Source organism: Physcomitrium patens, chromosome 2 (genome assembly GCF_059467195.1).
Source record: "Physcomitrium patens ecotype Gransden chromosome 2, ASM5946719v1, whole genome shotgun sequence".
In the NCBI taxonomy this organism is placed as follows: domain Eukaryota; kingdom Viridiplantae; phylum Streptophyta; class Bryopsida; order Funariales; family Funariaceae; genus Physcomitrium; species Physcomitrium patens.
In genome coordinates, this window is record NC_143411.1 from 11,428,778 (window position 1) to 11,570,123 (window position 141,346).

Genomic DNA, 141,346 nt, shown 5'->3' on the forward strand with positions numbered 1-141,346 from the left:
CAAGATCTAAGCCACTTACCATGGTCTTGAGCTCTTACATGCTCTTCACATTCAAATGGCCAAGGCGACGATGCCATATATTCAACTTGTCTTCGTTTGATGTAAACTTAGCAAATGCAGCTACCTCCACTCCATTCACCTTCTTACAAATGAGGTAGTACAAATTTCCGTCTTTTAAGCTTTTGAAAACCTTGTCTCCACTCAATGATCTTACAAAACATCCATTCATGTCAAATTGAATTTTAAAACCTTCCATTATAAGTTTACTCATCGAAAGAAGGTTTTGCTTCATCTTAGGCACATGGAGGACGTTTTTGAGTCTGATCCTATTGGTTTGTCCATTCACAACCACCTCCACCATAATAGAGCCAATTCCAATGGCTTCACATGTACCACTATCCGCCAACACCACGTTTGATGTTGGAATAGCATCATAAGTATCAAATGAACACATAAAAGGTGTCATATGCTTGGAACAACCTGAATCCACAATCCATCTTGACATGGCAGCCATAGAGGTCCCATTTGTTGCCGTGAATGAATAATCTTGTCCTCCAAATTCATCTTGTACATTATTTGCATTCTCCTTCTCCATCCTTTTGCCTTTGTAGCAATTTCGAACAAAATGGCCTATTTTGCCACAAATGAAGTAAGATTTGACATTACCTCGTTGATTTGGATAGTTGCCCTTGTCTTGACGTGAATACAATGCTGAAACTTCACTTTGGGGCTCTTTTTCTTTCTTCTTGGTTACTTCATGGGTAAGTCTTGCCGTCACATAGTCCATTGTAAGTTCTTTTACTTTGATGGACTCCAATGCTACAATAAAGTAGTTGTAGGATTCGAGAAGGTTCATTAGCAAGGTCATGACAATATCACTTTTTTCTAAAGGCTTGTCAATAGTTGCTAGTTGGTTTGCAACAGCCTTTACCTTATTGAAATGAGCCATGAGGTCTTCACCTTCTTCCATCTTGCAAGTGAAGAACTTCCTCCTTGTATAAATAATGTTGGATAAGTTCTTGCTCTCATAGATGTTGCAAAGAGTCTTCCATGCTTCTGCTGGTGCTTTGTAAGAGATAATGTGAGAGAAGTTGGCTTCATCCATATTTGTTGCAATCAACCCAAAAGCCTTCTTTTCACGATGTTTGAACTCCTTCTTCTCCTTCATATCAGCATCTTTGCTTGGAGCCTCTTCACTTTCATCTACAATATCCCAAAGATCCAAAGATGCCAACAAAAGCTCCATTTTGACCTTCCAATGGTAGAAATTTTTACCTCTAAACTTCTCAATAACTCTCAAGCCTTCACCCTCACTTGAAGCCATGTCTAAGGCAGAGTTGTATCAACAAAGGTTGTAAGAGGAAGTCCTAATGTTCTTAAAATTAGCAAGAAGTTTTTGTTGCCTTAGAATCATAGAATCCTTCTTTGTGAACAAACTAGTATTTTTACTCTCAAAAAACACTCTCAACTTCACTTCTAAGGCTTTTCACAAGTCTGGTGACCTTTCCAAATCTAAATTGTCATTCTAATATCTCTCTTATATTCACAAGTCACCTCTATACACCAAAAGAGGAGTATAAAGCAAAATAAGCAACTTTATGTGATAAATCAACCATCAACACCAAAATGCTCTTAACCACAAGTAAGAGCAAACCAAGATCTAGATCTAGATCTGAATCTGAAAGTTAGGTACTTTTAATACCTAACATCAGCAACAACAACTTCATCTACTCCACACTTACAAAATACTTCAAAGACTTCAAAAGACATTCAAGCAAATGTGAGTGGGCCCATAACCTATTGAAGAAAAAGAAGTCTAAAGGCTACAAACACTTAGCATCAGCAAGGATTGTACTCTAATAAAAGTGTGGAGGAAGATAATTCTTATTTTCAACACTCTTTACTTATAGGTGGTGGTTTCTGCACCAACGAGGCAACTTCCATCCATTTGATATTACATCCATTTCTACCTCATCTTACTAAAGCCTCGGTACCACCACAATAACTTACTTTATCTCTTTGCTGCCTTTTTACTATTAGCAACATACTATGCTTAAACTTTATGTGATTGTAACTAAGCAAGTACTTGCTGTTCTTCAACATATAGAAATGAAATCATATGTAGATTCTCCAAGTGTTTTCTTCTATTATTTTTAAGCCACATCTCTAAGTTCATCTTCTACAAAATATGCATTAATAGCATTCTAAGATAGTTTTTTCACTTTTTCTTTCACTAACTTTTTATTCAAAGTTATCTTACAAGAGGTGGTACAAACAACCAATTCAACATAACTCTTAGAATAGCCTAGAGGCAAAGACTTAGTGACAAATTGGTGGGATAAGGTTGATTTTGGAATTGATGGAAGTTGTAAGAGTGAAAAACCTTAAGCTCCTCTGCAGGATCTATAAGGAAAATTGTGCTTGTTCTTAGTACATCCAATCCTTTTCTTATGTAAGACTACTTATTGCTAACAATTGTGCCTTTGACTTTGTCAGCATATGTTGCCATAATTTTGCAACCACAACAATTTTAAAAAAATAAAAAAATAAATGATATTGCTACCATTTGCTTGTATTAGTCTAATCTATATTATCATTCTTGATTCTATAATGCAACTAAAGTCACACCTTTATAAATTATTAAACCATTATATCAAATCTTAGCATAGGCACAACCTTGATGCTTTATTATAATCACTAGATTTTAAAAAAGGAAGAAAAATGAACATCTTAATATAATTTGGTTTCTTATTCAGAGCAATTATTTGCAAATCTATTTTAAGTGTATAACAAATAAATATCAACAACTTAAATGGTCATAGATTTTTGATTAAATAAGATTTAGGTATTATTATTTTGTATTAATAATAATAATATTTAAAAATAAAAATAAAAAATACTTTAGTAAAATTCATCTAAAATGACTATAAATTGTAGATTATTTATTATATTTTAGACCTATAATATATTAGTTTGATTACGTGAAATATCTCAATTTTTATTATAAAATAATGACATCTAATATATCTAAGCTGTAATAAATTTAATAAAAATTTAAAATTGTCCAAAATCCATTTATGAATGAAGAAGACAAATTACCAGCTAGGCACCTTTTCGTACCTTGATAGAAAAAAGATGGGAAATTCTTCAGTTTTACTGAATAGTGGAATGAAGGATGGAAGAAAAGATGAAAAAATTAGGGCTTTCGTAGCCCTGGAAGTGAGAACAAGGCAGGGCTCTTGAGAAATGGATGGATGCAGTGACTAAAGCGATGGGCGACACTCCATCGCCTATAGGTTTCCTCCAGGACCTGAAGCTTTCCCTCTCTCTTCGTCTTCGTGGAGTTCTGTAGTGACCGCAACAGTGCAGTTCTTAGCAGTTAATGCTGTAGCAATTGGAAGATGATCATTAGCAAAGGGAAGGTGATCGGAGATTCTGGTAAACGAGACCGTAACTGACGCTGTAGTGCGCTGTGCCTTGTCTCCTCCATTCCCAGGATTCCAAAAACCTGTCCGTAAGGAACGTCGACCTCCACTACATTTTTGATTCTCAGTCCGAGAGCGTGTGCACAGGGCTGTCGAAGCACAGTCGGCAGGGAAGTTTGGCTCGTGGGATTGAATAGGAACCGGTTATGAGGGGGTATTGATCGAGGAGTTACAAATGAAAGGATTGTGTTGACGAGAATGGCGACCAAGCGACCCGAGTTGTGCCGCGATCCTGTTTGGATGCGAGATGCAGTATCGAAGTTCCTCGAGAGCCCTGTGTACTCCGTGCCCCTGTTGGATTTTATTGATGAGAATTGTGGTATGTTTGAGGATTCTGACGATAACAAGCTGGAGTATACCATCGTGAGTTCAGCCGCTTCTAGATTTTAGTTGAATTTTCCGAGGTGGATATTTAAATCCCCCAGAGTTTTTACTGCTTTGCGGAGTGTCAGAGTGGAAGTAACTTGTATTTAATCATCATTATAGTAATCACAGTAATACATCGAGAATACAGGAATCTGACCTAACTCCAGTTGATGGTACTTGCACTTTTAAGAGCAACGTGGTCGCCAATTTGAAGCTCCCATTAAGGGTTCTGACTGCAGTCAGCGTTGTGGCTTTGATTCAGGTTCATGAGAACTTCAAGGAGCTTGTGGATGGTCTCATTTCCGATTTCTTAAGTAGCTTGGGAATCCCTGTCCCCACCTTTGTTCAGATGTTTGCCATGTAAGTTGCGCAAACGTACATTTTGCAAGATTGTTGTATTTGTTTGAACCTTCGTCACAGAAGCAAAGGTGTTCACTCTGCTCCATGGTTTGAACCGATTGCCGGGATTGTTCAACTCTATGAAATTTGCAATCGATTCAGAACGTAACCAACTTTGCAAGTGACCTTTTTCGGGTAGGAGTTCTGCATGCATGATGTGTTGCCATCGTTATGGATGCTGATTTACATCTAACTTTGCAGTGAAGAGCACTCATCATTGTACAGCATAGTGGTGACATCCATTCTCATCGTGGATGACTTCCTCCTGTTCAAGGTATTAGATCAGACCCTTTTCAATCAATGAAGTTTTTTTCACAGAACTCCAAAATGATGGAAACAGGGAGTTCTTTTCACCTTTAAATTTGCGGCAGGAGATGATGCTGAAACGCAATTTCCAGATCAGCAATCAGGCTTTGAGTCGGATGGCGAGCCAGGCACATGCGCTACAAGTTCCTGGTAGCGATTTCTGCTGAACTCCCAACAACACCATGTCTTAATTAGCTGAAAATAAATCGTAGAAAATTTCCTCACTATCTGTCCATTGGTCGCTGGTGGGAACAGCTGACCTAAACTCTGTCATAGACCATCTCTCAGATGTGTCGAAGCAGCGACAACTGAGTGACAAAGAAGCAGCGAAGTCTCTCTCTTTTGCTGAAGCATTTCAGAAGCAATCCAAGGTTCTTCTGCCCATTTACATTTTCACCCAAGTGGTACGCACAGTTATTTAAGCATCAAATTGATGCTAAAATTAACTTCGGAGTTTGACAGAGAGCACAATGGTCGCTTAAACTTCTGCAGGTGAATAATGTAGACTTGGATCCAGTAACTCTCCCTGATACAAGCCAGTACGTACTCATCCTCACTAAGGTTACAGACCTTGAAAGAAAGATAAGTAGAATTGGGTGCTTAATTGCCTGCTCAATACTCTGCTTAATGATAAACTCAAACCTTTCACCATTGGAATCACAATAAGCAATTGCATTAGAGAGAGTAGTTCGAAACTGATTGGAAGACAAACAACGTTCAGATCACTCACCCTGATTGTTTGAAAGAAAATCTAGGAAACTGGTGGAGGATCATGCCGGTCTTGGTGATCAGCGTGAGGAAAGTGACGACGAATTAAAGGGAAAAGATGCTATAACTCATTCCCTTAACACAGATCATGTGACCTTAACACAGATCCTGGATCCTCCAGACACTCCAGACATTTCTTTTCAGAACAAAGAGACGATCATGTGAGAATCTACAAATACTACTGAACTCTCATATGATCCATATGCAAAATAAAGGTGGTTCTGAATGGCGTCTGATTCGAAATAAATTGTAAATTATTCAGTACTCTTGTGGTCTGATTCTTTTTTCTTTGAACGATGTCACACATGAAAATAGGAAATCGTTGATCTCATCATCAAATCCTGTAACTTCATCAAACTATGAGAAAGAACCCCCCAGGGCTGGCGAAGTCCAAAATCCAGAGCACAAAATCGAAGTCTCGTTGCCGGCGACACCTGAGAATGAAGCTTCCTCTAGGGAGAATCGAAGGGAAACTACGAGCACCATGAAGGTATCCTTTCGGGAGGCCGTAATCATGGGAGACCCACCTTTAGAGCAAGATAGTGAGGAGCTGATCGAATGTCTTGACGAGGCAAAATATTTGGATGAAGAGAGGCAAGATCAAAATGAGGAGAAAGCTCCAGAGCTCTCGTCTACCACCTAGTAAAAGACCTATAATATTACTACTTGCAATTAGTGAATTTTGTTTTGACGAAAACTTGCTGTAAGACTTGGCACATTACCTCGACCCCATGCATCTAACCAATGAAGAACTGTACCAACACTTATTGATTAGCTTATGATCTCAAATATATTACATCTAAATTCTTTTCGGTAATTTTCATTCGAAAAAGTTGCGAAACATTTGAAGATTTGTATGCTGACATCAACGAGTGGAAGTTAAAATCACTCAAATCGCTGGTCAGCGTTCGAACTACTTTTACGTTCTTCTAATTCTCTATGCACTTTCACTTCTTAGCATGTGTCAAGATTGTGACCTAATTTGTTTGAAAATAGTTCACTGATTGCTGTGAAGGTGAGTTACCAAAAAATGTGGGTACCTGAGATGGCAGGTGAATGATGGAGATATTCAGCAACGAAGGCGCTATTTGCAGCAGCAACGAGATCGCATCCTCGCTCACAAAAAATGTTCGTTAACACGTTCTTCATTATCCAGCAAAAAGTCTGAATTATACAGTTGATCAGTGGAAATTAAGAACAAGGGCCTACTTTGTCTGATTTAGAAACGCATTCACAATTCTGCAACCAACTGTTGTTCTCAACCCATAGTGCACACCAAACAGCTTTGTAAAATTGATTAATAGATGCAACCCTCTGGTGTTTTGTGGACACGACTGTACAGCTGCCCGAGAGAAGCAGCTTAGATTCTTCAGGCAATTTGAAAGCAAAGCTGAAGCTCCAAATCCCAGACCAAAACGATCAACCCAGCCTACGCCAACCTTACCTCGAGATACTGAGGTATGACAAAAAATAAATCTGGAACATCGTAATTTTCACACATCAATTATCTCGATAAGTGGTACAGGTAGTGGTTAAGTTGCCCTATGAATAAGGTCATCATGTCCAACGACAAAATTATCCTCATATATTTCTGTAATAAATTCCTCTGCGTGAGTATGAAAGTATTCGATTGCAACATAGCATGTACTAGTATATACAATTAACTGATGAGTGCATTTCTCTTACAGATTGTGTCTTTAATAGTGTCCACAATCTTAACAAATTGTAACTAACTCTGGGGTCTCTAATTAGAAGAATTAGAAGAATTAGAACTATCAAACAGCTACGCCCTGATTCTAACTTTGTCTATTCCCCTGCGTAGAGAGTGTTGGTTTCTCATTTCTTTTAATCTCTAGCAGGCAAATAGAAAGAGGGAAACTTTGAGAAAGGAATTGGCCAGATGCCTGAAGGAGGAGCTTACAAACAAGACTTCTAGGACGTCAATCACTTCAAAGCAAATACATGTGTGACTGAAGATTACGATCACAGAAATTTGATGGTCGATTTGACGGTTCTAATGAAAATATGAGTAATAAACAGTTTCAGAGCTTCTTTGAAGCTCGGACGGTTACATTATAATCTGAAAGGAAGACATCAGTTGACGGGAATGTTCATACGTTACATTCTTCTCCACCAAATGACTCACATGAGTGAGATGTATGTGAAGTCTGAACTAAGCGGAAGTAAAGGCATTCTGAAACTGCCACGGTTTTCCAAATTGATCACAGTAAATTGATAATATTATTCGAGAGAACAGGTTCCATCACGAAACGGTCGTTGTGAAATAGTGTTCTGCGATGGAACGGTCGAGCCCTAGAAACCTTCGCTCCTGCCCGCCCCTAGCCCGAGCATCATGGCGGAGCGGAATGCTCAACTCTGGTTTTGATTGGAAACGTTGCATCCACGGGTAACAAACAGACATCAACCGGGTATCTACAGCTTTAATATATATATATATATATGTGTATATATACATAGATTCACACTTAAAGATTCTTTAAAGATTGACTGTTCATCCTCAAAATATAAAATTCACTCTTTAACAACTAATAACAATCCTAAATGTGATCTTCAATTTTGATTTCAGTTTTTTCATTGCGCATGTATGTATATGTATGAGAACTTCTTCAAAATATGATGATATATATATATATACATACATATATACATGAGAGAGTAGATTAAAAAAAAAAAGTAATAGATTGTTTCATGTTTAAAACAGGTAGTAAGATTTTACTTACCAAGTAAAAATTCATTCATATTGGTTCTTTTTTATTTCATGAATATATGACATTGTGCTTCAAGAACCTTTTAACAATTACCATTCTAATTTACCTTAGACTTTGGAACTTCTTCCAATTCATGGAAAAAATTGTGTGTTTTAGAAAATTAATGTATGGATTGATATGATTGCGTTATCTGTGAAGAAATAACAGCTTTATACATTCCTATACATTACCCGTTTAAAAATTTATTTAAAAATGTTTGAATTTTAATGACCTTATTGCAAAATAGGGGAAAATCTTGGTTTTTTAATCCTCAGTATTAACCAAGTGTTAACTTTTACAACCAAACAAAGCCCATAAAATCGAAATGAGTCCCGAAATCGTATGATCACATGAAGAAATGCATATACTAAAAGATGACAATATTACTATCAGAGGTGAAAATAAAAATCAAAATAAAGTAGACAATGTTTTGCACGTCTTTTAAACAATCCAGATTTTAAGTTTCTCACTGTACTAAAATCATGAAAGAAAACATAAGTATAGTTCCAATTTCTATATTTAAATAATTATTTTGCTTACATAAACATGTGATATTCTATGAAGTGCAAAATACTATGACCCACACTATTTGCACAGAAAAGAAGCTTCGAGGTGAGGGAAGCGCAGAATCAGTCGACGAGGCGAACGAGAAATCGGCCACGTCGCTCGCCGTCGACGAAGGGAGTTCTTCGCTCAATTTCGTCGTCGTCTTCAACATAGGGATCACTGAACTGCGGCAATCTGTGTCGCCATAGCTAAGAATCGCTCTTCGAAATGGCCGACCACGAGGATTTTGACGATGACTTGCTTGACAGTACGTAGCTCATCCCTCTCCTTGCTTGTCATCAATTTTTCCTACCACTAGAATTTTTTTTTGAGCTTATTTTGAGCCCTTTTCGTCCGGTTTTAGGTCCAAGATGGCGTAAGAATGAGGTTCGTGAATCTTCCGGCGTTCAGTAGTTTTGATGTAGGGATTTTGACACAATTCTCTGTGAACACGAAAATTTGAGGAATTTTCTGGGTTTTTGAGGGTTTTGTAAGGTGAGATCACGGCGCACGTTTGACGATAGTACGTCGTAGGCGAGCTTTGGCTTTCTTTTGACTTGTTGCCTCATCGGTTTCTGTAATGGTGCTTCGCAACGATTAGTTTACTACCTGGTCGCTCTCAATTTCAATTTTATGTCTTGGGGGGAGCAAGTCTTACTTAGCGGGACGTGACTTCAAATTGCAATTGATTCAAGGTAAAAGTGCGGCGTGAGTCCTCGGTATGTTTTGGAAGATGTGTGCCTCTCCAGAACGATCATTTAAGATTTTTTGGTTTAGTTGTTAAGATAATTTATCGGTTTTTTTGTGTTTGCTGAGATTTGTACTTGCGCATAAAACGTCTTATCCTCTCTTCGTCCTACGCTCGCGGGTGTCGTGTAGTGTGATTTGTGTCGATACGAGTTTATGGACCTGAGATTGAAGAATTATACTACAATCCAAGAGCACACAAATTGAATAGTAGGTGCTCTGATTAGGGTTAGGTTAATACGATCGGCATAGACATTCAGGAATAAGTTTTAATCTACGTGTACATTACTTTACACTCACTATTCTTGAATAGAGAGTGCCGATTATCACGAGATTAAACCTCCTTTTGTATAGTGGTTGCGTCTGTAAACTTCTATTGTAACATAAGAGGTTAAGTCTATCTCAACCGATATGTGCCCTTACGAACGGCGGGATTTACATATGCCACTTCTATTCTTGGAGCTTCTCAAGGTCTGCCCAGAAATGCTATTGCAGAGCTTATTCTGCACATGCCATGATTTAATCATCTTCGTAAGCATAGATATCACTAGAGCAGTATTTTGTTATCACTGTTTCCTGATAATTTCAATTTGTTGCATTCGCAGGTGCTCTAGACGATTTCCGTGGAGTTGGTGGCTTAAGTCTCAAGTAAAATGACTGTTCTAACTCTCTATCTCTCAATGGTTCTCATTCAATAATGTCATAATGGTGATTTATCATACGAGGTCTAATTTTTGAAGTCTCTTTAGATTCTCTACGTAGTATGTTCAAGGATCGACCTTTTCATGACGGATTCTCTTTCCGTGTATTGGGAGCACATTTCTGCTTTGCTTTGTGGTCATTTTCCTGCTCTCCTTCTGCACGTCATTTTTATTTTGCCCTTCTGAATCGAGTAATATTTAGACTTGGATTTCAGAGCTTTGAAAATTTATTGAAGTGAGGAAGTATTCCAGCTAATCATTATTATGTCGGAGTGATTTATTATAATATGTACTCAGAACCGAAGAACAGAGTTTTTGCATGAATGTCGTTAGAACTGGTGCTTGTTGATGACTATGCGTAGACACTGATACTTAAACATTATTCAGGTCTTCTGATAAAACTCCAGCGTCGCAATCGGGTCCCTCTGAGTCGAGCGCTGAAACAAAGCCAATTGCAGTGCAAGGACTAGGCAGTAGTTTACCATCATTAACGTCAGGAAAGAAGAAAAGTGGTAAGGTTTCAAAAACTAAAAATGCCCCAGGTCAAGGTTCCCGTACTGTCAAGCCGGAGGCCAACTTGTCTGCGACGTTGGAAAGATTGGCTGAACAAACACGGTACACAGTTGAAAGCATAGATGCGCCTCCTATGGGTGAGAATATAGGCGACGACATGGAAAGTTTCGCCAAGCAGTTTGAAGCTCTAAGCGGAAGTCAGGTTCTCTTTGAAAACTATTGCTCCATATACAAGCGGGTTCATTTACAAGGAAATAGGCATTCCTTTTCAACATTGTCTGTTGTCGAAGTTTCGACAATCGCGTCTGTGATAAGTCATTGGGTGTAATGCAAACTTAAGATTCTGGCTTTATCCCTGCTTCCATGTGCACATGCAGGATATGCAGGGTTTGATGGATACCATGATGCGGCAGCTCCTCTCTAAGGAAATATTATATGATCCAATGAAAGAAATTGGTGATCGTTACCCTGAATGGCTAGAGTCACACAAGTCGGAGCTCAGCAGTGAGGACATGGCGCGCTACACAAAACAATACGACTTCATCAAGCAGCTGTGCCATGCTTATGAAACCACACCAGACGATTTTCAAAAAGTTGTGGACCTTATGCAGAACATGCAAGAATGTGGACAACCGCCTCCAGATATAGTTCGCGAGCTTGCGCCTGGTCTTGAACTTGGAGAAGACGGTTTACCAATGTATGTTCTTCCTGGGCTCATACTTGCAACTTGTCTTTTTTCTGAATTTTAATTTGCTCTTTAAGTCAGTTGCTGAGATTGTGTTCTGGTTGATATTGTTTCCTAAATATCATCCGTGTCAAGTAGTATCTTGTTTTGGATGTTGTTGATCTTGTTGAAACTGAATAGTGATCTGAAACTACCTGCATCAACAGTCCGGCACATTTTTACATACGTCCAGTTGGATTAGTACTGTTTTGTATTTTGCTCACTCAATGTGTTCCATCGCAGGCTCCCTGATTTCTCAGGAGGAGGTGCACTTGGTGGTCCAGGTAATTGCAGCATTATGTGATTGGTGAAAAGTTGAAGGTTTTCGGTTCAGTTTAGGATCTAATTAGAGCCTGAGGTCGTTCGTGTGATTTGATCGTTGACGTAGAGATCTCCGGTTATTCGGAGTCTCAGGGAATCGTGACATTGAGTTTGGGATTGAGTTATTTTTGTAGGATTGTGGTTATGAGGACCACTGGGCTCATCTTAAAATTTGGACAGCTAGTGGTCCAGAATATTTACTGAAGTAGGTAGTGGTGTTGGCACAGATTCTGACCTGATGCTGATCACAGTAAATGTTTTTCTGATATAAGCCGTCACAAATATTTTTGCAGTATGATGATTCCTGATTGTTCTCAGTAGTTGGTTGACGAATCATTCAACAATGCATCTTCATTCAGGCATTATTTTACATATTAATGGTACATTCTGTGCGGATTTGATACACGAGTTATCAGGAAGTTTTTAGAATAGCACTTGGATCGTTTAATTCTTACCCGTTATGTTGGCGGGACATAGTACTTTCATGCGTCTTGTCCGACTTTGATGTGCAGAGGTTGCAGTAGTCTATCACCCTTGTGAAGCGCAAGCCATATTGGGACTTTGTTGGCTCTGGATTGGTATACTAACTATCTCGAATAGACGTTCTGTGGACTGATATTTATTTTTCTTGAAGTTGCAAAATGATTGTTGTAGTCTCCTAATGAGTGTTCAGAAACTTATGTTTTGGATGCACCGGGCACAATTTACTGTCCTACTCAATTAGATCTTTTTTTTTATGTGGAGAAACTTGATTCCCAATATTTCGGCTGCAGACCTTGATGCTCTTGGGATCACAATTAGTTGCTTTGTTTCTTATTTTTATTAGATATCTTAATACACATCCTGCTGTATGTTTCAAAGCAGAGGGATTTAGTAAGCTTGATGAAGTAGGTAATTTGAGGTAAGCCTACGAAGAACGTGAAGCAGATCTAAATAGTAGCTGCTTCACGAACTGAAGTTAGTTTTTCATTTGCATAAATGCACAAAGAAAGTAACCGCCAGTTTCTTGAATCGATGGGTCCTCTTGTTCCTCGTAGCATACACGGCTGAGATCCGCTGATGGGAACTAATTAAAGAAATGTGCAGTGGGTCTTCTGGAAGTTGACAAACCCTCGCTCTTCTTTTCTGTTCAGTTTTTGATCACTTGGTAGGCTTAGTGCGCATTTTGCTATCTGATTCTGTTCAATATCACTTGTGATTCATAAGTGGGAATGTTCGGGAACCCCTTGGCCTCGCCTTAGCCCAACTTTTGAGAAAGCATTGTTCACCACACTGGACGAGAAATTAGGCGATATGACGCTTGTCAATTCTGACGAGTTGATTATGTAGAGTGTGAAGCATGTAAGAGTTAGCACTGAAACGATTAATTCCAATTCTTTGGTTAATCATTTTCTTCTAACGACGGAGTTGTGGAACGTTAAAGTGTATTTGCGGATTTCTTCCTCTCATGACATCATGTGGAAGTTCCGAATTTTTCATTCCAGGCAGTAAAAACTTCGCATTGAATGTTCATTGTGACATCGCGTAAGGAACTGATGTTTGGGCGAAGCTGAAAGAGTTAACCCTATTGAAGTATTTTAATCATGGGCCGAAGATATTGGATCACCACTTCATACTGCAAGAGTTTGTCATGAAACCCTAAACCGCTTCTCACCGTCCGTGGACATTGTCAGTCAGCTCGCGCAGGTTTAATATGCTCCAATATGCACTGAAAAAGGTGACAGTATGGGGTGGCAGTTCGGTGAATGTCTCACAGCTTGTGCATTTGTCTCCCATTGCTTACACGTGCGCAGGGTCATTATCACTGGTAGTTGCACTGAAGTGAAGCAAACTTTTCTCTGGGCATCCAATGAACTTTTAGAGGATCAGTTTACGAAGATTATACTGTGAACATTTGAGTATATCACCAACCAATGTTTACGTTAATAAAGCAGATCTTCACTTCCTATCACATGTCGCAACTCTCGTCCTTCAAGGAAGTAACTACATATGTCAGCTTCTGGATCCACTAGGACTACTTTCTAGAGAGGTGAAGCATCTTACATAAAGATGGAAGATATTGATGCGAAGACCACGGACAATCACGTCAGCGCTCCACAAACACTCACTGCGCCCAGTTTCTCATTTTTTCCAGAAGCTGGTCTCCACACAATCACAAGACGACGGATGTAAAGAAAGTCTCCACATCAGACTCCAATCCCCAGCCACCTGTTCCAGGCCAATCGAGGAGGCAAAAGGACATATCTGTTTAGGGCCGGTACGCGATTCGCTTGACATACCGGCAACAAATGGCACCTCACTTTTAGGCACAAGCATGGGTTCCTCATCTATAACCACTAAACCCAGAAGGCTTTTTTAAGGGTTCTTAGGTGGAAGGTGCGCATAGCATCTCCTACCTTTCCAAATAAATCTGTCAACTAAGCATCTTTACAATTGTCCTTACTAAATACAATTTCGGAACATATGACCAAACAAACAGCTCACTGGTTTTAGGGTTAACGAGATAGCAAATGTTTGATGACAGAAATCTTGCACCATCGCAAAAGACAAGGTATTATAATCATGAAAAGTATATTTATTATAGTAGAATCAGTATAATACGTGCCCATGAAATTACCCATCCTATTCCTATTTCTAAGAATTGAAAGAATGGTAACGTTCACACATAGTTTCCTACTCACAAATAACGAATTTTTGAAATTCTAAGATAACACAAATAAGTACGAAGGAAGTTTAGAGTAACAATGATTACTTATGTGAGTTCAACAAACGAGTCTAATAGCCATTACATGATGGCTGATATATGATCGTTCACATATGATAAACGTATTAGCATAAACAAATTGATTTCGAACATTTCTTTGACGGCCCTAATAGATGATTCTCGACCACTTCAAGCCTTGAATGGCATCTGCATTTCTCTAATGATCGAACATTCTGCAGTAAACGCTGCGCAGGCACTTCTTGTAGATAGACACTTTGCTCGTGTTAAACATGCCTTCAAAGCTCTCTTCCTCAGTTTCTGTTCTATGACGCAGTGGTATCTGAAAGAACTCAAATACACACATTCATTAGTTTTAAGTTTCAAAACTTCACGAACGTTAAAAGAGAATTCACATTTCTGCGTCGACAAGCACTGTGGACAACGAAATAGAAGGTGATTGACTTCTTTATTGTCAAACTCAATGCGAAATAGCTATCTGACGAGTTTTTACAATTGTACATGCTCATCCCAAGCATTCAGAACAACATTGGCTACTGTAAATTTTAAAAATTGCTGCACCCTGCGAGTCTCATCATAAGTCACCTCAGCATTGTAACACAACAACCAAGATTGATACAAGATGAATAGAGAATACGAGAGTCGTACCTTTGACAGGTAGCGAATATAGCATTTGTCCCAAGCGCACATCATAGCACACTGAAGATTAGCAGAGCCTTCCGTCTCAGGATCCAGCTATGCTTTGACTCCAGCGCCTTCGTTGTCTCTCCTTAGCAAGTACCAAACTAATTACCTCGTATAGCTCAGACATGAGCCATTTCTCAGCTGTCCACAAATTAAATGATCTCCAATGCTATATACTAAATCACACCTACAAACTAAAACTATAGAACATGTGATGCCGAGATATGCCAAAAAAAAGTAGCATATCTCCTCATCCTATCACCACTAATAATGCACAATCCACAGCTTTCATTTACACAACAGCCCAACCCCTCAATGAATCGTTCTATCACTGAATGCTATCCTAAGGCTACGCAGGGACGCGACTCAAAAATTCGTCATATCCCTCCTCACACTCATGGCACATGCCACGGTTTGATCAACTGTATCTTTCCCGAGAGAAGTTGATCCCTCAATTCTGAACCCACAAAAGGGTTGATTAAAGACTATCTTCAATCTCTTCTGAGATTTCAACTTGCTCAAACCAATCTTTCACAGCGCCACAGTGAGGTTTCTTGATTTTGTCCGAAACTTCAGGGGCTAGGAGAATTGTGGTTTCATCTCCACATTATCGAGGTCATTTGACCTCTCTCAGCGCATGTACATCTGCTCTTGTGATCCGCAGGGATGCAACAAAATGTTGACTATGGCTTAGAGGATCAGGTGCAGACTGCAATAGAGGCATGACCCTCGAGATTAACCCTTATCTGTTTCACCCTCGTCAATGACATCTTCAGTGGGTGTATTATATACTAGAGGTGTATTAGAGCCAGGGTTCGCAAAAACTAAGATCTAGCCATGTTCTAAAAAGGATAAGACACAGAAAACGGTAGATTACAAAATGGTCAAAGGAACTCAACCCCAATCATTAAGGAAAGACAGGGAGCGAGAAATCTAATGGTTCCATCGCCACAAGACGCAGCCCACCAACGAGGGCAACTTCCCCATTTCGTAGTTTGCGCGCTAACCATCAAGTTGCTTCAGGATTTGAGCAAAGTCAAACCTGAAATTCCGAAAGGCGTTACCAGGGGGACCCTTCAAAACAGTTTTAGGGGGGATGCTTGGAGGTGTCTTCGGAACCATCGGTGGAATCAACTTAGGAGTGATCCCTGATGTGGCCTTCAGGACGGTCGGTAGGGTCGACCTTGGAGAGTTCTTTGGTGTGCTCCTTGGAGAGCTCCTTGGGGTGCTGATCGGAGATGTCTTCGGGGTACTCATCGGTGATGTTTCAGGTGTACTCCTTGGAGAACTCTTTATCTTCTCCGGTAACGGCACAGGAGCAGCCACAGCTGCAGGAAATACAGGCATCACAGCCGACACATAATTTTGGGACAAAGGACCGAATCCTCCACCCGAGGAGTTGTTTTTCACCTTCCAGACAGAAACAGTTGGAACCGGATTCACTCGCTTCGGATACTGGAGTCGCCTCTTCGAGATCCAAAGCTTGAGAGGCACAATGAATGGGAACACCATGAAATATTTGAATCCAGTGGGACCCCGATGGTGCAATACAGACTCACCGTTAGAAACTGGCAGTTCATCCAACCTGTGCCACGCTATTTCGCTCACCTCCTTCTTCGTTTGAGGTTCGAACAAGAAGTCATCCTTCACGCCCGGAATAATGAACAGTCGCATTCGCTGCTGCCCTACCACCACTTCCAAGTGATCATCCAGGTTCAGTTTGGGCTTGATATTGTACGACGTCTCCTCCACAACTTCCCTCACTGCACAGGTAGAGTCCTCCTCATCCTTGTTCTTCTTCCCTCGCGGAAAGCTCCAGCTTGCGCCTGCCTTCCACCCTTTCACAAGCAAGCACCGCTCCAAGCTCTCATCCAGAATGATCGCACCCGTCACGGGGACCCTGGTCTTGTACATAGTGAAATCTCTGTATATGTTATCAATTTGCGTAAGATAAGGCCGCAACGCGGCGCAGCTCTGGAACATCAACGACGAAAACTCACGCAGGGTCATAGCCTTCAAGGCCATGTTCTGCTCCATCGCATTATCTTCGTAAAACCAGTGCGCTTGCTCAATAGAGAACAGTATCCTCTCAAACGACTTCAGCTCCTCCTCCGGCATGTTCAGCACGAAACGGCTGCACAGATCGTCCAAAAGCTCCCGCGACGGCAACTGCGTCCGCTGCGGCGGCCCTCCGTTCCCCACCCCTCCGCCCGTGCGACCACTCCTTGGAATCGGCATCCCACCCCTCATATGCCACAACTATTCCCTCCTTCCCTCAATCCTTCCCTCTCAATCCTTCCTTCCCTCTCAATCCTTCCCTCTCGATCCTTCCTCCCCCCTCAATCCTTCCCCCTCAATCCTTCCCCCTCAATCCTTCCCCCTCAACCCTTCCCTCAATCCTTCCCTCAATCCTTCCCTCTCAATCCTTCCTCCCCCCTCAATCCTTCCCCCTCAATCCTTCCCCCTCAATCCTTCCCCCTCAACCCTTCCCTCAATCCTTCCCTCAATCCTTCCCTCAATCCTTCCCTCAATCCTTCCCTCAATTCTTCCCTCAATTCTTCCCTCAATCCTTCCCTCAATCCTTCCCTCACCCCGCAAATCCACAGCCCTCGCATCCAAACGGCAACAGTAGCTTCCTCACCCTCCTCACAAATGACAGCGAGAAGCAAGCCCTCTTGACGAAAATAGCTTTTCCTCACCAAGCAAGTTGAATCCACGGGAATAGGAAGCTTCTAGAAACCCGTTCAAGCTCGGCTGCAACGCGTAGATGAAATCCGCCTCGGCATTATTTTATCCCCGATTTCATCCATAAGGGGACGGTCCGGGTCAAATCAAACCAGCGCAGGACTTCTGTGCCAGAGGGGATGGCACTGATCCAGCTGGACAGGCGCGTGGATGATGTGGCGGGTTTCCACTGGTCCGACTCCTACCCACCTCCGTTTCGTGCCTCAATCAGTGTTGACTCCTTTTACAACCTAAGACGCGTTCGATGAATGTGCTCATTTGTTCGGTCACTCACTCACTCTTCGTGATCGTGAAATGGTGAGTTTGACTGTTTCGTTGCTTTTGTGGATGTTACTAATTTTTCCAACTCCCATTGGTTGTTTAAATTTTTCTTTGCGTTTAAAGTTTTGCTTTGAAGGGCGGCTGGCTTGGAACAATACTAATATATTTTTGAATATTGAAAAGCAAATGGAGAAGTTGGGATAGCTAGATTTTGCTATTTGCAGTTTTGATGTAACGAAGTTTGAGCATGTAATTATCGTCTTGAATGGTTCAATGTCTCCTTGCAATATTTTTCTAAAAATGTGTTCTTCTAAAAGTCGTCCACTGTTGAATATCATATCTGATAAAAATCCATCCTTGAATTGGTAGTCTTATTTGGGATTTTGAATTCCTAAGTTGAAAGGTTTGTTCGTTGAAATTATATATGCCAAACTCTATTGATTGGATTGAAAGCTCTTAATTTTAACACAGCTCGAAATTATGTGGTATAATATAAATTTTCAAATCACATATATTTTTCTTTTAATAGATTAAAACCATAATATTACTAATATTTATCATGAATAAAATCAATATAATAAATTTAATAAATAAATCCTAAATTTTACTTTTAATAAGATTTACAAATTTCATCATTGAAACAGGATTATTAACTAGAAATTTTAAAATGAAATTAAAATTTCATTTAAGAATATTATATTTTCCACTTTTTACTATGATTTTAATTTAAATTTCTAAAATGATAAATCTCAATAAAAATTTGACATTAACCATGTACATTGACCATCGATATACATTACAGTTATCTAACCAACAATTAGCAAAAACAAGTTTAATTAAAAATAAGAATAAAAATAAATAAACTAATGTGATTTTGAACCTTTTGAGAAATTCTTATATCTTTTAAAAAGCAGTAAAAAAAAGTATGTATATATATATTAAAATAAACAACAAATATACTAATGTGATTTTAACCCTCATTAGTAATTCTTTTACCTTAATATATATATATATATATACAGTTTGTCCAAAAGATTAAAAAAAAAAAAAAAAACCAGAGAATCCAAAAAAAAAATCCTCCATAGATTTTTTTACTAAATTCAAGTCTTTTAGTTTTTATTTCATAGATCTAAAATTTATCCAAATACTATCAACATATCAAATATAATATCCCTCAAAACATGAACCACAATTTTGCTCATAAGAAGGAAATTATCTGTTAAAATAAATGTATTCAACAATGATTAAATATTAAAATAGATGGAAATATAATGTGAAGTGGCAACTTAAAATAATCTGAATCAACAATTGTTGATATAACGGTTGTATTAATAGATGCTTATAAGAAATAAAATTTGAAGTTTTAAAATTTATTTAAACATGGATGAAAAATATTTAATATTGAATGTGGAAGTTCTTAAACTGCAGCCATAATATAAATTGTATGTAAATAAATTACAATTTTGGTTGGAGTTTACATGAGCATCAACAATAATTTTGGTTGTGATTTTTGAAAAGGTATTTGATGATTAGAAGAGAACTAAGTGTTCATGAATAAGAAACTAAAGTCACATTTAAAAACCCAAAGGGAATTCTAATGCTTATTATTAGTTTCCTCAATAACAGTGTGTGAAGTATTTGTGAACCATTAATGATTAAAAGATTCATCTTATTAAAAAAATTGCACTCAACAATACAAATTTTTAGTATTCTTGGCAATCTGCAACAACAACACTTGATTTCTAATTGATCAAAAATTGAATTATTGCTTTATTTTTATTGAAAACAATGAAATATGTAGCAAATTAGAGATTTATTTTTATTTTTATTTTTATTTTTTTCTTTTCTTTTTGTCTCTTTTGGTTTATTCCTAGGCATCTTTAAATTAGGACTTTCTATGAAATACCTAATTTAGCTTATTTTAGTATTGCTGTTAAGTTTTATTTTAGATAAATTAGGAATAGATGAAATTTATCTATAGAATTTTCTAAAACCATCCATCCTCGTCAAATTTGACAAACTCTGTCAAATTATTTAGAATGTAGGATACTCTCAAGTAAAAATTTCATGAGGTACTACCAATACTTGTTCTTCTCCCACATGATCATGGAGAAGTCAAATTTGACAATACTTGTGTTAGGAAAAATAGAAGCCAATCTACCACAAAAACATTTGAAGTTGTAGAAATTAGCCATTGTAATAAATCTATTTGACGTGAAATTATGTTTGCAAATCAAAGCTCTTGTCAATGACATCCTTGAAGGTCATCTCTTCCTAGTAGACATGCATTATGGCTCAATGGTCATTTTTAATATCTTTAACAACATGAGTGTCTTACTTAGCCAATTTCAACTACAGTCTGTGTCGACATATGGAAATATACATCAATGACATGAATAATGAACATAAATTATAGAACATCACTTTTGGAATACCCTCATTACTAGCATTATTGTTGCAATTGCATTGGATAATAATGGATGTAATGTTGTCGATGAGCCTAGCAAATAAAGCTACCATATTACAAACCACGGCCTTGGCTTTGGTTGAGAGCAACAAAGTCATAAGATTCATCATAAAGGTGCCTTGATCTTGAACGAAAGCCTCTTCACTTGTGAAAGCCACATACTAAGATCCATAGATGACTAGATTTGAGGCATCATAAGCCATGGCTAAAGTCTTTGCACTATGTAGACCTTATACTTTATACAAACCCACAAAGAATTAAATTAAGCCTTTAAGATGGACTTTTTGTTTATTTAGAAGGCTATTGAATCCTTGGAAGTATGTCACGATAGTAGAAATTATCTCTATAATGACATTAAGTACAAACAATAGCTCACACCAAGAAGGAAGAGTGATATATGTGGACGACTTTTGCACAAGGTACTTATAAGTCATTATGCACCTTTGTTGTAAAAATCCACTCAATATTTTCATGGACAACCACCACATGTGAAATAAGACCAGACTATCTTAAAAACCCAAGATTCTTCTAATCCATAGCAACATAAAGCTTCATCACAAAATAAGACAAAATAGACTAGAATAAAACTGAATGGAACTAAACAGAATAGGACATAAAAGACAAAACTTAGCAATCGGAAATAAAACAGAACAAAACTGAATAAAGCTGAACAAAAAGAGGCAAAACCAAAAGTAGATATGTATTTTTAATAATCTCTTTATTAAGGCCATGATAGTCGATGCAAAGGCAAAGTCTACCATCTTTCTTGGGTGCAAAGAGTACAAGTGTTGCCTATAGTGATGTACTTTTTTAAATGAGGCCTTTTTCTAAGAGTTTGTCTAATGTCTTCTGCAACTCTTGAAGTTCTTTTGGCACTAAGAAATAAATTGATCGACTTGTTGATTTGGTTCCAGACAATAGTTCTATTTAAAAGAAGGCACCTTGATGAGGAGGTATGTTACTAGGTAGGTCAGTTGGAAAGACATCATGATATTTTTGTATGAATTGCTTTGCCCATTCTATCCTTTTGGTTGTCCTTTCTACCGGTGACGTAAGATTTAGAACCACCATATATATATCGATTGTTCATGCTATATTTGCTGCTTCATAAGATTGTCCTTATGAATAAGTCTTTGATTGTAGATTTTTTTTTTCTCTTCATATGATGTGGAGATACAAAGAATCAACTTACATCCTCCATCTTTAAAAGAAATTGTCCTTGATACCCAATCAACTTACTTATTTCTCATCTCTAGCCATGGCATACCTAAAATAATGTCATACCTTAGCTTATTCACATTAAATCTCATTCTTAAGATGTAAGTGTATGTCAATCTCAAAGTTTTATCTTTACACATCTCTATCAATACATCCTCTCAATCATTTGCAAGATATATACTTTGTCTCATGATTGCCTTAGTTTTAATTCCAAGTCGATCGGCAATTTCAATTGAATTATAATTTTCTGTAGAGCCACAATCTACAAGCACTTGACATGGTTGTCTTCTTAGTAGTCCCGTTAGATACATTAGTTGACTCTTTTTATAGTTGTTTGAGACCATGCCATTTTTTTCTAAAGATAGTAGCTATTCATACTATTGGCCCTCGATGCCTTTATTAGAGAGCTCGTTTTCTTACTTTAATTCATTATTGACTTAGTGAATTTGGAGACTATGAACTCGCCTTGTCTTATTGGTGCTTGAATTTTGATGTTTTAAACAACCTTCAATCTAATAGCTTGGCTTCCAAAAATAGAAATATAATCCCTTTTGCAACAATATTTGTCATCTTTGTGATATCAATGATCCTTATAAGGCATCAATCTCTATTGGCATTAGTTGTTGTGCCATAGTATTAGATAGCGGCATAGGACTTTGTACTATAGGTTGTATTCCACAATTTCTAAAATCTATAGCATCAACCTTCTTTGCAATCTGAATTGCCTCTTCAAATGTTTGTAGATTCTTTGGTTCTATCTCTCACTAGACCCCAGGTTTCAAACCTTATAAGAATTGATCCATCGTCTTTGCCTCCAAAACATTGTCAATTTAGAGACACACGGACTTGAATCGGAAGACATAATTTTGTACCGACCTAACTTGTGTAAGATTTGTTAAGTGATTGCATGCTATCTTATCCACATTGATGGACCAAAATTGATTCCTAAACTTGGTATAAAACTCCTTCTAGTCACAAAATCTACCTTGATTTGTATAGCTTTGAACTTCATATTGCTACCAAATGGCTGTCATATCTCTCAAATAATTGACTCCACATATAATTCCTTCAATGGTATTTGCACCAAATATGTAGAAGTATTGTGACATATTGAAAAGCTATTAACATACATCTTCTGGTCTTGAAGTCCCAAAATATGTACTAGGCTTATTTAATTTTAACCTAGCACATGTCGACTCTCTTGTCCTTGATGCTTCTATTTGCCCTTGCAAAGTAGCTATCTAGCCTAAAAGTTGTTGTATTTGAGCTTCCATTTGAGATTGCTCTACTATATCTTCTATACTATAATTTCTCCATTGGACTCCATTATTGTAATGCTTTTTCATCTCTTGATTGACTTTTTAAGAGTAGGTCATAGTAGCCTCAACATAATACCCAATGTGATCACAATAACTAATTTTGGACTAGATGATGATTATTGACATGCTACGAAAAGTAAACAGTTTAATACTTACTTTGATACCAATGAAATATGACCAGACTACCTCAAAAATCCAAGATCCTTCTAATCTATAGTAACATAAAGCCTCATCACAAAATAAGATAAAAAAAACTAGAATAAAAATAAACAAAATTAAACAAAACATAACATGAAAGAAAAAATTGAGCAAATCAAAATAGAACAAAAGAAAATTAAAAAGAAGGATACAAAACCAAATTTTACTAAGAAAAAAGGTTTAAAGCCATACTAGGCTAAATGCCCCAAAAGGCCCTAGTTAGTCCTATTTATTCCTTGTACTATTATCCTAGACTTTCTAGAATGTTCTTAGGTAGTAGGCCCTACTTAGATTACCACCTTAAATTCCTTTTCTAGAAGGTTCTACAGTAAGTCCTACCTAAATAACTATCCTAAATTCTTTGTAGAATGTTCCATATTGGATCCTACCTGGTGTGTTAACCTAGTCCCAATTATAGAAACTTCCATGGTTCTAACTATCTATAGCATGTTACAACATGTCTATGAATTTTAGACATGTACAATCCATCCTTCCAATGAGGTTGTACTACTAACATGAAGTCGATTAAGATGTTGAAAAATTGGTCATCATACAACTTGACATACTTGGCTTTAATTATGAGGTCAAGTTGTTAGAGAGCACACCTCAGTAAAACAATCCCATCACCAACTGCCTTAGCCATCCTCGTCGCAATGCTAGAAATCTATCCAATCATCATTCATTTGCCATCCATACTAATTTCAATTAGTTTTGTCATCTATTTTTAAGCAACAACATCCAAAAGCTTTGCACCCATCGCAAAGTTTACTTTAGTTGTCTTACGATCAAAAAACAAAATGGCAAGAAGGTGGGGGTTGTGCAACTTCAATTGATACTTGAATTGAATTCAAAAATCAAGGTGAGAACTGCCTTACTTTGAATTGATGTTAAGATTAAGCAAAAATATCATTTGCATGTAGAGGAACTTGATGATTTTCTATGAATTCACAATACAAACTACCCTTACAAATAAAGTTGCATGATTATCATTACACCTATTTAAGCAACCTATATGTGACACAATCTTTATAACATCTACAAGACATGCTTCTATTTAAAATGAGGCTCTTCTTGACATAAAATTGATTATAAAGCAAAACAATTGCAAAGAATTAATCTCCACCTTCTATGCTTTGAGGTTGAAATCTTGCTCTCCACCAAGACCAACTTAATTGTTGTTTGCATTTATGAACAACTTAAAAATTGATAATGCTAGTTCATGAGTTAACAAGGATTTCTTATTATTCATATTGAACAACATATTACTAGTAATTATGTCCACAATGTCTTGATTCATTATGAACGTGCATGCCTTTTTAATCTCAAAATAAGTTATAAGGATATTTTTGAAATTTACTTGGTAAAAAAACTACTTCTTTGAGGCAATTGGAAGAGAGTTGTACTTTGCCTATTCTTTGGTGTACTGCAACTTCATATGCGCTATAATGTTGTTTATGTGAAAAAGAATTGAAAATGTTTTTACATTCATCATTCACATTCGCTTACGTCTTATGAGATTGATCTCTTCATGGCCGAGCTTCTTACAGAATAAGCACCAGATTGATAGAACTTGGTTAGTATTCTCAGCTTGTGGATTCAGTGCAAGGCTAAACTTTGTCTCCATAAAGGATTACTAAGGGATTTGTAATTCTTTTATTGTGATGAATTTGACTTGCATACCTCAATATGACTATTATGACTACAAATTGGTATTCCTTTGCACGGATCACATTATGTGATGTCTCTCCTAATCACGTGAAAGAATATCGTTAGGACCTTATTTTAAGGCATCTTGCTAAGCTTATTCTAGGAAAATTAAGGTTTTTTTTGGAAAAAGCCCTAATTTAAAGATGCATGTTTATCTCCCCTTAGATGTTTTATATAAAAGAAGATTACATCTTTGAATTCCCATCCAAAGCCAATTTACCTGAACCAGATTTGGGCCATGGTAAGTTGGGAGTGCACAAGAAAGATAAATTTTAACAAGGGGGAGACACAAATGGATAAAGTTATGAGGTAAATATTGAAAATAGTATTTAATCATTTGCTCTACATGGATTTTCCTTTTACCCTCCAAAATGTGAGAAGTAACTTTTGGTAGCATAGTCCACCGTGGCGATCCCAAGAGATATTCCCCATGGCCACGTAGGCTGCCAGGTGTATGCGACGTGGACCGCACCGTCAGCAAAGTGGACGGCAGTGCTGGACAGGCTGGCCGGCTACCTCCACGTGGGACCGACCACTGGGCCCTCGTGGCATCAGCCTTTGTTGAAGTCCACCCCTAAGAAGAGCCTGGTAGGTACGGCAGAGGAAGCTTCCGAGATTGGTACCTGAGTAGCACCACAAATGCGATGGATGTGCTTGAGTTCTCATCCCAATTTTGAGGTCGTCGTTCGTATATTTTCATTCATCGGATTCGGTGCAATATTATACGTTTAATAATATTTTCTTGTAGCAAATATTTATATATTCTTTGATTTTTTTTTTCATTACTATATATTAGAAATAAAAGAGTATCTTCATCAGACAAGTTATAACATTTGATATTGAGATCAATGTTTATGCTTTTGGTTTAATGATAAAAAAACAAACAAAGAAACAAATGTAAAACAAAAAAGAAAAGAAAGAAGACAATGTAATCTTATTGTGAAAATTTTAAGTGAATTTATTGTTTTAGCTTATATTTTTTTATATACAAGTTACATTGTTGTTTTATAATATAGTTACAAATTCCTTCATGGATTTTACTACAATTGGTGATTCGTTATTACTTTATAATTAAAAATGAATATTATAAATAGTTACATAAACGTATTCCTAATTCAAAATTAAACTGTTATAATTTTTGAAGTGTTGTTGCATATTTTGAGGATGCTAATTTATATTTATTGTAAATTTATATGTATATATATATATATATATATATACACAATCAAACAGACTTTCATTCAATTAGAAAATTATGACATGTTTGTCTTGCAATTATATGTGTTAAACAGTTGAACTTCGTCGAGGTACTAGCTCCGTCTCACATTCCAAACATGAGAAGCTAGTGTGATAATAGTTCTAACGAAGTTATTCGCAGCACCAGCTCTCCAATATTTCAACGAGCGTAATTGGAAATCATCCCTTGAGACGTCGACTGTTGTCAGAATGATTTGTGTCCATGGTTATAGTGACTGCATATGCTTCGCATTGCAGACGGTTTTGGACAAGCTTCACCTCTCGGTCACCAAGAAAGCTAAACTGTCAATTTTGGAGAATGTGAATGGTTTGGTCAAGCCTGGAAGGTATCACAGCTCGCGCCAACTTTGGATCGTAGAAGGTACTGAGTTTCTTGAATAACGTCCATAAAGCAACTTAATAGCCAAATTCACAAGATGAGGTTATTTGTGATGGTGCACAGGATGACTCTGCTGCTGGGTCCCCCTGGCGCTAGCAGGAAGGCTTCCCAAGAGCTCGCGCGTCCAGGGAATGGTGACACTGAATGGCTATACCCATGACGAGTTTGTGCCGCAACGTACAGCAGCATACATCAGCCAGCGCGATCTTCACGTTGGTGAAATGACTGTCCGAGAAACATTGAACTTTTCTGCTAAATGTCAGGGTACTGGTACCCGTTACGTTGAGTTAGCTATTCCATTGTGGTTGAAAATTGCAAACATTTTCTCATCGAGTTCTTCAGAATGCAATTATGTGTGATTCTGATTACGACTCTGATGGTTTTCTATCTTCACTGTGTTTCACTAGAAGTACGTTTCTATGGTTTGTGTTTTATCTACAGAGCTTTTGGAGGTCACTATCAAGGAGAAGGAGGCTGGAATCTACCCTGAAGCAGATGTAGATGTCTTCATGAAGGTCGGTTGCCTTTGCTTCATGTAAATCGAATTTCTTGAGTTGGCATGATTCTGAGTCTCATTGCAAAAAGAACCGACAGATTCTATGTGTAGTCCAATGTGTTTAATTCACTACATTCTCCATTTGATAAATGCATGCTCTGATGCAGCATTTTAAGGGCACTACCAGAACGTTGGGACAGATTACACATTGAGGGTGAGCCTACATTGAGCTCTACGTTCTAATATTTAAGCTTCGAGCAGGATATTTTTGAGTGCATACATAGATTCAGCAGCATTTGGTGTTTACTCATGGAAGCCTTTCTATCAACGTTTCAGCTTTTGGGGTTGGATGTGTGCGCGGACACATTGGTTGGAGATGATATGCGGCGTGGGGTTTCGGGCGGTCAAAAGAAGAGAGTGACAACAGGCAAGGATTACCATTTCATTCTCCACATTATGGATGTTTGAACTGATTGCTCAGCCAGTTGACCGCAAGTTGAATCGTGTTGTGGCTTTAATCGGCATTGAATTGGTGCATGATACAGGTGCGATGTTCGTTGGGCCATGTACCGCACTTTTCATGGATGAGATTTCAACAGGGCTGGACAGCTCTACGACATTCAACATTGTGAGAACTTTAGGCCAATTCTGCCACACCTTAGACAGCACGGTTGTGACCTCTCTCCTTCAGCCTGCACCGAAAACCTTCGACCTCTTCGACGACATCATTCTTCTGTCAGCGGGGCAATGTGTTTAGCACGGATCCTGTGTGCGTGCCATAAGCCTCGTCGAGTCCTGTGGCTTCCAGTGTTCGGAACGCAAGGTCATTGCCGATTTCTTGAAGGAAGTAACCTCGCCAAAGGATCAAGAACAGTATTGGGCCGCCAAGCATCGTCCATATCGCTATATCCCAGTACGCGAGTTTGCCGAACTGTTCAAGGACTTCCACGTCGGTGCCTCAATGATGCAGGAGCTCTCTGTGCCATTTCCGAAAAAGAAAAGTCATTGTGCAGCATTGGCGAAAAAGAAATACGCCATTTCAAGAACTGAGCTCTTCAAGGCGAACTTCGACAAGGAGGTTCTCCTCTTCAAACGCAACTCCATCGTCACAATCTTCAAAACCACGCAGGTGGTGGTGGCAGCTTTCATCTCAATGACAGTGTTCTTCTGGAAAAGATTAGAACACAACACCATTGATGATGCGTCGGTATACTTGAGTGCAGCATTTTACGCAATAGTGTCTATCATGTTCGGTGGATTTGGGGAGCTTGCAATCACAATCGCTCGCGTCCCAGCGATCATCAAGCAACGTGATCTTCTGTTCATTCCGGGGTGGTCTTTTCCCTCTCCGCCCTGCTGCTGAGCATCCCGGGCTCAATACTCCAGTCCGTAGTCTGGGTGGGCATGACATACTAAGTTACAGGATACTCGACCGAAGTCAGTCGATTTTTCAAGCAAATGCTTCTGCTCTTCATGGTGGAGCAAATGGCCTGCGGAATGTTTCGCTTCTTTGCCGGCGTGTGTCGCACCATGATCTTGGCCAACAGTCTGGGCTTCGTCATCATCCTTGTCTCCTTCATGTGGGGTGGCTTCCTCATCCGACGCTCCGACATCCCTGGCTGGTGGATCTGGGCCTACTGGAGCTCCCCTGTGTCTTACTCTCAGCAGGCAATCAGTGTCAATGAGCTTCGCGGTGAACGCTGGCAACACGTAAGGATCTTTAGTTGAGTCCCCTCTACTAATTTTTTCTGCACAGTTTATTTCCAAAGCAGAAAAATGCTTAACACCATGTCTACGTGTTTGGATTAAAGCCAGCACCTGGCATGAACCAGACTGTGGGAGTGGCCGCTCTGATAGGCCCGTGGTCAGCATCCGCAAGATTACTGGTATTGGATCCGTGTCGGCGTGCTTGTGGGGCTGACGATCATCTATAACATTGGCTTCACCATTTCACTTGGATTCATGCCTGGTAATGTTACACTTATTCAGATCCGAACTTTGAGTCTAATTTATTATGAGTGAGCTGATCTTTTTCCAAAGCTGGCTTCATAGATTAGTCGTTTGATCAAGTACATCGATGCGAACAACGACGTATTGGCCATGAAAATCAGCTACCGGAATGCCGCAAGCGATTATGTCGGAAGAGGATCTAGCAATGAAGGAAGCAGCCAAAGCAGGAACCTCCCTTGATACAGAATCTTCACTAGAATACCGTTCTACATCACGAAGAGCTGCAGTGCGGCCGCAGAAGACAACCTCGAAACGAGAAGGACAGCTGAGTCGAAGTCGGTGTTCAAGTAACAGCAACAGGAACATGGTAGTGCCCCAAGCGGCGAGGGGCATGGTCCTTCCCTTCGAGCCCTTGTCGATCTCCTTTAAATGTATTAATTACTACGTCGACATGCCCCCTGAAATGAAGCATGAAGGTGTGAAAGAGACGAAGTTGAAGCTGCTCAGCAACATTACAGGCTCCTTCAGACCTGGTGTGCTGACAGCTTTAGTGGGTGTGAGTAGAGCCGGGAAGACGACTCTCATGGACGTCTTGGCAGGGAGAAAAACTAGTGGATACGTAGAAGGCGACATTAGAATCTCTGGGTATCCCAAAGTGCAGGAAACATTTGCCAGGATTTCGGGATACTGCGAGCAGAATGACATCCACTCCCTCAACTCGACGTGCGCGAGTCCCTTGTGTACTCTGTTTGGCTTCGTCTAGACCCCGGCATCTCCGATGAAGACAAGCTGAAATTTGTGGACTAAGTGATGGAGCTTGTGGAGCTGAGCCTTATCGAGCATGCATTGGTGGGGTTGCCTGGGACTTCCGGGTTGTCGAAAGAGCAAAGGAAACGACTTACCATTGCGGTGGAGTTGGTGGCAAATCCTTCCATCATCTTCATGGATGAGCCTACCAGTGGGCCTCGACGCTTGAGCCGCTGCCATTGTGATGCGCACTGTGCGTAACACTTTGGACAGGGGAGGACTGTTGTGTGCACCATCCATCAACCCAGCATTGACATCTTCGAAGCTTTTGATGAGTTGCTTCTTCTGAAGCGTGGAGGACGGGTGATTTATAACGGGCCATTGGGACACAATTCTGAGAAGCTTATCGAATACTTCCAGGTATGTCAAGGGATTGAATCTCTCTTTCATGATCGAGATGCACCCTTAGTTAATACTTCGGTTTCACGTATTTATGCATATGGTAATGTAGCAATAAGGTGCACGGGGATGATATATTATGTTTGGTCGTGCTGTACTTGATAGGCTATCCCTGGAGTTACCAAAATCAAAGAAGGGTACAACCCAGCTACGTGGATGCTGGAAGTGACGAACAGAATTGAGGATCAACTCAGTGGACTTCGCGGAGCTTTACTTGACATCTTACCTCTACCAGTGAGCCAAATTTGTATCCTTCCAGACACGTTCAGCTACTCTTTCTAATGATCGAAGCGTGTAGTGATGCGAGGCTGGAATTTTGAGATTGATGTGAGATGGGTGGACTGACATGCAGCCACAACGTGCAACTTGTAGAGGAGCTCAAAACTCCATTACCAGGTTCAAAAGATTTGTGCTTCAAAACGCAGTACTCGCAAAATTATTTCAACCAGCTCAAGACCATCTTGTGGAAGCAATTTATCACGTACTGGCGCAGTCAGGATTACAACCTCGTACGCTTTATCTTTACGTGGGTAATAGGGTTGATTTTGGGCAGCTTGTTCTATCAGGTTGGAACCAAAAGGTCAGGTCTTACGCACAAACTCCTGACCCAAAATTCCAGTACCTTTTGTTGGTTGCGGTCGTGTTCAGCATCAATTTACCCAACTGAGAATTGCAGAGCTGAACCGTTGATAGAAAGGCTTCCATGAGTAACGGATGAACATGTTGGTTTATTTGTCATTCAGTTCACATATTACTTAAAGCGTATGTATTCTTTATTAAGACAAGTTAATATAGTTCTAGAGTGCATTGAGTTTGATTTCTAATATGGTATCAAAGCTAGTATATTGAGAGAATATTGTAGAGTTCGTCTTTTGCAACTTAAATAGGGAGAGTCATTCAAGGAGAGTAAAGAAAGATTTTTCTTCTTTCTATATTATTTATTCTTTCTTGTATTCATACATTTGGAGTATAGAAACATGGATCCACTTGTGAGAGACATGACAAATTCTATGAAGTTGGAAGGAACTTTGAACTATATGTTATAGAGCTTCAAAGTTCAAATGGTTCTAATACAAGAAAACTTGTGGAGGTTAATAGAAACAACCACATTGCATATTGATAATATTAAAGAGTCCTCAACATCTTCAAATGCCACAATTGCACTTACACACTTTGCTACAATAAGTCAAGTTCAGGTCAATACATGTACAATGGTTTCTACTACATAAGATTGTATTAGAGCTTGCTGTATTATCACCTCTATAATATGAGAGTCTATTATTTTTCATATTATTGGTATACTTGAACCACAAGCTACTATGAATGCACATTTTAATGCATTTGACTTTGACAATACATAGTTCTTAGATTTTGGAGCCAACTCACATGTAATTAGAAACAAATAGTTACTTTAAGAAATTAAAGAGTTAAATTATTTCTAATATTAAAACAACTAGAAGATAGACTTTTCATATACTTGGACAAAGAAATATATCTATTGAGAAAAATAAAGAAAATAAAAAATATTTATTTTTACTTTTATTGATGACTACATATAAAAGACTTAGTAATATTTCTTATAAGAAAAATTAGAAACAATTGATAAGTTCAAAGAATTTAAGAAATTAGTAGAAAAACCAAGCAATATAATCAAATACTTAGAATAGATCATGGAGGAGAATATCTATTAAATAAATTCTTAAATTTTTGTAAATAAGAAGGGATTAGAAAAGATCTCACAATAGCTTATTGTCTCCTATGGAGTAGTTTAGCAAAAAAAAAAAAAAAAAAAAAAAAAAAAAAAAAAAATTAAGCTTAGAAAAAATTAGAAGGATCATGAATGGAACAAAAATACATATAGCTTATTACTATATTTCTTCAATGTACAAGAATAGATTGGATTCAAAAGATTTATCTACTTTATTCATTGAATATAACAAAAATAGTGATGTGTATTGATGTTATGCCATTCTTAGATATAAGATGATTATTTCTAAAGATGTTTCTTTTGACAAAAAAAAAATTGACCTAAAAATCAATATATCTTAATTTCAATATCAAAAAGAAATATTTATTTGTTAATTAATCAAAATATATTATTTAATAATACAAAAAAATATTATTAAGTCATTTTTTAATAGACAGACATTCATTGAATCAACAAAAAATATTCAATAAAATGAATCAATGATTAATATTCTATCAAAAGAAATATTAAATTGAGCTTATATTGATAAATATAGTTTTTATTTTTTTATTTTTTATTGAGACAAATTTTCTTATAAGAAGATCTATAAGACCTAAAAAAACCATCATATAATTAAATGATTACCACATTTATGTATCCACAAAAGATTATAATATATGCCACTTGGATTTAAAAAGTTCAAACACAACATAAAATAAAGAATTGAACATTCAAGGAGAAAACATTAATTTTACTCAAACCTATAATGATGCAGGTTAGAGAAGAGTAATAGAAGAAGAAATGGATTTTATTACTAAGAATAAAACTTGAACATTGAAAGAATTACCTGAAAAAATAATATCCCATATCATTAAAGTAGGTCTTCGAGTTAAAACTTAGCTACAACCAACCAACCATGCAAAATGAAGACTAAATTAGTTGTAAGAAGATTTAAATAAACGAAAGGTATCAATTTCACAAAAACCTTTCTTCATGCTATTAAATGGTCAACTATTTGAACAACTGTAGCTTTAACAACTACTAATAATTGAAGTATATATCATATAGATGTCAAAACAATATTTCTTAAAAGGCATACTCAAAGAAGAAGAATATATGCATCAATCAAATGGATTTATTTTAGCTAGTAATGAAAGACTAGTGTGTAAATTCAACAAATCTATCCATAGGCTGAAACAATCACCTAAAGTTTGGTATGAGAGAATTGATTGTATTCTCAAAGATATTAATATGAGTAAAAGTAACTTTGATGCAAACTTATATTATATACACAAGGATGGTAATACTATTATTCTCATGTTATATATTGATGACTTATTTATTAATAGAAGTGATACAAAGATTATAGCTTAGTTCAAATAATATCTTAAAAATACTTTTGACATAGTTGATCTTGGCATTATTCAAAGATATTTAGAAGTAGATTTTGTGAAAACATCAAAAAAATAAAAAAAATATAAAAAAATTAACCACCAAATAAAATATGCAAAGGATATTTTGAAGAAATTTGGAATATTAGATTATAAATTTTCATACACCACTATTAGAAGGATTAATATTTGCTAACAACAATTTAATTATGTATGATGCAATAATATTTTTTTAACTAATTAAAAATTATATTTCTTACTATTACTATATTAGACATTACATATGTAGTTGGTAAAGTTAAAAAAGTTATGTCTAAACTAGAAGAAATACACTTGAAAGCAACAAAAGATAGTTTACATTATATCAAACAGACAATGAACTATGGCATATACTATCAAAAAGAAGTTTTTTGCACTCCAATTGAATTCATAGATATAAATTGGGATTCTTGTATAGAAACTTGAAGGTCAATTGGTACATTTATATTCACCATGGAAGGTGGTTCAATCAACTAGCAAAGTTTTGTTATCTCTAATCTAAATTATCCAAATACAAATAATATTGACATATATTGTGACAACCTAGGTACTATTAAACTTGTATAAAATCCTATGTTTGACACTAAAACTAAGGTTATTGAAATTCATCATCATTTCATTTGAAAAAGAATATTAGAAGAAAAAATCTAAATATTCTATATTAATATTAATTAATAATTAGCAAATTTACTGACAAAATTATTGTGTTGTATTGAATTTGAACTACTTACAATAATTATCTTTGTTGAATTGAATCATATATATATATATATATATATATATATATAATAAAATTTTATTTATTGTATTCTACTATTGGAGTATTAATAATCTAATTATTGTAATGCCTTGTAATTTTTTAATTTATTATTTATTTCATATCTTTGGCAATTTGTTATTATTATTCATGTCATTTTCCATTATAAATTCTTATAAAATAAAAATTTCTAATTAAGAAGATATTTTAGTATATTAATAAAAAAATTAAATTAAAAAAATAAAAAATATATATATTCATCTATTTTTTTCTAGACTCATGTTGCCATATTCTAAACAATCTGCATGGAGTAGGACTATGATCAATAGCAAACAATTATGCACGTGAGTGATTACAGCCCTCATGCCCTTCTATATATATATATATATATATATTCTTATACATCATTTTTTGCTACAATGATGAATGGCATTACATGCAGCAACTCTTTAGTCATGTAGGTAGTACATGTCATGCTATTAAAATTTAACAAAAAATAAAATAAAATAAAATAAACAAACAAAAAATATATAAATATATCAATCTTGTAATCAACCTTTGATCAATGCATTGTTATCAATGAGTATCAAACTTGGGCCTCTAAAAGGATCTTGGTTCTACTAAAAAACTACCAATGTTGCACTGATACCATTGAGCCATCTTTGCATTAGAGTGCCAAGACCATTTGACCATTGAATCGCTTGTATTATCTTCATTTGTATGCATACTCTCTCCTTACAATCCACTACTATTAGTACTCTGTTAATGATATGAAGTGCCTTAGTCACTTCTAATAAAAAATCCATATGCTCAAGCAATTTGATTAAGTTGATTAGATAGTCGTACCCATCTTTCTTGCTGTGAAAGTCCTTCAGTGATTTTGAAGCCTTCTTATAGTACAAGATACTCATTGATTTGATAGTAATAATACAATCAACATCATTCTATTGATATCTGTTAAATATACATTTCCAATAAATCACTATTAATCACTAAGTAGATGTATAGAAGAGGCAACATAGATTGCTTAGTACTTCTCTTGGTACAATAACATGAACAATACAAGATCAATTAATAGCTAGCTCATTATCACTAAATCAAAAGAAAGAAGATGTAACCTCGATCACTATATCTAAAAAACAAATACTTGCACCTTCAAGACATCTTTTTTTCTATACTAATCACTAATAAAAATGATAATTTGAATACTTAAGTGGCTACAAGAATAAGCAAGAATAAAAAGTAGAATAATTGCTTGTTGGTTGAATAGACACTACTAATATTCTCATTCTAGACCAAATTTGAGAAGAGATTTTGGCATTATTCATCTAACATTTATCCACTCAGATTTAAGTTTTGAGCAAGTAATATAATTATTTATCCTTCCTATTAGGATTTCATTCAACAAATAGTTTTGAGTATGTGCTTGATGGACCAACATGTTAGTTTATTTTCATTGAGTTTACATATTACTTAAAGCATATGTATTCTTTATTAAGACAAGTGAATATAATGTCAGATCACACTGAGTTTAATTTTTAATATATATCCTTGTCCTAGTTAACCAATATCTATTGCCTTTGCTTGCACAATTTCAACTCTATTCAAAAATATCTGCCCATTATCTACTCCCCCTATGTCATCCTACCCTCTGCTTATCTATTGATAATGAGGCTTGTCTCCCTATCTTTGATGGCATGGTAGTAAGCCTTAATTCTAGCCACCATTGGCTTAGATTAGGAATATATGTTATATATGGAGGATATATTTTAATAACATATGTTTTTGACTAATGAAAAGATATTTTATAATAAAAAAATATATTTTGACTATAATATAACAATGATTACAATGTTTATAAAAAATAGTTTTATATTAGTATTATATATAAAAAAAATGTTGAATAAAATTAATCTTTTATTAAATTAATCCATCCATCATCACTAATCAACACAAGGATTGTTTAAATCTTCTTCATCATAAAATCTATTATTTGTGTTTGGATTAATAAAATCACGGTTTTTTTATAAATATAATCTATACAATCATGAAAATATGATTGGTAACAATATTCATCAATAGCTACTATTAAAAAATTTGAAAGTATAAAAGAGATGAAAGATAATATAGATACATTTGATATAGTCAAGGATATGTTGTTTGCAAACATTGCTCTAACAAGGATTGCATTGATTTTAAGTGTAATAGAAGAAGAATTTATTATGAACCAAATAATCATATTTGTCAATAAAATAGTGAAAGTCAATTGTAGGGTAGTACACAATAGCACTTGACAGTTTGAAATACTTTTCATATTCATTGACTTCTTTCTTTTCTTTCATATCATTTATTTACTTGGTGTTTGCAACCAACAAAGAAAAAAATATCACAATTATTTGCTACAAGAATTCCACCTAAAAATGTTGTTATTGTCTCATAAGAGAGTGATTTTAATAGCAAAGTTATTCCTTGTACTATTTATAATGAGTGGCAAAGATTCCATCATATTGCACTTGTTGGTTGTTCACCTAATCTATGTTTTATAAAACTTTACATATTGCTAAATATCACTTTATTTATCAATGTGATAAAGACAATGATGTAACTTTTCTATTTTTTGCACATTTCAATTAAGTTGGACTTACAAAAAGGTACATTTCTTCTATCTTTATCAATTATACATACAAAACAAATAGATTTAAAATGCCTATGTTGAATATTGTGGAAATCACAAGTTTTAATACCTCTTTTATCATTACTATTGTTTTTCTCCAAAATGAAACAAAACTTTTTTTTTGTTGGACATTAATCCAATTTCTTCAATTACATAGAGATATTTAACTTGTAAGCATTGGTGATGAAAAATATTTTTCATTAATAAATATCATTAGACTAATATTTTTCACTTCAAATATCTTACTTTTCATTTGGCATATTTAAAAAAAAAAAAATGTGTTAGAAAATTATAAGAAGTATTTCTCAAGCAAGACAAAAATATGATGGTCTTCATTTCTTATAGATTAGACGATTGTATTTAGTATTCTTTTTCAAGAGCTTTTTGATCTGAAATGGTCTAATCTTTGCAACAAGTATATTTTTATTATTACTCATGTAGTTGTTGTATACTTACAAAATATTTGGATACCATACAAAAAACGATTTGTTAAAGCATGGACAAATAATTTCCTTCATATTGGAACTATTACTACATCACAAGTAGAAGGTCAACATTCAAATTTGAAAACATATTTAAAAGTATCTACCAAAGACATTTAAGAAGTGTAAATTTCTCTCTTTTATTTTTTTAAAAATTCAACAAGAGAAATCAATGCTTAAGAAAATTCAAAATAAACTTGTGTATCTCATCAATACAATATTGGTTTTTTTTACCAATATTGTAAAATATATTTCTCTATATGCTCTTAATCTTGTTTTTGAACAATATAAATATTCAAGAGCAATAATCAATGATAAAAAATTCTTCCTATACAAAGACAATTACAAACACATTTAATCTTCCATATAAGCATCATATTTGAAGTTTACTAAGAAATGGTGGTGTTTTGATAATTATAGATTTTTATCATTAATATTATTTGGTAAATAATTTTAAATTATTAATTACAATATTACTATAAATTTAACTTTCTTTTGAAGTTTTTTTCCATATCTATGATTTTGTTAATTTATATTTAATCAAATACTTTTCCACCAATAAGAGAAAGTGTGTGATCTATTATTAGAGCTTGCAACAATTACTATAAGGTTAGAAAAGTGGAGAATAAGTTGTCCAAAAGAAAGGCCACATGGAGCAAGGAACATATCAAGAAGTGAGATGCATGTTGAGACATCAACATAATGCTCTCCCTCATAGTTTGAAATTATTGAAGCAGCAACAACAATACATCTTTGCAAAAACTACAGATGTATTAAACATAATATTTATACATGTCCTACAAAAGTGACTTTTTTTTCGTATTTATTGATAAGTGGATAAAAAATATATTCTAATTTATAAATGTAATCTGCTAAAGATGATTTATATAAAAATAGAGGTTTGTATATTATTTTAATAATTTAGATTATAATTTATTTAAATTATAGTATTAATGACAAAAGTGTATATTAAAGGCATGTGTATAATGGATGTCAAAATGCAATGTGCACTACAAACATGGTTTCTACCATCATGAATTAATTTAGCTTGAAGAAATGCAAACTTGTAAAATAATATCATTACCAAAAGAATTTATTTTAGTTAATTACATCAATTCTATTCTATGCAATGTTACATATTTCTATCAGTTAATCGATAAATTAATATTTTATAAGACTAGATATTTCTTATGTAGTCAGCAAAATGAGTAGTTTTATGTTTCAAGCTTAAGAAGTTTACTTAGAAGTAGCTAAACATATTTTACAATATATCAAGCATACTTTGAATTATAGGATCTTTGATCAAAAGAAACATGATTGTTTAGCTAAATGATATACAAATGTTGATTGGAGATCATATTTAATCAAATATCAATCTATGGAAATGTATATTTTTACATTAAGAAGAGGATCAATGAGTTGGCAAAGTAAATAACAATTGACCATTTCAAGATCTTCAACATCCAAATATTCAGCTCTGAGTGATGGTGTACATGAGATAGTTTTACTATAGAGACTTCTTTGTAAATTATGGATTAAGAATGTTACAAGCATTCTTCTTCATTGCAAAAATAAAGAAATAGTTTTTGAATTAAAATATTTTATTACAAACATCATAAATGTATACTGTGACAATCAAGATGTAATCAAACTAGCACAAAATCCAATTTTTCATGCAATGACAAAACATATAAAAATTCTCCATCATATTCCACATGTTTACACAAAATGGTTGTTTATTATTATATATTTATATTAAAAACTAAATGAAAATATTAATCTTAAGTAAAAAGTATTAAAATTGATTACTAAAAATATATGTTTAAAATAAATTTTATTTTGAATTTTAATTTCTAAAATTATAAATAGAAATCTTATTTTGAAAAGATTTTAATATGATTTATATTTTATTATGATAAAATAATAACTAAACTGTTGTATACATATTATTTTTATACTTTAAAATAATTCTTCCAATAATTTATTATAATTTTTTTAGATTATGTATTTATTTATTTGAAAAACTTAATGCTGGTTGTTTCTATTTCATCTACATTTTATCTTCTAATATAGAATTTTTTTTTATTTATAGTTTTTCTTTCATTTGCACCACTTCATTTCTAATTCTATACAATTATAAATTTGTGCCTAAATATGATGTAATAATTATACAACCAATTATAATGGTTGTTGAAAATATCCCAAAAAATTCATTATTACCATTATTATAGCAACTATGACTATAACAATTTAATTGAATGTCTTTATTATCATCAAAGTTAATGGTCTATAATGAAATTATCAAATTGGGATATTAAGAATCTTTCAAAACTTCATAAATATAAACAATAGCATCAAATCACAAGACGAGTCCTTAACTAAGCAGAAGGGTCAGTTGTGTAAGTTACCTCCACAGAAAATCAAGTAAGCTGTCACACATTGTAATCTGAAGCTAAGGTTTTCATTGCTTCACAAGTTCATCAGCATTGCACCCATTGAGCCAAACTTTTGTGCTACTCGTAGCAGCAGCTAAGTCATGGATCTAGGAGATCCACGTCGATGAGCAATACCACATTAATATTGTGAAGTTAAGAAGAATCCAATCACGCATCACAAGCCTTCCAGAGAACAAAGGCACACACTCAAACACACACACAATACCCACAAGTGGAAAATTATACTCCACTACAACAGTGCTGACAAATTTCACGATATCTGACATGCTGAGAATTATAGTGGTGAAAGCAAGCCCAGTAGACTGGGTCTCCCAGTTGAAGAAAATCAACTCTCATTCGAACAGAAAAGAAAAAAATAAGAAAAAAATCAAAAGCAATTGTATTAAGCTATATATTTGAAGCTATAATGTTGGTATTATTTTGAAACAAATGGATCTGCTCAAAGAGACGCACATACTAGTGCAGTTTCTCATGCGCTATGCTAAAGCAAAATGTTAATGAACCAATACTTGAATGCAACCGAATCGAGGTTTCCTGAGAGTAATTGGACTTGATCAACCTGGATTTGCTTCTCTTAGTGAAGAGGAGGGTTGGCGGTGTTTATAAAATGGGCGAGTGCGCATCGTGAACCACAAGGTGAGTGTGGCACTCAGAGCGCACAATAAGGCGAGAACAAGGAGGGAGGAGCCGAAGCACCGGGTGCCCATGCATGTGTTCTCTGCAACTGGGATCGGTGAGTGGCTTCTGTAGACAGCGGCTTCTTTGTCGTATAGAACACCAACGATCTTAGCGGACAGGAAATAGGCCCCCAGTGGAGCACCCAGTGAATTAATCTTGTATAAAGTCGCAAAATGCTGAAGGCCAAACACTTCAGCGAGTATAGGAGGTTGGATGCTCCAATGGGAACCATACGCCATGCCTACCATACAGGATCCGACGTAGAGGAATGATACTCCTGCGTACCCAAAACGTTGAGTGTCAAACAGCGAACATAAGAAGCTAACCTATCTAGATACAGTACACTTGTATCAACAAATTGGCACAGAATGAAATGTACAACATGGAGAGACTGAGGAGAGAATTATGGGCTTGAAAATGGAAGCATGTTTGAACTCACGTCCTGTGGAGAGAAGAAGGCAGCAAGTGCTCATTAGGAATTGCGCCATGAGCAAACAAACTGGGCGTGGATACCCTCTTTCTAAAAGAAGATCTGAACCGTAGCTGCATTGACATACAATGGTGACCAAGTCATATGAAGAACTCATTGTAGGTATTTCAACAAATGGACAAGGAAATTCACCATTATACAAATGTCACAAGGAGGAGACTTCCTTGAGGATGACGATGATATGACCATGAACGTACCCTCCCAGTAGGCGGCCAAAACAGCTCCAAATGCTGATGAGCCCCACGTATACGACCACTTCGGTTTCTCCTAGTGCCTGTCCAATCTGTGAAAAAGAAAAGAAAAGAAGTTACTGAAGCATCAGCATTTATGATATTTGTTGACATGATAGTTGTTTCAGTTTGCAAAAGATACCTGCGACAAGAACGGTTTTAAGGACTGTAATTTAAATAATGACCTGAGCAAAGTTGTTGATGATGGTCAGGCCAGTGCCGCCGCCAACAGTGACCACCAACGTTATCAACCTGAAGCACTCATGCAGACACTGGTCAACAAGCTCCCATGACTGATGATCATATTTCTAGGCTCAAGCCTGAATTCTGTAATCAATTCGGGAAGATTTTAAAAAAACGTTGCAATTCATGCGTAGTAGAGATTCTTTGGGTCAAAGGCTCCCACCAGAAATCAATGCCAAGCAAGCTTGTCGCTAACGAGGCTTCATGAAGTTTCTCTGTGCGGAGAGCTTCCATTTTGTTACGCTTAGAGACCACAATGTCATCATCACTTTCCACATCAGATGAGCTTTTTAAAGCGGCCAACTCCTCCCCCTCGTAGATATCGTCAGGCTCAGGTTGGAAAGACTTGTTCTTGTACATGGACCCTCGTCTTGATAACTCTTTGAGACTGATTCCTTCCTCAACATCATCACTATGGTTCCAGCTTATGTACAAGGATATCAAATCCACTGGTCTTCGTATAAGCTATCATCGCAAAACATTATTTCAAGGGTAATTAAGCACAGTTGTTTCCGAAAAAAAACTTTCACACAACTTGCATACAAATAATCATCCTGATATAGTAGTCTCGAAATGATTGACATTAATACAGAGGTTTTATACGGGTTACAAACTTGAGCTAGAAAAGAATCCTCACCGGAACAATGAACATAATCGAAGCGAGACCAAGCATGATCGTCAAGAAGAACGCAAGTAGCGGTGTTCCCGGTTGTAAAAGAGCCTGCAATCGCAGAGTTTGTCAGAAATTCAAGGAGCATCCTTACATGGCTTCAAACAATACCAGTTAAATCTGTCTCAAGTCAATTGCTAGGACTGAACTTTACCCCTCACAATATACGACAAACAAGAAATTTGTATCTTGATTGTGTGCACCATGGCCCGCCTTAATAAAAACAAACCACTTAACGTGATTAGATTCGAGTTTTACCTTGATAAAGATGACGAGCATGAGAAAGATTCCGAGAAAAATCAGCAGCCCCTGCACCCAGAAAAAGGATCAGCATTTTATTGAATAACTTGAATCTACCCAAAGTGATTACACCGAGGAAAGACTTCAGAAACTAGGACATCTGGATGAATCGAGGTGTTGTATACTTACGTAAGTGAGATGAAATCGTTGCTTGACATCCTCAGCATCTTGAACATGACCCTCAGAAGGAAAAGGTCTGGTTAGATATGCAAGAGCAAAGCCAGCAATTGATGGCGCAAGAGCAACTAACAGGAGAAACCGGTCGACATCTGGCGCCATAAATACCTCATAAATCTGGGTGCGATACATGAGTTAGATAACCACCGATGTTCACAGCAAGGTAATGCACCAGACATATTCCAAGTGATACCATCTGGTGAAATCCAGGAATTTTCGCTACAAGGTAGGCATGAAAACTGATACGCAACTACACACATGGACGATTACTGAAAAAAAGGAAAAGAGAAATATAAAAATAAAAGCAAGAAGTTCGAGTCTCTGGTGACAGTAAACAAAACATTAGAACCGTGATTAATCTATGTAAGGCAATCCAATACTTTCTCTTAGAGGAGATATACCAGGACGAACATGGCGCCACTCAATCCCACTTGTGCTTTCAGGATGCCCATAGCTGTCCCTCGGTGGTCACCAAAGCTTTCCAAGCTGTACAAGTACACAAACTATTAGATGAGCTGGAAAAGAATAGGGGAAAAGATTAACACATCCAAACAGCAACAGTGGCCATAACCGTGAGGAGACGAAGTATTCAGAAATAGCTAATCGTTCTGATGCAACAAACAGGTTGACTATTATTAATTTCCATTATGTCTTCAATATTTCAATGGCACATAAAGTCCAACCTGGTTGCTGTTGTGCCTCAAGTAGAACTTGCTTTATATCCTGAAAATGCGAGGTGATTAGCCTCAAAGCTCCGATACAGAATCATTAATTTCCCTAAAGCTTGCGATAACATTCGTCTGAGACTCAACAAATTGGCAAATTGCCAACAGCGATGAGGAGGATGCTTACGTTGTTATGATGCAAGCAGTATCTACGTAAATGTCCCCACCATTACCGAGAGTGAAATAGATACACAGCTACCTTCCCAAACCAACATGCACCATTTCTTGGTTAGTTTTCGAACTTAAAACCAAGTGCCTTCACTCCCTTCCATGAACGACACATCTAATATGTGTTGATTGGTTTGAAATTTCTGGTCACCATGAACTGAAGTGAATCATATCCATACTGTTGGAAAAGGAACCAAAATTGTTGCATATTGAAATCCTCTGTTCTATATCAACTCAACACAAGCGCAAACAAAAATCAAGACTCCGGAAGCCGACACTTACAAGCCAAAATGACGGTGCCACAGCTCCAATGAGGGTCATCCAAACCTGAACACACATACTTCATCTTTTGACGCAATGTTCGATTGAAATAACAAAATGTGAAAGTCTTTCTTGTGTGGACAGAGTTAATATGCAAACCAGAATAGTTATACGTTTGAAGCATATACCGACAGTTAACATTCTACCAAGACACCGATTCAAAACAAGAATCGCCTCCGCCCTGCACTCTCTTATTCCAAAAGAAACAAAATGGGAGCATGTTTGGCAGCAGGCACCAACTAAAAGAAAATAAAAGATTCGTGACTAGCATTTGCAAAGAATTAGAACCATACCATGCTGTAACCAAATAAGTGAAAAAAGGAGCCGATGAAAACGGTGACCCAAGGAGGGTAATAGTTGTAAAAGAATCCCGAGAATAGACCTAGAACAGATCCAAAGTCCTTTGCGGCACCTACATCGTCCGTTTGCTCTTGTGTGTAGTGAAGAACATCTTTCAGGTGTCCACTATAAACTGCATACGTGTACGTGAGGCCCCCACAAGCCTGTAGTCGAAAACGCATGAAGCAGTTTAATTACAGACCCAAAATTGTAAACCAATCAACAAGTTCACTTGTTACCAAGCCCAAAATCTCACGCTGCACGCGTTTGTTTCTTCTGAGGAATGAATTTCGAGGTGAAAGATCCTCTAATTTACTTCTTTTTTTTCTTTTTTGTTCCTCACCATAATGACCATGTTGGAAGAGAGGCCCAGCCACCGATCCATTCGGGGCACACACGTCCTTGGTTGTGAATCCATGTCGAACTGCAGAGCATTCAACTCAACCATATGTAACCAAATTTGAAGACAAGACTGAAAACGATGAACAATTGCAATGCCGAATTGATGATTATGTAGATGTGGTGCAAGGAGAATCAATCCCTGTAAACTTTACTGAGAGAGAAAGATGATTACCGCAATTTGATAATCGTGCAAAGAAAGTTGCGCTACCACATATTTGTGCTAGCTGTAAAGCTAAGATTCAACCAGTGAACCCTATAAGGTAATAATTCACATCTGCACAACATTCGACTAGGTGTCAGCAACGCCAAAGAGTCCGACCTTAGGGACCAGTTTGATAGAACACGTGAATAAATTAACCCCAGCATTTCACAGATTTCTTAACCGAAGTTAATAAGGCTAGTTGAGTAATAAAGATTATATCTAATCCTTGTCTGAAAGCGGCGATCTGAACCTCACGGAATGGAACGAAAACTATCTTCCAGAAAAAGCAGAGGTCTGAAGTTCACAGTGACGAAGCTTACGCTGCTAGTTTCAGCTGGAGAAGCTTGATCTAGGTGTTCACTGCATCGATTCTCCCCTGGCCTAACATAGCACAAAGGAGATCTGGCCACCACAGCTGAAAAGATCAAAGTTGAAGCGGGGAAAAAATGCTTGTGTTCATGTCCCCCTCCTCACCATTGCAAATCCTCTACATCCGCTGTCATATCTGAATCCTCCTCGCATCTAGCTTCTAAAACTAACTCCCATCTTCGAAGCGCATTGATGAAAATGTTAACAAAAACTTCAGTTCCTGCAATCAGCCGACACCTCTCACTGTAGCTGACTAAAACTTGCTCATCGTCTCTTCCTCGTGTACATTGCACGTGATCGGATGCAATCAGTGATATGTCAGCACTATGTTATCGCCCCTGGAGATCACTACCAGTCCCGAAATGTCGGTCCAGCAGCAACTCACAACACCCCACGACTGGATACCCATCAACCCTAATGGAACCCACGGAGATAACACTTCGACGAAAGACCGCCACTGTTGACTTCGGACTGGAGGATCTGCCATGGTCTCTCATTCAGGGACTCTATCAGACCACCCACCTATCAAATCGTGCTGCCACCTTTAGCATTGCAGTCGCCAACTTGAAACATCCTACGATAAAATTTAAAAAATTAAAAAATTAAAAATTAAAACCAGTAGTGGATAGCTTCATGTAGCTTCACCAGATAGAAAAAAGCTGTCAGTTAGATCAGCCAGATTTGGAGTAGTCTAATAGAAGCATTCGCTAAAAGAGAGAAGTCTTCAAACTGCTCACTGAAGCATCACAGCGCAAGTGTAAAGTCTGGGATTGATACCCTGATTTCGGAACCTAACAGGTGACGAATTGATTTCTGGGTTTCGACGAATATTTTACAACCGGGACCATCCTCTTCCTGACTTCCAGACGCCAGTGACGAAGGTGGTGCATGGCCACTTGGCGATAGTACACAGTGGCCATGACATTTGTCGCTTTGCTTCCTCGTCTAGCCGATTACTCAAACAAAAACCGCGGGGGCTCGTGAATTGTTTCCAACATTTAAGTTATCATGAATATGCGAGAGACATACTTTAGTTCTGTGCATCTTTGGTCGCGCCTGTGATTTCCTACTTTTGGGTTGAATTTTCTGTTGATGGTTTCATAAGTTGTAACATTGTTGTTTTGGGACAAAGATTGACCTCAGATGAGTTTGCTGCTACCGCTACCGGATCTGCGTGTGTGTTGAAACCCTTTCCGTGTGAAGCTCCATCGACAATTTCCTACCTGGGAGAATAGGTTAAGAAGTTTGTTGAATTTGAATAATCGCAGATCGTAGGTAAGGCGTGCATCTTGTTGTGGGAGATTATTCACACAATTCTTTTGATTTGTCATAGTATAGTAAAGGCTTTCACAAGGTTCTAACACACATCACCATACTTTTAGAGTCGATCGTTGAGGGTTTAGTTTTGGGGTAAATTGATCACGACGATCCGTTCCTCAAGTTAGGGCAGAACCTCCAGCACCCCATCCCATTCTGTGGACGAAAGCCTAGAGTAATGACAACAAAATTATCGGTGTGCAGACAGGAGAAAGTTCACAGCATGAAGCTACTCCATGCACCGCAAACTGGGCACATGTTCAGCGTTGTGGCAGGCCCCAAAAACACTCACTTCTCACAAAAGGGGAAAGTTAGCGTTGCGGATTTCGGCGCAAGATGGGTTCCAGCTGCAGCTCCGTTTGGGGATGCCAGTTGCTCGCTTCATGGGACGCCGAGTGCTAGCAAATTTCTTGGTTCTGTCAGTGCCATTAGAATTTGGGGTTTGAAGAGTGAGAATAGAGCTGGACAGAATGGCGCACGTTACGCATGGGCCAAACCCGAAGGATCCTCTGAAAAATCTGAGGCATGAACTTCTCCACCATTTTCATATGTTGTTGTCGTTTAGCTATCTCGTTGTTTAAGTTGGAAGAAGTGATTCCTGGTTAACTCTCAAGTGCCGGCTAACGTAATGAGAAGTTCAGACCCTAAGACATTTGTGACAGGCTGTGACAAAAATGTGAATGCACGGTTACGTATACATCGTCATGAGAATGCACTGAAGGTGACGATGTGGCAGCTGGAGCAAGGATTTTGTTAGGATGAGCTTAACTTTTGCTGTTTCTGGCTTCAGTATGTCCAGAACACGAAGGCGGAATCAGCCTCAAACCTAGACGACTCCCAGGAGCCATTCCGAGACGCCGTAGAGTCAGGGCAATCGATCGGGGAAGCAACAACCCAGTTGCAATTTGAAGCAAAGGAGGAGAAGGAGGCAGGTGAAGCTATCCGCGACAAGAGTGAGGAACTTTTCAAGCAGTCGACAACCAACGGTAAGCAATCAGTGCACGCAATCAGCCACCCGGTCGATAAGTTCTACTCGGAAAACATCCGCCCAAACCAGTTCCGTCACAGAAACGCATCAAGTTTGTAGGGGTTAATGCGTGTGTCAGCTACTGTTGTTTCATTGCATTACGTGCGCACTTGCAGGCAACTCCGAGGTGGGCAAGTGCAAGTCTCCGGAGCATCAAGATCCAAAGGCCGAAGTCTCCAGTGAAATATGGGCCGAGAAAGACCCGAATGAGGAGAACGCCACCTCGCACTCCTTCCTCGACGATGAGAAGAAAGTGGACTTTCATGGTGAAGAAGATAAGTCGGTTCTGGGCATCGGTGGGGAGAGAGTGGAGAGTTCCTGAATTGCCGAATCTACTACAACTCCGCTAAACAGCTCACCAACCCATCGGCGGACCCAGCGGCCGTGCTCGTTGTCACCGCCGCGCCTTACCGCGCGGCCGCGGTAGGGTCGGGAACGTGGGCTGTTCCCAATGGAACCGTATGGAGACTCCGGGTGAGAACTCAGGGTGAGAACTCAGGGTGAGAACTTAGGCATGGCCCGCAAAAAGGGGATGAGAGACCGGTCTCAGGATTTGGTGCAATGGGGTTGCTGGTTAGTTGAACAAGGTTTGAATGGAATTAGAGGGCTCTTGATGATAATATAGGGGGGAATAATGGACTCAGTCAAGGGGGGTGGGGGTTGCAAATGTTGATACAGCTTTGGCAAAGTCACAGCAGTACAGGCACAAACCCTTGATTTTGATACCTGTTATATGAATGTTTTCATCACAACTCTGCTCCTTTCTTCTTTTTTAATTATGAATGAATGCTGTCTAATCAGAAATTAATGAAATAGTAAAAATAAAAGCCTCCCGATGTCTGGATTTTGAGAGTGATGAGAGTAAATATTTTTTATGATTGACAGCCAAATTAATAGTCACTATGCACCTTTTATCTTTTGAATTGTTTTTATTTGCAGAATGTTTGAGTTTTTAAACACGTTTATATCCATTCCTATGGCCAAGATGTTTGATTGTATTTACTTGGTGATTTTTAATGTTACCAATAAGTATTAGCAGTCTTCAAACTTTCAAGCTGTTTTTGAATCAAAATTTTAATCAAACTCAGTAGATAAAAATCAATAGTGTGCAATTAAAAGTATATGCCTCTAGAGATCTGGTCCACTGAATATTTTTTATTAGATTTCAAGTGGAAACGTGACAACACCCAAAAGGAAATTTGGCAAAATAAATTAGTAATTTAAAAACTAGGTCTCAACAACAAATAAATGAATCATAAATATTGCATTCAACCCTAAGAAGTATTGCACTTCTATGCAATAATACTTCAATACTCCATTTTTGGGTTTAAAAGATTCAAATGATTAATTATCTTTATTTTTATATTATAATTTAAATTATTTTTTTTACATCTACAAAGGTATTATTATAATTTTCATCAACATATTTGCATATTTGTTTATAAAATATAAATTTAGGGAGTTGTTAAACCTACACCTCCTTTCCAACTCATGATTTGTTTTTATACAAGTTCTATGTCTCCCACCCTGTTTCCATCTTCCATCTCCATTCTCATATCCCAACTCCATTGTTTTCCCCTCTTCCTTTGGTCATAGCACTACCAAGAATTAATGGTATGCATATGTATGTTTAAGTATATGTAACTATACATTTTTTAATTTGGATATTTGATTTACTCATAATTTACCTTAATGAGTAATAAGTTCTTATTTATTTATTTATTTAAATTATTTAGATGTTTTAACCAAAGATAACATTTTAACCACACAAAATTCAAGTAGAGATAATGTGTATGGTTTTGAATGGAACATCAAGTAAAAACCATGCAAATGGTTTTAAACAATCTAATGGTACTAGAGTAAAGACCATGTGAATGGTCTTGAAAGAACAACCATAGCCAAGTAAAGACCATGTATGTGATCTTGAAAGATGCAATTGAATCTCAAATTCATTAAACTTCAATGAATTAATCTTTTCTCCTTTCCTTTGAATTTGTTGTTGCACTTGCCTTGGTATTATTATTAATTCTGACTACTACTAAATAAAATACACATACATAATAAATAAATAAATAAATAAAACCAAGTAAACATCATGTAAATGATCTTGAATTACTCAAGGTGGATTAAATAAGATTAATTAATATTGGTAATCATTGCTTGGAAGGCATTATGTTAAATTGAACTACAAACACCAACATTTAAGTTAACTTAGCAATTGCACAATTGGGAGTGTTTCTATTCTACCTCTTGAACCTGTTGTACAACATTTGTTCCATATAGTGGTGGAAGTTGGGCTCACATGGGGCCCTTATGCATCTTACTTATTCCAAGAGAATCAACTCTAGGAAGGATCACAACTCAAAGCTCCATTAGATCTTCTTTTACTACAAATAACATTACTTTTCTCATTTGTAAGTCCTTTCCATAAATTGTAGCACACAAGTACATCTGATGTTCTTACATCTATCCTTAGTTCTTGGGCTACTATAATGGTTCTTATCGTACCATTCCCTTCTGTGATGACTTGATTGTTATCCTAATTATGCTTAACCTTGGCATCTTGTAGCCATGGTCTACCAAGCAATAGAAAGTATTGTGATTTCAACTAGGCATAGGAAGTCCCAACTTCTTAACCTTTGTTTTGGTTGTAAGATTGACATTAGATCCTTCATCTAAGAGTATATCATCTGCTAGGATTTTTAGTTGATATAATTGGCATATGTCTGTCTATTGCCACTTTGGTCATCAATGGATCTTTGTGCAAATTTGTCACTCTTAAGGCCATCAAACTACCAGTCTCTAAGTATTTTTTGATGTGATCATATACTCTGGAGGTGATGTGCATAAGTTTTGCTAATGTTAGAGTTAACTTTGATGAAAACAACTGAGTACCTATTTTTTCCTATATAATCTCTTTGCTGCCAATTCTAGGAGCAACTGATTCTTCTATATTCTTATCTTTGTTACCTAACTACTCTACTTGTAGAAGGAGTGCTTCTAAGTTCCATTCAAATGTTAAGGTGGTTGATGTTAGTTGACTTCTTTTTTCACTTGCTTGAAGTTGTTGTACGAACTATATCATGTCATTTGTGTGCTTTTTCTCTTTCTTCGAATTGTTCTTGGACTTTTCTTTGCTAATTTCCTTGTCAACATCAATCTATGATGGTAGTGGATTACTAGTCTTGCTTCTAGTGCTTATTGATACATCATCCAATTCTTAAATTACTGCTCCAACATATACCTCTTCTAATTCCATTGTGCATGTCAATGTCGATTTCTCCTATGCATCTTTTTTTTTAAGCAATCATCTGTTTAAATTCCTTATCATGCACCATGGGGCATTGATATGCCACTTGTTCTAATGATTTGCACAGAAAGCAGGAAAACCAAGGCTTCTGTCCTTCTTTTGCTGACTCCATGTGTTCAACTAGGATTCTATGGAGTAAGCCTGCAACAGCTAATTGTAGATGGGGTAATAACCTTGCTCTGAAATTGCTTAGCAAGATTTTCTTTTTTGTAGCTGGTTCTCTAAAATTCCTAAATAGCTTGTTCATCCTTGAATAAAAATCTTCTATTTTCTCATTTTGTTTTTGTTTATGATCTCTGAAGGATATATAAGTCGGTTTGTCATTTTGGATTGTGGTAAACCTCTTACAAAAATCCTTGAGCACCTCACTTAACATGCAATGCAGATGGTCAGTCAAATAATCATCATATCAATCAGATTATTATTATTTTTTTTTTTTTCTCAAAGTATATCCAAATAGGATTAAATTATCTTCTTCATTTGTCTCTCTGTTTAATTTCAAAGCACTCTGGAAAATGTGGACATGAGCTACATGATCCATACCTTCTTTGTATATCTCATATGCAATGTGTTTACACTGTTGTGTCCAAGATTCAACCGATACATATACCAATTCTACCCTTGTTGCTTCTGCAATCCATGCTTGTGTTTATTGAAATTCCTGTTGAAGTCTTGATAGTCCCTCATTCTGCTTATGAAGTATTCTTCATGGTCTCTTGCTTCTTGTTCTAGTTTGAGAGTAAAGTTTGCTGTGTGATGTCAGTTGTGTGCTTGTTCTTCATAGTGGGGTGAGTAATATACTTGTCTATCAGATGATTGTTGTCTTGCTGGTTTGGTACTCCATAGCTCTCGCTCTGACCTTGGGATTGATATTGGTTTGTGCTTATATATATATATATATATATATGTATATATATATGCACTAAGTTAATACTGTTAATATCTTAAATATGTAACTTAGATTGTATAATCTATTGATTTTTTAGACTTTAAAAAATAAAAATAAAAGGTTGAATAGTAATAAAGAATTGGATTATTGTGGTTATTTCTTAATAATATATTTTTCATTATGGCCAAAGCATCAACCAGTGTATGTTTTATTTTATTTTTATTTATTGTGTCACTTCTTTATATCAAATGCTATCCATGATTTTATGTTTTCATTGCAATAAAAAGATTATATATCTAACATTATTTTTTCAAAATCTCAACTATATCATATAAGGTTAACAAAATAAATAAATAAAATCTCAGTTCTACTGATGTAATATATTGATTTTAATCAAAATAATTTTGGAATCAGTATGTACTTAAAAAATCTCTATTATGCACAGGCCTTTGAAGTGAAGCATTTAGTGATTTTTTTTTTCAAAATCCCAGAATATTTATATTTACACATACCAAAATGCAATAGTAATTTTTAAATTATTAAAAATTAATTAATGTAAAAAAGTAATCACATAGAGATTACAAAACATTTAATTATCCATGATAAAGTTAATAAACTTCAAACAATTACTTAAAATGAAAGATTCTAATTGAATAAATAATGACAGTGGAACAAAAGAACTTCTACTTTATATTGCACAAGTCATTGTTGACTTCTATTCAAAAACATAAAAATAAAAATGCATAGTTACATATACTTAAACATACATACATATACCATTAATTTTTGGCAGTGCTATGACCAAAGGGAAAGAGGAAAACAATGGGGTTGGGGTATGGGAATGGAGATGGGGGATGGGAACAGGGTGGGGGACATGGAACTTGTACAAAAGCAAATCATGAGTTGGGAAGGGGGTGTAGCTTTAACAACTCCCTAAATTTATTTCTTAATATATTTATATAAAAATATAATTCCAAATTTAATATGACATAGAACATAAAGCCCTAATTTTTCAAATCTTATAATGGAACATTGAAACATTTGAATCATTCTATAAAGCTTCAATAAAAATTCAATAAAACTACTCATCCCACATTGGTCATGTGCATGATTCAACAATCATTCATACTTTTAAAATCAAAATTCAATCTGCCAATTTAGTTTGTTTCAACAAATGAACACAACAAAATGAGTACTTTAAGGTTCAGAAATCCTAACACATAAACTGGTTCCCAAAAAATAGATTCAGCCCAGAAAAAAGAAAGGCCTGTTACAGTATTTGCAATGAGATCCACATTGTATCAGTTCAAGTTTATTATCAGAACTATGTCAGAATTAACGCATTAGTGATCCTTTCTATTCAATCAGCAAACTACAAACGTTCAAACTATCCACAGCCCTTGAATTCTTGCAACAGGTCATCGATGACAAATTGCAGAAATGCAGCAGGTGCATTGGTAATGACAGAAAATAGTAATAATAATAATACTACTAATAAATAAGAAACTGCTACAACTTGCGGATACAATGTCCAAACTTCTCAATGACTGTCACCCACTTCGGCTCAGCTGAGAATGTGGACTGTTTTGGAGGTTTCGCCTCAGGAGATCTGGTGTCTCTCAAGCCAGGAACAAGGGGTGACTGGAAGCTATCCAAGGAAATGGAGCGTTCAAGAGGCAAACCTTGGCTTCTCCTGCTCACTGGACGCAATCCATTTCTGCCTTCCACCCAGCTTGAGCTCGAGGATAGTCTCTCCTTGTGGTGTATTTCTTTGCCCTTGATGTAAATCTCACAGGGGGGAGGTTGACTTTTAGGACTGATCTCCTCTTCAATGTCCGAGGTGGTTTTCTTTGGCACTTGCAGTGACAAGAGCTGCTCGTGTTGTTGAAGTTTGTTCAGTGGGCACTCGACACAACCCCCTTCAGGGGCATGCATTGGTGACTGCGTACTGTGCAGCAGATCGTGGCCTTCCAGAATTGATGCTTTGGCATGGAGACAATTGCAGTGTTGTCCTCCGGTTGTATATGGCGAGCTGAACGTTGGTGCACCCTCACTGTTTAGGTTAAGGTTTAGCATTGGCAATGCTGAAGCCCGGGGGTAGCTTGGTCCGTTAACTGAAGCAAGATCACCAACAGAATTGTACAGAGTGGTTAATACTGGCTCAAGCTTGCGTCATTCTTGTTGCTGCTTTGGGTAGCACCGCTGAAAACCTAGGTTGCAATGAAAACAGGTGACATTGGAACCGTAAAGTATACAAGATTTGGACTGCTAAATTTGCACCTTCTTGACTGCTCTGTGAAAGACATTGCCTCCAATTGTACTGAGCTTGAAAATCAGCGTAGTTCCTGTGTGCCCCGAATGTTGGTCTTGGAGGGATGGATTCCTCTCTCGCAGGTTTAAGGGGGTCGCTGGAACGCTTTAAGATGGAATGTGGTGGAGGAACGGGCATCTTCTTCTCGAACTGTTCTACGACAAGCTCTAATAGATCTGGTGGAGTGGAAGCATTGGAAGGTACGAAACCATGACCAGGTCTCTCGTAATTCAATCGTGGGTCTCTGGGTGCAGGGCTTGTGTATTGAGTTTGACGCATCTGCAAGCAGCAAGGAATAGAAAACCTTGAATCGTGTTGTTAACTACATGCCCACATACGACCTGTTAAAAATAAGTTCATATCCAGCCAAAATACGTGAATAGTAAAAATACCTAATGCACTAAACATGTAAGCAATTGTAGCTTAACCACTACAGCATTCAGAAGCAACGGGAGGTCGCAGGAACTGTATTCAACCCTTTCGCAAGTATCTATGTTCACATCAGGTGATTCTAACTAAGAGAAGCAAACAATTTGTGCAATTGTAACTTGAGATAAAATACTTTCAAGTGATATTATAAAATGTGGAGGTTGAAATCCAACAGCTCGTCTTGCATGATCTTTCACAGTCCATTACAAAACTCCTCCAAGAGATTTGCAATGTTTAAAAATGCGGTGGGAAAGAGTCAAAAAATCCATGCCAAACGAAAATGGACACGTCAAAGCAATGGTTGGGATGCTCGGACCTGCGGAGTACTGGTCAAAGAACCGGCAGGTGAGATGCGCTGATAGAGGTGCCGGTGGGACAAATGCGCCGGCCTCACGCACTGCACACGAGCCTTGATCTCGGACTCAGCTGCACTAGGAGAATCACGAGGTGATGAGGAGGGCGTTGGGCAATCCAACCGCGCCAAGTGGGTCGGCAATAATTCTACCGGAACATTCACCAATGTGTCTGCCGCTCCGATCCAAACTTTGATGTTGGTGGATGACGTGCGCCTCACCTAGCCAACAGACAGGCAATTGTGAAATTACTCACAGGAACATAACAGAGATTCAAAAACCAGTATGCAAAAATACATGCGCTTCTGGTGCATAAATATGAATTAATCTCTATAGCATATTTTCTAAGTCGTGGAGGATCGAGCTGCTAAGAGATGAATAACCAAAAATCAGAGAGAATGTCTGTAAAATATAAATGGGGTTTGCACCTGTCCAACGAGCCATTTGGTTTGATTACAGCGGACCAAAACATTTTCACCAGAACTAAAAAATGGTGAAGCAGGGGATCTGTTGCAAAAATTTCTGTTGTTGCTGCACTCAGCGTTGCAATCACCAAAGCCATGGCTTGAGAAATTACTTCCAGAGCTAAATTGTGAAACAGGGGACCTGTAGCACAAATTCCTACCGCACTGGGCATTGCAGTCACCGAAACCATGGCCTGGATGATTGCTTCCAGGGCTAAATTGAGCACACATCGGCGCCTGGTCGATGGAATCTTGGACACAGGACCGGGGTGTTGTTTTCATGGGTGCTACTTTCATGGGGGGGCTCAACATTATGCCCTCGCTAGGGCTTTGAGGGGAGATGGGAAAATCGTAAATTCCTCGAGGAGACTGCGCACTGGCCGCTCCCCCTCGCCTCCTTAAAGTTGCCGGCTCAGTGTAGGGTATCTCCAGCTTCGGTCGAGGAAACCATTGGCAAGTGTTTGCAAAAGAATGTCCCTGCATCACTGCTCTCTCCCACTCAGAATCGTCCATCACTCTCTTCCCCTTTCCACTCACTGAATATCTCGCTTCTGTGAAGATTTCTCAGATCTTATGTATGGTCCAGCTCTGATCTCGTTATGGTGCCTCTCCGTGCCCGCCAGTTGTGAATGCACTGTTTCCTCCGCAACTTGAAAGCTTCTCTTTGTAAGCTCCCAGTTGCAAAACCAATTTTGGAACTCCGTCTCTTGTCCTGGACCATTTCGGCTCCAAAAATGTGCTCTGCGAGTGACCAGAGTTACGACTTAAAAATCCTTCAAGTCAGCACTGAGACCAAAAACACTTTAGCATGCATGGTTGGAGTTACTCAGCACATCTCGTTATTCTTCTTGAAAAAGAACACGCTTCTATCTTGATAATGATAGAAACTAGCAATCCAACTTATTCTCGGAATTGAGAATGCGACATAGATCCCTCAGACTGCGAGTTTGATTCCGCGAGGAGATAAAGGGAAATCAATCAAACAGCACCTCATACGGCACAACGCCTAACAGTGCACCTTGCAAACATACGAGCAACTTAGGCCAGGATGCCAGGAACCAAGAATACCTGCTGGTCACAGTCGACCATGAACAAGGAATCCCAAGAGACAGTGGTTCACAGAATGGCCAGACCCATCGCACTCCTAAACCTGTTGAAGTACGTATTCTTCGACTGAATTATGGCACAAAGACGTGCGGAGAGAACACACGGCCAAACAACACTTCATACAAATGCTTGAAGCGAGCGCCTCATGATTTGCAAACACAAATTCAGCGCAGCGAAGCGAAAAAAACTACAACAAAAAACTGGAATATCATACCTTATTCCAACTTCCCCAAGAGGCATGACGCTATGAGGGGACTCTGAACTTGAAACAATCTCCCCAGACCATCTGCACTACCACTGAGCGTATACTGCGATTACAACCGCCCACCACCCAGCTCTTGTGATTTTACAAACAACCCTCGAAAGGACTCTACAAATGCACTCCGTTGGAGCATCGCACACCAATGCTCCAAGTCGCTGAGAGTCGTTGGAGCATCGCGAAGTCCCTTTCCCGTCAACATATTCCCCAAACAGACCACGTAAAATTGTGATCCATGTTCAAGCAATCACGCGGATGAAGAGAAGCATGAGCTGCTAGTGAAATGCAATTCATAGTTGTGGGCTTCGACCTCCCATCTTAGATACACGGAGCAAGCAAGAGGGGAGGGAGGGGAGAAGGATCAAGCGAGTGCAGCACTGGAATTGGGCAGAAGAACAGAGAGGGGGAGAAAGTGTTCAGGAGGATGGAGTTGAGATAACTAACCCAACAGTCAGACCAGCTGATCGAACCACCATCCCCACCGGTTACTCTCCAAGCCTCCGCCCTCCCCTCCCCCTGCTATTTCTTCCGATCTGAATTCCAAGACTAAGAACGACGTTTTACATTCTCCACTGCTAACCCCCTGGGCTACGCTAAAGATGTTAACTAGAACCAATTATGCTGCTTACCAATCCAAACGAGTATTTCAAAAATAGGTGTGCAGAAATTGAGGGGAGGTGGGTCTTCAGAGTCACCGGATTCGTGACCGTCTCGAGCCATTGCAAAATGCACGCCTGATATTTACTGCAATTGTCATATTTCGTTGTATGTCCAGTAACGGTGAACGTAGAAATCACACTTGTTGTACCAGACTATTGAATTGTAAGGTATGCAACCGTATGACGGTTCGTTAAACAACCAACCATGCAACATTTTCCCGCTCAATGAAAGTAGCCGAACTTGGAGCCTGTCCAGATGATGTTCAGGGTCTAAGTAACCGTGGTCGTATTATTATACAAATAAAAATTTGACGGAGGCTCTCATGGCAACTTCCTCTACACTAAAAACTCTCTAGCAGCTGCAGATCACAAGTCAGTGATCATAGAGGTCTCCTTCAAGGTCAAGCATAAGTAGAGAGACAGTAATTACATTTCTGAACTCTAGATTCACCAGAGCTAAACCCTTCACAAAACATTTAAACCTTGACCAGAGAGGAAGAAACTTGTGCAGGAGCCATCGAAGCATGTAGTGGCCATCGTATTAGACATAAATTAGCCGCGCTGCATGCTATACAGATGTCCTCCAACATCCTAACGCTAGCAATAACTTCAAGAAGATCACTTTAGTCCATGAACTAGATCAACCGTTACCGATCCCAACCTGAAGGGCGTCGTCGCTGTCTAGGCCTTTCCCTGCAAAAGCATGTGGAGCAACATAAGTCGACTACCGGACTTCATCTTGATTACAGATATGAAATCGTGAACATGGTGCAAATTCGCAACTATTACGTCTTGCAGAGGGTATGGACGTTCTGCTTCAATATGTTCATTTCGACAGGAGAGTATCTGGTGAAGAACTGCTGTGTAGTCTTCAACTATGTCTTGTAACTGAGAGAAAAGAACTACAGAACGATCATGAGAGGACCAAAAGACATGGTAATACACCAGACATAACTTATGACTGGGTACGCATGTAACAGAATCATGCGTGCTAGTATAGACGATAGAAACTGAGTTGACCCGAAATACATACAAAGCCTGCACAAGCTCACTCGAACAGAAAATAAATTATCATACCTATCAGACTGATGATCTGGTTTCCCGTCTTCAAGACTACTTGCTTCTCGAGGATCCTGTTTACTATTTGTGATCTGATCCTGATCCCTGTCCCACCTTGACCTCTCCCTTTCTCTTCCACCATCTCTATCCACTGCTCTCTCAACTCCTACAGCAGTAGCAGCTGGCGGGACACATCCTGCATTCAAAACTTCCCTAGAATAGGAAGCGTTTAAAGACGGAGGAATCCCACCCGTAGACCCAGTTGAACTTGGAACTTGCCTCCCAACTGCGTTTCCACCCTGGAAATCTCCTAATGTATGAGCAGAAGAGCCTGCCGATGTGAAGCCGGACCCAGATTGAGATCCAAAACCAATACCTGCAACATAAACTTCGGCATGAGAAACGTTCTCGAGGACAACCCTTGGCCTCGCAAAAATCAAATAGAGCTAGCAAGAATAACAAAGAAGGAGAATCAGGAATACACTATGAAAAAAATTTAAATCATCCAATAAAAGATCTTCACGAAAGAAAAAGAAAAAAGAAAAAAGCTACGCATAGAAGCTACCGCAGCTTACAGCGGCTGTTAACAATATTACAGACCTTGACTTGAGTAAATTTCAACAAAATGAGCAGCAAGACAAGGTATAGGAATGGCGCAACTAAAGAGGTAAGCACAAGCGGAAACTGAAATAGATCCTCATGACCTCAAGAAAAGTGCAGGGAAGTCCAACAGAAATGCTTCAAGCTATATCTTTGAAACCAAGACTTCCTCAATATGACCATTAAGACTGTAAAATGACAACTCATGAAGCAAAACCACCTGCAGATACAAAGTTTCCGCGGCCCTTTCCGTTAACTGTTGGTTTGGCACCATAGACAAGCCCTTGTGGAGTATTCGCTTGAGATGGCGTGTAGCTTACAGAGTTGGCTGTATTGGCTGCAACGAAACTGCTCTTGAATCGAGCCATCATTCCTAGTTTAAGAGAATCCACAGCAGTGCCTCGTGTTGGAACCTCTTCTCTCTTGTATTGAACTTTGGGCGTTTTTTCTAGAGGTGCACTGGGTGCGGTACTCGCAGCATCGGCACTGTAGCCAATACCTAAGCCAAAGTCAACACCTCGAACATTCCGCCCTCCACCTCCACCTCGTCCATCTTTCCCCTGTCCTCCACCACGACCTCTACCTTTTCCTGCATGTGCAAAACTCAGGTGAGTGCAAATTCCTGTTCAGACCATGAAAATATGCCTCAGGGCAAGTAGCATCCAAAGAGAGTTTTGAACGTTACCTCTACCACCACCACCACCTCCTCCTCCTCCTCCCCCCTTACGCTGTCCCTCTCGTTGAGCACGGTAACGACCATCCTACCAAACAGCGAAACAAAGGAGCAAGCAAATAAAACTTGAATCATGGACAAATATAAAAAGCTTAATGACGACCCATATAGTGGTATACAAGAGTTATGGAGATTAGGGAGTTCGGGCACAATTTCACGATGACTAAGACAGTGAAATGCTGCAGACAGCAAACAAACCTCACTTGGTTCTTATTTGAAGGCGATCTACAAACTCAAAACCTAGTCCATGTGACAATTTATCTACAGCTCCTGTGTAAGTACAATTGAGCCTGTTTCTTAGCCTGAAATGGACAGCAGTCGAGATGCAACAAATAGAAATTAGTAACAGACCTTCATGGCAAGGTCCTTCAGCTCTGTGGGGACATTCTGTCCTGCCGCAATGAGGCTTGTCACAAGTTCACCAGCAAAACGGGCTTCCTTTCCTGTCACAAGTGTATGAGCCACCCCATCTTTATCACCAGCTCTCCCTGTTCGTCCAATCCGGTGTACATGACTATCCATATCTCTAGCGATATCAACATTCACAACCGTTTTAATAGACTTAATGTCCAAACCTCGAGCTGCTACATCAGTTGCCACAAGAATATGATAAATTCCATTCTTAAAATTCTGCAAAACTTCCATTCTTGTAGCCTGGCTCTTGTCTCCATGAAGAGCAGCGACTTTAAAGCCCTTCTCGGTAATTTTTCCCTCTAGCTCCTCCACTCTCAACTTTGTAGACGCAAATACCAGAACATCTCCATCATCTACGAAATTCTGCAGCCTGTCAATTAACCAAGGAGTTTTCTCGGCGTCGGAAGGCAGAACAGTCACCACCTGAGATTAATGTTCAAGTTTGTAAAAGGTTAAGAGTGCAATCGTAAGCATGGGAACCTGTGGAAATAATAGAAAATCTAGATATAAAACGTAGATTAATCCAATTTCATGACCAAGTTCACCCATCGGATGTTAGCAAATGTGGAGTATGCAAGAAGAAGACATTTTATTGAACAACAGGAAACAGAATAAAAAGTAACATTGGAAAAACCACAGACCTGCGTAATATCTTCATTTGCACTTCCAACTTCACCAACTGTGACCCTGATTGGATCTGTCAGAATCTCACGAGCAAGACGCTCCACTCGCTTTGGCATAGTAGCAGAAAATAGTAACGTTTGGCGATCGGGCCTGATTTGCCCGACAATGGATCGAATCTGAGGTTCAAACCCTAGATCGAACATGCGATCAGCTTCATCAAGCACAACATATGTTGCCTGGCGCATCGTCAACGCTTTCATCTTTATCATGTCTATCAAGCGTCCAGGGGTAGCAACTACTACCTCGCATCCAGCCTTCAACTCTTTGAACTGCTCAAACTTGGACATCCCTCCATAAACACCCGAGACTCTGATACCATACACCTTAGCAAATTTCTTGGCCTCCGAATAAATTTGTTGAGCAAGCTCACGTGTTGGTGCACAAATAACACCAATAGGACCTTCGCCCTTACTAAGATCTGGTTGATCCATAATATGTACCATCATAGGCAGAACAAAGGCTGCGGTCTTTCCTGATCCGGTCTTAGCGATTCCTATCAAGTCTCGACCTGACAATACTATCGGACAAGCCTGGCATTGAATCGCAGTAGGTTTTTCGTAACCCTGTTTTGCCATTGCATTCATCAACGGAGGATCAAAACTTAAGTCTTCAAACGTCTTCACAGGTCTTGAAACGTCAAATCCCGATACCCTAATAGCCAGTGATTTGCGATAGACTGCTACTTCCTCTTCAGTCATACCTGCATCCAGGGAAATATTCATGAAGCAAGAGGAGAAAGTAGGTCGAGTAGGTCGATTGTATCTCGAAATATTTTGAAACCCTATTCTAAAAAATTCTTGGAATATAACATGACAAAACTTTCACGTTACAAATTCCAACATCGTTTCCTGACATTTTTCCGCTTAATCTCATTATTGCAACAGTAACACTAATGAAAAAACAAAGCAAATCTATAAGCAAGGCATGATCAAAGTGAAACCTACAACCTAGTATGTACTCGTGCCTCAGAGGACATAACATCGGAAACAACTCACTTGAAATTGAGGCAGACTCTTCGTAGAAGTCCTTCGAAAATCGATCATAATCCAGGTCACTGTGGTCTAGAGGAGCAAGAGACTCGATCTTCTTTTTGTCTAAGGTCACAATTGCATTGTCATCAAAGTCGTACTCAATCTGTCCATTGTCAACTGCCTTCGCAGCCGCGTACACTTCCTCGTCACTATCATAACCAGCGTGCAAGGCTTCAGCAGCCAATGAGAGGCCTGCGTCCCGTCGAGCCTTGAGAAAACTCTCCATTGGATCATCTTCGTCATCCTCCAACTCTTCGACTATAGCTCTGGGTTTTACAGGTGCTTTCTTCACCTACAAAATTCATATTAAGATCTCATAAATTGTCTTGCTTGTGAGCTGGTGCGTAAAATCGGACATCTACAATTAACTCCCCACACTAGTGTAGTCAAAGTACGTTACTAGACTGAAAGCTGGCATAATGTCTGACCGATACAGGAGCAATCCAGACAATTAGCTGAAATCAACAAGCAAAATGTAAAAAAAGGTACTATGGCAGAATAGCGTCCACATTAAAAGTAAGTATTTCAAAGAGTGGCAAGTTTGCCAATGAATTATCAAAGAGCAAGCACATGCACTTGAAACAAACTAGGGTTATGGGCAACTATGGTTTCGGCAATTGAGCTCTCAAATCCAGTTGCACTAGCGGGCGTATCACTCTATAAATTTTCATTAAACCTCTTGAACATATCCTCACACCCAGTTTGACAATAACCTTTGCTGATGCTCCCATCCAGGTTGGTCAATGCCAAAAGACACACCAATAAGTGTAGCTTGGTTAAATACGCACCATGATCTATGGGTTTAAAGATGAAATTAGAACGTGCTCTAGAAAAACAGCCAACGATAATGTTGGCTTCAAACCCATTGCCGTGTACGTAATGCGATTCAAATGAAGCATAAGTTAGCACAGAAGTATCATCAGACACAATCCAACCTCCTCGCGAATGCCTTCCATGAACGCATCGAGCGGATCGACTTCATCATCATCAGGCACGGCGCCACCTCCTGCATGATTGTCATTGTCATCGTCATCGCTTCCAAACCATGGTTCATCCTGTTTCCCCTTCAGTGGCTTGCCCAATGATCCACTAGCACATTGACTACTTCTAGAGGCATTAGGCAGAGCACGGTCCATGAAATTCTCAGAGTCACGCTCATCGTCCTCGTATCCAATGTTATCTAAATCATGATCCTCCACGTTGTCGGAGCGCCTATTCCGTGAAGGGGATGGTAAATACAGACGCGGCTTGGCAGGTTGCGCCTCAAATTCGAAATTCGTTTTCTTGCTTATGCCAAAACCCTCGAATCCAAACCTCCGCTTCGACATTTTCTTCAAGTTCTGGACACGATTTCCGAGTCCTTCAGAACCGAAAACCTCTCAATAAAACACATTCGCTCAGACTACAATCATACAATTGCCAATGTATCCAACCCCTGATTTATGAAAGAAGGAGAAATTCATCTAGATCAGAGATACTGAGAGTAAAAAATTGACGCAATCCAGAGCTAATCCTTTGCACAGCAAAAGTAGACGCAAGACCTACCCACGTGCATGTCTAATTTCCCCGTCCCTACGAACTCAAAACTCGACAACTACGAAATTAAGCAAATATCCAGAATCGCACTTCGATTGGTGAATTACACCGACACGATAGACGTAGGCCCTCACTGCACCACGCACCAATTATGTCAAAACCCTAATTCCTGATCACAGAGCTGGAATTCCTCCAAGTATTGCACCTCCACGCCTGCAACAATGATAGATCCTCCCGTGGCAGCTAAGTTGTAACATGTCCTTCTCCCCATGCCACGGACGATCGCCGTGAGCGAACACTTGCACGCACTTCGTCAGCGAACAAGCTCCAAAGCTCCAGCTGGATCAGCAACGCCATAGTCCATAGCCCATAGGCCTGCAGCTTGACGTGCCCGTGAGAGTTGTCTCGCTCTGCAAAGCACAATGCAGTAAACGGCGACGACAGCGACGACGACGACCACCAGCGACGTCGAGTTCGTTGGGGAATCGACGTCGACGGAAACCGTTTCTCGTTCATGCTTTCAGCTTCGTCCATCTCGACATCCGTCGTTGCTCGTCTATCCTTTAGATGTGCTTTTCTCGCTTTTAGTTGTGTGAAGCGAAATATGGAAAGATTGAGGCAACAAAGCAAAATATTCCCCTAATTTTATGAATATATCATACAATTATTGATGTGCGTGCAAAAAGAATGAGTTCCAAAGCCAAATTGACCAAAGATGGAAATGATGGTGATGGAGGATGGGTATGACCACATGGTGAAAGGAGGGGAACAAGTTCTGAAGGGAAATATTTTGTGTATATATTTTGTGTGTTTGCATGGCTTCTTTTGTGTTGTTGGATTGCCACAACTTTTTCAATGTGCAAATGTTGTACCTCATGTCCCTTTATTTCTAATATGGGCCCGACATGATTTGGCTTGACATGGAAAACCAATCTCTTGTAGTGATACTACAAATAGATGTTCCCAAAAGTTCCCAAGTTGCCTCGAGTGGGTGTGATAGGGAACAAGAGTTGCGCTTCCCCAACAAAGAGATGCAATTCTTTCTTCTTTTTTTATTCTCTTTTGACTCACCTTTCCCATTGTTCTCCATGTTCCCGTGCTTCGGAGCATTCTTTTGGGTTGTGTTCACCTTGGATTGGAGTGAGATGACATCAAACATGTGATAGATAATGAATCCTTCTTGAATAGTTTTATCTCATGAAGACCATATCACCCATACATCATTGGGTTTCTAAATCATGGGATTTTTTTCACTAATTAACAAGGAGTTTCCAACCATATTTGTTCCCAAATATACACATCAAATAATCATTCATTGTGATATATTTTAACTTTGTATTGATGGTCAGAATTTTCAGATCAATCAAACAAGTAGGAATATATAACAATTTTGTAATAATGAGTTATAAATAAATAAATAAATAAATTCAGTTAATATTTTAACAAACACTTATTAAATCCTTTTTTTAAGACTTTGTTTTATAAAGTGATTTTCTAATTATATATGAAACACCGATTTATTTATGTGAATATTCATATGATACTCGAATCCAATAATATTTTATAATCATTACATTAAGAAACAGTATTGGGAAATGATAGTTTTGAGACATTTAGATTCATTGAATATCCTTGAGAACTAGTGACTTACTATATATGTTTCAATAATAAAGCAATCGGTACTCTGACAATAAATAAGGAGTTTGGTAAGGTAGCAGTAGAGCATCTCCTGTGCAAAAAGGTTGCTAAAAATGGTTTCTGTGAAGCTGTATTGAAAGGATGCAAATACACTACAGTTTTATTTATTTATTGTTAAATTAGCCGAAACTAGCTTACTTGAGTAACGCAAACAAATACTGTTAAATTAAATATACTTGATTCATTAACTGGTGCAAAACATAAATTAATACTTTAGCATATAATTATAATATAGTCAGTACAGATACTTTAGAAATGCTTCATAATGATACATTCTTGAGTAAAACCCTTAAAATGACACATTGACATGCATTATAGTGTTCCTGTTTCTTTATGTATTTTATCTTTTATTGACGTAAAGTGCTTACAGCTCATTCATATAACTCCTTTCACTCTTTCATTATTTGATTTTTGTTCTTTTTCTGTGTTGGTATGTGAGGGCATTCTCAAAACTGAATTTGGTAGAAGGAAATGTACCAACTTTTTAAGAGGAACAATCCAACTGAAGCTCTTTACTTGAAAAAACACTGTTGAAATTTTCTCATTAAAATGGTCAATAATGATGATTGATTATACTGTGTTGCAGTATAAGGAATTTCTTTAAATTAATATTTTATGATTGGTTTCTCAATGACTTCAAAGATGTAGATGTGATTTCATGTTCTGAACGTGTGGATGAAACAACATATGATGTTTGTAGACATAAAATTCAAATAATCTCTAACTGTGTGCTGGTATTCTAACCAAACAACTTTTTTATGCAAAAGAAAGAATGACCATCATTATTCAACCATTGTCTAGTAATCAATCTGTGGATTCAAGCAATAAAATTGTTGAAAATAGTCCATGTGTAACTTTCAATGTTTTTGCTCTAAATTACGTTGTATGTATTTTGAAGAATAACAAACAGATTTTTTCTTTGTTTCTGATTTTCTGGACAACAATATTTCAACACTAAATAGTTCTGTCCTCTTCCAGCCCTTAAACAGTGGCATGTGAGCAAAAATAATATGAAATTGAAAGTATCAGTCTCCCAATCGGAGAATATTTCTGTGAATGTTTTAGCACTGGAATTTAGAGTTACTTTGTTAACCAAAAATTACATCAAACAACTGTGAATGTTTATTTTCTGAAATTCGCATAATCTATGCACCCAACATGAAATATGATTTATTATTATCATGAGTCGATACAGGACATAACTTTATTATGCACTATCTGCACATTTAGTTTTGAACTGAATCGAGGGTAAATTTATATTTAAAAACAGCTGCCGTAATTAAAAGCAATTCAAACAAGATTATAATCCCCATTTTTAGACAAACACAACGACCTTCATCTTCTCTTAATTGGACAAACAGTTGCTGCATGCAAGCTAAACGTACATCATTTTTAGATTTGATACCGTGGTTATAAATTAACACTTTTCTTAGACAGTTCCATATAAAGTGAGCTTAATTTGTGTTCGAACAGAACTTGGATGGACTAATTTTGTTACTCAAACCAAAATTTAATAAATGTAGTTATGGATGAAAAGGAAAGTGAACCTACTTAACAAAAGTCGATCACTACGTTTTAACAATAAACATGAACTATAGCATTACTTGAACATTTACTACCAAAAATTAGTTCAACCATGAGTTATTATTTTTTATTTATGAGAATTCTACTGCTCTAATTAAATATGTGACATTGATTAGTTCAGCTATCATAATGAGAAACCACACATGACGGAGCTCACGTTCCAAACCTCATAAACTACCCCACAATCAGATAATGCCACAAAAAGGGGAGAAATAGAACCCAGTTTCAGTTGACAGTGTCAGAGTTCTGATACTGTACCAGAAGTTGGATTCGAAGCTCCGCGGGTCATCACTCTTGCACAGACGATGAAGCAACGCGTGTTGCTTAATCTTCGAATATTCGAATAGATCAGTCGGTTTAACAGTCTAGATTGCGAGTGGCGAGCTCATTAAGACCTGCATACTGGAACCCAGGAATGGTTTCCGACGTCTACACCACATTCAATACGGTTTCGCACGTCTGCCACAGCTTCGTTGAAGTTGAAGCCGCAACGATGTGGATATGAGCAACCGGGTAAGATGGAGAGAGAGAGAGAGAGAGAGAGAGAGATTAGGTTCGGCTGGATTGTTTCCGCTGTTGTCAGGAAGAAGTTCGACGCAGTATCCAGAAAGCCTTGAATTAAGTGCTCCTTGAGGAATTCACCACCATCTTTCACACAGAAAGCATGCTCTGCGCAGTACAGTGTAGTTACGGCACATTAACAAAAGTTTGTGTGTTGCTTTGCAACGGGAGAATGACGAATAGGGATGCCCTTGTTGCGGAGGATACTAGGCGCGCCATGTGAGGGGAGTGTTTTCATGCCAAATGTGGAGTGATACAGTGCAGAAAGCATTGGGAAGAGGGCCCCAAGAGAGGGTAACAAAACTCACGAGGGAGAAAGGCCAACTGATTCGTGACCTAAATTTGGACATTCGGAGAATAAACAGCAGCTGAGGAGTCAATGTGGGGTACATTGACCACATATCCGTCAACCAATTCTCATCGCTTGTTGATCCCATGAGCGAAGCTGTACCTCTGAGTTGGCAACATAGAAGGATTGATTGAGTCGGAGATGACTGGGAGATCAGCCAGAATAGATGTTTTGAAGCCCAAATAAGGCTGTGTTGAACCTGCTTAGATATGCAGCAATTCCTGAGAATAGGAAGTGGAGCCCCAATATTGGACCAGATGATGAGTAAGGACATGCTGACCCAAGTCTGCTTTAGGATTCCGCGACCCAACCAATGGACATTAGCCTCTCGGTCCGTTCGTTTACCAACTGGCGCCTTCATGCGCCTTCATGCGCCAGTTCGAGGGCTCCCAACAAAGCTCTATCTAAATTTTTTTCAGACTGTCACTTAAAAGTAGCTATCTCCACATGGGACCCATGCTGCTCATGCAAATCAAATTTTGCCGTGAGTATATTTGAACAGGGAGTGGCGATTCCGGGTTGCTGCATGCGATGAAAGATTCCGCTACTTGGAATTGAAGGCAAAGTAGAGACCCAAGAAGCGTTCATTTGCAGTCTGGAGGCTTGCGCTGCAACCTGGCGAGGCCTTGGCGTGGTTGTGGCTGCTGATGCTGGTGTAACGAATTAAGGTCTCCTGGTGAATAGAGACCGTTGCCAGAGTACACACGCGGCAGGCCCTTCGCAGCAGAGCAGTTACGCGGTGATGGAAACTTCCGTCCCAACGAGATGACACCACAATAATCCCAAGGGCGCATGATGCTGTAATCACAGGCATCGTCGAACAAAACAAGCAGAGATTTTCTTGTGAATCATGGACAAAACGGAGAAAAGGCACGACTACACCTAGTCATCACCGGCCTCACCCACATCTCTGCGCTGGGACATCCAGGCAGATCACCCATCAAGTTGAAATTTTTACCACCCAACACCCCGAATTGGGAGGATTCCACAGCGACCGTCACCGAAGCGATCCAAACCCCGTCCCTAAATTAGCCCGGGAGGTCCCGCTGCGAGTTGTTCCTTTGGGTAAAATTAGACCATTCGCTTTATTTTACACGTACTGAATAGTAAGGATTCGGCGGGATAGGCTATGCTGGATCTCTACTCGTGACTCATCACCTCGCCAGAATGGAACGATGAGCATCTATCAAATTCAATACGTCGTTCATTAATCGGGGGATGAGTTATTTTTTAGAGTGGAAACTAGAATCAGAGGGCGTGTAGTGCCCAACACCACACAATCTCTAACCCGTAGCCCTCCGTCCCCTCCCATGCGTCGCTAAGAGCAAGCAACAGGAGTAGCTGCAAGCCCATGCAGCACAAGACGATGAAAGCACGGGGCACTAGACGAAGCAGACGAACAGAAGAAGAAGAAGGATCCTATACCCTAAAACCGGGCCGAGACAGACAGTCTGGCTGTGCCGCAAATAGCCGGGCTGCCCGTCCTCTCCTGCTTTGGCTACCCTGCCCGATCACGCTTGCCCGGAAGGGGCAGTGCCACCCGCTGTCGAAATCCTCGGAAAAAAGTGATTGGGCATCTTTTTCTTTCCTAAGAAGACACAACAAATGGAGACACTTAAAAAAATATATTGTCTTAAACAATAAAATCATGTCATAGAGTTCCGCATGCATGAAAATTCTTAAATTAAGTCATGTAGATGAATTCTACCTAATGGGTTATTATCTACATGACTTGAGTCTTAATATTTTTCTATTTTAAGACGTTTTCCTATGTTATGCAAGTATGTTCTAATAGACATTGTATTTCACTTCAACAAAAGATCATGCATTAGAATTTGAATAACATCTATTGTCTAAAGCCTTTTTTGCGTGCAAACTTTGTAAATGCCTTTAAATTGTATTCAAAAGTTGCTTTTAGTTACTCTTCTCTTAGAATACTATGTTTTTTCTTAAGCTATCTAATTGTATATGCATATCATAAACATTTGGACCTTTCATAATTGCTCATAATTTAAATTATATGTTTTTAAATTCATCTTCCTCAATTCTAAGTAAATAATTTTATTTTTAGTAACCTATATCAAAATTTGTGAGTTATTTTGAATTCTATTTTTCTTCTATGCTATCTAAGATAATGAGGTTTGAGTTATTCTAATCGTATCAAACATAAATAAAATCATAATTTTATGAGTATATATTAATTATCAATTGTTTAACAAAGTGCAATAGAATCTACATATCTTGAATGTTTTTAAATGTATATAAGTAAAATTTTAATAACTTAAAAATTACATATAAAAGAGTGTTTTTTACATTATAAATTATACTATTAAATAAGAAAAATTTGAGTTTATTGACATCAGTTATCTTACAAAAGAATTATGTTACTTCTACTAGAAGTATTTAATATGTTATTAAAATTTAAACAAACTAATATCTATACACTTAATATCTATTTATCTATATCTATAAGAGTTATAAGAGTTTATAGATGAGCATTGTGATTGGATTGCCACATAATTAAAAATAAAGCACTTAATTTTAAATCAAGGATTGTATAAGCATAAATATAGAATAAAATAAAATTTTAATATTTAATAAATAAATTTAGTATCATAATTTTGGTATTAAATTAAAACACTTATGTTTAAACACTCTAATGTCTGATGTTTTAGATTTATTTTATCAAAAATTAGCAATTCATTACAAAAACATATTACAAATTTTATTCAAATTCTTAAAGTAATTTTTCAAAATGTGCTTCTAAGTATAATAATTTGGATGATTTATATAAAATTTGGGGGCATAATAAAATATTTTTACATGCTTATATATCTATTGTCTTTTTTAATTGTTAATGTAACCATGCTTTAAGATTATACATTCAAAACTAAACATATTTTAGTAAACATAGCATTGCAATTTCAATACATAATATAAATAATTAAAAATCACTAGAATTTAGTAATAACAATAAAATTTTATTATAAAATGTATTGATAATAAATAAAACTGATAATTAAATTTGGCTTGGTAAAATATATTTATCTATGTATCTTTGTTAGTAGAGTAAATTTAAATATTAATAATTAAGATAAATACACACACACACACATATATATATATATATATATATATATATAATTGTATCAACAAGATTTTTAATTTAAAAAAAGATTAAATATTCTTAATCTTTATATATTTACTCTAAAAATACAAGACATAAATTTTTAATCACTTATTAAAGATAAAAGTATGTGGTTAAAAATACTTTGTATTAACAAATTATCCAGTCCTTTCTTTTGAAAAATCAATTATGAATGAAAATTTTTATTTATAAAAAAAAGTAAATAAAAACTAATCATGATATAAATACTATCATCTTAAAAAAGATTAGAATTATTTTAGAAATAAATTGTAAAATTTATAAAATTCATAAAAAGATAAAATTTTATTATCTTATTAGAATTTGGACAGATGTAGAACTTAAATTAGTTAAATAAGTTCTTTTGAAATAACATTGCTAAATTTTAGTAATTCATTAGTTGCATAAGATTTAAAATTAAATGATTTCAAAATTCAACAAAAACATTTTTTTTTTGTAATCATTATAATGCAGTATAAATATCGAAAAATATATTCTTATTAATCCTTGTATTTTAATGAAATTTAAAATGATCTAAATATTTTTTTTCATTGGAAGAATAATATACTAATATAAATAATTACATTATTGAAATTTAGTGGTTACTAGTTAAATAAATTATGACATTGTAGTTTAATTGATAATGTAATTTAGTTTATAATTGTCCTCTATATTCATTTTTTACATATTTAGAAAAACTTATATAATATAATAACTGACCAAATAATTTTTTGAAAATATATGTTTCAAAAAGACTTATTTGGAGTACAACTAAATTGGAAAGTTCTCATTGAATAAAATAATTTTAAGAATAAATGAAATTAGGCAATTGCTTTTACAAATAAAATATTAAAAAAATAAAAGATATAATAGAATTTTATAGCACTGACATTCTTATATTTTTTAAGAATAGTAATATGACTTGAATATCTAGGATGTATTTTAAATTTAGTTTTTGTCTAAACTAAAAGTTACTTTCTTATGACTATGTCATTATTATTTAGATTTAAGATTTTTTTTTTCAAAACTTGATCAGATTTGAACAAATTCTTTGGGAATTTTTTATTATTATTTAAATAAATTTATTTTAAACATAAATGATATTTGTTTTGAAGATAGAATCTCTTTGAATATATCACTTTACTTCAAAGTAATTGCATTGAAATTAATTGTGTAATTATATAGAATAAAATTGTATGTATATATATACATATATAGGGAATTGTCAAATTGACCGAGGCATGTATTAAATTGATCCACCCATCCTAATCATCATCAAAACAAAATTCTACTCTTGAATGTTGGATCTACAGGAGTCAAAAACCAATAAATAAATAAATAAAAGGTTGGATCTTCAATTAATGATGATAAGTGGGTTGATTTAGTAAATGCAAAGGTCAATTTAGCCATTTTGTATATATATATATATATATATATGTGTGTGTGTGTGTGTGTGTGTAAGTATATCAACAAATTAGATTATGAATATGATTTTTTCATAATTTCTTTAAAGATTTGATATCATATTAAGTTTTAAATAGTTTGGAATTGCTTTATTTATTTATTTAAAAGCCAATACAAAATTTGGAACATAGAACATATATGCTTTTACTTCTTTCTAAATATCATTTATCTATTAAAAAATAAATTTTATTTGAAGATGCTTAATATTCCAATTACAATATAATTTTAATGTCTATATTTATTTGTATGGTTTGTTTATATAATACACATCATATGATGAAAAATCTTCCAAACAATAATAAAATTGACTGATATTTTATTACCTTCGAATTTTTAATGATTTATGACTCAACATATAATTATTTTCACTGAAATAATATTTAAAGTGGAAAATTGGAAAATCTGTCATTGCTTCAAATCATATACTTACTTATCAACTTCAGTTTTTTTATTTTAATGCATCAATAATAATTTTTTGAAAAATAAAGGTACTTGTGGTGTTTGTTTGTTTTTTTTTTTTTTAAAGTTTTGCTTTGAAATTCCAACTCAGATTTATGTACAAAATTAAATTACCTCCTTGTTTTGAAATCCTTTTACTTCCATGTACCTTGTGACCTATTCAATCATCTCATGGATTTCGCACTTCAACTAATCATACCACTTAACTTTCACACTATGACAAAAAAAGTTTGCAACATAAAGTGACACACTACATGCTATTCATTTAAATGAACTATGAATGTTTTGAGTCGATTTTGGACAAACAGATTCGTAATTCATATCTCTGTTTATGTTTGTTTTGTTTTGTTTTTACTTTCTTTATTACTTTCGTAATTTGTGTAAATACATACATTTGCCTAATTAGTGTTCTATAAAAAGCCATGACACAATCCTGTATTTCACCCATGTGCCCAAACTTAGTGCAGAAGAGCTGCCTAATATACTTTAAAGGTTACCATCGCGCCTTTTAGTTGCCAGGCATGCCCTGTCGGGCAGGATAGGCAGCCCCGATAACAAAAAGCAGTCATGGGATAGGGAAATGTTGTTGTAGGTGCTTCCACCGCGGATCCCATTGCCGTGGCTATAGCAAACCCTAGATCTGAGGACAGCGCCATTGCTGCAGCTGCCTTCTGCTGCCAGTGCGCTGTTGGATTGTGCTCTTGCGCTGCCAATTTGTGAGATGCGATGCGAGGTTTCATGGTCTCCGTCGTCTTCAGTTGCTGCGCCTCTTTTACTCTTCTCAACCTAAAGCCTGACATGCAGCCTCTAAACTGGAAGCCAAACGTACGTGAGAATCCTGTCTCTGGAGATTGCCTCAACTATTTCTAGCTCTCTGCCTGACCACCCTCTGCAGTTTTATTGCCAAGTGGGTTCTCATTCAAAATTTATTTGTTTATTAACAGCGGCATCGGTTTGTCGTTGCGGAATCTCGTGGCAGCGGAGTTAGGGTGCAGAGAGGGCCATTAAAGGAGCAGCAGTAATGGCGTAAATTAGTTCGCTTGATTTCATGAGTGTTGTGAGAGGATGAGAAGCGCAAATTTGAGAGTGTCCACGGGAATGTAGCAATGATTGGAAAGAGATGGGTGATCTCCGTCATGTTTAGCAACCACGTAATTGAGGCTCTGTCTCCTAATAATGGAAGGGAAGTGAAAAGAAAAGGAAAATTGTGAGGAGAAAGAGGAAAGGCAATTGTTATCTCCGAAAAGGGGCCATTAATTAGTCCAAGCGTATCTGGATGGTGGAAGACTGGAATCGGGCCCCACCTGAAAACATGCTATTCCAGTTGGTCTGCCTGAAATAAGTCGCAGCTCGATCAATATTTTGGAGCGTGCCTTCAACCCATAAGTACTTTCGCTCGCTTTCCTTGTCATACTTCGCCCACAAGCTCCAACGTCTTGCTTTTGCAACAAAATTCATTCAGCGCTCTCTCTGTAGACTTTACTCTACTTCTAATTTTATGTGAGGTCGAGGGGTTGTTGAAGGTCCAGGGGTTGGGGTGTGTGTACTGCATTCCTCGTTTTTTTGGGTGGAAAGTGTTGCAATACACACACACACACATATATATATATATATATACTGGTAATAGCTGTTGCTAGGAGCTGTGAACGTGGTAGTCGGGGGCATTTGTTTCCTTGCGCCTGAGGTTGATCAGTGGGTGTGTTGGGTCTCTGGATTGATTCCCCTTTGTTATTGTGGTTCAAATAGGAATGCGACCGTGAGTGGTGCTGTATAAATTCAAGAGTGTCTGTAGCGTTGTGGGGGTGGAGGTTGTGTCTCCTTTGTACTACTCTGGCTTTCGGGGGTGCGCGTAGTTGGAAGAGTTGTTGGCGTCGCTGTCTGGGTTAGCGACTTCGAGATTGATTTGTGAGAGAATTGGGCAATTTTGTGCAAGAAATTACGTACTATTCTGTTAACTGCTGTTGGTTTGCTGGACTATGAAAGACATGCCCATTCGTTCTGAGAGCATGGATTTCTTGGTTGCTCCGCACACCCAAGAGTCTCTGACTTGTTCTAGGCGTAGAGAAGTCGACCATGAAGCTCCCCGGAGCAAGAGAGTGTGCGTTTCAGGTGGACGAGCGTACGGATGCTATGCTAGTGGTGAGTTAAAACATCGTACTTTGAGCCCATCTGTGCAAGAGCTTATTGATACCGACGCCTTCGAGCCCGGAACTCCAACAAAGAACGATACTCCTACGGAGTCGACCCGAAAGGTTTCGAGAGGGTGGGATAACTTGCAGCTCTGCCTTCTCGAGCGAGTCACGCGGTCTTTGTCTGCGGCCGATCTTTGTCGGCTATCTCAGGTGATTTGGCTAATCATCTTTCTTAGAGGAGGAGAAGAAGCTGTTTAGTGGTGCCTGCGGAAGCTCGGTGAAAAGAGTCCATTGCTCAATTTGTTACAGTCTCGTCTTCCGGCACTCGTCGATATACTGCCGCGGTTTCTTTTTGTCTGTTCGCCGTGGAGCCATGGCCTACATTACAAAAGAGCATTCTGGTTGTTTAGTATGCGACGCAGTCACCGCGCTTGTTTACCTTTGTCTGAGACTCTTCCAACAAACTTTTGAGAGGTTTATGTGAACATGAGGGATGAATTTTTGCTTCACTGACGTTGTAAATGATTGTGAAATCTATTTTCTTTCGATAATGGAATCTTTAACAATCTCAATGCCTCATGAAATTACAGGTCAATAAACACTATCGAGAACTATGTTCCCGGGATGCCCTGTGGACCTGGAGAGCGGATAAGAAGGGTTCTGCAAAGATTCTAGAGAGAGAAAACAGTTGCAAGAATGCGAATGTTGCAATGGCTGGTTCACTGCAGGTCGCTCCGCTCGAGTCCTTCACAAGTGTCCGTTTCTCTGGAGATGTGGCAATAGTAGACCCGTATGTGCACTTACACCCCATTTTTATGTTTCATGTCCCGATAACGTGACTAAAGCCCCTACACTGTTGGAATTTTAATTATTATTTTTCAGGAAACAAAAGCACTAAGATTCTGTGCTAGATAATTCATGGCTTTCAGTTTCTAAGCATTTATCGTAGTTTTAACGCCTGTTTTAAGTTTTTGATTCTACTGTGAGTAGCAGCATTGCCTTTACGTCCTATTCTCTACACGCTGCTTTGTGTGTTTTTTTCTGGCACAATTTTACTTTACTTTATTTTTCTGTGCTTACCCCTCTGTCTTGTGTACAGGTTTCGTATTTTTTTCCAAGGAAAATCCAATTATAGCAAGCACTCTGAGCTCCGAAAGATTGTGAAGAAATTTGGCCACAAGGATTTGGTGCTGACATACCGCGGTATTCAGAGTGCGATCTTGCCTACGAGCTGTGTCATCCATGACGATGTCACTGCATTTGAGGTTTTCCGCAACGGACAAGAAGTGGGAGCTAATGTGACCACCTCTGGTGTAATTGCTGTCGTGCCCAATCAATTGGTATTGCAGTTGATTGAGGAGAATGAAGGTGCACCTGAGGAGGGACGCGGTGTGACCGTTACTGGTGTTGATGGCATCTTGCGATGTAGCTCAGACGGAGACTTCATCATCCGTAATTCTGTTCCGGGGAAAGGAACGTCTGTGAACTTTCCGTTCACTGGAGAAACTGATTCTGCGGACATAGTGTGCTCCACAGGTATTTCCTTGTTCATGGGCTTTTGCATCAGACCTTTGCAGAAAGTCTGGATTCAAGTTTTGCGATCGCGTGCCTCTTTGTTGCTTACATTCTGAATATCTACGAAAGAGCGAAGGTCATTGTCTCGTGTTCACACACAATTCGTTGAGTAGCCTTTTGACCCAACCTTTCCGTGAACGTGCAGGTGGGAGCTGGACCGAGGACAGTGATAGTGATGATGAGGAGGAGTTAACTGACGAGGAGATGGCAGAGGCTGTTGCTGAAGTAGCAAAGATCACGAATTCTTACAGCAACCTGCAGCGCTTTCACTGCAACGGCGATGGATTGATTCACAAGTTCACCAACTTTGAAGTGTCAATGCTCTCATGATCCCTCACATCGAATGAATACTCCATCCTAGTTTTTGTGTTCATATGGAAACGAAGAATCTTCAATCGTTGGGAGCTTAGGATCTCCCCGCCACTCCTCTCCCTCCCCCTACCCCCCCTCCATTTTTTATTTTTCTCTCCCCCTCTTAAAAAAAATCCTGCCTTATGCTCATTTAATGATACCCATGACCAGTCGGGGGACTGTACTTTTCAAGATTTTGCAGCTGATAGTGAGGCGTGAAACCTTCTTCCTTGTGCATCGACGCCGAGTACATATCTGTAAATTACTCCTGAGGATTTCATGTCATAGAGTGTACCACCTCTTCCGGAGTCACGGCAGTCCCTCACATTGTAGAACTTCTGAGAAAGTTCACGTAGTTTGTACAAAACTTCTGCGTGATGCTGAGCCATCCATGTAGCGCCGTTTTCCTCGAACATAGTTAAATCTACCTTCTTCTTCTACCACCGATGACTAACACATACTTGACTTTCGTAACATCGTCTTCGATATCCTTTTTTTTTTTTTTTTTTTTCTTTTCTTTTCTTTTCTTTTCTTTTATTATCTTTTACCTGGTTTTGATTAGATGCAGAAACCAACCTCCACAACAGTGAATGGAGGGACATCTGTACTTCAATTTTTATCAAATGAAAGTGCCAGTTCGACATGGGTTTTTTTCCATGAAATACCAGCAAATTTCTTCATGAACAAATCGAAGCAAACCTAAAAAATGTGACAAGAGTCCCCTTCGTGAAATCTCGCTCTAAAGGTTTACAGCTGTAGTGGCCGAGTACGTATCAGTTCTACTCCAACATGATTTAGCGGACTTGATACTTGAAGAACTGTAAATATTCCAAATGGCTCTACACCACCAATACCCATTCAACTTCTGTCTTGTTTTTTTTTTTATCAACAGGTCGTGCCATGTTCATCCAGCTAACACGAATCTTCCCCATAGTTGCGACAATTTCGATGACGTGGATCATGAAGTATATACGCATCTTCTAATATAATTTAAACAACCCACTGGTTCCCCCAGCAAATATGAAGACAAAAACATGTAGAGCAATGTTTGTTCACAGACAGAAAAAAAAAAAAAAAAAAAAAAAAAAAATCAGGTTTGAAAACCGGATAAACTAATACTGATAGATAGCCCTTTGATTTGATATCTTCTATTCTTCACCGAATCATTCTCCCGTTTTTATCCACGAAAGTTACAACAGCATTTTTTATAGTAGAAAATAAGGGGGAAGGGGGCTGGCAAGTGGAGTTGTTGACAAGAACCATGTCTTAAAATGGAATCAGTATTTTGATATTTTGACACGTTGATGTTATATAGAAATAAAATAGACAAGTAGACTGGGTCAGTTTTGGCCGAAGCTGGGAAGGATTCCATTCTGTGACTAATTCTGATTGTGGCTATTTTTTGCTCAATAGCTCGTGGAGACTGAGGTTTTATAAGGAACTTCTAGCGGAAATTCTACACTTGGCATAAGTGCGTTGGACGTTGCCCTCTGTGCTATTGTAAGTTTAACTTTCTTTACTACTTTAGTAGTGTTCTTGGTAATGCTGCTTCCAGTTCTTTCCACTTATCCTTATAAAAGGACCTTGCCAAGTGTGACGAACCTTTGGTGATCGGTTTCATTTGTTGTTATTTCAAGAGTAGTTCTTTAAAGAAGAAAATAATAAAAAACAAAGAATAAAAGAAACAGCAAAAAATAAATGTTGCTTCTTGATGGAGTTCATGAAAGGAGCGTGATACTTCTTTTCTGCATTTCTTTTCATAAATAATCAGCTCAAAACATATTACAACCCAATCTGTGTGATATTATGCCTTTTTAACAGAGCATGATTTTTTCATTTTTGTAGAACATGGTTGTTTATAGTTCTTATCGGAATTCTTATATTAAAAGAATAAAAATAATAAAAGTAAAGGACTAAACAGAAATAAAGTGATGCGTAGTTTGTTAAGAACATGTCAACTCTGCCACATTGCTTACCACAGCTTGCAGTTCAACCACAAATCATTATTTAAACTAACTCAAAATCAACCATGTTCAAGTGTTCAAATTTCATTCATCTCTTCATCGAAAACATAATCAAATGTAATAATATGCTATTTAAAAAAAGAAAAAGGAAAAGAAGGGGTTTTCCTACATTCCTAAACTACTTTAAAATACCTAATCAAGAATGTAAAAACAAAGTTTAAGCAGAATAGTTAAATTATTTTCATAAAAACACTAATCAAAAATCATTTTATCAACACACACGAAATAGACAAAAAGAAAAGAAGAAATCCAATCCCCTCTCAACCGGTTCAAATTCCATACCCAACTGTTGAATATTCATAACTGGCAATCACTCACTGATTTCAGAGAAACATCACCACAAAAACCCCAAAAATTCATATTTCCCTCGGTATTTAAATATAAATAAAACGACACACACACACACAATTATATATATATATATATATATATATATACAGGAATAAACCAAACATATGTTAATATGGGCAGAAAGGATTATATGTTCCAAAGTACGTGACGCAAAACATTCTTTGCCTGCAACAATGACGACAACAACAACAACAGTAGTAGCAGCAGCAGCAGCAGCAAAACAGCATCACATGATCTCTCACACAATGGGCTCCATTCGTAAAGCGGCGGCGGCGGCGGCAGCAGCAGCACTTTCTCATCTCCAGCAGTCCAGCGCGTCCGTGGCGACGCTCACTAGCAATCTCCCCCAGTATATAACAAATGGAGGGACTCCGGATAGCCTTCCCTCCTCTCGCTCCACCACCACCACCCAGTCTCGCCACTCCGCCCACAGCACACAACAACAGAACACCTCTCTCCCCTATGCACAAGGCCATGATCATAACGCTGGAATTGATCCCCCCACCCCCACCCCTCCCCCTTCCATGGCCTTGACTTGACGTGCAACGCCGCGGACGTGATTCTGCCCCTCTCATTGCCATGGTTACCACTCAAACATCGGACGCTGGCGGAAATGTGTCGAGCATCTCTTCTGATTAGCCCTCGTCGGGATAAAAACAACCCATCTCTCACAGCGGTACTGTTACTGCTCATCATCCCCCCCCCCCCCCCCCCCCATGCAGCCATCACTCAGTTTCCAATCATGGGCACGCCAGCGCCCTAGCTTCTTAGGTTGGCCTACAAGGCTGCGTGACAAGGGTGCGTGGGAGTCGCTGCCGCGCTGCGCTTGGTGAATCGATAACACGGTCGTGTTGCTTCGTTACTTATTAGATGTGCCGGCGATGCTGGCCGATGAGCGTCGGCCCCGGGTTCATTCTCTCAACCTCTGATGAACGCTCTGTTGTCGTTGAGCGGTGCTGTGAGTAATCCGAATAAAAAACACTAAAGCCACCGGGTGAAAATAAACACGTTGAAGAAGAATCGTTCATTTCGAGAAGTGTTGATTTCAACATCTGAAAGCGTCGGGAAGAGCACCGAAATTTGGGTGTTGTACTAACAGCTTCGCGTCTTGTGAAGTGTTGTGTAATGAGCAGTATGAGATTTTGGGGGACTTGACTATGAGTTAGAGTAACACAATAAGCAGAGGTAACACTTTGCGAAGATTGAGCTGTATCGGGAAATGAAGAAGAAGAAGAAGAAGAAGAAGGCGATCCGCGTCGCATTATTCGTATTCGTGGGACGGGTTTCGAGCGAGAGACGTCGTTGTTCTCGGTTGGTTGACACAAAGCGCGGCCATGGGAGCCTCGAAGGAGTCCTAGAGCATAATTAGCTGAGATAGCAGCTGCGATTGCTTCATGAGAATGACGCAGACCCCAATGTGAGAGGAGGGGATTTGGGCTGATCATGATGTGAGTGCGACTGCAGGATCTCGATCGTCTTTGCGCCGGAGGCGTCACCCCATCAACTCCGGCGCCGCATCGGACGGCTTGTGACTTGTCTCCCCTTCAGAGAAAATCCACGGACGTTGGGATCCGAGGTGGCGGTGAGGGAGCTAGAGGAAAGCACATCAGCGTACCATTGCCAGCCACAGCTTCGTTGTTGAAGCGCCTCGGAAGCTTTTGAGTCCGTCCCGCTGATAGCACCACATACCCATTTCTCTGTGCAGGATCGTTGTAGAGGGAGAAGGGAAAGAGCCTGGGATACTGTTGTTGAAGATTAGCAACTGGATCTCAGACAGAAGGATTTTGGAGGCCGTTGGGTTCGGGAATTTGGCTGCGGTTGGTCGGCCGGACTTCGTTTCTTGGGATCCCTCACGGTGTTGCAGTGAGTTTGAATCGATTGTGCATTCTGCTGGGTTAAGATATAGCGTCGTTGTGTGCATCAGCGACAAGGCTGTGTTTCAATTGCGTGATTGAATGCAGTGTGGAGGACGATGCAATGAGCTTGAATTCGTTTGGAGTTGCTTCATGAAAGTTCACAAGTGATGTATTACTCTCTTTTGGTTTTCTTTTTGCGCATCTTCTGTTTATTCAGTTGTTCCATATGCTGATATTTGAGACTTGTGCGAAATAAATTGTGTGGAATTGAATGGGCAAAGATTTGCATAACAGATTGGGTTATTGGCCAGTGCTACCATGGACAAAGCATTGCCGTGCGGCTTTCGTAGCCACCTTCCTGTGCTTGTGTGAAGCGAGTGTTGGTACAGGTTTTGATGGTTGAGAGTTGGTATCCTTTAGTTTAATTTGTATATGTGCTGATTTGGAACTGCAATGTAGAGGTTGTCAGGTGACTAATTTTGACTTGTTGTTGCAGTTTATCTTGCCCGATTCTGTTTTAAAATGTTTGAGCCCCTAGAGTACCGATTTTGATTACGAACATCGGGTAGAAGTATGAATGGCTTCAAATTACAGGAGAGAAGAGGGCGTCGTATCCCAAATGATCCCTAGATCTTTGATAGCACCTGGCCGATACCAATCAGTACCAGTATCACGCTCGGTAATACTATCCAGCAATCTACATTCTCTGAAACAGTTTCACTTCCTAAGTAAGAGTGAACCTCAATGAACTGCCGAGGAACGTCCTCCCTTGAATGGTGATGATGGCGCTTACGTTCTTTTGGAGGACTCTCAGCTGATAATCAACTCGAATATACAAATCTGTCGAGTCTGCAAATATGGACACAAGACATTAGAGGTTTCTAGTCCTTTCCTCGGTTCCTTGCCAGAAGTCGAAGAAGAGAAGGATGTCGTTTCCTTACATGCAAGATGGGAGTGGAGTTTCACCCCCTGGGGAGAAACTCTACTCCGCATATTCACAGAGCATCCTACGCAAGGGAAGGGGCATGTCGGAGAAAAATTTCGAATTCATCTTCTCAGATACTTCCAGTATGGGCATGAAATTCTCAGTAGGTGTGCCATATTCCTCCACGACTACTGAGGAGGATTTCCAGGAGCTTGAGCAGGAATCTTCGGTGGACTCTTCCTCTACTCGTTGCATTCTTCAAAGAAAACCGCGCAAGGGGAGGAAAATGCTTCTGCACACACCTGGGAATGTTTGTGGCTACGATCCAGAGAAATTTGGCATTTGCAATCGTAGCGTCTCTTTCTTAAATCCAGTGCAAGCTCTCCGAAACCTACAGCATGAAAGAATGCACTCACCAGGCATCAACGTTCATTTCCGTTGTACTCATCGCTTACATGCGCCGAGCATAATTCGGTCGAAGCCAGCGATAAATCATGCTGGCTCAGAGTTGCCTTTGTGTTCTCCGTCTGCTCCTTCAGACGAAATTGAGCACCCGCAGATCAAAGAGGGTTTATACAAGACTGAGCTCTGTAGATCTTGGGAGGAAACTGGTCACTGCAGATATGCAGCGAAGTGCCAGGTACTGCTGCTGAGAAGTTAATCTGTTTTTCACGATTTATCAAAACTTCAGTGGAAATCCCTAATGCGTTTGAGTCAGTTCAATCTGAATCTGAGAGGATTTAGTGGTTAATGGATTAGTGGAGAGACAATTGAACTTTGTGAATTGTTCTTAAAGCAGATAACTTCTAAGATTATTGCCTTTCAATTCCTCCATGTGTCAGGAATTTCATCTGGGTTTCTTTCGTATCACATGAGAAAATTGAAAGGCAATAGCAAGGGTTTCGTGGTTCTTTTGAAATACTATCATGGAGACTTATCCTCGTGAACTTTATAACGTCTCTTTGGCACACAGTTTGCGCATGGTAACGACGATCTTCGTCCTGTTCCCCGCCACCCGAAGTACAAAACAGAGGTAATTTCTAACTGGATGTTTTCCACTCTCCGAACTTGATGACATGGTTCAAAGTTTTGACCGAAGATAGGACTTCGTGGGCAAGCCGCAGAGGACTATACGACTTAACAAAGGTAGTAAACTTCTTAGTATTTATAATAGCTACCGAAATTTTAAGGACTCCCTATGGACTTGGAAAACTGCAGGAAAAAAAGGACCAGAGCAAGGTTATTCGAGAGTCTGACAAATTCAATTTTCTTGGATCTTGTGGCGTGTGTTCTTGCAGTTGTGTAGATCGTACACAGAAACTGGACTTTGCAGCTACGGCAAGCGATGTCGTTTCATTCACACCTCGGGTACTAATACACAAGTCTTCCTCGAGTCGAGAAATTTGGAGAAGAAAGGTTCAAGGAGATTATCAATATTTCAACAGTTATCAGGAGCCGGTGAGATGCCTCCAAGACAAGCTTGAAACGCTCCAAAGCTACTGTAAACAATCACTTTTGAATCAAATTTTAAGGGTAGTTTTGTGTAAATCGCTCCAGCTCGCCTCAGTTGCATGTCTTCCACAAATCGCACCTTCCTCAGTCTACTACTGCTCCACTCGCTCTGCTTCTCGACTAACGTCGGTGCTTTCTGTGGATCCTAATATCTGAGTTTATCCTAATGAAAAAAATTCATAGGAGCTTTCTCGATTACCCAAGTATATAGACTTTTTAGAAGTCTCAGAAGTGCGTTTCAGAGTAAGTGGCTGGCACGACGAATGATCCGAGGCAGTTATTTTTCCAAAGACAGTTTAGTGAATATGAATGTAAAGATATCACCCCACTAGTTTATAGTACTGTCCCTACCAGACGAGAACTGGTAAAACCGCACACTCAATGACCACGAACTGAATCTGCCCAATGGTTAAGACTTTCGATGAATCATTGCGAGTCGCCCTCGTAATCTGCGCGAATCTTCAGAAGCCTTGGGTTGTCCGAGGATTAGATTGTCTGCATTCCAGTCATAGAGTCTAAATATACAATGTTGATGTGTTCGATATCCACCTGCATGAGTGAGTCATCTGGATGATTGATGCTGCATTTCCTTGGAAAAACCACTTGGTTCCAGCTACCAAATCATTGCAAAACCTCGGCCCAAATTGAAACTATTGTTGGTTTGGACCCACTTGAACAAATATGCGGAAGGAATACTACCTGCGACGTTACTCACAGCATCACTAATACTGGACTTCATGTTGCTGCAGCACGTTGCTTGAAGCAATCAACTCTTGCGGTTGAAGAATCAGGCTCTGAGAACTATGAACAGCGTCATGTTGACATGATGACAATAACTAAAAAACATGTTGAAATACTAACAAAATCATGGACTGTTTCCTATGCTTCAGAAGGATAGGCTAAATCCAGTGAAGACCGCATTCTGATTGGCGCACTCCAGAACAAAATATCCTCCAGTGCGATACCGTGCCAAAGTTAAATTTCTAAGTTGTATGTACATTCTAATCTCTCAAACTCTTCATCGTTCTGGGCGGCGTATTACTCGTCTCCACCTTCATTGGGTAAAATTATATCATTGTCACCATCACCATCATCTTGTACAGAGTCTACCTGAAGAATTCTATCTTCAGTAGAGTCAAAGGAACTCTCTACACCAGCACTGGCAACTCGCTCAGGACCGAAACCTTCCAAGTCATCACCACCAATACCTTCCGCAGTACCACTATTTACACTAATTGGATGTCTCATTTCGACCTGAATTCATTCATTGAATTCACTAATGATATTTACGAGGTCCATGATGCTCATGCCCTCTGTTCGCCACAGCATCCTAAATCGGCCTTCCAAGGCTAGGAAGCCGCACCTCTTTCATACGGTGCTCAAGAGTATGCCGCTGGTTGAATCTTCCAACAACGCAACCAGATTCATAACACTTGCCACAAAAATCAAAACCAACAGCGTCTGGACAGTCTTCGCACTTAAATCGTTTCCCAATGATCGGCCTCATTCCGCAGCCATCACAACCAACTGTGGTGTGTATTGGACCATGTAGTTTTTTCCTTGTGCTCGCTTTCATTGAGACTTCATGGTCTGCGAACATCGACAGCTGCGATATGTTCTTCGGCCGTTCCCGTCTCTCTGCGGTGACTTGAACAGAGCGACGAGCATACTCTAGTGGGAAAATCTTGTCTATGTAATATTGAAGCTCTAGACATACTTGCGGAAACATTTCAGGATGCTCTGCTTTACATGAAGGACAATTTATCGAATCGTCATCGCCAACCACTATACAATGCTCACAAAATAAATGCCCACAATTTAAGACTACTGGTCGATAGAGAAGGTTACAGCAATGCGAGCAGGTCAAGTCCGAGGCTGTAATTACAAGATGTGAGAGTGAGTCATTCGAATCCTCGTCTTGTGTGGGCATTTCTTGAACCTCAAAATCAATTTCTGCTTCATCAGCCACAGGAGCTTTCCCTTTAGAAGAAGAACTGGGTTCGCTGATCAGTATGGGCCATACCAAATCCGTCTGCTTGGTAATACAAAGTTTGGTGACGTTGCTGCTAGAGGAATTCGGAGAGCAGACACTTCCCAATTCGGTACTCTGATTAGAAGAAACCACGGTCTCAGCATCAGCAGACGATGCTACTTCTGACGTCTTCCTCGAGGGAGTTACGAGCCTGTTGATATCAAAAGGTGTATTTCTGCTGCGGAGTCCATAATCATCAAGTTGAGGAGAGAAAACACCTCTCTCATCTTCCTCCTTCTGAACCTCTCTAGCTCGGTTAAGATACTTGTCATGGGCAGATTTGAGTAGGATGAAGTGAAGCTGTTCGCAAATTCGAGGGAAGTGCATGTAAGGTCGCCGGCAAAGAGGACAGAAACTTTTGAAATCGCCCCTCATGGCCTTGTTAACGCACCAAAAACAAAAATAGTGACCACATGCGTGCACTATAGGCTTGTAAACAAGCTCCATACAGATGATGCACTGAAACTGCTCCAACTCTTCATACGTCTCCATTTTACACGATTGACTACTGTTACCCCAGCAAAGCAGTCACGCATCATTAAGCAGTCATTCTCAGGGATTTTTCAGCTTTAACTGCTGTCAAAAACATAGACATCAAACCCATTCTCTTCACACTCCTCTCTCTCGACAAAAAGTTAAGTTGAGTCAAATTAAATTGAAAGAAGAACCGAATTCAATTCAAAATCCAGAATTATGTTCAACTTTCCTCACATAGCTAAAAAAAAAACTTGATATCCCCTGGACTTGGGAGTTATAATTCAACACGAGTACACGTATTAAAGTTGCGCAAACTCTGTAGGTTAATTTCACCATGAACAAAGCATCATTCACCTGCAGCACCAGCACCAGCACCAGATACTCAGTAATCTGCAAGAGGCACAGCGATTATGAATTAGAACAGCTTCTTAGCAAGACAAAAAGTAAAAAAAACAAAAAAAACAAAAAAAACAAACAAACAAACAAACAAAACAAAAACAAAATCAAAAAACACACCGTCTGTCGCAGAAATACCTCTGTGCAAGGCACCACAACCACCACGACGAAGAAACTCGACAAAATTCACGACGAGCGCCACGACCTAATTAAAATCACAAACCGCCAACACGAAGCCAAGAACCGACAGCGGTCCGGACTACCGAATGTCGAGAGAGAATCAACAACACTCAGATGCTTAAGATAATATAGCAACCACAACACATACATAGGATGACGAGGCTCCCCTCAGTCGAACCGGAAATTGTGTACCTGCTGCGAGAGGCATCGGAATCAAATAGCAGGGCGAAGAAAACGCCTGAATGGAAAGTATCGCACCGCAGCCAGCGTCCTTCCTTCCGTCCTTCTGTCCGTCCGTCCGTCCTCCAAGGAAGGGAGCGTCCAGGCAGAGCAGCAACAGAAGAAGTAGGAGAGCGGCTGCGACAGCGTCAGCGGCGACATGGTCGCGGTGGTGCCGATGCCCCATGAGAAAAAGTGGCGACAAGCTTCGCAGCATCCTTCTTTACAGCATCACGCAAAGAATGACCTCGTCCTACGCAACAACGAAGCCAGCCCCCCCGCTCCGTGAATGAATATCATTCCTTAACTATTGTCTTTTAATAAATATCATTCGTGGATGAATTGTGGGCTGGTCCCCACTCGTCCAGCCCCCGCCCCTTTGGTTTTTATTCATTTCTTTTTCTTTCTGGTTTTAGTGTCTTTTCTATGTTTAGTGGATTCATGCTTTGGTGCAACTGATGTGGACTGAGTATTACTGGATTGCAGTGGGGGTGGAAAAGTGGACTGGAGAGGGAATGGGACACAACGAAAGATAAAGAGAAGACATTTACGACTCGTGTAAGTGTAATACTGGGTGTTTTATCTATAAAGATTATATAAAAAAGTTTGAAACTACATATCTATAAGTGACTTTATATATATATATATATATATATAATTGATCTGCGTGTCCCCATTTTGCTCTACTCCGACTATGCTGAGGGCATTGTATTCTCTCGCAGCTTTCTTAATTTTGCACTAAGTGATGTGTTGATTCTGCACAGAAGTGAGAGGTAGTGAATAAAACTCTTGGTAAGGATCGTAATTGAACGATTTGAAGAAAGAGCGAGTAATTTGAGTGTGAGAGGTTAGCTATGATGGTAAAAAATAGGCAACATGAAGACTATTTTATATCTTAAGGAAGTTAGGGAGGTATTGGGGGGTAAATTGTGAAAAAAGATTGGGAGGAGAGGTATAACAAGAAGAGAAGTTTTTGAAGATGATGATAGATGAAAACATTTAACAAATGTTTGTTTTCTTACTGATAATGGATTGATTTAAGGTTTAGGTGGATCGATTTGATATTCCCCTGTATAATATATATATATATATATATATATATATATTTCTTATGCTTGAATTATATGTGCATTGATATGATAAAATAACAAAAGAACTAAAAGTAGTATGCATATTTTTTAAAATTTTTTTTTAGCTCTGTTGTTATTATCATTTTTTTTTTTTTTTTTTTTTATCATTTCATGTATTAAAAAAATAATGCTTGACATGAAGTAGAATCATTTTGCATGCCTATTGCTAATGTGTATACATTTTGAATGATTGTTGGAGTTATTGCTAAGCTGTAAAAGTGTTGTAATATACTTATATAATATATTAATGTCAATTTCATATTTTTAAAAGTTACAATAAAAATATCATTATCAGATCATTCATTTTTTTTAAAAGTATCTAAAATCATGTTTTAGAAATTACATTTAATCTTCAGTATAGAGATAATTACATAACAGAAAAACTAATTTTAAAGTCTTATTGTTCTATGAATGATATAACAACAAAGATGCTTCTTTAGTGGATAAGTTATAATCATATAAATACTATGTAGTCTAATTATATACCTTTGAAGTCAAGTTAAGTAAAAGGTTGGATTAGGATAAAATATCAAATAAATAAGTCATCTAAACTTTGAACTTATTCTATCAAAAAAATTATGAAAAGAAAATTGGTTGCTTTGAAAGAAAAAGAAACTCATTCTTATATTAGTTTTTTTGTAAGTAATAAATAATATTTCATTATTTTTTCAATTTGGAAATATTTATAGAGGAATATTAAATCCACATGGGTAAATTCTAAATTGTTTCACCTTTGTTCTTACCATCTTGAACCATGTTTTGACTTCCTCTCTCCATTCATTTCATTCCAACATTTGACTCTCCTTGATGGAGCCACAAAAAAAGCAAAAATTCTCAATCAATTTGGTCACTCATTGTGCATGCATTAGGTACACACAATATAATTGTGAATGAGAAAAAACATTAAATAATAATAATAATAATAATAATCTTGAGAGATACAAAATTGAGAGATGAATGAGGGAAGGTGATCTTCTCTAAGAATATTTGACATAGAATATGATGGTAAGAGCAAAGATGGATTGATTTGAGATTCTCCATGAACAGCTTATATATTCCCTTGCTTTGAGAGTGGTTTATAGTGTCATCGATCTAAACAAACATATTTCACCTAAAAGTTTTTAATTTATTCTTGCATTAATATAATAACATTTTTTGTTTTTGTTATTTTTATTTTCTTTTAATTTTAATTTTCTTTTCATAATCTAATTGCATTCCTCAAGAGAAAGTCACCAAATAATTGAGCATAGAATCAACTTTAAAATAGATAATAATAAATTAATAATTACTAAAATGAATTTAGTTTTACTTGTATTTGTAATAATTAGAAGGCTAATGAGCTTGTTGTCCATGCGTCTAAAAAATTGATGCACAGCTGTCAATTATACCTTCTTATACAAATTTATTGACAAAAATTGTTGCCTTCACTTCTACTTCTTTTTGAAAAATCACAGAATATTGAAGAAGTTTCCAAATAATCTTTAGATTTTATAATTCAACTACATATATAAACAAAACTTTATATTTGTGAGATATTAATTCACATCAACAGGTGATAAAAGATAGTCAACCTTATTATGTAAACTTTTTTTTTTAACAACATTTATACAATAACAAAATTTCCAAACCTATTGTAGATTTTATGTATATATATATATGTACATATATGATTTATTAAATTAATTATTTTATGAATTGAAGTAAATTAATAAAATAGATTTTTTTTTACATACATTTGATACTTGTAGCACATCTCTTTGTAAACATTTTATATTATATAACAACTCATTTCGAATGATGCCTGTGTGTGCATGTGTGTGCATATATATATATATATATATATATATATATGTAATTTCATATTGATACTTTATTAAAATTTCAGGTGATATTTAAAATAAAATTTTGAATTTTCATAAGCTTAAATTTAAATATAGACAATCTTTTGTTGTAGAATTTGAATTATATTTCAATGATATTTTCACAAATAAAAGTTCTATATGTGCTTCTTTTTTTCTTTTCTTTTTTTCCTTTTTTTTTTTTTTTCTGAAAATATCCATATAAGTATATTCAAACTATAGAGTAGTGATAGATTTCTCCGATCTTGGTGCAAAGAACAAAAACATAAAATTGAATTGAATTAAATTAATAAAATTTTACATAATTTTTCCACAAACGTAATCATGGTGCAGTATATTACAAACATATCATATATATATATATATATATATATTCTTATAAATGTTATAAATTTGTGACTTTTTTTTTTGTTTGTTTTTTTTGCTTTTTTATAAATGAAGTGATTATCTTCAAAACTCTGAATGTGAGTATCACGACACCATCATCAAATTTGGTTTTCAAGCATATTTATTATAAAATGTATTTATGGATCCCATTCTGCAAAAATAAGGCAGAAGCGTAGGTCATTGCATTATTAGTGACTTAGAAAGTTCGTGAGGGGGCGGATAGTAAACCAAGTGGATATGACATCCACGTGGCCAGATCCAAGTCCAACGGCTATTTCTGCCACGTCAGATCCCGCCATAATGGCCAGGGCGCTTACATACGAGGGACTCAGTCTCTTGTGGCCTTCCGCCACTCGCGCTTGTGCCCGCAGCCTCGCTCTGCCCCTCTGGTGCTGCATCGCGTTGGTGAGGTCCACTATCGCTGCTTCACCTGTTTTGCGGTATTCGAATCTGGGCTTCGGTCTTACACGTGATTCCGAAGTGATTGTGGGGCGAAGATGGACTCCAAGAGGAGCACTACCCGTAGCCGCCGCGCATCTCTTCTTCCTGTGTCCCCTATCAAACAAGGTTTCATGATTTCTCGCTTCTTTCATGACTTTGATAGCAGGCAGACGATGGGATGGATTCGTTCGACCACCTGGTGGTTCTGATGCTTGCATCAGACCCGGTGTGGCTCAGATGTGGATATTGTTTTGCGTTGATGTGTTGAATTTGGCTTTTGAGTGAAAGGAAAGTGGCATTTCCTTCCAGTCATAATGTTTGGGTCTGTTTTGTGGAGTAGCCGGTTTGTGGTGCTGAATTGTAGTGCTGCATTGGTTTGCAGCTTTGATGGCCAGCGTCATGGCTGCAGCCAAGCCCAATGGGAAGAAAAGTACGCGCAAGCCGCTGGCAGATAAGACGAACTCTTCTCGCGTTGCTGGACCGACGCCTGCCAAGTCAGGAAAGAAGGCAGCAGTTGTTCAGGAGAAGAAGGGAGTGTGCACTCCGCGCCGCAAGGTGCAATCTCCTGAGCAGCCTGCAACGCCAGTGATGCGTGGTGAGGATGTGCTTCGTTCTGTGGTGCATCGCAACCTGGCGATGATCCAGACCCCAGCCAATGGCGATCCTGACACACCCCAGTTTCGTGTCTCGAGGCTATCATTATGTAGCGACGTTCCGGAGCCAGTGGCAACAGCCGAACTTTCCACATTGTCTGAGCAGGTGAGCGTGTACTTTCAACAAAATTTAGGGTTTTAATTTTTTTAAAATTCTCTTGCAAGGATTGTAACAATACGGGATTTCTACAGAAGACTGTGTGCATATACGAGTTGTTTCTCGTCGCGTGCGCGATACTGACTGCTATCATTCTGATGGAGCTTGCTTTTCTCAGAACGGGCTTTGCGATGGTAGGCAAGCCGACGCCTTAAGTGAGACCTCGCCGTATTGCGAAGTGACCTCTATCTCGGAGTCGCCATCACCAGGAGTTGATCAAAACTGTCCCATGATAAAGGACGTTGGTGAGGTTGCACCTGACTTGTTGGACCTCTCCCTCAACAACCCTAGGATACCCCCAACTACTGACTTCAAGTGGCGGCGAAGGGAATCCGCGAAGGTGCAAGAGGTAGAAGAGAGCTTCAACCACGGCGAGAGCGAAGATGACCTGTTTGAACAAGAATTGGAACAAGTGGAGTGCGATGAGATCTGCTACGGGATCAGTCGGATCAGAGTCGCAGAAGGACTCCCGGAGTTCCAAGGCCGACACACCCGCTTCAACTACAACACCGACGATGAGGTTGACATCGAAGTAGTAGATGGTAAAACCCACCGCAACCCCAGAAAAGCCATGTTACTAATCATATTCCATGTATGCTAATCTAGTATTCGTATGTCACTGAATGACTGAATTGTGGGACTCGGTTGTGATTACAGGGATGAGGCTGAGGGGTCTTCCAACACCGAAGGGCAAGCACCTGAGATTCTCGGCAGACGAGCAAGGCGCGTCGCCATGAGCGGGTAATGCTTCTCGCAGGCATTGTCAGACCGCGGGTCCAGCTCTGTAGATGTGCAGATCGGTGGAGCCAGCATTGCGGACTGAGCCCCGATGTGTCGGCCTCGGTTCCGTGGCGGCGGGGGACCGACAGTGTGATCAATCCCGTCTTTCGCCGCCACGCCCCACCACCGTCGATTCCCGCTCGTCATCCCACGGCTCCGATCGGATTGAGGTTTTTGTACCCTACCCACTTCGGGATGATCTACGAAGGTGAGATGAAGTGAACCAGAAATAGAACCGGAGAGTTTATTCTTTTAGCCAACAAAATTTGGCATTATATGTGTATATATATATATATATATATATACACACGCACAATTAATGTCACCGGGGGAAGTCTGTTTCATGTTGATTCTTTTCAACGTGTAAACAATTCGTTCATTAGCTGATTGTACTACTGGTTTCTGATTAAAATAAAAACCCAATTTTGTCGAAAAGTAAAGTTGAATACATGTGTCCTTTTTGCTGTTACGTGCGAAAACTTGGAAACTAGGTGATGTTAACGTCTTGGATTAGTTGAAGTACTTTATTTGTATCATCATGTTGATAAAGAATTTGAAACAAACAATTTGTCACTTACGCACTTATCAAAATATATATATATATATTTATGTGTTTGTGTGTATATTATGACATTGATTTTTTTGGTCAATTTTCTGAATTGAAGTTCTATTTTTGTGTGTAGCGGAAAACACGCACACAATATTCTATTTTTTTTGAATGGTCCACAGCAGTTTTACAGTGTGTAAAAAATAATTACGGTTCTGACAAGTATGTCTTTTGAATATTACAGATCGTAGAAAAATTTCTTAACATCGCAAGAATTTTACAGTTCGAGAACTAGACTTCCAAACACAATCTCCAGAAGGGAAGAGAAATAATTCTTCTTCAATTTAATCGTTGCATTAATTTTGTATTTTTTTCATAGAAAATTCTTTTAAACGTTTTTTATTTTTATTTTTCATTTTTGAGATGATGATGATGTATTAACAGCAATTCTTGTTGGTAGTATTTGACCTTCGTAAATTTTTCAAATTTGCAAGTGTAAACATTTTTTTAACTTGAATATATGTACTCAATAGTAACAAATTTTATCAGATGACAGTAAAAATTAGTGAAATATTATGAACTTGAATTGACTAATTCAATATGCATTTAACAATTAGAACAACAAAGCTATATACTCTTATCACTCTTAATTATCAAATTTGATTTTGTGTTGTCTATAAATGACCAAGAATTCAAAGAATCTGGAACTGAAATCCTTCCACTATTCAAAGGGTTTTAAAAAAATCTCTTTCTACAAGTAATTCCACATACACATATTAAAAATAGAACAAAATAATGTTGCATAGAATATCATTGAAAAAAAATATTACTGAGAAAAATAAACAACTTATTTAATACACAAGAGAGCTATCATGATACAAAATGTATGTATTTGTAAATATATAACAATATTGGATAAGCTTTCCTATTTACAAAAAAATAACCATCCAAAAATAAATAGAATTTGTACATAATAAATTCTCAAGTGATTTTTCTTCTTTTATGTCCATAAACTCTTAGTATCATTTTGGAAGTTGGAATAGAAGAAGAATAAAAAATTAAACAAATAAAAAGAGTTTATTTATTTGCTATGACTCTACAAACTTAAATATAGATGGTTCTTGAGTTAGGAGCTAAGTATTTGGTAGTAAGTTTGGATCTTGGTTCTCTATTACAATAATCACCTAGTACTAATGATGAGTAGGGATGAATGTTTCAACATCTTCTCTCATTTCAAAATTATCTACAAACATTTGACAAAAAAAACTACTATTATTCTAAGAGCCATAATTTTATATTTTCAAATATTTTGATAGCTTCTTGTAAATGACCATGGTTTATTTTAGGGATTTATTGTTGGAGGTTGTGGAGTTTGTTGTAGTAGTCCTCCCTTTTTTTTATATACAAGTGTCTTTCCTCAGAGTATTGGTTTTTCTTCTTACAATATCCTTGCTTGGTGTATCCTATCTGTTTTGTTTTCTACAATCCCAAGTTGTGATAAGGAGCCTTATGAAGAATAAGAAATTGCTTTGCCAAGTACAAGGAGATGATACATATTTTTTTGTTTGGATAGTCAATATAAGCAATATTTTGAGACTAATTTTCAAGAATCTTACAATGTTGTTGAATTCTAGGATTGTGGTTGTAACTTGGAGTTTTTTAAAGATGATATCCTTAAATTAGAAGATATTATAGAACTTAAGCAATCTTCATCGATAAGTATTTTTTAAGAGAATGTCTGATATGGACTTAAAAGTTGTGTTGGCTTAATGTGTTCATTGCAAGAAAGTTACATACCATATGATAATTTGGTTTGTTTCTTGATACCTACAATTTTTGAATTTCTCTTAAGATCTAATTAATCAATAGAGGCTTTTGCATTAGGGCATGTGAATGCAGATGCTTTAAAAAAAACTAATAGATATTGAATTTGAAATTTAGTATGTTATAAGTGAGTTCATTTTGGAAGAGACAATTTTACAAAAATTTTACCTACTTGTGTACGTTTATTAACTATAGATTAGTAGTAAGTTGGATCAACAATGTTTTCATTCATGTTAAGAATAAATTTTAGTCTCTTAACCATGTGAGTGGAAACAAATTGACAACCTTTAAGGCCAAAATGACAAATTATATATAAGGTATAAATTTTTTGAGTCAAAAATAGTCCTTATGCTACTTTGATTATTTCAGCCTTAAGGTAGAGTATCATATCATTCTCTCCTAATTCTAACATTTCAAATTTTGAATCTAATTGTAATTTGAACCAAGTGATGTAATTCATACAATTGCCTCTAAATAAAAGATTATCTATATAGAAAATTAGGAATAGGATTTTTTAATGATAGTAAATTACATAAAGATTGTAGTCTCTTTCTCCTTTTATAAAGTCTTGATTTTGAAGGAAAGAATTGATTTTTATTGTACTAGATCTTTGGTGTTTATTGTAGTCCATAAAAGACTTTATGAAGTCAATATACAAGGTGTTCTTATCCTTCAACTACAAATCCTTGAGGTTGTATAATGTAGATTTCTTCCTTGACATCACCATGAAGAAATGCAATCTTTACATCTATGTGGTAAAGATGCCATTTGTTCTGTGAAAAAAGAGCTAGGACCATGCAATAGGTATCCCATTTTACTATCAGAGTAAAAGTCTCTTCATAATCAAGTCCCACTTATTGTTTAAAACCTCACACTACTAAACATGATTTATAAGTGTCCAACTAATGATATTATCAATGATTTTTTTGAGATAGCTTGGTATCCTAAAAGAAGAGTAGTGAGTGACCATGTTTTTTTCTTATGAATGGATTTGATTTCATCAACCATTAAATTTTTCTGGCCTCTGTCCTAAGCTACTTCCTAATAAGACTTTGATTTAATAGATAAGTTTAAAAGGTTGGAAAAGTAGTCTTGTAGCTAGGCTAGGCACTTTGTGATATAACAAGGTTGTGTAGGAGGATCAAGTGATTTTTGTTGTCTAGATCCATGGAAATTTTCAGATTGAGGTGTATCAAGGCCATCTTTGGCATATGACAAAAGATCATTGATAACATCATTAGTTGGGCACTTATTGACAATATTGAGCTCGAGAAGATAAAGAACAAAGTTAGTTGAAGGTAGTTTGGTATCACTTAGAGGTAAAATAGTGGGTGATTTCATATTTAATAAAGTATTGGTGTTATATGTCATTAAATTTTTTGATGTTGGTTGCTCCTTTGGATTTGATTGGTGATTAGTAAGCTATATATTATACGTTGATATCACTTGTATACATGGTGGATTTAGAGATAGTAGAGTATCAAAGATATTTTTAATATTGGCATTACCATATTCTCTAGTATTAAGTGACAATTAAGAATAACTAGTTTCAAAATCATTGGTGGTGAATTCTGGGTTGTTTTGTTTAATTTTAAGAAATCAAGTTTTGTCAAAAAATACATCATGAGTAATTTGAATTTTTTTGATAGTTAATGAGTAAACCATATATTCTTTTGAGGCATCGTTTAAACCAAGATAGATGCCCAAACTAAATTGGGCTTCTAACTTGTGATTTTGTATGTAATTGCAGCATATAAAGCAAAAGCAATCAAATATTTTGATTTTGTAGAAGTTGGGGCTTCTACTTACAAACAATTCATAGGAAGAGCAACCTCTATTTGACTTAGTAGGATTAGAATTCATAAGTTATATTGCTATGTGCATTGCTTTGGTCCAAAAAAAAGATAATACTTATCTATCAAGGAGCATTGTATAGACTCTATTGAATACCATGTAATTCTTCTATTCAAATACTCTATTCTATAAGGATGTCCAAGCCATACTTAATTATTGAATAATGCCATTTTGCTAAAAGTAATTTGTGAAGTAGACCAATGTAAACTCACCTTTCTTGTTAGATCTCATATATAATATTTGGTGTGGGTTTTGTTTTTCTATCATATTATGAAATTATCAAAATATATCCAAAGTTTAATCCTTCATTGCCATAAAATAAATCCAAGAAAATTAGCTATAATTGTCAATGTAAAGAATAAAATATTTAGAATGACTAGGAGATTCTATGAGAAGGAATCTACAAATATTTGTGTCAATGAAAGCCATTATAGATGTTGTTCTTATAAAGGATTTCTTCAAAATCTTTTGACAAGTCTGTTTTGCTTTGTAACAAATGAGATAGATTTGGCTTATTACTAAAGAAGAGGAGATGCCAATTGCTAACTATTGTGTGGTGAGTGTCTTTAAACTTTTGAAATTCAGTTACTTCATTTGTTCATACTATAAGTTGAATTAATTTTTTGAAGTTATATTGTTTAGCTCAAAGTCTATATCAACCTTCGAGATTGATCTACCATACACTATGTATATTATAGATAGTAGTGAATAGTTGACATTGAAATTTTGTATAAAATATTCTAATTTGTGCTGGTCATTTGATTGATTTTGAAAACCTTTTGCAACTATGTAATGTGGTTTTTGAAAAGATATAACATTACATGTTGTCAGAGTAAATAGATACAAGTTTCTCAAATCAATTATTTGTTCTACTTATAAAATGTTTTTGTATAAGCCAAAAATAGAATAAATATCCTTTAGATTTTTTATTTTACCATTTGGCAAAGAGAAGTCAGTTGATCCATAGATTGTTATTATATGAAAGTATCCTCTTGTGGATGTAATGGTGGTTCCTTCTGAGTGGTCAACTTTGTAAATAGCTATATAATCTCCTAAGAAATGCCTAAATGCTCTAGAATCTAGGATCCAATTGATATTTGGTTGGTTGATAGTGAGTACTTCTAGTGCTTTTATAATCTCATCATTACTAAATTTAAGTAATTATGTAGAAATTATTTCACCAATAGAATCTTTCATGAGGTTGATTCGAAGATTTGGTATTGAACTTACACCATTTTGATAATTGTGCTGAGAACTACAGTTTCCTTCCAAACGATTTGTATAGTAGTAAGAAGCATTCAAAGATTGATACGGCAACAATGTTGGTGCATTATAGATTTGAAATGTATATCCGATTTTCCCACAACCATTGCAAGTAATGAAGTAAAGAGGTTGGCCTTCCTAAAAATATCAATGTGGTTGTCTATTTCATTGCAATCTAGGTTGGTGAATCATGTGGTTTCAATTTATTTTTTTATTATAAAGGTTACAAATCTTTATCATCAATACTTCCTTAGGTGCTTCTTAAGATCATTACAAGATGGCATTGGTTTCTTCCATATATAGTCTATTCTATAGTTTCTGCAAACTCAAAATTTTCTTTTCAAACTATATGTGTAAAATTAGCTTCTTGAACCTATGAATCAATTCATTCAGTATATATATATATATTCTATATACTACTACTTTGTTGGATTATACTTGCTTGATGGGTTTGAGATCTCAAAGGATATCATTTTACTTGTTGTATAAATGTAGATATGTCTTGTCATTCTTCTATCCATAGATGTTTCCATCCAAAGATGTTCCCATTGATTTAATACAACTATAATATTTGAGATGGTATTTGTACAAAACATGATACTCAACATATTCCAAACTTCTGGAGGATCTAAAATATCAATTATATTGTGGCATAGGTCCAAAACTAGTGATAGCTAAATCATAGATTTTACTCTTCTCTTGTGACAAGTGGTTTCATTATTAGATTGTTCGTGATTTGATGATTGCTCAATCTTAGTATAAGGTTCAACATGCAATGATGCCATGGTTGATGTTAGTGGCTCAATGAGATCCCACAAATCTTCATTCTCAAAAATACTTTGGAGTGTTATAGCTCAATGCTTATTATTCTTCAATCCTATAAGCATAGTCTCAAGGTTATATTGACTCTGTCAATCTATACAAATCTGTTGTTTTTGAAAAGAAATAAAAGGGGATCAAATACCAAGGAGATTGAGATGATAGATCTGAAAAAACAGTGATTAGTAGCATAACCAAAGGAAGTATGTGGGCAACAGAGAGAGACAAGCGAAAAAAAAAAGAAAAAAAAAAAGAAAAAGGAACTTCCGCTTTGATACCATGTAGAAGAAGAATAAAAAATTAATTGCTGCAACACTACAGCCACAGACTTGAATACAAATGGTTCCTGGGTTAGGAGCTGAGCATTCGGAACTCTGTTCCCCATTACAGTAAACATCTAGCACCAATGATTAGGAATGACTGTTCCAACAGTTGGAACATTTCAGAATGCCATCTCCTCCGCATTGTCCTATGATCAAGAGATCCACTCCTTGGACAAAAGTACATAAATTAGTTCTTAAAGTAGAGAAACCCAAATACTCGTTCTTCCGTTAGGCAGCCGTAACAAATGAAGAGATGGCAGTTTTTGAAGCTATTTCTTGATCGTTGTGAATCTCCAAAGCTGTGATAACGAAAAGGTGGACAAATAGAGGCGATCTGATTTTCCTAAATCTACAGAATCACCTTAGGGAACCGCAAGCCTAAGTAACATTTCTAAGCATACTTTTTTATGTAGTCCGTGCATACCAACTTGGCAATAAATTATTTACTTAAACAAAACTTTAACTTTGCTTCCGTTCAGATGAAATGATTGCATACAGCAGAGGAGAAAATGATTCATAATTTGGGAAATATGTTTATTGAGCCTCTTACAAAATGAAAAAAGCGCTTTTCGCAGACACTAACACTAGTAGATACTTGAAGCGCAAATAAAGGCTTTAGAATTGGAAAGAGCAGCGCACTGCAACAATGATTGTACTAAAAATTGTAGTATTGACTGGAATGCATATATAATCACAACTATACAGTTTAAGAAAGTCAGCGGCAGACATTCTACCAGAGTTTACTGCTTTCATAGCAATGCATATGGAACTCCACCAGTATGAAGAGGCTACCAAGAAAAATCAAATCGGGTGTGCTAGGAACAGTCTCATCAACGTTGAGACTATTCCCACTCCCCCCAATCCTGAAAAAGCCAACGAAGTTCATATAAGATAACGCTTCATCAGTATACAACACCATTGACCACTTCAAATCACCAAAGTTTGTCCATAAGATAAATGCATCAGGAATTAGAAATTTTGTGGTCGATTCTCTTCGAAAGAACAGTACCTCCTCATTCTCCTCGTTAGTTACATCATGATCTTTCAGAGTTGATACTTTCTTTTCTTCTTCCTTGTTCTGAACAGGAACCTCTACACCATCACCAAGGCTCAGGTCTCCAAGTTGGTCCAGTTCAGCTTCATTCACCTCATGATCCTCAGGTTTTTTAGGTGTAGAGGACTCAGTTTCCTTCCTACAGAATCAAGGAAGCCGAAAAATGTTAAAAAAAAAAGGAGGAGCATATTATAAAAGTTTCGCTCCGACCTTCGAAATTCATGATTGAGCTTTCAACATTGGTCAGTGACGAAAACAAATACAAGGCCTGAGAAACATGCAACTCAGTAGAGGTATTCGGGTTATCAAACATTATCTGGTAAAGCCAGTACAAAATATAATGCTGAGATCGATTCTTTGAAAGATAAGATACTAAAGACTCTTTCAAAAGATACACCAGTGTTATCTAGAACAACGTATGAATCATGACATACCTCTCTGAAACTGGTGATGAGGGTGATGTCTTGGGCTCTGAACTTCCTGACCCCTTGCCTTCAGAGACAACCAACCATTCACTTCCTGCACTTCCCTCACTTTTTACCTCCTCCTCATCATGAACATCTGTAGTCATGCGAAAAGGACATGGAATCAGATTTCTGTCGCACACATGAAACTAGCATCCTCCGGAAGATCCGGATGAAAAATGAACACACTGTAGTTAAAAACACATGCGTTTATAAGGAAAAACTCGTCTACACACATAGGCATGAAATCATGGTGTTGATTCCATAAACATTCACCTCATACCAAGGAGCTTTGAAAGATAAATTACAGAGGCATTATTGAAATGCTGAAGTCCGCAACAAATCACACATGAGAGGCATTGGACACATAACATGTTTTACCAAACAAAGCTCATACACCATCTGTCCCTGTTTTTAAGAGACCCCATCAAAAACAGTCAACAGGGTAAAACGCTGAGATTAGAAACCTCCAGGAATATCTTACCCTCAGCGGAAGAAACCAAAGGATCTTCAACACTTCGTGTAGGTAAAATAATTTCATTCGGCTTATTATCCTGCACTACAGTTCCAGCAGGAACAACAGGTTCATCTACCTGTATCTCTTCATCTTTCTCTTCATCAACATCCCAGCTAAGATCTTCATCCTCCTCTCCATCAATTGCCCCTGTTTCACAATGATCAATTCAATAAAAGCCCCTAGCAAACTTCGTCACTGCATACTTCCAAGTAGAAGTCTAAAAAAAATTGAAACAAGAAATGGCTACTAAACGAACTTACTTTTGACAAGCTTGACCCGAGCATTCTCTATCTGTTGCAGCTTGTTAAGGCGATAGAAGTAGCGGGTCCAGAAAGTGTCATACTCCACCAGACTTGGCACTGGACCCAGTAAACCACAGCAGTATTAAATAGCCCGCCTGGCTCAATCATGGGAAAATAAAAGCAAAGAAGATACCAGTTCTTAGTCAATGTGATTATCTTCCATAGCCTGCATACACTTAATCTAACGTTGGGCTTTATTGTAATAAACTTCCACGAACTGTGAGACTGCAAAAATCCATTTGTGCACTACAGAAAGGCATCCTGACATGATATCAGCACAGTCATTTGCAATAGAATAACATCACTGTCAAGGTTACGTCGTCTATGCAGTTGCGCGCGCGCGCACACACACACAAACCCCCCACCCCCAAAAAAAACAGACAAAAAAGAAAAAGAAAAAGAAAAAGACGAGCTTAAACCGCAAGACTAAGTACTGACGAACGAAACTCAAAGTAGAACACAAACAACGAAGTATTGTATTATACCAATCTGATTTTGAAGCTCTTTCATGAACGGAGAAGTCGCCAGAATTTGTTCAATCTCTCCTTTTCTGACCAGCAGAAGAAACATTTGGTTAACTCCAACACATTGAGAAACAAATTATCTAGATGGTACGGTTCAAAAACATCTGTGGAAATACAGCACGAATTTACACAACCAGCTGCTCAGATCCAATCAAAAGACATGAAATTTGCGCCATCTGAAACAGGGAAACAGTCGATTTATCAAAACTTATCATCATTGTATCAACCCAAGACAATAAAACAAAAGTAGTACCGATCATCCAGATTGAAGGTAGCGACCCAAGAGGCAAAATCATTTTCGTCCTCAGGTTCATCGTAGTAGGTGCTGCTATCTCTCTGCATTGCATGCACCTGTCACGAAATAATGCAGGGAGAACATTACACCTTTAGACTTCAAATTGTGGAAAGAGACAAAGTAGTCATCGTTGGCTTGAAATCCATTGCAACCCCACGTTGCGCTATAGCAAACACGCCATGCTATTGTAACATGTCATGACAACGCACACAATGGTCTTACATGGTTTTGAACAGTTGATCCTATTGATCCTAAACAATACAATCAGGGCAACCGCTCGCAAAACTTACGGAAAAAGCTGCAACCAGACAACTAGATCATATGAAAGGAAGAATCTGTCTGAAAATATCTACAGATTACAACGTCAAACCGCAGCAATAGTATTAATAATCCGGAATGGAAAATCACAAGTTACTATTCGTCAGTACAAGATACCTGGGACTCATAACGGCTGTACTTCCTGCAGTTCAACAAATGTAGACTGGTCAATTGACAGATCCTCACACAGAAAACTAACTCGTCGAAAAATAGTCGTGCACCTTCTAGGATTAAACGATGTTGCTTAAGGCAAAAGAGACATAGGACTATTTCAGAATGTGATCAAGTTGTAATGAAACGAAACATAGAAAATAACAGCTAGAAAGTTCACGGACGCAACTTAACCTTCAACTCATACCACATACATAGGCAAATGACATAATTCGGTGACCAGATGGAGGAAACAAACTATCACCTGAAACCAACACCCATCCTAAAATAGAGACACCTAATTACAATGTTAGGAGAGTATGTCTAGGATTGCGAACGCAGTCTCACGTATTTGAATGTGAAGCTGATGAATCCCCCGTTGAAAGATAAGATTCAAGGCCAGAATTCCCCTCTGCATCTTCATCAACAGTAAGAACTTCTTTCACTTGTGCAAAAATTTCTGTGGTTCTGTAAAACACCCAAATATCGACGAAAATCACTATGAAGATCCCTTCTAAAGATTAAATAGTACTGATTGAAATTGTCGAAAGAAAATTTTATGCTAGAAATTATGTTATGAGTTTGCGGAGAAATATAGAAAACATAACAGTAGCTCAAGTATTAGAGCCGTTATCGACAATAGTGAATAAGAACAGGATGTAACATACCCTTTCCAAACTGTGCTCCCAAAGACCTCTAAAGTTTGACCAACTGTCTCCAGTGACTCCTGAAGCACGACCAGAAAAAGGCATAGAGTTCTTATCAGAAACACAACTCCGAAAAAAATGTGCATCAATTCTTTCAAGGCTTCAAGTTTCAGACTGAACGAATACAACAGACCAACTACTGAAATCATGGGCACCAGACAACAGAAAAGGCGCAAAACAGACTCAAGAGAAAAGTGGCAAAAGCTAAGCAAGATGAGTGTGAGAATGCTGTAATAGATAATCCTTACTTGTGCCACTGTGGCGCCTGTTTCTAAGGTCGAAGGGAGGTCTTTGACAACATGAGCTGTGGCCCCCGTGATCACTTCTGTTTCTTTCTTCAACCCGATTCCAAATTCCTTCAAATCATGTTGATATGTTTGAAGCACCCCGCCAGACTGTCAATGCAGAATAAAAATTAATCTCCGTGTAATATCAGTCACATGATCCAGTATATCATGCAGTCAGAAATAATTTCAACCCGAAGAGGACATCCTTCATAATAAGGGATATTCAATGCTTTAAGGTTTCTGCTCATTCAGGTTTCGCTCCTAAAAGACTCAAAGAAAAAGAAAAGAAAATGCCTAGGTATGTAAAAGTAATAATGACAATTGAGTAATAACCACCTTTTCCGCAATGGTCTTCATGAAACCCCCAAAGTTCCAGCCACTGAGTATTCACGGGAAATTGAAAATTAGACCTCAACAATCTCAAAAAGGATAGTTATCTAATGTGTTAAACAACACCATCTGTATTTATACAAGTACAGGGAACGACGTTGAGTGAAAGGTTGCATACGCACCTTGATTGCGACTCTCTTGGGGATTCCTGCTCCTTGTTCGTCACATCATCATCATCATGCTCCTGAGTCAAGAAACAAAAAGGTTATGATCCGCAAAAACTTTGAACCATGACGCCAACAATGTATCCATGCTTTGGTGAGAATCCAAGTTCCAATACTACACTAGCTAAGGCGTGAAATAACTCTCAGCAATCATCAACAAACAAAATTCTTGTCCAAGCAGAGAGGCAGTGAGTACGGTTTAGGCAGTAAGATGAGCACCAGTGAAGATGCTCCAAAAGGCGAATTTAACCATACTCAGTTTTTCCCATCGAACGACAATCATGCTCAGAACACGAGGCTCTATAACGAAGAAGACGTAGCTCACAACATTCAATCACATCGTCCGACAAGTATTCTATCATGGCCATTTAAAATCGAGTTGCAAATCATGTGTAATGATGATGATGATGATGATGATGATAACGAAGACGACGATGACGACGATACACCTACACGTAGAATGTTATACCATCCAGTCCTCAACTAAACAAAAGCCACATGTACATGGTTCATCTTATATCCTATGAATCCCAAAGGCTCTTGTGGACACTGCAACATAGTAACGCCAAACGTCTCAACCATTAAAACCATGGAGTAATGGTGGCAACCTAGCACATTCTAGGGTTTTCAAGGGAAACAATCTACCACGTCAAGACGGATTCGACGATTCGAGAAAAGCAGATCAAAACGTGTCATACATATAACGTAGGAATGACATGTTCTGAATGTGTTCATTTTCTCGCATTGATTGTTCAGGCACCCCTGTGGTTTAAAAACTACATCAGATGTCAATAATCTAATGTTTCTAGGTTTCATACAACTGGTCCTCTGCACACGCACCACCCAATCAGCCGCTCCTGGAGTCCTTCAATTAGCCTCACCAAGACAATCCCTTCATTCAAGCTCAATACGTGTTCATAAAAAGGTCCCGAAAATTGACGAGCACCGACTAAACAAGTGACATACAAGGGCAGCTAGCAGGAGGGGTACGACATACACATACCTGAGAAGATTCTGCACGAGGTGAAGAAGACGAGGAGGTGGATCCAAAAAGTCCACCCGAAAAGAACCCTCCAATGGGATTCCTCCCCATCATGTTTCACATGCAATGCCTTCCTCCCACTCTCTACCCTAAACACAGACGATGCGAAATCCCTAGCAAGCTCGGGTTCCAACACTCTCTGATGATTTCTTAAGCAGAGGCCAGAATTTTCTTATCCTTCCCTTCTCTCTCAAATCCTACACCAAAGCTTCGACCGCACACGTTTCCAAAGGCTCCTCGCATACACAAAAAAAGAAAAAAGAAAAACAATTGTCCCTCTCCTGCCGCGACTCTTATTCTGGACAACACAACGAGTGCCGCAATGCTTCAAATCTGGTGCTCGAAATTCAAAATTCGCGTGAGATCGCGCAGCGCTAGTGTTACAATGGATCCTTACGATGCGCCGCAACAGGCAAAGAGAGAGAAACGACGAGTGAGGGTGCGAGAGAGGAGTGCGGTGATCGAAAGGATTGTAGACGTGAGCGAGAGGGGAAGCAAGGAAGCGTGCACAAAAACAAAGACCCCCCCCACCCTTCGAAGCCTCCTTGCTCTTCCGCATGTCTTCCGCATCGCGGGCTAGGCCGGGCCACCCACCGCGGGTCCCTCGCTCCCTCGCCGACCCGGGCTTCCACGTCGACCCGGCTTTTTTGAAAAAGTTATCCCCCACATGTAGATTCATGTAACATGTTACGGTTATGAAATATAGATCCACCTTTGATGAAGAATATGTTAACGGTGATGAATGTGGTTGGTTTTTAATGGTTGCAGATCTAACCATTAAAATGGTTCCAGAGCCAAAAGTGGAAAAATGAATCTAGAGGTTTTTTATTTTATTTTATTTTAAATTAATGATAATTAGAATGGATGGGTTATTTAGTAAAAACTTGGGTCTATTTTAGATTTCTCTTCATTTAATAATATTGTATCTCACTATAATGTTGAAAATACAAAATCTGCTTTTCTTAGTACATTCACGTAATGAACATCTAGGTTGAGGATATTTGCCTCTAAAACATTGGTTTTTGAATTGTATTTTAGAATAATTTGTGTTTATAGTTAATCTCTATGGGAGGTGCATTCTTGAACCTTATTTGTTGCAAGGATTTGAGATTTATTTTAGTTTTGATTTCCAAATCCAATATATCATAAGCTAATCATTCAATTTTTTTACAACATAATGCATATATCATCAAAAAAATTATCAGATTTGCAGCTTTAGGAAGTCTTTCTTGTATTTTTTCCACAAGAGCATGTGATTTTTCTTTTGGAAATATTCCACCATAAGTTTGAAAAAATTCTGTCTTTTCATATATTCTTAAAAAAATATCTTTTAAATAATTTTTTAATCAAAATATAAGTCCTATGTTTTAAATGAATTAATTAATTTAGATTTAAACATTATAAAAGTAAATAGATTTGATCTTTTAGATATTCAAATTTTATGTTTTAAACTTATTATAAATCAATACATCAAGAATAAATCAATAAAATAATTAACCAAGCTTTATGATATGAAAAAGTAGTCCAAGACATGTCTTTAAACAAATCTTTATATATATATATATATATATATATATATATAACATATTTATGAAAGAAGCTTCTTTTAAAAATTCTCAGTATATCCAAGTTGATATTTTGTTTCTTTGAAGATATTTCTATATTTTAATTGATGCTAATTTTAAAGAAACCATAATATAACTAATTTTCGTTAATATTTCTATATTTTAATTGATATTAATTGATGCTCCAGCGGTCTTTCAACATATGATGAATGACATTTTCCGAGAGTACCTTGACGATTTTGTTGTCATCTATTTGGATGTTATTTTGATATTCTCGAAAAATGAGGAAGAGCATGAAAAACACGTTCGTTTGGTATTGAAGAAACTACGCGAGCGAGGACTATATGCCAAGTTGGAGAAGTGTTTATTTCACCAAATAGAGATAGAGTTTCTAGGGTTCATTGCGACTACGGAAGGCTTGAAGATGGACCCCAAGAAGATGGAAGCAATCGTGTCCTAGGAGGTTCCGAAGACGTTTAGAGACGTACAATGCTTTCTTGGTTTTGCCAACTTCTATCGGATCTTTATCAAGAATTACTCTCAAGTTGCTGCTCCTCTCACTCAGTTGACATGCAAGGATAAGTTGGAATGGGGACCTCTAGCAGAGAAGGCGTTTCAAAACCTGAAGACCGCATTTACTACGACTCCAATCTTGGTACATCCAGACTTTGCAAAGGCCTTCTATTTAGAAACTGATGCTTCAGATTTTGCTTTGGGAGCTGTACTTTCACAAATGGGAGAAGACAAGAAGCTCCATCCGATTGAATTCTATTCTCGAAAGTTCTCTGCTGTTGAAATCAATTATGAGATCCACGATAAGGAACTTCTTGCTATAGTGGATTCTTTCTAAGAATAGCGTCACTTTCTTGAAGGAGCTACACATTCAGTGATTGTATACACAGATCACAAGAATTTGGAGTATTTCATGTCGGCTCGAGTTCTAAATCGACGTCAAGCTCGATGGAGTATGTTGCTATCTAAGTTCGATTTTATTATCACTTATCGACCTGGAAAGCAGCAAGGACTATCTGATGCCTTATCGAGGAGATCGTATCTTGTACCAAAGGCTGGAGAAGCAGTGTTTGATCAACAATGTACGACATTGTTGAAGCCAGAGCAATTTCAGCTTTGCGCTACTATTATGCCAATTGATGCTGACTTCCTGAATCAGGTACGTGCCGTAACCATTGAAGATTCAGTAGCCATTGATATTAAGCAGCGTGCCAATGACGACAAGTTCAAGGTGGAGGGAGATCTTTTATACTTTGAAGAGCAGTTATATATCCCAAAAGGACCAGCACGACCCCGAGTTCTTCAATCTCGCCACGATTTTCCAGTTGCGAGACATTTTGGATTCAACAAGACCTTGGAGCTTATTTCTTGAGATTTTTGGTGGCCCCAAATGTGGAAGGATGTGAAAAATTTTGTCCTCTCCTGCGACATCTATTCAAGATCCAAGAATCCTCGGCATCGCCCTTATGGACTCTTACAACCATTGCCGATTCCACGTCGACCATGGTCTTCAATTTCCATGGACTTCATCACGGACCTGCCATCATCGAACTCATTTGACAGCATCTTTGTCGTGGTAGATCGGCTTACAAAAATGGCACACTTTGTCCCTTGCAAGAAGACATCGTCCAGTGAAGTCACAGTAAGGCTCTTTCTCGATAATGTGTATCGATATCATGGACTACCAGATGATATCGTATCAGATCGAGGAACCCAGTTCGTATCAAAGTTTTGGAGATCTCTCTTTGAGATACTGAAGGTGGATATCAAGCTTTCTTCGGCTTTTCATCCTCAAACTGATGGTCAAACGGAACGAGTGAATCAAGTCTTGGAACAATACTTACGATGCAGCATCAACTATCATCAAGACGATTGGACCACATATCTGCCGCTAGCCGAGTTTGCATATAACAACACCCTCCATGCGTCGACTCAATACACACCATTCTTTTCCAACTATGGATATCATCCAAAGCTTGATTTATTGAGTCCATCAACAAATAACAATCCAGCAGCTGAAGGATTTGCGAAACAACTATCAGAGCTTCAAAATACGTTGAAGCTTCAATTACAATCCGCTCAAGAATCCTACAAGGCGTCTGTAGATAAATTTCGGAATCAAGCACCTACTTTCAAAATTGGAGATAAAGCATGGCTTCTTCGACGGAATATCAAGACCAAGCGACCATGTGATAAGTTGGACTATCGAAGATTGGGACCATTTATCATCCAAAAGCAAATCAATCCAGTGGTGTACCGTCTGGAATTACCGGCTTCTATGAAGGTACATCCAGTCTTTCATGTTTCTTTGTTGGAGCCTTATCGAGAGTCATCTTTTCCTAGAAGAGTATAATGTCCGCCACCTAGTATTGAGATCGAGAACCACGAGGAATACGAGGTTGAAAAGGTGCTGGATTTTCGGCGAAGGTGGGGCAAGTTGGAGTATCTTGTTCATTGATGCGGCTACGACATTAATGAGCGAACGTGGGAGCCAGCTGAAAATTTCACTAATGCACCGCAAAAGGTACAGGAGTTTCATCAACAACATCCTCATAAACCTAAGCCGGTTTGACAATAGCTTCTTTCTGAAGCTTGCTCACCCAAGAATATAAGAAAGGGAGAGAGCACCACCAAAATTCGTGGTTGATGTAGTTATTTTCTCCAAGATAAAATAGAATTTTTTCAATAGCCATAGTTTGGTCTTTTGATATGGATAGCCAAGAGATAGATACTATACCAGTCAGATTATCTCAACTAACTAGTTCACGAAGGCGACCCCGAGATGAAGAACCACCTGCACCACGACAACAACGGAGGATACCAAGTAACCGATCACTGGTGATTGTATTTGAGTCCGAGCCTGCTTACGATGGTCAACCAGAAGGCATATTTGCAGGACAATTTCACAATGAAGACACGGAAGTTCATGCTTGGTTAGAAGTTGAAGGAGTGGGCCACTACCATTGGCTTCAAGGGCCGATGAACCACTTACCTCGTGAACAACAGTTGGAGTTCATAGCAGACGTTATGCGACAGATCTTCATTTTCTTGCGTTGGTACTGATTGACAACAACATTGCTTCTCAGAGACCTCAAAGCTAAAGGAAGGGGTGATGTTAGGGACATAGTCCTTAGAACCTTCGAGAGACAAGTTTCTAGAACCTTCTAGAGACAAGCTTTTAGAACCTTCTAGAAACTTCTTAGTTGGTAGAAGATGTTAGGGACATAGTCCTTAGAATCTTCTAGAGATAAGTTTCTAGAACCTTCTAGAAGCAAGTCTCTGGAACCTTCTAGAAGCTTCCTAGTTGGTAGAAGTTGCTTGAGAAGCTTCCTAAATAGGAGTATATATTAGAATCGAGGCTGAAGAGTTCTTCAGTCTCGACAACACATCTCTTGGAGCTCTAGCTCACCTCTCTGGTGTTGTTCTTGTATTCATCTGATTAATCTAGTTCTTGCCAATTCTTCTTGAACTTCTTGGTAGATATCAAGTCTGTATTCTGTGTCCGTGACAACCGGTCTATCTCAAGTCTTCAAGATCCTTCTAATCCGCAACCACATAAAACCTCATTTTAATGTATGACAAATTGGACCAAAACAAAATTGAATAGAATTAAACAAAATTGGACACGGAAGACAAAACTGAGCAACTAGAATTAAGACAAAATAAAAATAATAAAAAGATATAAAATCCAATTGTATTAAGAAAAAAGGTCCAAAGCCATACATGACCAGATGCTCCCAAAAGGCCTTTGTCAGTCCTATTTATACTTTGTTCTACCACCCTAGACTTTTTAAAATATTTGTAGGTGATAGATTCCTCGTAGATAACCACCTTAAACTCTCTATAAAAGGCTTCATGATAGGCCCCACCTAGATAACCACCCTAAGTCTTTTTTAGAAGGTTTTATGGTAGAGTCTATCTAAATAATCGTCCTAAACTCTTTTTAGAATGTTCCATGATGGATTATATCTGATCCACTAATATAACCTCAATTTTAGAAACTTCCATGGTTCTAACTATCTATTCCTATACAAATATCTTATCAATATCCCATTACAAATATGTACTTAAATTCCTTAAAGCTAATATGTATAGAAATCTTATCAAGTTTTAATTCAAAACTTACATTTGAATCAAGAAAACACACTCTCGCTTATTATAGACATATGATTTCATGCCTCAGAATTAGGTTTTAAACTTGAATTATAATTGATCCTTCTTAAGTATCAATCTAAGATTTCACTAAATATTTTTTACAAATTTCTATTTTTTATTTCTACTTAAAGATGTCTATAAGATTATTTTTACTAATTTATTATGATTTGTCTTATTTATAGTCCTATAAAATAAATAAAAGCTATTTTTATAAAAACATTAATATTAAATTATTTTATTATAATTTTAATTTTTTTTATATTTTGAAATTAATTTTCTACTATAATTTTAAATAAATTCTTCTATAATTATTACAGATATACTTATAGTTATCCAGATAATATGAATAAGTAGAAGTAAATAAAAGTAGGTTAATTTGATAATATCTTATAAATAAGCTTCTTAGAAGTTATATAGACTTGGATTCACCTTTAAACATGTCTATATGTGATTGATAGGTTAGAAACTTGGCCAACAAGTTAGTCATATATTATATGTATTGGTAGCTTGTACTACAAGCTAATAATGTGGTGCACATATAAAAAACTTGCTTTGCAAGTTAAGATATATGTCTCACAAATTGAATACATGTTGGAGGTCCTACAGAATGTTGCAACATAATTTTTAGATAGATAGTATATGTAGAAGAAAGAATGAAGCCTTCTTCACTCTTGTCAATTCTTTTCTTGCTTCTAAGCTAGTTTCAAGAGTCTTTAATTTCCTAATCTTTGCTAGTAGCTATTTCAATTTCTTATTAAATATATTTATTTTCTTATTTTTAGTTTCTTATTTCTCTTTAATTTATTTTTCACTTATTTATGTACATTCTTTGAATTCTTATCTTTAATAGTAATATAATACTTCAATCTATCTTTTATCTAATAATTACATTATAATATAACAATACTTATTCATGCTTATTTAATATTATATGAATATTATCTAGACTTAGATTACATTAAGTTGTGGCTAAAGATCTTAGAATTTTATAGAAAAAAGATTTGGTGCAAAATAGGATTTATAATTTTTAAAATATAAGTTAGTGGATTTTTTTTTAGAAGAGTTGTTAAATTGATGTTAGATTTTATCATTTTTTAAATTTTAATCTTATTTATTATTATTACTATTATTTATTTTCCTTTTGTTTAGTTTTATAAAAGAGAAGAAGGTTGATGCTAGTTACATTTTATAGCTAGATGCAAATTAACAAAATTCAAGAGTTTTAGTATAAGAAGAATATTAATTTTTTTTCTTTAAACATGGAGCAATAATACACTTTTCTTGGTTGATTGAATACCATAAATGTTAAAACTAAAAACCTAGATATGCTCTTATTTCCAAATATATCCACATTCCAAGATAAAAACTGATCATCTTAGTAAAACAAAACATCAAATAGCCTTTTTTGTGTTTTAGTGCATCTTATGAATAAGACTTAAGTAACTAGTGTCGTATTACCATGTTAAAAGACAACTATTTCTTCATAGATGTAATAATCAGCTTCTTTGTAGAAACTCAATACAATGAGTTGCTGGATGTTGTAGCAATTTAGAGCAAAGTATGTTGGCATCTTAAAAGCATTTGAATGTAAACATGTAAAATGTGGAAACAAATAGTGGAGCAAGCATGTTTGAACACAATAAAATCATTACACTATAATTCTCTCTAATCATAACACAATTAATCATAAAAATGGCAATCTAACATTTGTATTTGTAGCGAACTCGAAGAGGATAGAGCAACACAGACGGATGGATGAATGAAGACATAGATGAATAAGCGACAGAGGATGAAGTGGAGACCCATCCCTGTTTGTGGTGCGGATAAGGCACGGAAGGATAAGGGGGTCCTAACCCTGCACCCGGAGCACCAGCAGCAGACTTGGCTTGCCTTGCCTTCGTCTCTCACTCGCGTGAGAGAGCAGTCTCGGTTGATCGATACCAGGCCGCAACCGGTGATTTTGCTGTCACTCACACACACAACTAAGACAATGGCAGCTATGGCTTGCGCCTCTGCTCCCGCTACGGCTTTGGTGCCTAGCTCCAGCAGCTGCTGCTGCGGCAGCAGCTCCTCGTCCTCGCTCATCGGCACCCGTGTCGCCATTGCGCCGTTGCGAGTGAACAAGGTGGCGTGCCGGAGCTTGGTGGCGGTGTCGGCGTCCGCTGCTGCAGTAGAAGAGCAGACGGAGGAGAAGAACGTGCAGCGGCTGTTGGGTATTTACCAGGAGAAAGTGGTGCCTGCATTGCAGGAGGAGTTTAAATACGGGAATTCATTCGAGGTCTACATTCACCTCGTGTTGTGTGTTTGGGTATTCGTGTGACATTGTCTTCTTTAGTGAGGAAGTGGGGTGGGGTATTGTGGGTTGAGAGGATTTCTGTGTTGGTTCGCTGATTTGAGATTGAGGCAATTTGTTTTCCAGATTCCTCAGGTGAAGAAGATTATCGTCAATTGTGGTGTTGGGGAGGCGTCACAAAATGCTAAAGCCCTAGAAGGGACAATCCGAGACATTGCCGCCGTGACCGGTCAGAAGTCCGTCGTCACTCGCTCCAGGAAAGCTATTGCTGGTTTCAAGCTCAGGGAGGGTGTACCTGTTGGTGTTACCCTCACATTACGCGGTGATGTATGTTTCTAACTCGGTTCAAGCAACGTGCCTGTATTCGTCGGGTCTGAAAATTACAGTGTAGCATATTGGGGCATGAATCATATGGTTCTTGGAGGATTCCCTCACCCTAGACAATGCTAGAGGTTCGCAGTGGTTTTCACGTGTCACAAATAACTTTGGTACCTTAATTTTAGGTCAATGTATTCTGTTCGTAAGTGTTCAATCGTGGATAATTTTGAAGCACGAACATTGAAGGAGTTGGAATTCTCTGCTCCGACACTCATTCGATGCGAAACGGAATAGGTGACAACGTCTCGCATCTAATCATGTCTATCATACATTGTGCAGGTCATGTATTCCTTCTTGGACAGGCTCTTGAACTTGGCACTCCCACGTACTAGGGATTTCCAAGGAGTGAACCCCTACAGTTTCGACGGAAGAGGCAATTACACACTGGGCCTTCAGGAGATTAGTGTGTTCCCCGAAATCAAGTTCGAGAACATTGACAAGGTACGTGGGTTGGACATTTGCATCGTCACCTCCGCAAAGAACGACGCGGAAGGTCACAAGCTTCTCTCATTGCTGGGTATGCCCTTCAAGGAAATGGGTGGTGGCCGCATGTCCGCTTCAGCTGCGAAGAAGGCCACACGCGTGACCTTCAGGGGGAGGAGAAAGTAGAAGCAACAATTAGGTTAGATACAGCTTTTTTCTCTCGTGATTGATGCTCCACTACCTATTTCTAGGTTTTAGGTCTCGATTTGTCGATTTTTATCAACCTCATCAATTTTACATCAACAAGTCTCCTATGTTGAAGAAACCTTCCCACCTAACACACACGCTTCTGTCATGTCGAGGGGAAACATCACCGACGCAATAACTGTGTGATTGATTTCCCCCCCTCGACACTTGCATGATGCAAACTGTGACAACGATGTCATTCCATGAGCAGGATATCTGATCACTACTAACGCACTAGTCTGCGGGAAGGCTTATCTTTGAAAATTGACCCTCAACCTAAATGATCCTATGATGTGGAGTAATCGTCACAACCACTACCGTCTTGAACAAACTTGGTCTTGCTACGACCTGGTTGCTTCTGGCCCCATAGCTGCGGTGGATTACTCGCAGCACGCGGTTGCTTGGTGTCGACGAAGAGTACGTAGCGCCTTGCTTTCTCCTCTACGCTGTCTCATTTCATCCCTGGCGACTGTTTCTCACTATGCTTGCACCTAAGTGTGTTTTTATTGATGAGGGTTCTCTTGGCCTATTTCTCCAATCGTGTACTGGATTGTTTTCTACAGTGACAACTTTCTTTTTTAAAAGAATATGCTTTGAAATTTTTAGTTTTTGTATATTCTGAGAGGGCTTTTGTCACATGTTGCAAATCTCACACCTCTTTATATTGACGGCCTTATTTGTTTGAGTGCCCTATCATGACAACTCTACTGCAACGTTTCTTTGTTTTTATCATTGTAATGTTTCCATCTGAACAGAGGCTGTAGTTATTTGAAGAATTTTTTAATTGGTGTTTCTTCCAGAATTGTGGGTTGGTGAGGGGTGTTAAAAGTGGCCATCAATTGAATGTTGGAGGCATTCACTAGATGAGATTTCAGTTTTTATGGTGTTTGTCAAAACAGTTCATGGAGCATTTAAATGCTGAAATGAATGAACTTATCTGCAGTCTTCACACTTATTTCATACATCTGACATTCTTTCTACCCGCTTACATTTGTTAGTCTGTGACCCAACCTGTAAACTGAATATGCTGAAGTGTGTGTTTTATGAAAGATGTCATTTTTTTATGAGTAGAATTGAATAATACTAACAATGAGTATGCATCGTATTTCATGTTTTTGTGTGGTGACATTTTTAACTTCAACCAATTTTTTGCCAACTTCCCATGTAAATTTTGGAGCTCAAAGAGCAACCATTGAATGAACCCACATGGAGTCTATGAACGCTGTCCCATTTTAAGTGAGTGCACTCTAAATGATCCAATTTTATTTTGGTGTGAGCTTTTGCAGGAGCTCAAATTCTTCCACCCCAAATTCATCTCTTATATTGAATTAGAAATATTTTATAACTCTTTCACATTAGAATGTTCTTTGCTTTGGTTGATGTGCATGTGAAGCTTACAATTCTTTGACCAATTTGCAAAGATGGACTTAGTATTTAAGTCTTAAAACATGGGCTCCAATTTCTTACTTGTTTTTACATTATAATATTGTCTTCCAAAAAATATGGAATTCTCTCTAAATGGATATGTGAAGGATCTTGAAGACATTGGATATTTTCTATTTGCGCTTCTTTAGTAACAAATAATCTTCAAATTTGGAGCAATACAAAAGTCAAAACAAATGCTTGACGAAAGCTAATTTGGTTGCTTTAGGTAAATCATATCATGAAAGGGAACTCTTTTTATCTGTTTATCTTTCAAATCTAGGTTGAGTGTCTCATGTAAGTTTTGATGTACAAAGAAAGAAAACTACACTTTTTTTTTAAGCGTATCCTCTTTTGACTATATGTATGTATGTATATGTATATACATATATATTATTTGAAATGTACCTTTCTTTCTGTATTTGTTGTTTTATCATTTCAAAATAATATCTGTTTATCATACACAAGATCATTTTTAATTAATATATGAATGTAGTTTAGATCTTTTAAAATTGAAGTATGTAAATGTACAGTGCAAATGTGTTCATCTAATATTTTTTGAGTAATTGTTAAAGGAACAACATTGATCACTTTTGATAGTGTATTTCTAATCATGATGTAATTGTGAATATTGTTCTTCTTTTAAATTGCTGTTACAAATGTTTTCTTGTCGTTGTGCTAATTATTGCAATTACAATATCATTTACCTTTGTTCATTCTTGTCATTGTTCTATTATACTTTTTGATACTGTTGTTTCTATTACAATTTACATTCTTGTTTGTTTTCCATAAATAGATGAGTTTCGATTTCATTTACTTACTGCATAAAAAATCATAAAATAGTAGTTGCATGTCTTTAAATAAAAATTTACTGAACTTACCAATGACGTGGAATATTCTTCGAATGAAGATTTTCTATCAATTCTCTATTTAGAGTCTATGGTCAGTGTGAAATATTTTCGATTTAATAATGCATACAAAAATAAAAAGATGCTCTGTATATTGTGCACAAAGAATTGAAATGTTAATAGGTTTAAGGTATGTGGAGGTTATTATTAGATCAATTACTTTGAAAAAACAAGTTGTTATTTATCCATTGTCCTAAAATTGATGTCTTAAAAATAGAATAAAAAAACATAATTTTCAACACTCTAAACTACAAACACATTCAATTAAAGTTTGCATGATGCATCCCATGAATAGAATTAATTGTGTTAAATCACAATTCATAAATTTGTCATTTGAAGCTTGCAAGGTGTTATCCAGTCATTTTTTAAGTTTCAATTTAGTTTAGATTTTTGTACTATATAGTCGGACCAGATAAGCTTGCAATCACAATGAGATAATTACCTAACAGCACAAACACTTGAAATAAAAGTTTTAAAAATGACTAATTAAAAAATTAAAAAATTATATCCCTTGGATGATGAGGATTGAGTTATTTATAGGTCATGCAATCGGCTTTTGGCCTCGTAGTTACTCACATCTATCCCATTGTAAATTACTCTGTAATTTATTTTAATTAGTTGTAATAACAATAGTAATCAAAATCTCATGACTATTATCCACAGTTTAAAAAGGATATTATTTTTTTTGAGTACACACGTACATACGTTCATGAAGGACAGAAGTCTTTGTGGTTCGAATGGAATTCAAATGAAATGACAACAAGAAAACAATAAAAACAAAAAAACATAAAAAAATGTTAATTGACAAATGAACATCAACGAACAAAAAGATAACAAGTAATTATGAGTCCAAATTAGAGAACTAAGAAACTGGAGACACTCTAACTATGTGCGTCACACACACTCTCTCTCTCTCTCTCTCTCTATATATATATATATATATATATGTATATATACACACTCACATATATTTATATACATTATAATAAATACGTCATTCCTGAATGTAGGATTCAATTCACGTTCAGAAATTAGCTGGAGCTTCAGCGCCACTACCAACAAAAAGGACATGAGATGGTGATGACGAGGAAATCATTTCAATCAAGGCTCTTCTTTTGTCTTATCTTCATTAATAGTAGAAAAGAGAGCTTCAGCGCTACAATCGGAGCCGCAGCAACTGCTGCGTCCATCACCACCGACACCATTTACAGTCAGCTTTGTTGCAACTTGCGGACCTTGTGTTGATTTGCAGCAGCAGCATCAGGAGATGAGCATTTTCCGGATCCCAGAGTGAACGGGACCACAATCTTCCATCATCTCCAGAGTGTATGACGTGCTTCCATCACTCCATCAGCTCCCATACAATAGTCTTACTAAATATAGTTGTATCAGTTTCTACTCTTACAATAACATGTGAAGTTTCCAGCATGAGGAACAATACGTAAATGAAGTGACATAGTGACCAATTTCAGTCGATGTCTCTACGGAAGAGACATCAATTTCAGTCACTGTTTCTCTACGGAAGAGAGTGTTCAAGACAATTAGAGCATGCCAGTTTCCACCTTGTTTCATCAGGAGGAGTACGGGAAGCATCGGTGACTTCACATGAATGGCTTCGATTGCCATACGGAACATTTTGTAATTGTGCTTAATCTGGTTTGGCACTTGTTGATAAGAAGATTGGATGCTTTCAAACGAGGAATCCATTGGGTTAACTGATCAGATCGATGACATGCGGGAAACAGGAATGAGGTCCCTTACTTTCCGCGTATGTTTCACTTCCCAAGGAAAACAAAACCACCTGGAGAAAGCCTTTCAAAGGATCTGTTTGTTTTGAGCATGAAATGGCATCTGTTTTAGAATCTGATCATGAACAAAGCCTCTAGACAAATGAAGCATATGCTGTCGTTGAAACGTGAGTGATTACATGAAAATCTACAAAAATTAACATATCATTGCAAGCGATGCTGCTCCTTGTCTGTGGGTAATCACCGCTAATGTTCTAAGTAGCACCCTCGTCCCTAATTGGATAGAATCTATAAGGGTAATCGAATCCAAACTGCCGCTAAATCGTGGGTTTCTAAGCATCAGAGCCTTAGTATTGCAGCCGTCCTTATTGATAGAAGCCCACCCATGCGACGCAACGTACTCGAAGAAAGGCAAAATATTGATGATTCGCTGTCCCATTTACAGAGGGCCCACGTTTGTCACCTGTGCACGCAGTGCCCGTACTCCCACAAACCTCGAATAGCGTCTGGACATGCCCCATCTCAGCGGATATACTGAAAAAGCATCCTTGCGATTTCAGAAACTCCACGGCCTTTGTTGTATCTGCATGCTCTTCCTGAGAAAAATTGCGATACCACTTATTCCTCAAGCTTCCAACCAGGAATGAGGAGATGGCTCCGAGTAGACCTATCCATCAAGGCGGTGGAGGTTGCAATATGCAATGCCCTGGAGAAACAGAATGATGACATCGTTGTGCACCCCTCAGGCAACCACAAGGCATATCGCCGATGAGTGCATGCCACTCGGCAGACACGGTGCAGTTGAAGCGACCAAAACCGAAGAGTACAATGAGTGAAGCCACAACGTCAGGAAGAGACCCAGTGGATCTCAGGTTCCGACCGAAGTGACCAAGTTTTGACTTAGCTTCGAAGCTCGAAGCCTCCATCTCAACCGATTTGCCAATGCAATGTGATTAAGTAAATGAACAGCCCGAAAGATTCCAAGCTGAAACCGTCGGAGAAGCTCCTCGAGAGAGCCAATAGGGATCCGATTCAGAACAGAGCTCTTCAAACCATCAAACTGAAATCTAAGTAGTGCTGGGTGAGATTCGAGGAGAAGGACGACATAGCATAGAACTCTGCATACTGGATCCAGGCATCGCCAACAGCAAGAAACAGCGCTACGACGAGAAAGAAGAGAGACAAAATGTACGCCTTGAGCACCAACAATGAAACGTCGCCTTTCGACTCCAACTGAGGCACAAGGGCCCCCATCAAGTTCCTTTTTCCCTCCAACCCTTGACACCGCTCACGAGAACCACCTGTTTCGTAAGCCCAACTCACTCCGTCGAACCCCAACCCCTCACACCGAACTCAGAGGGAACAAAGGGAAGCTCAGGAAGACAATTCGCAACAATCACGAAGTGCACACACAGACACACAAACTCACACACACCAAAGGCCTCCTGTTCAGCTTCTTCTGCTTCTGCCGCAGCATCGAACACCAGCAATAAAACCAATCGGGAGGAAGATCCATATACACAGCACACAGCATTCACAATCCAAGTTGCCAAGCAGCCTTGACAAAGAAGCAGCTTGATGAGAGCTGGCATCCAAGCAAAAACAAGGAAGCCTAGTTGCTAGGGTTCCGTTCCAGGTGATGGGAGTGGGCTTTTGTGGGGCCATGGAAACTGCAGAGGGCCGTCCTGGAGGTGCAAGTGGGGCAGTGCTCTTTGGGGCTTTCCTCAGCGTCATTGGTCGTCAGAGGACAATTTCCATCGTCACGACCACTACGAGTTGTAATTGTTCACTGAGGCCAAGGGAGCTGCACCCTGCGGATCCCGCGAGGGACCCACCTCGGCCTACCACGCTACGCCTGCACAATCAATCGCCCATCCGCCGCGCTCCTATCTCTTTGATTCTCTTCTATTCTCTCCACTTCATGGTTGCATCAGTGCACACACTTGCAACTTCTCCTCATGGCGCTGCTCGCTGCTCGCTTGTATTTTACTTTTCATTTGTCTCTCTCTCTTTTATTAATCAGAAATAGAATTGGAATTATTGGAATTATTGGAATTGTTGAAATTATTTCTTAGAAAATAAATTTTAACTTGAATTTTTGATGAACGTAAAAAAATAAAAATAAAAAAATTTATACAATACTTTGGATTTAAGAAAAAAAATTCTAAAATGTTTCTTTTATAAATATTATTTTGATTTATTTTTTTTTAGAATTTTTTTTAAGGATTTATTATAATTTTTTATAAATATAATTTTAGGCTATTGTTTCTAGTCTTTCAATTTTGATTTATTTTATAGATTTCATACATCACATTTTTAGGATTTATTTTAATCTTTAAATGAAGGATAAACTTTGATAATTTCCTATAATGTATTGAAATTTAAATTTGTCACACATATACACATTATTTAAGGAAGTGATATATATATATATATATATATATATATATATATTTTTGGTTAAAGAAACATCAAAGAGGCTTCTTATATATATAAGTATGTCACTAAGTTAATGTGACTTTTCTAAGAAGTTTTCTCATTCTAAAAAATTGTTATGGAAGTATCATACAACTTAGATCTATGGTTTGTAAGTCTTGTGACTTTTAAGAAACTTCCAAGTACCTTCTTTGTCCACTAATCCATGTAGAGGCAAAATTGAGGTCATCTTTCTTCTTATCAACACCTTTATTGTTGTTGTTGTTGTTTTTTTTATAATATAAATATATATATTATTCTTCTTCTTAATACTATTAAATTTTAATTTGTTTAAATATTAAAATTTGAAAATAATCAAATTAACTTTTTGAACAAAAATGAATGCAATTTTATTTTCTCTTATCTACTTAATATTTAAATGGTGCCATGGTATACTAATTAGATTTTTTATGGCAAACAAAATCTAAATTCTTTTGTATTAAGTATCAAAACTTCTTTTTTTTAGTCCACACATATTTTGAATTCATTTATATTTGAAGATTTGTTTTGGTATTCACAGCAATTTATTTATTTATTTATATTTGAAGATTTGTTTTGGTATTCACAGCAATTTATTTATTTATTTAATATTTCTCAAAGATTTTTTTTATAAATAGGTCTAATTTTTAAAATCAAACCAAATGAAAAAGTACATTTACAACTTCTATATACAAATCACACTTGGATTTTAAAAATTAGAGTATGAAAATAATAAGCACTACTTATTCACTTATTTCAAAAAAATAAAATCTTAAAAAATAAAAAGAATAGGAACATGAATATAAATCAAAGACAAAAAATTTCTTTTATATGCATTAAAAAAAAAATCGTATTACAAATTACAAAATCTTTAGTCTTATGTAGATTACAAATTGTTGTAAGAATTAATGTTAATCAAATTCAACTTCAAGGTTTGAAAAACCCTAGGATTAAAAAATCTCAGGAATAAAAAGTTGAAAGCCTTCAAATAGACATGTTGGCATTTGGAGAATAAGTTTAGAAAGCCATGTTGGAATTGTAGCAAGGTGGGCTAGTAATGCCACTTAGTAATGCTCTAATTTAATACATAACTGTAATCATAAGCTTTCCATTTGGCAACGGAGGCAAATACGTTGTTGTAGTCGATTCCTATGATTTGCTAAAAGCCTTGGACTACAAGACAAGCTTTGAATTTGCAAGATAGGCCGTTGGCTCCTTTTTTGGTTTTATATACCCATTTGGTAGTTACGGTGGATGCTCCGGGTAGGAGCTCGCATAGCTCTCATGTCTGATTTTTGATGATCGAATCTTGCTCTTGTATTATTGCAGCCCGCCATTCAGAGCTTGAGTTAGCATTTGTGAAAGTGATAAGATTGGTTGGTTCCTTCGTGATGCCGAAGAAGCAGTCGACATTTATAGGATGAAGAGGTTTGACGGTGTCTACAGAATATGTGACATTGTTTTTGAGCCGCGAGGAGGGTTTTCTTGGCCAAGCAGGGGGTTGGTGCCGAGTATGTTGTTGTGTTGGGGCTGGATTAGAGGATTCTGATGTAGAATTTTGCAAGGTGTTGGTGGCGATTGATATTAGGTTGAGAAACTTTGGATTTGCATGTTCAATAAATTCTTCCCCGAGACAGTTGACTGGATTGTGCAGGTCGGAGGATGGTATGTTTTGGGTTTCTTCAATGAGCGTTGTATCGTGAGGTGTCACGGTACTTCCAAAGTGGTTGTCAAAGAGAGTATTCTCTGGTGAATGTAGAGCTGATTGATCAAGTTCGGAGGTAACAATCGCGGGACTTGTGTTGTTTTTGAGCCAGAGTGCCAATGAGTGCAACTATGAGGTCTCTTTAGATAGGATGGAGCCTTTGTTGAATCGCACAGTTTGGGTTATGATGAGTTTGTGATCCGCGGGGATCCACACTCGATAGCCCTTGGTCTAAGAATCATAACTCGCGAGGATGCCGATTTTGGAATTTGGCTCTAGCTTGGAGCGTTGATCAGGCTGTATCTACACATATGCACGACACCCAAATATTTGAACGAAAGAAACGTCAAGTTTTTTGCCAAAAAGCTGTTGGAACGACACTACATGAGGTGTGATTTTGTTGGAGACCTGTTGATGACGAAGACTGCCGTGTTGATAGCCTCCGTTCAGAGGTAAGATGGGTTCCAGCTTTAATAGTCATGCTACGACCAACCTCGAGTAGCTTGCTATCCCGATTTGTTCTGGAGTAGCCGCATTGGTGAGTTTGCATCTTAAGCCTGTGGATGCACAGAGATCAGCAAATTGTTGAGAAAGGAAATCTCCTCCCCCGTCTCTTCAAATGCAGTTGATCTTGCAATTGTGTTGGACCTCGATCATATTCTTGAATGAAAAAAATTGTTCATAGGATTGAGATTTTAGGCATAAGAAGAAAGTCCAGATGTAACGGCTAAAATCATCTACAATGACAAACCTGTAATTAGATCCTCCTTGAGAGGTAAAGAGGAAGGGACCACAGAGGTCGAGATGTTAAAGATCCAGCGCCTTGGGTGCTCGTGAGGTGCTGACTTTAGGCAGACTTGCACGCGTTTGTTTCCCCCTGATACATGCTTCACATGTTTCAGAATGAGCTGGGATGTAGGGGAGTCCAATCACCATGTTGTTTGATGCCAGCTCGTGAAAGCGAGCAAAACTGAGGTGCCCGAGGCGGTGATGCCACAACCTAGCTGTGTATAGGTCAATACTAGTTATGTTCGCTGTGAGATTTGGTGGATGGGATGAGAGTTGATACAGACCATTTTCCTTGTTTCAAAACCCCTTTGCTACAATCTTCTTATGATCTTTGTTGTACAGAATACACTTTTGATTGTCGAAGCATTCTATGATGGGGTGATCTGTGAAAGACCCGATTGATAAGAGATTCTTTTTCAGATTGGGTATGTTGAGAACTTTAGAAATTTCCTTTATTTCACCCAATGGGAGTTTAAAGTGAACACTATCCATACTGGTAATTGGATGATTTTGATCGGCAACGGTTTTAACATTTTTGCTAAAGTTCTCTAGGTTATCAAAACTTTGTGGTCGCCGGTCACGTGTTGAGTGGCTCCGCTGTCAAGGTACTAGCTGGAGTCAAGATGATGAATGTTCAGCGACGAGATTGCTGCTTCAAAGACCTCTTTATTTGACTTGTCAACGTAAATGTGGCGTTGGTTGAGCAGTCCCATGGATCTGGCCAATTTAATTCTTCTTGAGCAAAGTTTGTTGAAGCAAGTCTAATGCCTAGTTTGGCCATTCTCTAGGATTTAAGTTTCCGGATATCTACCAGGCGCTCAGGGCACATGTGCTTGAAGTGCTCCAGCTTTCCGTAGTAGTGGCACAGTGTATGCTGGTTTTGAGGCATATTGTTTTCGTGTCCCTGTGTGGTGTAGTGCGCGGTGCTAAAGTTGGGAGAAGAAGGGTTGGATCCCTTCATATGTTGATTGTGGTGAGTGTAGCTTCGGTTGCTGTGGAAGTAGAGTGCTTCGATGGTCGCTGATTTGAGCCTCGATCTGGTTTGTCGTCGGATTTCTTCAAGCATCAAACGAGATTGTAACTGATCCAAGGTGGGATATCCTCCACTACTGGTGTAGTAACTAAGAAAATAATCAAATGAATCGAATAAGGCTTCACTACTACCTACACCAAATCTGGGTCGTCAATTAAGACACCAATGGGTGAAAGTTCGGCGAGGATTTGGCAAAATTGAGAGAAGTAGTTCTCTACCCCTAGTGCTTTCGAGAATACAATTAAGCCAAAGTGGTTCTTGAGGTCAAACTTCTTGCTGTCGTTCGCGTTTTTGAAAGATCAATACATGGAGTCCCATAGAGCCGTTGGTTCCTGGAAGTTAATGAGGACATCATAAAGATTTGGTCAGATAGACATAGTTAAGATGTACATGAGCCGTTCTTGCCTATCCTCGCTTGGTTTGTCTCAATCCGTTTCTGGTTTTGTGGAAGTACTAGTGATTGGTGACAGGATATTCCAGAGCTTGTCTCGCTTAGCAATTCTAGTGATCATATATTTTTAGAGGTTGGAATTTGATGATTTTGCTAGCTTGACTTCATTGGGGATGGTGCCGTCTTTTGGCATGGTAAGAGAAGATAAAGGGTAATGAGCGGCACATAATAAACTAGTTGCTATGAGGATCTCAACTAGCTCTGATACCATGAAAGAACATGGATATTTGACAGAAAGGAATAACAAAAATCCATACACAAACAACAAACTGTGAATCAGTCCCAAGAACCAAAACATAAGAATGATTTATTATTTGAGGGGTTGATACATATACCAGATTAGTTGCAGATTTATTTTTTCAGAGATTGATATCCGAGCCCTTCCAGATGTATGGATATCAACTGGGTATCTCCAACAGATGCTTCAACATAGGCTCACATCTACATTTTTCATTCATTGGGAGCAACAGAAGAAAATGCGGCAACAGTTGAAGGACCTTACAAAGTTGCACAACATCTTGAAAAGATCATGATTTTTGAGCATTATCATGGGCCAAACGATTCCAAAAGGATTGAGATGAAACTCAAAATTGAGTCATTGGTTAAGTATAAGAGGAGATGCAAACACAAGATTTGCAATTGAGTCATCGAACCATTGAACGCAATGATCAGAAAACTTCGCGTGTGGCGAGAGAATTCGAAGGCTGAATCACTCCAAACATCTCTTCAGTCAGAGAAGCAGTTATTAGCTGGTTCTGTGCAGCATGTGGAAACATAGAAGGGATATCCTATGATTCTTGAGGTATGAAAATTTAGGTGTTTAGATGCTTTTATAGAAATCCAATTGAGTATGTCACAAATGACAACGGCCTTCACTATGACAACACACAATTTTTCCTGTTTTGAAAATAATAATATGCAATTAAATCAATAATTTGATATTTTGATTTCAACCTTTGCTAATTCATATTAAAGCTCTTTATATAATCTTCTAAGTATTGATGATTCTAGTATTGTGATTTTTTGTAGGTTGCAATTTTTTGTTGGTCAAGTAAGCTTGTAATTCTAATTATTAATAATATTAATTTATATTGTTATAATATTATTTTTAATTATATTCTTACTATGCTTAAACATATTTAGGTTTCAAATTATTCTACTAATTTGAAATATAATCAATAAAAGTATCAAACAAAACAAAATAATCAACTTTTATAGTGAACTTCCAAAATCTTCTTATCTAAGTTATTTTTATTTTTATTTATTTAAAATATTTATACAATATATTTATTACTATAATACCATATTATAATATTTTTTATTTTGAATACAATAAAAATATAAATCAAAATATTTTTTTATAAAAAGTGTTACACCAAGATTAAAAAATATATATAATAATAAATGCTAATAGCAATAATAACCACATTATATTATACAAAAAGAAAATAACTTAATATATATTTTAAATAAAAAACTTATCTTACAAATTAAAGACATGTTGGAGGTTCTATAGAATGTTGTCACGTAGCTTTTATTTAGATAGTAAATATAGGAATAAGAGCAATTCCTTCCTCTCTCATGTTATGATTATTATTATTATTATTATTATTATTATTACTACTATTACTTCTAGTTTAATTTCAAGAATCTATAATTTTATAGTCTTTGGTAATAATCATTCTAACTTCTTCTTGAATATGTATATATATCTATATATATATATATATATATATATATACAAACATATATATATATATATGTATATATATTTTGTCATTTCTTTTCAAGAAACATCTCACTTGGTTATATACATACTTTTATAATATTAGAGTTTTGTCTTTTTCTGATTGAGAGTAGATTTTTTTTTCTTAATAAGATATAAGAATATTAGAAGTTATAGATTACCTATTTTTAATTCAATACTATCTTTAGAATTTTATTTATTCTTAAATCTTATCTTTTACTTGTCTTAAGTGATATTAGATAGCTTATTTTTTTATTAGATTATTATGGAAAAGCTTATTCAAATAAAAAATATAATAACATAAATATAAAAACAAATAAAAAAATTAATGCTTATAATGCATTAATTTATTTTACTACTACAAAGAATAATAGGATTGGCATGAAGTGAAGATATAGAGATGATTAGAATTACTTCAATATCTATATCAAATCATATTACTTCTCATATGGTAGAATATTGTTTAAGTATTAGAAAACCAAGAGTTACCTTCATTGAGAGGTTTGATGCTACAAGATTAATGTTTTGAGGATTTATCAATCAAGTTAAAGTAGTGATTGAACTTCAACTTTAAAGCTACTCAATTCTACAATTACAAATCAAATTTATTAGAATACTAATTTTAAATTTTATTTTATCATTCTTTTCATCTTTTATTGAATAATATAATCCAATATAAAAAAATTTAGAGATTATTTTGGACGAGTTTTGATCCATGTATAAGAAACATGATAAAATTTGTATTGCAACTAATAAGATTCAAATTTTTCAATAAGACAATCGATTAATAATGTTATATACTCCAAAATTCTAATAACTTACAAATGATATTAAATAGAATGATGTTGGAGTCATTAGCCAATTTTTCAATAGATTATAAATTGAGGTAAAAAAATTGATACTGAACTTACTTAATTCTTAAACTTTAAGTCAAAAAATTGGCTTTTTGAATTTCAGTTTGAGAGTCACACAAGTCAACCTTAATATTTTTACAATTCAACGGCAACATCAACATCTTCTAAATACATATATTTGAAAATGGAAGAGATGTAAATTGATGTGATATGGTTTAAAATTCTTATTAAGTAAAAAATGACTTGCTATTGTTAAGAAAGATGGTGCTTATATTGTGGAGAATTTAAGTATATTATTCAACATTGTCCAAAAAAACACTACAACTACAAAACTAGAAGTATGGCTGTAAAAAATGACAATTTATTGAAAAAAGAGTTTATTCAGCTACAAAAGAGACTATTGTTGTGTTATGTAAAAACTAACTTACAAATACATTGGATATATAACTATAGAAGATAAATTGTAATTATAACATACAAATAACCTAATGATCCAAATAAAACTTAAAGTAAAATTTAATTAAACCTTAATAATTATAATCAATTCTTATTCAAATCATAAAACAATTATAAAAAAATTCTAAAAGTGTCACTAAATAATTTATGAAAAATATCAAAAAAATCATAAAAAATATTGAAATAAATCCTTAAGAAAATCTAAAGAATAAATAAAGCAATCATAATGAAATTCTAAAAAAAACTCTAAAGAAATTATAAACAAACTTTAAAAAAAATTATTTCTAAAGAAGTTGTAAAAAAATTTAAATTATATTTAAATAATTCATAAAATATTTTATTCAAACCTTAAGTAAATCTTAATCAAATTCTAAAATAATTCTAATAATTTTAAAAAAATTTTAAATAAATCCTAATAAATTTGAAGTAAATTTTAATAAAATCCTAAAAATATCTTACAAATCCTAAAATAATCCTAATGAAATCCTAAAATTATCTTACAATCTCTAACAACATCCTACCTAAAATTTAATCAATCTTAACTAATCCTATGATAGTTTTAAAACCTTATTAACTATTCATTAAGCAATTGATTTTGTTTTAAAATTTTTCACACATTGCAATCTAATAATGAATAAGTATAATAATTTAAAGTTAAAATCAACTTATCAATTGAGAGAACGAAAATTCTTAATTGCTTAGATGTTAACCATCATTCTTCTCTAATCTTAATATTGGTCTTTTAATAATAATAACTCCTTATTAAATCATTCACTTACACTCAAAATTGACAAAATTACTAAAAGATAAAATTAAAATTCCTTCACAATTTTTTTTCAATCCAACTAGTTTATTATCAAAGAAATTCTTATTAATCCTTGAAATCAAAATTTTAAAACCTTCATCCTATTGGATTTCAATAATTTTTTATTTAGCTATTAGATTGAGTTTAAATTCACATAAATAAAAAATTTAGACAAGTAAGTGCATAAACTAAAAACATTTCATTTATCAATATGCTAAAAAGCTTATATAATTTTTAAACATATAAACTCTCGTTTATTTCTTAAGAACCCATATCTTTTAAAACACCTATTACTTTGAAAAGCTCTCAAAAATTTAATTTTAATCCATATCATTCAAGATTAATGCTCAATTCAATCCTAATAAATCTAATTTTGAATATTATACTTTGAAAAACAAAAAAACCTTGATTTTGCTGTAGAAGCATGGTTTTGTTCCTTGGAATTTGATTTCAACCAAAATTCATAACCAATCCTCTCTAGGTATTAACATCTAGTTTTTTTTTTTAGATAATTTTTGTTAGAAGTAATTATTTATTATTACCTTTAGATACCTATAATACTAATAGTTTTGATCTATCTTATTTTTTCTTGTTTATAGCCCTAAAAAATAAATAGAAGCCTATTTTACAAAATTAAAAAATATATACTTAATTGAATTTAGTTTTTGAAGATCATGTGCACAAACTTTTTTACATAAGAATTTCATATTTAGAAGTAATATCTATAATATAAAAAGTAAATTATGGCTTATATATCTATCTTAAATTGTATATATATAAATATATATTATTTTATTTATATTTGATTTTTTAATTTTTTTCTAAAAATACCTATATTTTCTTTTTAAGTAAAAAAATTTATTTATTAACTAAAGTTCAATATCATTGATAAATGTGAGAAGTCTTAGTTGATTAATTGTTTAATTTTTGAGTTTTTAAACATATGACTTGGTCAAAATTTGATTTTGTGGATTATCTTGTAATTTGTTTTAAGACATGATAATAAAATAAAGATTATTTTGCTTATTCTAATTGATTTATTGTAGTATAAAACTTGCAATAGAAGATATTTGTATCATCTAATAATGGCTCATAGTCATTATATAATATCATAAATGTCTTTGATGTATCAGATGTTTGAAGGATGCAATAAATATTTTTAATAGATTCTATTTGTATGCAATTTATACACAAGGCCTTGTATTAGGGCACATTGGGATACATTTGTAAATACTATCATTTCTTTTTAAGCTAATGATATTTAATAGCCTATTTATATTTATCTTATTTAAGTTGGAAAGTAATGACAAAGTTGTTCAAATATATGGCTTAAATAGGATCCAATCTATTCATAAGAATTTAGCATCGGAGGTTAAAATTAGAGGCCATAATTAGAGTTAGTACTATAATTGTCTTTGGCCTCAAAGAATCATTAAAGAAATGGGATTGGGTAGTTGATAATAGAGATTATAGAACAATGGTTAGATTTTTATACTTACTCTATATAAACTTATTTTTTTATTATTTTCTATTTAAAAAATATATATTATTACTATTTAAAATACTACTCTATTATATATTTTTTATAATTTAGAGAAGTGACCATAGAGTGTCTTTATGTGTGAATTTCAATCTTAAATTTAAAGTTTCTCATGCTAATGATATACAATATGTATATTTTTAAAAAATTAGTCTTTTACATTTTTGATTGAATAACTAGAAGTAACTAATCATTTCTTATAAATAGCCAAGACAACAAAGCTGTGCTTTAAGACCTAGATAGTTAGTAAGTGACTTATTTCATATTGTTATTATTATGTGTATAATAGATGACTATCAAATTACATTATTTCTTTGTTGATTAGCTCAAGGTAGTTTATTTGTTGTTTTTTTGGCTAGAAATTTTAACTTTTAATTTTAATGGCATTTTTATGATCTAATATATTGATGGTTTTTTAATTATTAAGATTTCTATATATATTTTTATATTCTATATAAAAGCTTTCTTTTCATTGCTCTCATCCTAAAAAACTTCTTTTTTATAATTTTATTCTTCAAATCTCAACTATCCTTTCAATGATAGTACATCTATTATATAAAATATAGGTTCTTTAATAAGAAGAGTAATAAGTGGCACAAATAGAATACCATAAGTTATATGTGCTATTTCTTTGTTTTTCATGATGTACTATTTGTTATGACTTAACCAATTGTTGAGGCTTCAAACTTTTCTTATTATAGAACAAATAGTACTAAAGATGCCTCTTTCTTCATTATTTGTGATTGTAATGTGAATATATTGGATTCAGATATAATATATTTCTAAAAAAATTATAAAACAAAAGAATTTTATATCTTTCCAAAAAGCAATCATAATCACCTTTTGTTTTACTTCTTCAAAAAAGTATAGAACTTGTTTCATTATTTGTGTGAACTTCTATCTTTGTTCTTCAATCCTAGCTTGTAGGACTTTTGATTTATATTTTTTTCAACTTTTCTATTAAAATTAAAATTAAATATATACCTAAATATTCAATTTTACACATTTCTAAGTGTAAGACAATTCTTACTACTAGTACTCTCTACATATAAGTAATAATTGAAAAGTAATATAAATTCCTTCTTTTTATTTTATAAAAATATTTAACATTGTACAAAATTAATATGATATGTCCACACATATTCTATCTTCTTTTTATCTCTCTTAGAAACCTCAATCTCCAAATCCTAAGATAAGTCCAAAAAACCTAGTTATTAGCTCAATATAATAAATATTATATTGAGATTCTTTTGCAAGTTTTGTAGCTTTTGAGGCAATAGCTATTGCTATAGAAAAGTATGGCGGTGCTTTTCTTGGCCATCATATTCTTTTGGATGCCATTTTATTTCATTCAAGTACCTTTTCAGAGATAAGAACATTCTTTGAGAAGAATTATGAAAGAACTAAATAGGTTATCATTTCAATGTTTTAGTTATATTTGCATCAAAGTTAAAAATATATTTATTTTTGGATGTTAGAATTTATGAAAAAAATACATCAAATTTGTACAAAAATTGATTACTAGAAAGAATCTATTGAAGGTATTTTATATTGCTATTGATTTTGGGATAGAGAGAGCAACACCTATAAATTCTTCACTAGCATATGTAATTTATGATTTAATTTATGATTTATTTTTGATGTTGACCTATTTCTTATTTCTATTAAAATTTAAGATATAAACCAATTTTATAAAGATTATGAATATGCAATAGATTTTTTTATCTAGCTATTCAATATTTTTTAAATTTATACATGTTTTTTTGTAAAGTGGTTGTTTGAATTATGTTCTTGTGTATGTCCTTGCAAAACTTTTGGATCTTGACACTATAACTACACATAGCTATATATGCTCTATCATCTTCTTCCTAGCAATCCATCTTTTTATTTAATCATAGAAATTAGATACTATATATATATATATATATATATATATATATATATATTTTAATGTCCTACAGAAATTCATCTATTTATTTATATAATTTAATATTTTGGATGATTTTTCTAAAGATATATAATTTTTATATTTTGAGATGATTATGCTATAAAATTATCTAACTTTGATTAGATTTTGACTTGCAAGAATAATATTCATGATAAAACTCAAGAAAAGAGGTGGTTTAGATTATTGCCCTTCTTAAAAACACAAGACAAATTATTTTCTAACTTCTTCTAATGGCATATAGCTTTTGTGATCTAATAATATGCTATTACAAAAAAAATTACTATTGCTTAGTCACCACTTATGTTGTATTACGTAAATTCTTGTTTGAAAATACATTGGGTACTTAGCTATAGAAGGCAAATTAGAAATTGCAACAACAAGGTCTTAACAATTCCAATAGAATCTTAAACAAAATCCAATTAAATCTAAAAAATATTAATTAAATCTTAATAAAATCCAAAAAAAAGTCTTAATAATATTATATAAGAAACATAAACAAAACTTAAATAATTTCTAAAAAAATTACATAGAAATTTATAAAAAATATAAATAAATTATAAATAAAACTTAAAGAAATATTAAAATGATTTTATTGAAAAATAATTAAAAATATATTAAATAAATAATAAAATAGAAATTATAAATAAATTATAATTAAATCCTAATCAAATCTTAGATAAATTCTAAATAAACATTAATATAATTCTAAAGAAATTTCAAATAAATCATAAATAAATCCTAAGTAAATCATAAATAAATATTAATATAATTCTAAAGAAATTTCAAATAAATCATAAATAAATTTTAATATAATTTTAAACAAATCTTAAATAAATCCTAAATAAAACCTAAATCTTAAATCCTAGTCAAATCCTAAATCCTAAATCCTAAATAAATCCTAATAAAATTCTAAATTATAAATAAATTCGAATAAAATCTTAGTGAAATCCTAAATAAATCTTGTATTAAATTAAAACTTCATTAGTTGATAATTTAATGATATATTTTGATTTAAAATTTAATTTTTTAAAAATATTTAATTAAAAATAAGCAAAAAAATTTTAAAAAAGATTGAACATACCAAATAGAAGATAAATCTCATAAAATGCTTAGATATTAGCTAGCCTCTTTTTCTAATCTTGATGCCAATCTCTCAATGCCAATATCACTTGATTTTATTTTCTAATTACTTTAAAGTTATTATAAATATTTAAAGTTGAAGTATAATTTTAGTATATAAATTATATATTTCAATCTAACAAAAAAATTGCTAAAAATCATATAAATCTTTAATGGACCTCCAAACTCTAATTTCCAAAATCCTAATATATTTAAATTTTAAAATTCTTCAAATAAATTATTTGATCATGCTCAAACTTATGAAAAAAATCAAATACAAATAGTATCACACCATCACAAAACTTTACTTATAGATCAACAATCAATCTTAAAAAATTCTCCAATGTATAAATCTTTTATATTTCTCATAATCCAATGTCATATAAAAATAACTCAAAATTTGTAAAATCTTTATAAATTCATTAAAAACTCAAATCTTATTTATAGCCATACAAAGTAAATATAAGCTTTTTGTATAAAAAACAACATTAATACTAAAAGATTTTACTACCTCTTTATTTTTTTTCTATATTTTACTATTATATTTTTTAATTGGGATTTTCTATAATAGAATGTATATTTTTATCTTTCACCATATATTTGTGTTCCAACACAAAAACACTGAGTTTTTGCAAGTTTGAGGCTTTATAATTTGTTTCTTCCTATGCAATTGTCTTAATCAACTATTTTATTGGTAGAATGTTGAAAAGATGGTATAAATTTTGAAACTTTTAATGACATTTAAGGTGATTCCTTATAATTTCCAATGCCTCTTTTTTGTTGTTGGTAGTTTGATTTAATTTCCATCAGCAATCATTTATTGGCTTTCACTCAATTTTGTGTCTTTTGCAAAGATTTATAATATGGTTGACTTTCAAATTTTTTCGACATTGTCAAGACTATTATTAAGACATAATAACTTTACTATGATAATATGCTCATTACAAAGATATGATTATTGATACATTTCTTATACCTTATATTGTATATTTATATAAAATAATTATGAGTTTTTTTTTGTTTTGTTTTGTTTTTTTGTAAATGTTGAGTATGTTGTTGATAAAAATGATTGGACTATGCTAATTTATATAAGTTTATGAGGTTTTATGATATAATTTTCAATAATCTTTAAAAATTGAGTGATACTTCAAACTTTTTTTTTCCATTGTCAATGATTAGTTTAAATTATATATGACCTATAGTTTCTACATAAGCATATACATGACTATGAAGAAGTAGGTATATATAATAGTTTTGATGGAATCTTCTAATCATAAATACTTAGCATTTTAAGAATATTTTTTCTAATATTTTTAATTTGTTCCAATTCAATATATGGTTTGCTCTACTTTAATAGAAGTTTATAGCCTTATATGCTTTATTCCATATAGCTGATGTTACTCATATTATCTTCAATTTCAAGAGGTCAAAAAATCAAGTACTTAGTTGATTTAGTTAATATTTGGTTAAAATTCATTCATTGCTTTTTCAAGTTTATTTTTCAATCTAAAATATAAATATATGTGTGTATACAAATATATATATATATATATATATATATATATATATATATATATCTCTCTCTCTCTCTCTCTTTCTTTCTCTCTCTCTCTCTCTCTCTCTCTCTCTATATATATATATATATATATATATAAATAAAATATTAAATATCATAAAAAATTAGTAGAATTTAAAGTATATATATACTAAGAAAGTAAAAAATAATTATGATCATTCTAGAAACTACTCAAAAATTTATTTTAAATTAGTAATATTTTGAAATGTTTAAAGTAATTACATAAATATTAATTTAATTATAATAATACTTATACTAAGAAAAAACTTTATAATATGATGTATCTTTTAATAATATTATAATAAAGATATTTTTCTACCTACCACAATCACAATAACTATAGTCTTAATCTATTATAAAATAAAAAAAAATTACTTATTTTAAATATATATATATATATATATATATATATATTTGTAAAATAACTTGTAATCAATTATTTGATTTATTATCAATTCTAACTAAATTTTATTGATAATTCTTTTAATCTTTAATAACTAAAATATTTTAACTTGTATATAATCTATTTCAAAGTTATTATGAATATTTCTATTATTAAATCTATAAATAAATTTTACTTCATAAAATTTCCAAAATTAATAAAAAACTCTAAAAATCATTTAATTATGATCATGCACTATTTTTATAAAAAAATCACACTTTTAATCTAAGTCTAAATGTTTTAAAATCTAACTTAAAAATCTATTTAGAAACTCTTATAAATCCTAAAAATCTAACATATATAATATCTTTAAATATATCAAGTTTTTAAATCTTTCATATACCTTCTTTAAATTTTTTATTCTTAAAAAATTTAATTCTTTCAATGAAACCAAATTTGGCAATCTACTTGGAAACTTGTCTAAAGCCTCACATTCTTACATATATAGTTTCTTCAAGCATGCCAAACTTTCAAATCCTTTTGGCATTTTTATTAATTTTTTATATTTTAAAATATTCAATTTCTTTAATGCAATCAAAATTAATAATCCACTTTAAAACTCTTCTTAAGCTTCATATTTCTACATGTTTAATTTTTTCAAACATATCAAACTTTCAAATCTTTTTGGTAACTTCTTCAATTTTTTACATTTTAAAAAGTTTAATTCTTCCAATGCAATCAAATTTGGTAATTCACTTAAAAATTCTTCCAAAGCTTCACATTTTTACATTTATAGTATCTTCAAACATGTGAAGCTTTCAAATCCTTCTAATAACTTCAAATTTTAACACTATAAAAAAATTCAATTCTTCAATGCAATCAAATTTGACAATCCACTTGAAAACTCTTTTAAAGCCTCATATTCGTACATGCATAGTATCTTCAAACATGTCAAGCTTCCAAATCCTTCTTGCAACTTTTTAAATTTTTTACATTTTAAAAAATTCAATTCTTCTAATGCAACCAAATTTTTCAATCCACTTGGAAACTCTTTTAAAGCTTCACATTCCTACATGTGTAGTATCTTTAAACATATCAAGCTTACAAATCCTTCTCATAATTTCTTTAATTTTCTATATTCTAAAAAATTTAATTCTTTTAATGAAGTAAAATTTGGAAATCCACTTAGAAATTCCTCTAAAACCTCACATTTCTACATTTGTAGTATCTTTAAATATGTCAAGCTTTCAAATTCTTCTAGCAACATCTTTAATTTTCTATACTCTGTAAAATACAATTCTTCCAATATAACCAAATTTGATAATGTACTTGAAAATTCTTTCAAAACCTCATATTTCTATATTTGTAGTATCTTCAAACATATCAAGCTTCTAAATCCTTCTAGTAACGTCTTTAATTTTTTATACTTTAAAAAGTCTAATTCTTCTAATGCAATTAAATTTTGCAATCCACTTCGAAATTCTTCCAAAGCCTCATATTTCAACATTTGTAGCATCTTCAAATATGCCAAGTTTCAAAATCCTTTACGTAAATTTTTTAATTTTTCATACTTTAAAAAGTTTAATTCTTCTAATATAATCAAATTTGGGAATGTACTCGAAAACTCTTCCAAAGCCTTACATTCTCACATTTGTAGTATCTTCAAATATACCAAGCTTTCAAATTCTTTTAGTAACTTTTTTAAATTTCTACACTTTGAAAAGTCCAATTCTTCCAATACAACCAAATTTGATAATCTATTTAGAAACTCTTCCAAAGCCTCATATTTTTTCATTTGTAGTATCTTCAAAGCTGTCAAGCTTTCAAATCCTTTTAGCAACTTTTTCAATTTTTTATGTTCTAAAAAATTCAATTCTTCCAATACAATAAAATTTGATAATTCACTTAAAAATTCTTCTAAAGTCTTATATTTCCACATTCATAGTATCTTCAAAAATACCAAGCTATCAAACTCTTTTAGCAACTTCTTTAATTTTTTATCTTTGAAAAAAAATAATTCTTTCAATGCAATAAAATTTAGCAATCTATTCAAAAATCCTTCCAAAGCCTCACATTTTATATTTGTAGCATCTTGAAACATATCAAGCTTCCAAATCTTTTGCACAATTTTTAAAATTTTCTATACTTTGAAAAGTCTAATTCCTCCAATACAATCAAATTTGGCAATGTATTTAAAAACTCTTCTAAAGCCTTATATTTCCACATTTTTAGTATCTTCAAATATGTCAAGCTTTTAAATCCTTCTAGCAATTTTTTCAAATTTCTATACTTTAAAGAATCTAATTCGTCTAATATAATCAAATTTATCAATCTACTTAGAAACTCTTCCAAAGCCTTATATTTCCTTGTTTGTAGTATTTTCAAACATATCAAGCTTTCATATCCTTTTGGCAATTTCTTCAATTTTTTATATTCTAAAAAATTCAATTCTTCCAATACAACCAAATTTGGCAATCCACTTGAAAACTCTTTCAAAGCTTCACATTCCTACATTCATAGTATCTTCAAACATGTTAAGCTTCTAGACCTTTTTGGCAACTTCTTCAATTTTTTATACTTAAAGAAATTTAATTTCTTCAATGCAATCAAATTTGGCAATCCACTGAGAAACTCTTCCAAAGCCTTATATTCCTACATTTATAGTATCTTCAAAGATGTCAAGCTTTCAAATTCTTCTGGTAATTTTTTTAATTTTTTATATTTGAAGAAATTTAATTCTTTCCATACAATCAAATTTGGCAATTCACTTGGAAACTCTTCTAAAACCTTACATCTTCACATTTGTAGTATCTTCAAACATGTCAAGCTTCCAAATTCTTCTCGTAACCTCTTCAATTTTTTACACTTTCAAAAGTCTAATTCTTCCAATGTAACTAAATTTGGCAATCTACTTAGAAATTCTTCCAAAGCCTTACATTTTTCTATATATAATTTTTTAAAGCATTTTAAGTTTTTAATTGCATATGATATAATCTTCAAACTAATACACTTGATGATTTTTAATTCTTTCAAGACATTAAGACTTGTCCATTTTATAGAAAGGACTTCTAATATAGAATAATTTGCAAGATGAAAGACGATAAAAAACATCATATTACACAAGTTGGTTGTTGTGACTCAACAAATTGACTCACTTGTTGTTTCAGAATAAAAATATGTATTTAGAATGCTTTAAATCACAATATATAGTGATTAGTATCGGAATCCTTAGAAAAATAGAAAATTAGAATGTTAGTGGTGGAAATGGAATCTTAGTAAGTCTTAGAGGCAATTATCTTTGTTTATTTAATATTTTTATTTATTATTAAATATTAAGGATTATTTATTAAGACCAATATTTACATTGGTCTTTTATCTATATGTACTATTTATAAAAACTATAAATGATAGTAGTTAGAAGAAGCATGGGAAAGAACTTCAAATCACTTTAGTTATTGATATAAAAAATAGGATTTATAGTGGATTTAAATTTATTTTTATTATTATAAAAAATAACCAAGGTAAGAAAATATATCCCCAAATAGATATTAGTATTATAAAAATATTATAAAAAATTTCAAATTTTATTTAGAATTTATTTAAAAAATTTAAGCAATTTTTAGAGCAATTTTTAAGACTTTGGTAAAAATGAGTTTTACCACTTTGGGAGCCTTTATGAAGAAATGGAGCAAGATTTGAAGGCTAAACAAGGTTCCTAGGCTAATTGGCTGTTTTTGAATACCATGGTGAGGTCAAAAATGAAAAAATATTGCTTCTTCTAGTAGAAAATAGGAGGACCAACAGTTAGTGTATTCCTTATAAGAAGGAAGGTGCACAAGTCCCATATTGATTGTAGCACCTTGAAGATAGTTAGAAGGATAAGACTAAGGCCTCGGAGCCTCTCTTAGACACCCATATATACTACATGTGAGCCTTGGTGAGGCTCGAACCTTTGATCTATAAGTAAGTAATCCTTGATGTAAAATATTTTCATTTGACTTTTCAATTATTTACTTTTCATCTTTAAAACTTCATAACTTACTCATAGTAATTTGGATTTACATATTTTTTATGTCATCAAAAAGATAATAAAATTAATTATCTAAAATATACTTTTTATTTTTTACTTTTACTTTTTATTGGATGAAAATACAGTGAACAAACTTTGATTTAGTTTTGGTTGTTGTAATTACTTGATTTCATTTCTTCCAATTGTATTGTGATTTTTCTTCTTGGATTTTTTGCCAATTGTATACTTCACTTCACACCACCAATTAAAATCAACTCTTAATTGAGGCCATCTTATTATTGAGATTGAGGAGTGAAATTTACACTTATATTTTGGTGCATTTGCTGGGAGATGGTGCTTCTAATGGTCTATATGAATGTGAAGTTTGTTTGTTGTGATTGATCTTGCTTGATTTTTTTGAGTAAGGAATTCAAGTATCTCATCATTAGAGGTAAGTATTCTACATCTCTTCATTATTGGTGTAAACAAAGCATTTCTATTTCTCAATTTATAAGATAGTCAAAAATTTTATTGTTAAGTTGGATGTTGAATTGCTCTCGGGTTTTCATCAATCAGTTCTTATGTATTGCATCTTTTAAGTCGGAACTTTTTGAAGTTGTGTGTCTAGACGTTAGCTTTCCAAAAAGCTATTACATGTTCAAATTGAAGTTGATTTGAATTTGTAGTAATTTTTAGAGTAGAAAGAGGTTAACTGCCTTGGCAGTTTCATGTATCCCATGTTTGGAAAGGCAATTCTTAGTGCCTGATGATTCTTTTATAGTGAAAATTTTTGGATACAAAAATCTTAAAATTTAGATTTTAGTGGTGTAAAATTCACTGAAATTGAATAAAAATTGAAATTTTGGCGATTTTTGGAGTGGAGAGAGGTGGCTGCCAAATTCAGAATACAATTGAGGTTAGTGATTTCTATCTCTTCTATCATTTATATTTTGGAGTTTATGATATATTTTAAATTTTTTTATTAAAAATATTCTTTTTAACTATATCAAATTATAATTGAATAAATAAATAAATAAATATATGTATATAAAAATTAAGAAAAAAATTAAAAATTTAAAAATAATAGAAAATAAATATTAAATTAATAATAATAATCAGCTAGGGGTGTCTAAGAAAGGTTCCAAGGCCTTATTCTTATCCTCCTAACTACCTTCAAGATGCTACAACCCATGTGGGACTTGAGCAACCCCCTTCCTATAAGGACTATACTAACTATTGGTCCTCCTATTTTCTATTAGAAGGACCAACATTTTTTCATTTTTGGACCTCACCATAGTATTCAAAAACACCCAATTAGCCTAAGAACCTTGTTTAGCCTTCAAATCTTGCTCCATTTCTTCATAAAGGCTCCCAAAGTGGTAAAACTCATTTTTACCAAGATCTTAAAAATTCTTCTAAAAAAGACTTAAATTTTTAAAATAAATTCTAAATAAAATTTGAAATTTTTTATAATATTTTTATAATACTAATATCCATTCGGGGTTATATTTTCTTACCTTGTTTATTTTTTATAATAATAAAAATCAATTTAAATCCACTATAAATCTTATTTTTTATATCAATAACTAAAGTGATTTGAAGTTCTTTCTCATGCTTCTTCTAACTACTATCATTTATAGTTTTTATAAATAGTACATATAGATAAAAGACCAATATAAATATTGGTCTTAATAAATAATCCTTAATATTCAACAATGAATAAAAATATTAAACAAACAAAGATAATTGCCTCTAAGACTTACTAAGATTCCATTTCCACCACTAACATTCTAATTTTCTATTTTTTTGAAGATTTCTATACTAATCACTATATATTATGATTTAAAGCATTCTAAATATATATTTTTATTCTAAAACAATAAATGAGTCAATTTGATGTCACACAATTATCAATTTTCTTAACTTTGTATAATTTTTTAAGTATAGATCTATCAATAGTAATGATTTGAATAAATTATTTGAAAAAGATTCAAAAAATTTATAATTATCAAAGTGAAGTATACACATTTGGTTAAGACCTTTGTATTTGGCAATATTCCAAAACCTATCAATATCATATTTTTGGATTTTGATTATATAATCTTTACTTGAAAAGTATATAATCAAACATCAAAGTTTAGAAGTTTGTTCTACAAGAGTTAAAATAAGATTAAAATCCTCACATAAATAAAAAATTAATAAACAAAGTTTTTTATAATTCAAAATATCTATTTTAGAATATTTTTATATTTCTATTCTTATTTTAGCTTTATAAATGATAGACTTTGTATAAATTTTGGATCCTACATATACAAATAAGAATTTTGTAATAAATGATATGTTTCTAATGAACAACTTATAAATATATAAATTCATATACAAAAAAAATATAGGTTTATACAAGTTAATGATGTAGTATTAATTTTTTGATTACAATCATTAAATGTAACTAAACATAGATTTCAATCTCAGAGATCCTTCAAATTCTACCTTAGTAAGTTTGCAGCTCATATCACGCAATTGATCTTGCATATACAAATTTCTAAAATCAT

General features: G+C 36.0%; 13 protein-coding genes, 4 long non-coding RNA genes and 1 pseudogene across 36 annotated transcripts; 9 read left to right on the forward strand and 9 right to left on the reverse strand.

Moving 5' to 3' along the window:
* Nucleotides 1-3,281: 3,281 nt before the first annotated feature.
* LOC112273286 (uncharacterized) lies at nt 3,282-8,487 on the forward strand. Of its 6 annotated transcripts, none has more exons than XR_012219254.1 (13): nt 3,282-3,848; nt 4,114-4,211; nt 4,452-4,524; nt 4,622-4,706; nt 4,812-4,927; nt 5,049-5,095; nt 5,312-5,485; nt 5,640-5,966; nt 6,158-6,224; nt 6,377-6,452; nt 6,667-6,782; nt 7,184-7,753; nt 8,047-8,487. XR_012219254.1 is itself a non-coding variant. In XM_024501870.2 (12 exons), exons 1-12 carry the CDS (start codon nt 3,684-3,686, stop codon nt 7,292-7,294), a joined length of 1,455 nt encoding a protein of 484 aa, XP_024357638.1. In that variant the 5' UTR covers nt 3,282-3,683; the 3' UTR covers nt 7,295-8,487. The 6 variants fall into 6 exon arrangements, 4 of the variants coding, with proteins under 4 accessions (XP_024357638.1, XP_024357649.1, XP_024357657.1 ...); XR_012219253.1 differs by having other exon boundaries at nt 7,184-7,731; XM_024501870.2 differs by having other exon boundaries at nt 7,184-8,487.
* LOC141046364 (uncharacterized) lies at nt 3,870-6,504 on the reverse strand. Its single transcript, XR_012219257.2, has 3 exons — nt 6,365-6,504; nt 4,605-4,719; nt 3,870-4,515 (listed from the first exon to the last, which is right to left on the reverse strand). It is a non-coding gene; the product is annotated as an uncharacterized LOC141046364 (long non-coding RNA).
* Nucleotides 8,488-8,845: 358 nt separating the features above from the next.
* On the forward strand, nt 8,846-11,939 carry LOC112294162 (peroxisome biogenesis protein 19-2). Its single transcript, XM_024544371.3, has 5 exons — nt 8,846-8,906; nt 9,991-10,033; nt 10,474-10,801; nt 10,977-11,296; nt 11,567-11,939. Exons 1-5 carry the CDS (start codon nt 8,867-8,869, stop codon nt 11,625-11,627), a joined length of 792 nt encoding a protein of 263 aa, XP_024400139.1. The 5' UTR covers nt 8,846-8,866; the 3' UTR covers nt 11,628-11,939.
* Nucleotides 11,940-14,198: 2,259 nt separating this feature from the next.
* LOC112294155 (mRNA-decapping enzyme subunit 2) lies at nt 14,199-17,493 on the reverse strand. The gene is made up of 2 exons (XM_024544358.3): nt 15,015-17,493; nt 14,199-14,688 (listed from the first exon to the last, which is right to left on the reverse strand). The coding sequence occupies exon 1, from the start codon at nt 17,298-17,300 to the stop codon at nt 16,053-16,055; it is 1,248 nt and encodes a 415-aa protein (XP_024400126.1). The 5' UTR covers nt 17,301-17,493; the 3' UTR covers nt 14,199-14,688; nt 15,015-16,052.
* Nucleotides 17,494-27,644: 10,151 nt separating this feature from the next.
* On the forward strand, nt 27,645-32,022 carry LOC112276580 (ABC transporter G family member 29-like; annotated as a pseudogene). Its single transcript, XR_016500250.1, has 2 exons — nt 27,645-30,214; nt 30,359-32,022. The product of XR_016500250.1 is annotated as an ABC transporter G family member 29-like (transcript).
* An 8,073-nt stretch (nt 32,023-40,095) lies between these two features.
* Nucleotides 40,096-45,737, reverse strand: LOC112292834 (uncharacterized). Its single transcript, XM_024541700.3, has 15 exons — nt 45,005-45,737; nt 44,655-44,756; nt 44,424-44,504; nt 44,035-44,244; nt 43,703-43,747; nt 43,380-43,447; nt 42,929-43,013; nt 42,480-42,644; nt 42,309-42,359; nt 42,018-42,101; nt 41,544-41,845; nt 41,323-41,389; nt 41,105-41,190; nt 40,857-40,960; nt 40,096-40,694 (listed from the first exon to the last, which is right to left on the reverse strand). Exons 3-15 carry the CDS (start codon nt 44,496-44,498, stop codon nt 40,294-40,296), a joined length of 1,743 nt encoding a protein of 580 aa, XP_024397468.1. The 5' UTR covers nt 44,499-44,504; nt 44,655-44,756; nt 45,005-45,737; the 3' UTR covers nt 40,096-40,293.
* Nucleotides 45,738-45,970: 233 nt separating this feature from the next.
* On the forward strand, nt 45,971-48,149 carry LOC112292840 (uncharacterized). Its single transcript, XM_024541725.3, has 4 exons — nt 45,971-46,328; nt 46,575-46,893; nt 47,161-47,356; nt 47,514-48,149. Exons 2-4 carry the CDS (start codon nt 46,594-46,596, stop codon nt 47,717-47,719), a joined length of 702 nt encoding a protein of 233 aa, XP_024397493.1. The 5' UTR covers nt 45,971-46,328; nt 46,575-46,593; the 3' UTR covers nt 47,720-48,149.
* Nucleotides 48,150-52,722: 4,573 nt separating this feature from the next.
* On the reverse strand, nt 52,723-57,297 carry LOC112278812 (uncharacterized). Of its 3 annotated transcripts, XM_024512608.3 has the most exons (6): nt 56,475-56,947; nt 56,222-56,303; nt 55,118-55,894; nt 54,653-54,910; nt 53,877-54,186; nt 52,723-53,710 (listed from the first exon to the last, which is right to left on the reverse strand). In XM_024512608.3, exons 3-6 carry the CDS (start codon nt 55,664-55,666, stop codon nt 53,106-53,108), a joined length of 1,722 nt encoding a protein of 573 aa, XP_024368376.1. In that variant the 5' UTR covers nt 55,667-55,894; nt 56,222-56,303; nt 56,475-56,947; the 3' UTR covers nt 52,723-53,105. The 3 variants fall into 3 exon arrangements, with proteins under 3 accessions (XP_024368376.1, XP_090102698.1, XP_090102692.1); XM_090246572.1 differs by lacking the exons at nt 56,222-56,303; nt 56,475-56,947 and adding an exon at nt 56,964-57,297; XM_090246566.1 differs by lacking the exon at nt 56,222-56,303.
* Nucleotides 57,298-57,440: 143 nt separating this feature from the next.
* On the reverse strand, nt 57,441-63,660 carry LOC112278811 (DEAD-box ATP-dependent RNA helicase 24). 6 transcript variants are annotated; one of them, XM_073539838.2, is made up of 10 exons: nt 63,441-63,657; nt 62,635-63,039; nt 61,664-61,991; nt 60,626-61,368; nt 60,146-60,407; nt 59,922-60,013; nt 59,523-59,598; nt 59,058-59,426; nt 58,256-58,613; nt 57,441-57,871 (listed from the first exon to the last, which is right to left on the reverse strand). In XM_073539838.2, exons 1-10 carry the CDS (start codon nt 63,504-63,506, stop codon nt 57,826-57,828), a joined length of 2,745 nt encoding a protein of 914 aa, XP_073395939.1. In that variant the 5' UTR covers nt 63,507-63,657; the 3' UTR covers nt 57,441-57,825. The 6 variants fall into 6 exon arrangements, 5 of the variants coding, with proteins under 5 accessions (XP_073395939.1, XP_090102683.1, XP_073395929.1 ...); XM_090246557.1 differs by having other exon boundaries at nt 63,382-63,649; XR_016500259.1 differs by having other exon boundaries at nt 59,158-59,426; nt 59,922-60,407; nt 63,441-63,660.
* Nucleotides 63,661-66,529: 2,869 nt separating this feature from the next.
* On the reverse strand, nt 66,530-68,054 carry LOC112274353 (uncharacterized). Its single transcript, XR_002967407.3, has 2 exons — nt 67,387-68,054; nt 66,530-67,186 (listed from the first exon to the last, which is right to left on the reverse strand). It is a non-coding gene; the product is annotated as an uncharacterized LOC112274353 (long non-coding RNA).
* A 5,108-nt stretch (nt 68,055-73,162) lies between these two features.
* LOC112292666 (uncharacterized) lies at nt 73,163-76,996 on the forward strand. Of its 2 annotated transcripts, none has more exons than XM_024541407.3 (4): nt 73,163-73,320; nt 75,218-75,417; nt 75,727-76,163; nt 76,348-76,996. In XM_024541407.3, exons 1-4 carry the CDS (start codon nt 73,222-73,224, stop codon nt 76,530-76,532), a joined length of 921 nt encoding a protein of 306 aa, XP_024397175.1. In that variant the 5' UTR covers nt 73,163-73,221; the 3' UTR covers nt 76,533-76,996. The 2 variants fall into 2 exon arrangements, with proteins under 2 accessions (XP_024397175.1, XP_024397157.1); XM_024541389.3 differs by lacking the exon at nt 73,163-73,320 and adding an exon at nt 73,888-74,837.
* A 4,298-nt stretch (nt 76,997-81,294) lies between these two features.
* LOC149989740 (uncharacterized) lies at nt 81,295-81,868 on the reverse strand. The gene is made up of 2 exons (XR_016500275.1): nt 81,726-81,868; nt 81,295-81,633 (listed from the first exon to the last, which is right to left on the reverse strand). It is a non-coding gene; the product is annotated as an uncharacterized LOC149989740 (long non-coding RNA).
* LOC112276881 (uncharacterized) lies at nt 81,632-85,131 on the forward strand. The gene is made up of 3 exons (XM_024508672.3): nt 81,632-82,349; nt 82,683-82,742; nt 83,008-85,131. Exons 1-3 carry the CDS (start codon nt 81,711-81,713, stop codon nt 83,191-83,193), a joined length of 885 nt encoding a protein of 294 aa, XP_024364440.2. The 5' UTR covers nt 81,632-81,710; the 3' UTR covers nt 83,194-85,131.
* LOC112276874 (E3 ubiquitin-protein ligase PRT1) lies at nt 84,015-86,771 on the reverse strand. 6 transcript variants are annotated; one of them, XM_090246581.1, is made up of 3 exons: nt 86,499-86,771; nt 86,085-86,120; nt 84,015-85,761 (listed from the first exon to the last, which is right to left on the reverse strand). In XM_090246581.1, the coding sequence occupies exon 3, from the start codon at nt 85,743-85,745 to the stop codon at nt 84,552-84,554; it is 1,194 nt and encodes a 397-aa protein (XP_090102707.1). In that variant the 5' UTR covers nt 85,746-85,761; nt 86,085-86,120; nt 86,499-86,771; the 3' UTR covers nt 84,015-84,551. The 6 variants fall into 6 exon arrangements, with proteins under 6 accessions (XP_090102707.1, XP_073395947.1, XP_090102700.1 ...); XM_073539846.2 differs by having other exon boundaries at nt 86,455-86,523; XM_090246574.1 differs by having other exon boundaries at nt 86,265-86,500.
* A 3,485-nt stretch (nt 86,772-90,256) lies between these two features.
* LOC112273299 (uncharacterized) lies at nt 90,257-92,388 on the forward strand. The gene is made up of 4 exons (XM_024501910.3): nt 90,257-90,468; nt 90,725-91,101; nt 91,271-91,694; nt 91,810-92,388. The coding sequence occupies exons 1-4, from the start codon at nt 90,399-90,401 to the stop codon at nt 91,887-91,889; spliced, it is 951 nt and encodes a 316-aa protein (XP_024357678.1). The 5' UTR covers nt 90,257-90,398; the 3' UTR covers nt 91,890-92,388.
* Nucleotides 92,389-99,072: 6,684 nt separating this feature from the next.
* LOC112278967 (uncharacterized) lies at nt 99,073-105,281 on the reverse strand. Its single transcript, XM_024512943.3, has 14 exons — nt 104,738-105,281; nt 103,693-103,754; nt 103,517-103,559; nt 103,142-103,288; nt 102,855-102,913; nt 102,535-102,654; nt 102,154-102,178; nt 101,677-101,774; nt 101,385-101,449; nt 100,858-100,956; nt 100,565-100,744; nt 100,051-100,177; nt 99,572-99,755; nt 99,073-99,425 (listed from the first exon to the last, which is right to left on the reverse strand). The coding sequence occupies exons 1-14, from the start codon at nt 104,828-104,830 to the stop codon at nt 99,405-99,407; spliced, it is 1,323 nt and encodes a 440-aa protein (XP_024368711.1). The 5' UTR covers nt 104,831-105,281; the 3' UTR covers nt 99,073-99,404.
* Nucleotides 105,282-112,264: 6,983 nt separating this feature from the next.
* On the forward strand, nt 112,265-113,940 carry LOC112276587 (uncharacterized). The gene is made up of 3 exons (XM_024508011.3): nt 112,265-112,786; nt 112,928-113,128; nt 113,459-113,940. The coding sequence occupies exons 1-3, from the start codon at nt 112,280-112,282 to the stop codon at nt 113,786-113,788; spliced, it is 1,038 nt and encodes a 345-aa protein (XP_024363779.1). The 5' UTR covers nt 112,265-112,279; the 3' UTR covers nt 113,789-113,940.
* A 6,824-nt stretch (nt 113,941-120,764) lies between these two features.
* On the forward strand, nt 120,765-125,305 carry LOC149989741 (uncharacterized). The gene is made up of 2 exons (XR_016500282.1): nt 120,765-123,965; nt 124,746-125,305. It is a non-coding gene; the product is annotated as an uncharacterized LOC149989741 (long non-coding RNA).
* The last annotated feature ends 16,041 nt before the right edge of the window (nt 125,306-141,346 follow it).

What these genes read in the sequence shown, in the direction of transcription:
- LOC112278812 (XM_090246572.1), bottom strand. Translation starts at nt 55,666, where the DNA reads ATGGACGATTCTGAGTGGGAGAGAGCAGTGATGCAGGGACATTCTTTT. An exon ending in CCAAATGGCTCGTTGGACAG is followed by an intron (nt 54,911 to 55,117) that starts GTGCAAACCCCA and finishes TCTGTTGGCTAG; the next exon opens with GTGAGGCGCACGTCATCCAC. An exon ending in TTCACAGAGCAGTCAAGAAG is followed by an intron (nt 53,711 to 53,876) that starts GTGCAAATTTAG and finishes ATCTTGCTTCAG; the next exon opens with TTAACGGACCAAGCTACCCC.
- LOC112278811 (XM_073539828.2), bottom strand. Translation starts at nt 63,506, where the DNA reads ATGGGGAGAAGGACATGTTACAACTTAGCTGCCACGGGAGGATCTATC. An exon ending in TGAAGGACCTTGCCATGAAG is followed by an intron (nt 59,599 to 59,921) that starts GTCTGTTACTAA and finishes GCTGTTTGGTAG; the next exon opens with GATGGTCGTTACCGTGCTCA. An exon ending in AGGTGGTGGTGGTGGTAGAG is followed by an intron (nt 59,427 to 59,522) that starts GTAACGTTCAAA and finishes TTGCACATGCAG; the next exon opens with GAAAAGGTAGAGGTCGTGGT.
- LOC112276881 (XM_024508672.3), top strand. Translation starts at nt 81,711, where the DNA reads ATGTCGTTTCCTTACATGCAAGATGGGAGTGGAGTTTCACCCCCTGGG. An exon ending in GATATGCAGCGAAGTGCCAG is followed by an intron (nt 82,350 to 82,682) that starts GTACTGCTGCTG and finishes TTTGGCACACAG; the next exon opens with TTTGCGCATGGTAACGACGA. An exon ending in ACCCGAAGTACAAAACAGAG is followed by an intron (nt 82,743 to 83,007) that starts GTAATTTCTAAC and finishes GTGTTCTTGCAG; the next exon opens with TTGTGTAGATCGTACACAGA.
- LOC112294162 (XM_024544371.3), top strand. Translation starts at nt 8,867, where the DNA reads ATGGCCGACCACGAGGATTTTGACGATGACTTGCTTGACA. An exon ending in GTTGGTGGCTTAAGTCTCAA is followed by an intron (nt 10,034 to 10,473) that starts GTAAAATGACTG and finishes AACATTATTCAG; the next exon opens with GTCTTCTGATAAAACTCCAG. An exon ending in AAGCTCTAAGCGGAAGTCAG is followed by an intron (nt 10,802 to 10,976) that starts GTTCTCTTTGAA and finishes GTGCACATGCAG; the next exon opens with GATATGCAGGGTTTGATGGA.
- LOC112292834 (XM_024541700.3), bottom strand. Translation starts at nt 44,498, where the DNA reads ATGGATTCACAACCAAGGACGTGTGTGCCCCGAATGGATCGGTGGCTG. An exon ending in CTTCCAACATGGTCATTATG is followed by an intron (nt 44,245 to 44,423) that starts GTGAGGAACAAA and finishes TTTCGACTACAG; the next exon opens with GCTTGTGGGGGCCTCACGTA. An exon ending in TGGCACCGTCATTTTGGCTT is followed by an intron (nt 43,448 to 43,702) that starts GTAAGTGTCGGC and finishes TTGGGAAGGTAG; the next exon opens with CTGTGTATCTATTTCACTCT.
- LOC112276874 (XM_090246587.1), bottom strand. Translation starts at nt 85,745, where the DNA reads ATGGAGACGTATGAAGAGTTGGAGCAGTTTCAGTGCATCATCTGTATG.
- LOC112273299 (XM_024501910.3), top strand. Translation starts at nt 90,399, where the DNA reads ATGGACTCCAAGAGGAGCACTACCCGTAGCCGCCGCGCATCTCTTCTT. An exon ending in TGTGTCCCCTATCAAACAAG is followed by an intron (nt 90,469 to 90,724) that starts GTTTCATGATTT and finishes ATTGGTTTGCAG; the next exon opens with CTTTGATGGCCAGCGTCATG. An exon ending in TTTCCACATTGTCTGAGCAG is followed by an intron (nt 91,102 to 91,270) that starts GTGAGCGTGTAC and finishes TGCTTTTCTCAG; the next exon opens with AACGGGCTTTGCGATGGTAG.
- LOC112294155 (XM_024544358.3), bottom strand. Translation starts at nt 17,300, where the DNA reads ATGAGGGGTGGGATGCCGATTCCAAGGAGTGGTCGCACGGGCGGAGGG.
- LOC112273286 (XM_024501870.2), top strand. Translation starts at nt 3,684, where the DNA reads ATGGCGACCAAGCGACCCGAGTTGTGCCGCGATCCTGTTTGGATGCGA. An exon ending in ACAAGCTGGAGTATACCATC is followed by an intron (nt 3,849 to 4,113) that starts GTGAGTTCAGCC and finishes GCTTTGATTCAG; the next exon opens with GTTCATGAGAACTTCAAGGA. An exon ending in TAAAATCACTCAAATCGCTG is followed by an intron (nt 6,225 to 6,376) that starts GTCAGCGTTCGA and finishes CTGAGATGGCAG; the next exon opens with GTGAATGATGGAGATATTCA.
- LOC112292666 (XM_024541389.3), top strand. Translation starts at nt 74,472, where the DNA reads ATGAAAGACATGCCCATTCGTTCTGAGAGCATGGATTTCTTGGTTGCT. An exon ending in ATCTTTGTCGGCTATCTCAG is followed by an intron (nt 74,838 to 75,217) that starts GTGATTTGGCTA and finishes ATGAAATTACAG; the next exon opens with GTCAATAAACACTATCGAGA. An exon ending in GGACATAGTGTGCTCCACAG is followed by an intron (nt 76,164 to 76,347) that starts GTATTTCCTTGT and finishes GTGAACGTGCAG; the next exon opens with GTGGGAGCTGGACCGAGGAC.
- LOC112276587 (XM_024508011.3), top strand. Translation starts at nt 112,280, where the DNA reads ATGAATAAGCGACAGAGGATGAAGTGGAGACCCATCCCTGTTTGTGGT. An exon ending in AATACGGGAATTCATTCGAG is followed by an intron (nt 112,787 to 112,927) that starts GTCTACATTCAC and finishes TTTGTTTTCCAG; the next exon opens with ATTCCTCAGGTGAAGAAGAT. An exon ending in CCCTCACATTACGCGGTGAT is followed by an intron (nt 113,129 to 113,458) that starts GTATGTTTCTAA and finishes TACATTGTGCAG; the next exon opens with GTCATGTATTCCTTCTTGGA.
- LOC112278967 (XM_024512943.3), bottom strand. Translation starts at nt 104,830, where the DNA reads ATGATGGGGAGGAATCCCATTGGAGGGTTCTTTTCGGGTGGACTTTTT. An exon ending in CTCGTGCAGAATCTTCTCAG is followed by an intron (nt 103,755 to 104,737) that starts GTATGTGTATGT and finishes TTCTTGACTCAG; the next exon opens with GAGCATGATGATGATGATGT. An exon ending in TGAAGACCATTGCGGAAAAG is followed by an intron (nt 103,289 to 103,516) that starts GTGGTTATTACT and finishes CTGCATTGACAG; the next exon opens with TCTGGCGGGGTGCTTCAAAC.
- LOC112292840 (XM_024541725.3), top strand. Translation starts at nt 46,594, where the DNA reads ATGAAGCTACTCCATGCACCGCAAACTGGGCACATGTTCAGCGTTGTG. An exon ending in GATCCTCTGAAAAATCTGAG is followed by an intron (nt 46,894 to 47,160) that starts GCATGAACTTCT and finishes TTCTGGCTTCAG; the next exon opens with TATGTCCAGAACACGAAGGC. An exon ending in CAAGCAGTCGACAACCAACG is followed by an intron (nt 47,357 to 47,513) that starts GTAAGCAATCAG and finishes GCGCACTTGCAG; the next exon opens with GCAACTCCGAGGTGGGCAAG.